The sequence below is a fragment of the Lepeophtheirus salmonis genome, chromosome 13 (genome assembly GCF_016086655.4).
Source record: "Lepeophtheirus salmonis chromosome 13, UVic_Lsal_1.4, whole genome shotgun sequence".
Lineage (NCBI taxonomy): Eukaryota > Metazoa > Arthropoda > Copepoda > Siphonostomatoida > Caligidae > Lepeophtheirus > Lepeophtheirus salmonis.
In genome coordinates this window covers 29,423,338-29,567,516 of record NC_052143.2, presented here as the reverse complement: position 1 = coordinate 29,567,516, position 144,179 = coordinate 29,423,338, and the positions used below count along the sequence as shown (strand labels likewise).

The window sequence follows — 144,179 nt, the reverse complement described above, 5'->3', positions numbered from 1 at the left end:
TTTTATATAGCCATTTTTCAGCCTACTTAATTTAATAGGTTCTGTGGCCTATTAAAATATTTCAAGTGGAATAATGCAACCCATTATATTAAAAGGTTAGACAACCCTTATCAGTTACATTTTTTTTGTTTGAAATTTATATTATATTCAGACAAACAAACAATAATATGATATGAAATTGTCAAAAGAGACTTCATTTTATTTTACAAAATATACCTCGGTATATAGGTTTTGCAGGCGAATCAAAATCTATCGCCACTAATATCCTGATTATGAAGGACCCCTTCGAATATATTATAATACACCCCAGCCCAAGGGTTAAGCAAGTTAACCCCTTGTCCAAAACGGGGATAAAAATCTATTGCTGCCGCTATCCTTAATGTCAATTTCTAAACCTTTCTAATATCATATGATTCACCACGCACCACGGGTTGTGCAAGTTAGCCCCTGGTCCAAAAGGTGTATCATTAACCAGCGCTACCACTTTCTTGAGCATCAAGGACCTCTTTTACTATATTATAATGCAACCCACACACATGTTGTAATACCAGTAATAAATAAGAGTCAGAATCGCAAATTAAGCATAATAAAAACTTTTTTGCTTTAATTTAAAAAAAAAAAGTAGTGAAAGACATTTATTGACATTGTAAAGAGGAATACTAACCGACCAATATTTTTTTCGTGCTTCCAAAAACAAAAAAATCTATGTCCATATTAGAAGCCCATGCATTGTTGTTAAAGATAAATTCTAGAATGGCATACTTCATTATATCCTTTAGATATCTTTATAGAAACTCTCAAGATCAACCGTAGTACTCTTAATTTCGGATCCCGTGGCTTTGTAAAGCTTGTTATACACTCAACCATGGGCAAAAATTACCATTGATATTTCTTCCAGACAAATCCACTCTCCCTACCATAAAATATCTATGTACAAGACATAGCCTGATATTGAATAACCTCTGTTAAAGGGTCAGTGTTAAATTCGTCAGGTATTTTCATTTTCTTCTCTTCTTCGTTCGTCATTATTCATCGTCAGTCATTATTCTTTGTCAGAGTTTCGTCTGTGTCATAATATTGTTTTCGTCAGACATCGTCGTAGTTATCCTTTATTTCGTCTTCGTCAGAGTTTCGTACTTGTCAGTTTCGTGTCTGTCAAAATATCGTTTTTATCAGAGTTTCGTCATCGACATGATTTTTGTCAGGTTTTCGTCTTCGTCATCAAAAAAAGTTTCGTTTACGAAATGATTTCGTCTCGTCAGGCTTGAGGAAATTAACAATAGTGAGGGTCCTCCCAGCTGTTATGACACAACTTCCGGCTGCAGATATTTTCCGCAAATAAAGTATGTCTCAAAAGTAAAAATATAAGAGAAAGTTATATTTGAGCTTAAATTCAGCTTATTTTACCAAAAATATTGTTATTAAACTTGCATTATTTTTTTTAGCTCTAAATGTAACTTACACGAAATGGAAAAATAAAAATGGTATACTTATATAATAATTCTTGATAAATTTGTTTTTAAAATGAAAAAACAACCATTTTAACTTCAATTTTAAATTTATAAAAGAAAATATTTTACACCTTTATCAGTATTATGTTAACTTAAGACTCGCCATTTTCTCGCAATTTAACATTAAATTTTTGGTTTTTTTACTATCAATTTTGGAATTGTCAAGTTGATCCCTGTTTAAATACATTTTAATAACATAAATAATGATTAACATTGGTCACTACAAAAAACAAAAATAAGTATTAATTAATTATAATCATCCAACATTCTTTCAACAAAGACTCTCAAGTACATTTTATGTACCCACATATGTGTCAAGTTTGACTCTTACTTATGTGGACATTAGATAAATACATTTTTATAAAACAAACAGGCGCTTTCGAACATGATTTCCGAAATCCCCCTCCCATTCAAATCCTTCAAGACAGGGTCCGCTTTCCAATAAACGGCGGGCACTAAAAGTACATATAAAAGGGTCACCTTGGAATCCTCAGCCTCATTCTACATTGATCTATCAACTGAGTAAACAATAGGTGATTAGACATGAATTCATTCAACAGAAGTCCTTTCCCCAATCTATCCCATGATGAAATCCAAAATATCTTTCCCATCAATGAAGTGATGGACCGCCATTTTCTACTATTGGATGCTATTGAAAAAAGAATTCCACGATTTGCTCCCCATCTGTGGAAAGGGGAGCCAGAGGGATTAAAACATTTTATAATACTAGAAGAACAGGATCGAGAGAGACGGAGTAAAGCTGTTGATCGTTTGTATGCAGATATGGAGAAATCAGTGCCATCCGAATATACCAGAGCTCCAGAACTCTCATTTGGGAGCACATCTATTGAACCAGATAATTTTTGGAAGGACTCTGATGTAGAATTGCAACTAAATATAGAGGAGGAAGAGAAGACCCTAATGAAGTTGCTTAGCTGCAATGATACTACACCACCTCAAGAAACAGTAATTCCTGACTTGGACGAATACTTTCAAAACTCCTCTCCAATTCCTCATATATTCGACCATGAAGATCCATCCTCAATCGGAGATGAATTATTACAAAGAATCCCTCGGATTCATCCTCAAAGTTCCGTAAAGGAATATTCAAATGAGGTTAGAATGGAAGAAGTAGAAGATGAGAAAAACCTCAGAAGAAGTCAATTAGCAATTATCGTTTGGCTCTTACTACAGGCACTCCAGCTGAAAGGGATATCAAGAGACAAGAAGTCTGCTGTCTCAAGAAAATGACTTGGAAGAAAAAGAAATTGATGAATAAGCTGAACGATGCCTTTATTGTTTATGAAACCCAATCTTGTCGTCATTCTTCAAGTCAAAACAAGAGGAACGTAAACAGTAGTATATGCAACAAACCCAAGGATCAAACACAGGATCTTTTAGACTATCCATTGATTTCTTCTTAAATGTTATTAACATATATATTTTTTAATTAGAAATATCTCCTTTATTATTTAATACGCTATCCTTAGATCATATTTAACGTATGACAATGTAATTACATAAAATGACTTATTTTTCTCAGTAAACTTCGAATCATAATTGAATTTATTCCTTTAACGTGTTTTTTTTCAAATTCTTACCAAATAAAAATACATATTTTTAGAATTAGATTTGAAATAAGCAAAGGTTTTTTTTGCTTTTTTTTTAAACTGGAAGTACTCAAGATCCCATTAAAGTAACAGAAAATGAATTAACAAAAGTCTAAAGCTCAGAGTTGATACCAAATATATATTTATTGAAATTTTAAATAATTTGATAGAACTAAGAAATTCGATTAATACACGATTTGTATACATATATGTCTTTTTTTAAGAATAATTTTTACTTGAATGTGAACTTAATAATGTGCAACAATGTACTTATATTTTAGTAATTTCTAGTAAAATAGTCAAAAATAACATCATTAATATATTGATTACAAAGGGGAACACTCATTTTGTACAAATTAATTCAAGCCAAAAAATGAGTTCATTTCCTGAAGAAAGCAGAAGACATCGAAGACCCGTTTCTTGGCCAGGTGCAGGACTCGGCAGCAAGGGCTTTCTTGCAGAGAAAAGACTGAAGGCATTCTGAGTTACATGCATGATTTGTATCCTCAGGTTGCTGTTGCGGCGCTCACAATACTGGTTGCATTTCCCTCCACATGCCTATGCGAGTTGGCTTTTTCGAGCATGGTTGCGATCAAAATCAAATAACAAAACCACCTGATTATCCTTGAATCTGATTTGCGCTACTCCATTTCAAAAGTGGAACCGAACATTGAGGTACTCCTCAAACCAAAACAAATGCAAAAGTAAAATTAAGCTCTATGCGTATAGTGTTGCATTTTTGTATGTTTTTTAGGAGTAAAATAAATAAAAAAAAAAAAAAGCACACACACACACATAAAATCTTTAGAGATGTATTTTATTTCCATGCAATGACTCTTAGTAAAAAGTATAATATATTCAAACAAAAATTAAGGCCGTAAAATAGAACAAAAAAGCATACCTTATATTTACGTTCGAAACACTAAATGGGTTAAAAATCGAATTAATTTGTCAAAGACCGATACTGTGGTGGGACATTGAGAGTAGGCTAACTAAAAAGTGAGGAATTGGTGAAAAAAGGTTAAGAACTCCTGTTTAGGAATAGATTTATTTCCTAAATATAATTTTTATGTATTTAATAACCTATAATAATTGTTTAAAAGTTGTTTTTTCTAAAAAAATAAAAATAATAATGGAACAAATAAATGCACATGATTTTTGTTAAGAATTTGAAATCATTTATTCCAATAAACTGAGGCTGCAAAAGAGGCAGTATCCTAAGGCTGGTCCTGGATTTTCTTTATATTAATGATAACATAATCGAAAGACTTGAAAGCTTGTAATGTTTTATCAATACCTGTTTTAAAAGATAATTGAAAAGGCATGTTCTAGGCCTCTAGTTTTAAACATTAAAAAAAGAAACCCTACAAAAAAAAATAGTAAAAAAAAATTAAAACTAATTTTTCTTAAAAAAAAGTTCGTCACACTTTTTTAAGATGAAATCTAAAAATTTGTAGATTTTTATGTTGAAGAAGAGGCCTTACGAACCATTTATTAATCTGAATGTGGAGAAGAAGGAAAGTTTTTGGTTTTTGTGGACACTGATGGGAGTTTCATTCATCCTCTTTGTCGGAATTTAATTCCGATTGTTTATTTTGGGAGCTATAAACTGGTTTTTGATTACCATTTTCATCTGGTTTTATCTCTCCTGACTCGCAAGGTGTGTTAACTTCAAGATTTGTTTCTGTATTATTTTCTCCTTGTGCCAATGTCTGGTTTGGTTGACTATCCGATTTTCTAAAAATGTCCCATATGAATTTTACTATTGCGTGTGGTGTATTTGAGGACACCCTTTCGAATATTTCCTTGTTCCAATCTTTGATAATTATGGTGGTTATGCTTCCATTTTCTCTTCAAATCTCTGTCGTGATCTTCTATAAGTAGTAACTTGTACGAAAAGTCAAATTGCATGTTTTCTACGGTAGGATGGGTGAATTCTCTTGACTCGACCAGTCCTAAATTTGTTTCTTCGACTTTATCTGTTAACTCAATTGAACGGGGAAGTTAGAATTTTGGAAGTATTTCACTATGTAATACTATGTGTTACTTCTGACAGAAGTAAATAAAAGTCTATATGGGTATCTAATACATATGAAATCAAGGTCATCTAGGCTAAATCCTAATACTTGGTCCATAGCATTTCCACATATGTGTAGATCATATCCTTGGCTGTTAATCTTTCATTTTAATTTTTTGATAGAATGAGGGGTATCCTGAATTATCCCTTCTCATCATAGATATCGTCGTTTCCCGAAGAAATTTCTATACCTTTTGGAATAAAGGGATTGCTTTCAGAGATACCAGCACTCTGACAATGTGGAATTTGAACATATTTTCCTGCATTAATTTCTATTGGTAGAACTTGACATTTTTACAGATCTTGGCATTGTTTCATTGCATATGAGTTTAATGGGGTATTTTTCACTTTTTCAGCGAAATCCTTAATTGATTTTTTTGAATTTCACGGGTAAAAGCGGTCACTGTTGTTTGACTTGCTTCCAGTGATGAGTTTTCTTCATGATCTACGTCATTTTTTTGTGGGTGTATATCACTAACTTTGGACCTTTTACTTATGTACCATCTAAGAAGTTAAGAAGTATACAGTTATAAATCTATGACACTTATCCAATTCCAAGTTCTTGAAGTGAAAACCATTGGATAATTTGATATAGAATGATCCTAATGGATGAAAAACAATTGTGTGTCTTAATTTTACACTACTTCTTGATGGGGAAAAACTACCGTTCAAGTTAAGCACTGACTTGAAAAGTGTTAATACTTAGGAACAAGTAAAAAAAAAAAAAAAAAAGGTAATCTGAGTGTAAAATTTTTCAGCTCAAAAACAATTTTACAAATAAGATAATGAAAAGCTAAAATAAAGATAAAGATAGTGTAATCGACGTAGCTCATCACAATGCACTTGGGATAAATTATTTTCTTGAGCTCAATGTGTGTAGGTTCGCGTGCCGTTAACTCATAGAAAAATAAATAATCCTATTATATAGATCTCACACAAGACTTCTATATTAGATGGAGTAAATGTAATACTATAATGTTCACTTATACTGAATCAGTGCAACTCCATCTAACCAACCAATTATAGGGACATTAAAAAAATACCGAAGAAAAAGATTTGAGTCCTTCATAGTTCTTTTTGCATAAGTTATTTGCAGAATTTTTTTTATCATTATAGCATTAACGTTGTTTTCTTCCTTCATATATTAATGTCCTAAACATTCCTCTCCATTAGTCGTTGACCCAAAATGATCGAGCAGGTCATGTGAGATCCGTTCATAAGGCTCCCTTAAAAACCAAAGGTTCGAGAAGATATGGTCGGTAGTCTCACTCATTTCATATTTCCATTATCAATGGTATAATAATGGAGCTCATCGTCCCAAGTTGATGTTTCAATGTATCCAATAACCATAAAATTAGTTTATGTTCACTTTATGCCTTTCACCAATAACCGGGAAAATACAAAGAACCACAGATTCGAGTGAGATTTTTAAAGTCAAAAGGTACAAATCTGAATCAAACTTGATATTAAAATAAATCAAAATCTAGGTTGTTCTATTGAATATTTTATTTTCTTAAAATCTATTGAGTCAACCAACAAATTTTAAATTAAATTAACAGTGCTATCAATTTTATATTGACTATTTTGTAGATTCTTTTGTGTTGTGTCATGTATTAGATGAGATGATCAATTTTTGGTTTTTTACTATCAATTTTGGAATAGTCAAGTTGATCCCTGTTTAAATACATTTCAATAACATAAATAATGATTAACATTGGTCACTACAAAAACAAAAATAAGTATTAATTAATTAATATCATCCAACATTCTTTCAACAAAGACTCTCAAGTACATTTTATGTACCCACATATGTGTCAAGTTTGACTCTTACTTATGTGGACATTAGATAAATACATTTTTATAAAACAAACAGGCGCTTTCGAACATGATTTCCGAATTCCCCCTCCCATTCAAATCCCTGAAGACAGGGTCCGCTTTCCAATAAACGGCGGGCACTAAAAGTACATATAAAAGGGTCACCTTGGAATCCTCAGCCTCATTCTACATTGATCTATCAACTGAGTAAACAATAGGTGATTAGACATGAATTCATTCAACAGAAGTCCTTTCCCCAATCTATCCCATGATGAAATCCAAAATATCTTTCCCATCAATGAAGTGATGGACCGCCATTTCTACTATTGGATGCTATTGAAGAAAGAATTCCACGATTTGCTCCCCATCTGTGGAAAGGGGAGCCAGAGGGATTAAAACATTTTATAATACTAGAAGAACAGGATCGAGAGAGACGGAGTAAAGCTGTTGATCGTTTGTATGCAGATATGGAGAAATCAGTGCCATCCGAATATACCAGAGCTCCAGAACTCTCATTTGGGAGCACATCTATTGAACCAGATAATTTTTGGAAGGACCCTGATGTAGAATTGCAACTAAATATAGAGGAGGAAGAGAAGGCCCTAATGAAGTTGCTTAGCTGCAATGATACTACACCACCTCAAGAAACAGTAATTCCTGACTTGGACGAATACTTTCAAAACTCCTCTCCCATTCCTCATATATTCGACCATGAAGATCCATCCTCAATCGGAGATGAATTAATACAAAGAATCCCTCGGATTCATCCTCAAAGTTCCGTAAAGGAATATTCATATGAGGTTAGAATGGAAGAAGTAGAAGAAGAAAAACCTCAGAAGAAGTCAATTAGCAATTATCGTTTGGCTCTTACTACAGGCACTCCAGCTGAAAGGGATATCAAGAGACAAGAAGTCTGCTGTCTAAAGAAAATGACCTGGAAGAAAAAGAAATTGATGAATAAGCTGAACGATGCCTTTATTGTTTATGAAACCCAATCTTGGCATCATTCTTCAAGTCAAAACAAGAGGAACGTAAACAGTAGTATATGCAACAAACCCAAGGATCAAACACAGGATCTTTTAGACTATCCATTGATTTCTTCTTAAATGTTATTAACATATATATTTTTTAATTAGAAATATCTCCTTTATTATTTAATACGCTATCCTTAGATCATATTTAACGTATGACAATGTAATTACATAAAATGACTTATTTTTCTCAATAAACTTCGAATCATAATTGAATTTATTCTTTTAACGTGTTTTTTTTCTTCAAATTCTTACCGAATGAAAATACATATTTTTAGAATTAGATTTAAAATAAGCAAAGGTTTTTTTTGCTTTTTTTTAAAACTGGAAGTACTCAAGATACCATTAAAGTAACAGAAAATGAATTAACAACAGTCTAAGGCTCAGAGTTGATACCAAATATCTGTTCATTGAAATTTTAAATAATTTGATAGAACTAAGAAATTTGATTAATACACGATTTGTATACATATGTCTTTTTTAAAAAATAATTTTTACTTGAATGTGAACTTAATAACAATGTACTTATCTGAATTTTGACATATCTGGAATTATCGTAATTTGTTACTATTATAGCTTAGAGTCTTTTAACATTTAAAACAATCCCCAAATTAAAAGTATAATTTATAAAACTTATGTAAAAGTTTTTTTATGATTATAAAGGGTTTATATTGATTCTGTAACTTGTTCTGAGCTCGATGTATTTCCATTTTTAGGCTGAAAAATAATGTAGAAAGACACTCTTCTTTAGACCAGGTTATAACTTATTCATAATACATAGTGATGAGGAATGTCGTAGCTTATACATATTATAGAAACATATTCAATGTATAATGTAAAAAAAAGATCTTTTCAAAAATGAATCTCTAAGGATTTTTGTTACATTTTGTATTTTTAAAGTGATTTGAAATATCAAAATTCTCTAATCATTGTGAATGGATCACTTTATTGTTTCAATCGTGGTATCTCATTCACAAGGAAGAAGTATACTCTACTCCCTTATGAGGTCAGGTATGTTTCCTCTAATAAATTCTCCTACCGTTGTTCCTCGTGGAGATCGGAATCCAAATTCGAACATCTCTTGAGATGGAGGATCAACTTGGGAGTATCTTCCTTATACAAGGCATTACGTCATGAAATGGGCGTTGAAGTAAGATAAAATTATGACCAAAAAAGGTTGACTATTTGCTAGTACAGTCACATAAAAATGGGAGCACTACAAAATGGAACTAAAATCCTTGCAGATGCATCTTTTTTAAATATGCATTTAAAAAAAAATTCTACATTGAATATTTTTCTATAATATAAGCTATTATATTCGTCCTCAGCCATCACTATGTATTATAAATAAGTTATAAGGGTATAAATAAGATTGTCGTTTTTCATCATTTTTCAGCTTAAAAATGGAAATACATCGAGTTCAGAACAAAATATTTAATAGATCTAAAATTTCAAATATATATCTACCTTGTATCTAGTATTAATTGACTAAGCAATCCCCCATGGAATTATAAAAAAATATGTTACGTGTGTTTTATGGATTTAAAACATCATTTTGTTTGATTAATTAATTTTAAGTCATTAGAATATGCCTACATTATTTTAATTCCAAAATGATAACACAATTAAAAAATTAAAATTATTTAAATTAATGAAAGATGGAAAACACAGGATCTGTTACATCAGTGGTGGAGAATTCCCCACTGACGGAGAGTTGCCAAATGGGGAAATACCAGTCGGATAGAAAGACTAATGCTTCAAACTTTCACTAATTATTTTTCCTAATTTTCAACCAATTTTCAAATCACAACCATTTACAGACTGTTTTAATGACAAAAACAACCAATTTATGAATTATTAAATGTCATGTTTGGGTAAAAGTGACAACAATGTGTGGTTAGAAATGTCAACAACTGCTCCCTACAAATTCACTTCTGTCGAGCCTCTCCTTGGTGTAACCGGTGGGCAACAGAGCTCCCATTATTAAGTAATTACTCATACCTGCATTTATTCTTATGGTTATTTATTTGTATTTGTGTGTCCTGAAGATATTGTATATTAAGGGATAAAAATTTGTGAATGTGCAGAAAAAACCAGGAAAGTTCAAAACTGGCTGCAGCCCAGCAACGGCTTTTTCTATTTTGGAGGGAATCAGCGAGACTGCTGTTGGCGTTAGTGACGTCCTCAAGAACGAAGCCATCATCAACTTCAACAGACTACTGGACGAGTTTGGCACTATTTTCCAGACTTCAAAAGCGAAAACCCAATGATTGTGTTCACGAGGGATACTTTCAGCATTATAGGTCACAACTTCCTGAAGAAAGCAGAAGACATCGAAGACCCGTTTCTTGGCCAGGTGCAGGACTCGGCAGCAAGGGCTTTCTTGCAGAGAAAAGACTGAAGGCATTCTGAGTTACATGCATGATTTGTATCCTCAGGTTGCTGTTGCGGCGCTCACAATACTGGTTGCATTTCCCTCCACATGCCTATGCGAGTTGGCTTTTTCGAGCATGGTTGCGATCAAAATCAAATAACAAAACCACCTGATTATCCTTGAATCTGATTTGCGCTACTCCATTTCAAAAGTGGAACCGAACATTGAGGTACTCCTCAAACCAAAACAAATGCAAAAGTAAAATTAAGCTCTATGCGTATAGTGTTGCATTTTTGTATGTTTTTTAGGAGTAAAATAAAAAAAAAAAAAAAAAAAAGCACACACACACACATAAAATCTTTAGAGATGTATTTTATTTCCATGCAATGACTCTTAGTAAAAAGTATAATATATTCAAACAAAAATTAAGGCCGTAAAATAGAACAAAAAGCATACCTTATATTTACGTTCGAAACACTAAATGGGTTAAAAATCGAATTAATTTGTCAAAGACCGATACTGTGGTGGGACATTGAGAGTAGGCTAACTAAAAAGTGAGGAATTGGTGAAAAAAGGTTAAGAACTCCTGTTTAGGAATAGATTTATTTCCTAAATATAATTTTTATGTATTTAATAACCTATAATAATTGTTTAAAAGTTGTTTTTTCTAAAAAATAAAAATAATAATGGAACAAATAAATGCACATGATTTTTTTAAGAATTTGAAATCATTTATTCCAATAAACTGAGGCTGCAAAAGAGGCAGTATCCTAAGGCTGGTCCTGGATTTTCTTTATATTAATGATAACATAATCGAAAGACTTGAAAGCTTGTAATGTTTTATCAATACCTGTTTTAAAAGATAATTGAAAAGGCATGTTCTAGGCCTCTAGTTTTAAACATTAAAAAAAGAAACCCTACAAAAAAAAATAGTAAAAAAAAATTAAAACTAATTTTTCTTAAAAAAAAGTTCGTCACACTTTTTTAAGATGAAATCTAAAAATTTGTAGATTTTTATGTTGAAGAAGAGGCCTTACGAACCATTTATTAATCTGAATGTGGAGAAAAAGGAAAGTTTTTGGTTTTTGTGGACACTGATGGGAGTTTCATTCATCCTCTTTGTCGGAATTTAATTCCGATTGTTTATTTTGGGAGCTGTAAACTGGTTTTTGATTACCATTTTCATCTGGTTTTATCTCTCCTGACTCGCAAGGTGTGTTAACTTCAAGATTTGTTTCTGTATTATTTTCTCCTTGTGCCAATGTCTGGTTTGGTTGACTATCCGATTTTCTAAAAATGTCCCATATGAATTTTACTATTGCGTGTGGTGTATTTGAGGACACCCTTTTGAATATTTCCTTGTTCCAATCTTTGATAATTATGGTGGTTATGCTTTCATTTTCTCTTCAAATCTCTGTCGTGATCTTCTATAAGTAGTAACTTGTACGAAAAGTCAAATTGCATGTTTTCTACGGTAGGATGGGTGAATTCTCTTGACTCGACCAGTCCTAAATTTGTTTCTTCGACTTTATCTGTTAACTCAATTGAACGGGGAAGTTAGAATTTTGGAAGTATTTCACTATGTAATACTATGTGTTACTTCTGACAGAAGTAAATAAAAGTCTATATGGATATCTAATACATATGAAATCAAGGTCATCTAGGCTAAATCCTAATACTTGGTCCATAGCATTTCCACATATGTGTAGATCATATCCTTGGCTGTTAATCTTTCATTTTAATTTTTTGATAGAATGAGGGGTATCCTGAATTATCCCTTCTCATCATAGATATCGTCGTTTCCCGAAGAAATTTCTATACCTTTTGGAATAAAGGGATTGCTTTCAGAGATACCAGCACTGACAATGTGGAATTTGAACATATTTTCCTGCATTCATTTCTATTGGTAGAACTTGACATTTTTGCAGATCTTGGCATTGTTTCATTGCATATGAGTTTAATGGGGTATTTTTCACTTTTTCAGCGAAATCCTTAATTGATTTTTTTGAATTTTACGTATAAAAACCGTCACTGTTGTTTGACTTGCTTCCAGTGATGAGTTTTCTTCATGATCTACGTCATTTTTTTGTGGGTGTATATCACTAACTTTGGACCTTTTACTTATGTACCATCTAAGAAAAAAGTTAAGAAGTATACAGTTATAAATCTATGACACTTATCCAATTCCAAGTTCTTGAAGTGGAAACCATTGGATAATTTGGTATAGAATGATCCAAATATTTGAATTTAAGGTTTAACAATGAAAATAATGATGTATATTTGAGCTACATTTGTTTTAACCCATAAAAAGCTGCTAAAAATTATTTTTAATTAATGAGGATGGTCATTTTTTAGATTAAATAGAAATATCTATTTAAAGTTGTATTAAAAAAAAAAATATTACTGTAGCCTAGTAAATTTAGTTGCCAATCGGCATTACCATACCAAAATATATATTTGTTTACTTTTCCATATATATCGGATAAAAAGATCTATTATTGTTCGGTACACCGGTAATATAGTTCTTGTAACGCCTTTCCCTCATAAAAATTTACAGAGTAACTTTCAATATTTCTAATCAACCCAAAAAATGAGTATTATTCTGCTAAAAGTGTAATTTCCAAAACAATGGATGAAAAACAATTTTGTCTCTTAATTTTACACTACATCTTGATGGGGGAAAATACCGTTCAAGTTAAGCACTGACTTGAAAAATGTTAATTCTAAGGAACAAGTAAAAAAATTTTATATTGACTATTTTGTTGATTCTTTTGTGTTGTGTCATGTATTAGATGAGATGATCAATTTTTGGTTTTTTACTATCAATTTTATAATAGTCAAGTTGATCCCTGTTTAAATACATTTCAATAACATAAATAATGATTAACATTGGTCACTACAAAAACAAAAATAAGTATTAATTAATTAATATCATCCAACATTCTTTCAACAAAGACTCTCAAGTACATTTTTATGTACCCACATATGTGTCAAGTTTGACTCTTACTTATGTGGACATTAGATAAATATATTTTTATAAAACAAACAGGCGCTTTCGAACATGATTTCCGAATTCCCCCTCCCATTCAAATCCCTGAAGACAGGGTCCGCTTTCCAATAAACGGCGGGCACTAAAAGTACATATAAAAGGGTCACCTTGGAATCCTCAGCCTCATTCTACATTGATCTATCAACTGAGTAAACAATAGGTGATTAGACATGAATTCATTCAACAGAAGTCCTTTCCCCAATCTATCCCATGATGAAATACAAAATATCTTTCCCATCAATGAAGTGATGGACCGCCATTTTCTACTATTGGATGCAATTGAAAAAAGAATTCCACGATTTGCTCCCCATCTGTGGAAAGGGGAGCCAGAGGGATTAAAACATTTTATAATACTAGAAGAACAGGATCGAGAGAGACGGAGTAAAGCTGTTGATCGTTTGTATGCAGATATGGAGAAATCAGTGCCATCTGAATATACCAGAGCTCCAGAACTCTCATTTGGGAGCACATCTATTGAACCAGATAATTTTTGGAAGGACCCTGATGTAGAATTGCAACTAAATATAGAGGAGGAAGAGAAGGCCCTAATGAAGTTGCTTAGCTGCAAGGATACTACACCACCTCAAGAAACAGTAATTCCTGACTTGGACGAATACTTTCAAAACTCCTCTCCCATTCCTCATATATTCGACCATGAAGATCCATCCTCAATCGGAGATGAATTATTACAAAGAATCCCTCGGATTCATCCTCAAAGTTCCGTAAAGGAATATTCAAATGAGGTTAGAATGGAAGAAGTAGAAGCTGAAAAACCTCAGAAGAAGTCAATTAGCAATTATCGTTTGGCTCTTACTACAGGCACTCCAGCTGAAAGGGATATCAAGAGACAAGAAGTCTGCTGTCTGAAGAAAATGACCTGGAAGAAAAAGAAATTGATGAATAAGCTGAACGATGCCTTTATTGTTTATGAAACCCAATCTTGGCATCATTCTTCAAGTCAAAACAAGAGGAACGTAAACAGTAGTATATGCGACAAACCCAAGGATCAAACACAGGATCTTTTCGACTATCCATTAATTTCTTCTTAAATGTCAATTACAAATCTCTCCTTTTTATTTATAGAGCCTATAAACCATATAATTTTTATTTATATTTTAACTTAACCAATTTACTTACTTCAAATGATTGATTTTTCATAATAAATATTGAGTCATAATAAAAATAACTAAATAATTTTTTCTTCAATCTGTGGGTTAAAAACATACTCGTATACAAAACATAATTAATTTTGTTGGATCACATAAGATTCAATTAAGTATAATATAGAATCTCAAAAAAAGAAAAAAATATATAATCTTTTTATATAGTTATCTTTTATATGGGATTCTATTTTAAATATTTATAAACACGGGCCTATATTAACGTCCTTTTAAAACTGGCATTGATAAGATATTGTAAGTTTTTAATTCTTATACGAATGTATATTCTACTCTCTCAAATGTGATATCATAAATATGTAGAAATACTAGTTTTAGGCCACTGCAACCTATGTACCCTAGTAGTAGCTAAGTATAATAAGGCCCCGCATTTTATTGAAATAAAAAATTCCAAACTAAATTCTAATTTTTTAAAAGGAAAGGAAGAAAAAAGTGCCGTCATTTAACTTTACCCAAGGCTCTGTTCAGCCCAAAATCGACATTGAATAAGTTATTATCCTTATTCAGAGTGGGACTTGGCCTTGTCCAATCTGCTTAGAATTGATCGAGCTAAATGTAAAGGCCGCCCCTGAAAAATACACAAATATTTCCAATGTTGATTTTAAAGCAAATGATCCCGTTTGCCAATGTCTAAACGTTTTTGCTGTCGTTTTGACTTTGATATGGAATAAATCATACACTCTTGTCATATTTAAATGAAATGAAATGGTTGCATCATTTCTTTCTGGAGCAATACTCCGTTCAATCTGGATTCAAATTTTATCAAGTAATTAAATATATTTAAGAAAGTCTTTCATTTCTTGGAAGGGTTTGAATTTAGTTCAAGATCAATTTTATGTTACAAACAAAAGTCGAGGTTTAATTAATAATTCATTATTAAAGTTTGAATTATTTTATGTTTTTCAGATAATTCTTACTCCCCCTCCTGAATTTGGAAAAGGGTTTCTTTATTTTTTGGGCATTTATTTGGGCATTCATGTTGTATTTTTTATACAACTATTAATTTATGTTTGTCGATCAGATAAACTGAAATATACAATGATTATCTAATTATTCTAATAATAATATGAGCGTTGTTGCAAATAATATGATCTCCCATTATTTTTAATAAAAAGAAACCGAAAATTAACGTGGTCACCCTGATAATTTGAAGAATATTTAGGAAAAGAACAGCATAGCTTTCATGACATTAAATTAAATTAGCTGCAAGGAGCTATGAGATCAAAGAAATATACATAATAAAGAAATAAATATAAAGTCAATTCCACATCTACAAATGATATAGACTGTATTTCAGAAGGGCTAAGTTTTTGAAAAATAAAATCAAAAATAAAAGTTTCATCGATAAAAATATGAAAAATTAAATTTTTCAGAATTTTTCTTTTAAAAATCCACAGCCATTGCTAAGAAATTATTTTTTTTAAATTAAAATTTTGAAAAATAATTTTGAAGTTAAATATTGAAAAAAAATTAAAAACAAATAGTTATTCTCTAAAAATTAATTTTTTTGAAATAAATTCAATAATAAACAGCTGTTAACAAAAATAAAAATCAAGTATTAAATTATACAAATATTAAATTTTTTGGAAAATTTTTTCAGTAAAACACAGAAATTCATAAAAAATTAATTTTTTTTGAAAAAATATTCAAAAAAACACAGCTGTTCAAAAATAATTAATTTTTTTTTGCAAAGAAATTTCAAAAATCTACAGCAAATTTTCCGTAAAAAAGTTTCGAAAGTTATATTTTAAATATTAGATATATAACATTATTTATAGAAAAATTTCATTGATGTATAGCTATATAAAGAAAATAAAATTGATTGGAAGAATTTGAAAAATTAATATTTTTGAAAAAAAGTTTAAAAAAAAGTTTAAAAAATTTAAATTGAAAATATTACATTTTTTAGTAAAAAGAAAAAAAATCCTTCATTTGGGGGGTCCTGGAAACATTTTTTATACTAACTTTTTGGCCAGACCTTTAGGTCTTTCCACAAATTTTGTTTTATGGATCCAATAGACTCAAAACGGCTTCAACGGCGTGGTAATTTAAGTTTGGTGAACAAAAAAATGTAACATGGAGCTAAATCAGGTGAATATGGTGGTTGATCGATGGTATTTATTGCCCGTTTGGCTTTGAATTTGTGCAGCTACGCGTCTCATGCTCAAATTGTCAGTCAGAATGGTACGAACTGACTTATGAGAGAGACTGTTGAGAAATGATAAGGCAATGTGATAACTCCCTTAAGCTGGTATGACGATTTTTCATTACAATTTCCTTCGCTGCTTCGATTTTTAGTTCGATGGTAGAGGACGCAGGTTGTCCAGAACGTGGCATGTCCTCAATGATCTCACGGTCCTCATTTAACGCTTTGTACCACTCAACTGCACGTCTTTTTTTTGATAAAACGGATTCACCAAAAGTGAAATTTCGTTAGCAATAAAAATCTAAGGCAAACTCTTTGTTCATTTTAAAAATCGCGGGCAATTTAAATTAACAAGTCCCGGTACTTTTTTTTTACAGAATGTTTGAAATGTTCCCTTCATAAAAACTTCATTGAAAAATCGTCAGGCAGCAATAGCTTTATTTATGATTTAGTTCATGGTGTCAATGACCCAAACGTAAGATAATATCATTATCTAACCCCCGCCCCTACTAATAAGGGACCTTAATTATAACATGTACATTTAAATTGTTATTAAATATAATAATTTTGGTTTTAAAAACTACCAATGGAATCATGAAATTTATATCCAAAAAAATGTATCTCAGTTATTTTTAGAAAGAAAGTTATTAGGTATGTTCAAAAAATAAAATACTTTTGAAATATTGAACCCCCCTGCAATTATTTTGAAAATTTATTAACCCAATCCAACAGTGCGTCTTCAAACTCAAACTGGTGTATCGATAATCAAAACGGATAAGTATTTTCTCACGTTTACTTCGTAAATTTTGAGTCATGGGAAAATAAGCTAGACTCATATTTCATTGGCTGGAAATTCCTATCATTCAAAATTCTTCCCAAAGCACTATCACTGGAAAATAACGTTTTTTATACTCTATACGTGGGCTTATGACACTATCGTTTGTTTATCAGGGCTATCAGTGCTTGGGATTTCCTCACAGATATTGGGTGTTAAATTTTCATCATAGGGTCTTTCTTTTTAGTTTATTTTTGAGTTATTTGATTCAAGTGTAATAGTGGATGCCGTCTTGTGGTCTATATTACAAGCATGTTTGAAACCTTCTCAAATATGTATGGTTTATAATAGTGATGGAACGATTCCAAACAAAATTCCCAATGCCGATTATTTAATATCTTATATAATCGTTAAAAAAATACAATATTTTTATCAGGGACGTCCACAAGATTATATTTTGGGGGGTTGGGTTTTTTTTATTTATTAATATTTCAAATATTAAAATTTTTGAAAAAAAAATCAAATATAATATTCTTTGAAAAAAAATTCAAATATTAATTTTTTTTTTAATCAAATTTCAAAAATGCATAATTAGATTACAGAAAATATTAATTATCATCTCTTTTGGTTCCCTTTTATATATTGTATTCTTCGGTTTTGTAATAATAGCGTCAATTTCTCCACAGTTTGCTGTTGATAAAAAATCCTTTTTCGAAAGTTGGTGGCCAAATCCCTCTTCAATGATGATTTGCACGCCACTGTAGATTTCCGTCGTCTGCTGCAATCCCACAGGATGTGGTCGGTCGTTTCTCTGGTTAAACTGCTGACAACACAATCTGCTCCCTGTCTTTGTAGTATTTCCAGACGGTTTCAAGCGTACCCAAAAGTACTCTGTACTTCAACTATTTCTCAGGTGTGGTTAGATACTTATTTTTAATGGCTTTGAATTTTGATGCTTTGCTGTGGAGTTCTTGTGATTTTGTAATGGCTTAAATAAACAATGAAAGGAGTAAGTATAGGTTGTGTTAGACATCTTCTCAAGTTTAAAGTGGAAAGAGTAATGCTCTTGATTTTAAAAGGAAGTATTGGTCGCTCTACATGTAAAAAATGTCCTAAGACAGACCTATAGAAGGAAAAACCCATATTATTTACAAGAGAGGTTGACTCTTTTAAATCTTTGGCTACTTCCATTGCAAAATCTCCAGTAAAATTGTAGCAAAGCCAATTTTTCCTAGGCATTTATCATCCCAAGGAGGCTTCAAGTTTTTTGATTACTTCCCAAGACCCATCACAAAATCCTTTGAGTCTAGCCAAATATCTGTCCAGTTTTTGAAGACTTTGGATAGGACCAAATATGTGCAGTTAGTGTATTTTCATCTTTTTGTAACAAGAAAGTGGTTCTATTGGGCCCTCCAAAAGTGTTGTGTGTATCAGAATTTCCTGATACAATAGGAGTTGAGGCATTTCCAAAAATTAGCTTTAAATAGAAAGCAAAGATTATAGAAAAAATCTTCAATTAGATCAATCTTAGAAGCTTTATTCGGACAAAAAAGAAGATATTAACAAAAAGTGGGTGATTTTGGGCACAATGTACATGTTCCATGCCCATTTCTATCCCAATTACATAAATTTAGGTAAGAGTAGTGGCTTAAATATACTTTTATCCTTGAAAAGTTTTCTTTCTAATTCAGCAACATGTTATCGGGACCAACCCATGATCCTATGAATTCATTTATTTTCCAAAACTAAATTCTGGCAACTCCTTAGATATTAAGGAGCTGTGAGGACATAAAAGTTCGGTTTTCTGTTGATTGACAAAACTTTTAAGCATGCGTATAAATGTTTTCATTGATTTTTGTAGTTTAATAGGACTTCCTGAAAACACCACAGTTATGTCGTCTGCATAGCAAAGTCATTTTGATGTTCTGTCAGGTAATTTAAATCGTTTTACCTTGGCTTCTGAGTGAACATTGCGAATAAGTTTGTCTAAGAATAGGATGAAAATTTTTGCAGACAGAAGATCTCTCTGACGGACGCCCCTTTTATTTCTCAGAATAGCTGCATTGGTTTCCATGCCTTATGGCTGACCATTCAAATGATATAGTCTCCAAAACCCCTTTTCTACTGCGTTTTGATAATATATTCATGTGATAAAGTGTAATAGGTCTAGGCAAATTGGCAAACAGTCATTAACGAGAGCTCTTGTTCACTTTCTATACACGTTTGAAGAGTGAAAGGAATGCAGTCCATTAGCTGATGTTTTAAGAAAACCATTAGTTTAGCCATGTTAGCTAACACATGTACTAACAAAGAGAAAGACTAGAGGCATACTTCAGACAGCTGTTAACTGTAGTCCTCAAATTCAATTCCTTTATTATTTATTTCATTGATTTGTTTGCACCAAAATAATAATGCAAAAATAAAGTAAAAGGAATATATTCAACAACTGACCCGATTATGTCTCCAGTCCTTCTTTCTAGTTTTCCTTGTGGGACACCATGATCAATCAAAAGTAATAATCGACCATGTGACACAAGATGGTTCAAGGACTTTTTAAAACAAAATTATATATTCTTTAAATAGTGTATGTTACTCTTCAAATAATCAAAAACAAAAAGTGAATAACATATACGTTTTCATCTGATAAGCAAAAGTTAATGGAAAAGTAATATTATTTTTCTTGAGTAAATAGTAAATTATAGAATTTACATATAGTAAAAGCCCGGAACTGGAAATTAATTCGTTCTAGAAGGAGTGCCAAGAAGCAGTGTAGCCGAGTTCCAATTCAATTATGCCAAGAGATAGGAAGGTACCGAGTGCTTCATTAAAATCTGAGCACTTTGAATTTTAAGTTTCAACAAGATATAATTTATTAATTAACAATAGAATTGGCTAAGGGCTGTAGGGGGGACAAAAGTGTAAAAAAGAGTTTAAAAGAACTCAAAATACTCATTGAAAAGAGTCTTGCAACGGAGGAGATGGGTTTCTTTCACTGCTGGTGTCAAAAGTGGCCTCTTTACCCTCACAAAGCTCGTTTTGCCACTTATTTGATAGCTCTCCGGACAGTCTGGTGTAAAACCCCGAGATCTCTTACATGGGCCCTCATGGACTTGAGGTAATTCGCCTTGCTATTTTCTTTAACTCCTCCGGGTCTATTTTGGCCTTTTTGACAGAGTCCTTCTTCCTTTCCAACATTTCAGACTTGCTCACGGCATAGACAGTGGTTCTGAAGACGGCCAAATGCTTGAAGTGCGCAAATGGAAATTCGTGAATCACGTTCAATTGTCATTTTCTCGATTTGTACGTATGCTCAGTTTGTTTGGTTTTGTCAGCTTCCTCCTTATAACTTAATGCAAACGACATTCCCAAATGCCATTGAACGGGGATCTTTTGATTGTCTGCAGCTCCCTTTAGTGGATAAAAACATTTTCCACAGTTGAAAATTGAGTCATTGCTCAAATTGCGAAATAAGATAATACCCCTCGATAAGGCTAACCACTCTAATTGTTTTGGTTCCACGAGGTTTTTAAAATAAAACTTCTTTTTACAGTTCTGTCGCGCCCACATCAATGGTGGAGGTGGACTAAAATGAAGTCGTTCCTTTCCAAATAATCCTATTCGCTCGTGCAAAAGATGGAAACAATTCCAGCAAGTACTCATTAATAAAATCTGACCCCACCATAATTCATGTGTACACCGGGTGTGAGGAAATAGTAGCTCACCGCTCAGTCTCTGAATCTCTTGAAAGGTCAATTAGCAGTTTGATAGACTTTGGGTAGTAATCTTGAAAGCAGATATAATAACTGCTCCTCCCACAAAAGATGTAGATTGTTTGATTGATGGTAAATATGAAATAATTGATGAAGCCAGGACTCTTCTTCAATTTTCTGAGTTTTTGTACAATTGCAACCTTTAAAATGATTTTTTACGATACCAGGTTGATACAGTTGTATTTGAGTTTCAAATAGCTTAGGCCATCTCATGGATCTGAAAAAGTGGTTTTAGTCAACACAAGGTGTAAATAAAAGAGGGAAGGGGTGGGGGTAAATTATGGATAAATTATGATCGCTACTTAGCTTGTTGGGGCTCTATAATATGGTAACTATAATATTTCCTAAGACAAGGTTTCCTAAACGTTACTATGTAAAGCCCCCCATACACTAATACATTTTTAGCTGAGACTCCCTTTATACGAAACATGTGTACTATGTATGCATAGACTTAAATAAATCATCAATTCTCCATATTCCTGCGTCCCCTCCTGCCTCCCCTCCCCTCACGGCCCACTTTGTAAATTATTGTCTTAAGTAACTTTAGTTTTTGGGGCCCCCGCTAGAACTTGGGGCACTACGTATAAGGTAGCTGTGGCCCTGTTGGAATACAATATCACTTCCTGAACCATAAATTTTCTAGCGACGACCCTTGTTTTAAGTGCCTGTCATCAAACTGAGCCTGTATAAAAAAGAACAGAGACCGAAAACCGGACACGAGACCGATAAAGCTGAACTGAGACCGAAACCGTTGAAATAAAAGAACCGGGACCGATATAAATGCTGAACCTTAATGTGTACAACCTTGGAGTTGATTGGTCCATTTAATTAAAATATTTATTTAAAAGTTGGCTATATACTTATTATAAATATATATCTTATAATTTTTTCCGACAAAGTGGTCATTCGGCAATAAAGTTACCTGTAATGTGCCCCTGCACGCATGCCGGGAAACTCAGGGAAGGGGCAGGTCTCGACGTACAAAAACAAACAAACAGGGACATTGGCTTGGAGCCAACTTTGGACGATTTGGTACTGTGCAGCGATGCATAATCATTTGGAATGAAATATAGGGGTCCGACTGTGGCCTTGTTCGTCCACGTGACGACATTGTTCTTGAAGATAGAGTTATTTCACTTTGACATATGGCATTGAATCAAAATTATAATCAGATTTTTCAAAAAGGCTTTAAATACCAAATCTATTGCAGTTGAAGGTTTTAATGGTCATTTTCCTCGTTTAGGGATTAAACAACAATAATAAATATGTTTATTTAGCCGACGGGCAAAAATGCTGTTACATAGTGTAATATAACAATTCTTAGTAATTGAACGCGTAATTAAGAACTCCGTATGGGTACTAATATATTCCTATATTTTTCACTAAAAACTTTTCATAAAAACAAAAAAAATATTTAGGGAATGTCGGAACCGATCTTCTTAGGTTCCGTGTGTGTATTATACCCATCTATGTATTTCATAACAAATAACCTATATTTAAAAAATAATCAATTATGCGCTAACATTATAAAATACTTGTACCTAGAGGATCATAATATTTATTTAGTTTACCATATACATAAATAAATGGTATTTAAAAATAATAGGAAGGACTTGCCTATGGATGTTCTGTTCAGGAACATAACATATATATTTAGATTTAAAGTATGAGAATATTTTATTAATATGATTACATTCTGCATTTTGTAGTGTCTTTATTCGATCCTCTTGTCTTGGCACACCTCACTAACACACTAATTTACATTGCATTTTGTTGTCAGCTGTCGATTTGTCTACATATTTCCCCCTTATCAATGCTCTCAACGTTGATTGCTTAAATTGGAATTAATTATTACTTAGCTCTTCACAATTTCTTAGAATTATGGGTTAATGTGTAGTTTTGGGTTCGTCTAAAAAAAAACTAAAAAGACCTACAGTCCTAATACAATTTGTCAGTCTTGAACTGGTCCTTACCTGTCTTTTATGGTAACTGCAACAGCTGAAATAGCTTAGTTTACTACTTTACCTCGATAACATAAAAAATGCCCCCTGTATTTTTTTGCCAGCTGTAGATTTCCTCCTTTCACTTGATACGTCATGGCTATTAACATAATTTATTACTTTTGATAAAAAATAAAGTAATAAGTTATACTTACAGTTGAGTAGGTTGTAATTAAAAAAAAAAAAGCAAAAAGAAGGTGAGAGGGAAACCTGTGGCCTACAGTACACCTGAATTAAGACCTTTGCAAACATCACCTGCTTCTTATATGATTTTTTGGAGGGTGAGAAAATGAATAACTGCTATAGAGAAAATAACCTTCTAAATTTAAAATTGCATTAGTGCAATTAGGAAATATTATAATTTTATTTAGATTCATATATAATTATTCTATTATGCATTTAAAAACAATTTACACCAAAGATAAGCAATAATTCTCCTTTCAGTGAGAGATATTAAAACCACGACGACCTTCTAAATAATAAGCAAAAAAAAGAGCACACACAAAACATTTTTCCTTTTCTTATTTTGGAAGGTAGTTTTTTCATAACAAACTACCCAACTCCAGTTATACTATATTTATTCTCCGTTTCCAAAAGGATAGGATTATAATTTCTTGTTGATCCTTCCTCGTGTATATTATCTATATCCAATAATATCTAAGCAAAAGAGAATAAGAAGCGCTAAAAAACTTTCTACATTCAAAATACTTCATGGGGGTGAAGGAGGAATAAATAAGATGATTTAGCACTTTCTTTGTGAAAACAGTTCTTGTGATAAACTTTACTAATAAAAAAATCAAATTAATTATTTCTAAGAAATTGAAGATGGTTTGGTGGGATCTTTTTTGCGGAACTTCTGGAGATATAGATCAGAGTCTACTCATAGTTCTATTGAAGTCATATTTGTTTATGATATCCATGATGTTCAGGGATCTTATCCTTTTATAAATGGGTCTGGTTCCTAACTCGGTGGATGTCATCTCATTTAATGGAAGTATACAAAAATCAATCCAAAAATGACCTCACAAAGAGAGAAAATAATCAAAGTTGGTGCTCTACTAAGGGATTTTTGAGATCCCAAACTTGACTTAGGTAAGTAAACAGACTATTTACCACGACATAAAGGCCATGAATGACTCTAGTGGTATCAAGACGAGCTTTAACAAGATAATGTGCTTCGCACATAGAGCAAAAGTTACATTGTCATCTTGGGAGACCAAAATTCCTTACATTATCAAGGTTATCAAGGCTACATTAAAGATTTGAAATGGAAACCCATATGCCAACATCGGGACTATAGTTTCCATAGCTTCTGAAATTAAACTTTTTAAAATTCCAAATTAAAAATGCTCAGTTTTTAATCATGCATAATTATTTATATGGATAACTTAATATTACTTTTTTGTAGGTTTGTACAGGAAATTTACTTGAACGTAACAGTTTATGAATAACAATACTTTTAATGACTTATACATTTGAATTGTATCATGGGTCGTTCAAAAATTTCGTAACAGTAGGAGTTGGGTTGATCGGTTTACTCTGAAACAATTAAATACTTTTTCACTAAATATTTCTTTTTTGTATGCTTGTTGAATAATATTGGTTATAGGAGAACCGAAGTCGAGTCCATATTTTCTGAGTCAAGTTCGAGTCATCAGCATCCGTACCGGGTACATTAAAAAGACACGAGTCCAGACTTTAGTACTGCCTTATAAACATTTCTATTCCTAGGGTAAGCATATAAAAGTCAATTAGGAACTGGAGATAGTTCAAGACCAATTGGTTTCATGTGGGCCGAACTAGTAATATAATAGAAAAAGTGTCGCAATTATATTTTCTATCAGTTAGACAGTTGAAATTAGATTAGAGGTCTAGTGGCAAAGAGGCTGACTTTAAATATCCAACAAAGGAGGAGCGTCAAACTCCTTAACATGAGCCAAACAGAAATAAATTGACCCCTGACACACAGAGAGGAATTAACTTTTTTAAATTAAAATTAGAATTTAAAACAACTTATATTGATTGATAATTTTATGTATTTTTTTCCTATCCGTAATTAATAAAAAGTTAAACATTAAAAAGAGTAAATAATTTTGTTATTTGTTTATGGAATTCCTTTATACGAAATAAGGAATCGGAATCATCCATAAAGATGGTATTGGAACTGTAATCGGTAGAAAATTTGGTATCGATTCATCCATACATATTTATCATCCCACATTGTTTGCAGTTACATCATTTACAAATTAGATTGGTAAATTTAGAGACTATTTAAATAATGTATTTATGTTATCAGGTTTCTCTACCCAATCGAGAATCGATATTTGAGCCTTAGCGGTGAAAATTCTTTAGTAGTCAAATATAAGGGATTAGAAGCAGTTTATAGGATTATAATATTTAAAAAAAAATGTCAGGAAGTCCTTGATTTTTATAAATAAATATAAAAATCAGAATCATGAATAATACGCTTTTTGAGTTCATAACATCTAGTGCCAATTGCTTGAATTCGGCATTACCTTTATTTCAACACGCAACCTTTCATAGGGAAATAAACAGAAGAAGAGGTAGTTAGCCAATTCTTTCCAAATATGGACTTTCTATTATTCAGTAATTGTTGAGAAGTGTTCACTGCTTATCAAGAGCTAATTTTTATTTAACCAATCAACGTTTAGAATACTGATTAGTTAAAAAGAAGCAGACACATCGACAGCTGGCTACAAAATAACTTTTACATTTTTGTGTTAGTGAAGTAACGCCGTGTTAAATCATACAAGAGTCAACTAACGAAAAGAATTGAAGGAAAAATCAATGATGTATCACGTCTTTACCATTACTATAACGTTTAAAATTTTCTAATTTTTGAGTGATTAGGCAATTCATAATAACTGAGAATTGTTTAGAGCTTGACAAAAGCTTACAGGCCGAGGACTCAAAATTAGAAGATTTTAAAAGTCGTTTTCACTTCTCCATATTTTTTTGTTTATGACAAATTTTTGAAGCAAAATGGGTGATTCAACAATTTTCTACACTTTTTATTCAATATGCCACCCTCCATTCTGAGTGATGGCTTTTATACCGGGATGCCCAGAAGCACAACTGGCCTTGATGAAGTCCAAGGACAAGTTGTTCCACTCCTCTGTGATCAAGGCCTTTAGGGTATTGCCATTCATGTTAGAAGTCTTTCGTCTTGACCTCCAAGATGCACCAAATAGCGAAGTCCAGAGGATTCACATCAAATTAGAACGAAATACATAAGTTTGCTGGCCAAAAGGCAGGAAATACTGCACCTTCTTGGACATGTGTGCTGGGCGCCGTCTTGAGTAAACTAATAGTTGTCCCCAGGGAACGTGCTCTTTAACCATGGCAAGCCATGGTACTTGAAGACCTTGTAGTAGATGTCCGTGTTCACTTTCTCGTTGGCCTTGAAGAAGTGGGGAAGCTTCTTGCTATCGTCAGACGCCATGGCAGAGAGGACCATGACCTGAACTAGATGTTTGGTCTTAAAGACTCCCTCGACGTGAGCTCTTGCTTCAGCCAAGAGACGACGATTTCTCCTGTTCAGAACAGCGTTCACTGTGAAGATCTTCTTTTCGGAGATCGACATGTACGCGGAGGAGATCGCACATCCTCCTTGTTAGTCGGACATTCAAACTGAAGCTTTTTTGTCACTTCTTTCGAATAGAGACAAGTACAAAACTGTCACTCTTTTAGAACTTAGGCTAGACGGCGTCGAAGAGGATTCTAATTTTTGAGTCCTGACCCTTTAATCGAGATAATTCAACCAATCAACGTTCAGAACACTCATTTGGTAAAATATATATATTTTATTTATTTAATTATAGCTGTGATGACAATAGTGATGTATTAGTTCGGATTAGGACAGAAGACTGCAGTTCCATCCAGTTAAATCCGGTCCAGTTATTTCCTGTACATCAGTTCTAATACTACAAAGTTCGGTCTTTGATGCTGTCACTGATCATTTTTTTTTTTTTTATAATCAGTTCTAGTACTGACAGTCTTAAGGAGAGGTCTCAAGGACTGATTGGACAGGCTCTAAAAACAGGACTGGACTGGATCGAACAAAAAAGGACTTACACTTTTTTTTTTGATAAGTTCAAGTACTGACGTGCATTGATGTACCAGTGCCAAAGACTAATACTAATAGACAACAAAATTGTGTTGAAGGGAAAAAAACAAAAACAGAAAAATCAACAGCTGACAACAAACTTCATTGTATATTTTTTTGTTAGTAAGGTAAGCCATAGGAGAATAGATCGTACACGAGCGATAATCATAACGCGATTTCAAACAACAAAGATTTTGCATAATGCGGTGCTTGGAATTATTCGGACTCCCGGTATATTAATCTCATATGGTGTTTTTTTTATACTATGGTAATAAATTATAAGAAACATATATTGAGGAATCATTAATTTTTGTAGTTGCTGATAAGTTTATTCATACTATTTCATACCTAGACTTAAAACTTTTGGTTACTATTATACAAAAGGTTGTTGAATAAATATTGATTTAGTTCTGTTAATTTAAACTTTATAGAATTAAAATGATTAGAATTAAAAATCAAGTAAATACCCGATTAAGATTAAATTTTACATTTATTTAACAAGTACCTTGTCTGGCATAGCTTATTTTGAATAATTTATGATGAATAAAATGTTTTTATCGTCCTAACCATACCAAAAAACAAAATACAAACAAAAAACATACAAAAACAATGAACGGATTTCATATAACATGGAGTTTTCTTGATTCCCAAGAGCTTCCCTTTTGAGTTGCACAAAAATACCAAAACTGAGGGGGAAAAGTTGGGGCTGTGGGGAGGCCAAGAGTCTTCTTCTTAATCTTGTTGAGTAGAAGTTTGCAGCGAGTTACACGCTTTACTCGATCCAAAGGCTTCAAATCCTGTCGAAGAGTTCTCTTTTTAGGCATTAAGGCTTAAGTCTTGCTTTAACGAGCTGGGCATGGTGGTCTAACTTTTGTCAAATTCACGAGCAAGGGCATTAACGGGTGCCTCTTCTTCGTTTAACTACCTCAACCAATGCTTTTAGCCTTAATTTGGACCTTGTCGAAGCTTTTGGTGTGCCTCTCATGGTCACCTGGCACATATTAAGCGGGCACATCACTTTATAGATCTCTTAAGGTGATTTTCCACGAGCGGGTAGCTCCAGAATTGCAGCTCTGCGTTGCTCAACTTTATTGGTTGTGACGCTCTATTTTCTCGATTGATTTTTTTAATTTTTCGTTTATAGTTTCTTTAGACAACTGTTTAGAATAAGTGATAGGGGGTAAACCTCGAAATATAACAAATAGGACAAAGACGTGGAATTTAAGAAAGTGTTACGTTTTAGATAGAGGGGCCTGTACATATAACGTGGATTTTTCTCATTCCCAAAAATTGCAATAAGTAGATACCCTCTGGTATCTTGATTTATTTTTTTCAAATACAAACTGTGGATAATAGAGATATCAACAGCTGACAAGAAAATACGTAGTCGTTTTTATTTTTGGGATATCATTGTCATATATGTAGGATATCATATAGATAATTCTGAATTAAACGTGGAGCTCATTAATGATTATTATTAACAAAACTACATTGAACTTTTAGAAAAAGTCACAACTCCTTCACCTTAGGAGACGAGAATGTCTCAAATCATCTTGACCTTTACTTTATGTATGCCACAGGAATATGAATAATATATATATGGATACAAAATATATTTTTGTAGAAACATTACACACAAATTTAACAGATTTGATAGGAAAAAAACATATCTATGGTATATTTGTATATAGAGAAAAATACATATGAATTCGCGTACGCTGATGGTTGTAGAGTAGCATGAGAAACGTACCTTACGCATTTACACTTTATGCGTACTTATTTTACCGTGTTTTTTCCCTTCTCAATCCAAGGAATCAAAATGGTACAAAAAAAAAAAAAAAAAAAAAAAAAAAAAAAAAGATGATAATAATAAAATTAAATCTAAGGATTAGTTTAATGATTGACAGCTTCGAAAGATGAGTGCGTACGAATCAACAACTTCACGTAGTAAAAAGTAAGACTCTTTGATTTAAACATTAATTAACATTATTATTTAATAGTATGCGCAAACAGGGGTATAGTCACTCCCTCAAATTAAGGAATCTTTGCTTTTTACTAGAAAATTTAGTATAATTTTTCAAAAAAAAAATTCCCAAAATTTAATTTTCTTGGAATAACTACGGATTTTTGAAAAAAAAAATACCAAAAAAATTATTTTTTTTGAACTGCTGTAGATTTTTGAAATCTTTTTACAAATAATTTAATATTAGCAATTTTTTTTCCAAAAAAAATATTTTTTTTTTGTGAAGAACTGTGGATTTTGAAATTTTTTACCGAAAAATTTAATTTTTGTGAGCAGCTGTGGATTATTAAATTTTTTTTCCAAAAAATTTAATTTCTTAAGTTTGTATCAAAAACTTTTAATTTTTAGATATTTTTCCCCTCAACCAAATAGACTTCTGCGTACGCCCTTGGCAAAACTATCTGTGACCTCTACTCAGAGATGTCATAAACACATTAAATGCCCTAAACATTAAATACCACATACTGTAATCATTCAACCAAGGGGCACATATGTAGTAGGTATTTATAAAAAGCGATTTGAAATCCATAATAAAAAAAGTATATTTAAAAGGTCTCTTATTTGTAATTAACTTATGAACTTTATCTTTTTGCTATACTGGATAAATAGAAACCCTTATTTGAAACAATAATTGGGGAGTTAACATAAAAACAATCTTGAACAAAAGTTATCAATTTTCATAAATAGTTATTGTACTTCATATGATCAAAAAGAAACATTATCTTGAATTCGTTTCTCAAATTCGTTGTTTTATTATGTTGATACACTTTTCCAGAACGTTTGCATTGTTATTAATTTTAAAACCTACAAAAAAAAAAGTAAGACGTCTTTTGGCGTCCCTGTAATTTTCTACTAAAAAATGGAAAGAAAAAGTCAATTCTGAAACTTTCGAAAGATGGTTTATTATTCAAAATTTAGCATTTTGTCAAAAATAACAAAAATTTAAAAGAATAAATAATTTTTCATAATATTTTAAGTATATTCCCCTAGATTAATTTTTGCCACCATTTATTTCATTAGTAGAAAAATTGGAGAACACCCACAAATGTTTACCTTTTAAACAAACAAACTGTCAATGCAAAATGTTTGATATTATCAGCATACGTTGTGATCATGTGTACCAACCTAATACAAAAATACATTCGAGAATCGAATTTAGAATTCGCACATAACAGTTTATTTTTTATTAAACTAGTATACAATTTTGCTATTATGACATTTTCATGGTTTAAGGATAGTAAAATATTTAAGCGATCTCTCTTGAAAAAGACTGAATCTTCGTCCACAAAACATCGAATGAGGTTTTAAGTGATAAAAGGGGAAAAAATCTATAATGTAAAGCACACTTTTCTAATAAGAAAGGCTTCCAAACTTATACGTTGTTTCATTCCAAATTTATTCGGTCTACTCCAGTCAATTTTAGGACCTTAAGACCCTCATTCCTTCAGACTGTCAGTACTAGAACTTATTAAAAAAAAGAGTAAATAAAGTTGAGTTATATCAGCAAGGAAGGAACTCTACAAGTTTTTAGGGCTGCTATGGAGGACTAAACTGGACCGGACTGAGAGTAAACTGGAAATGACTTAAGTCTTTATTCCTAAGAATGGAATGACACAAACATATTGATGAAACATTTTTTACTCTTATTTTAATCAATTATGCCAAGTGATAAAATCAGATTTCCTCAAATTCTCTAAACAGAAAGTTTAATTTTTAAAATTTAAAAAAAAAAAATTTAATATCATAAATTTTGAGAGGATAGCTTTGAATTTTTGACATTTCATTCAAAAAATTTAATGTTAGAAATTTTTTGTGAACAGCTGTGAATTTTTAAAATTGATTTCCACAAAAATTAATTTTTTATAAATAGTTTTGGATTTTTAAATTTTTTCCCTAAAAATTAAATTTTTTAGTGAATAGCTGTGGATTTTAAATTGTTTTTCGCAAAAACTTAATAACTCAAGCCCCCTCAAAATTTAATCCTGCGGGAGCCCCTTTAATATTCTAACCACGTAAAATTCACCCTTTAGCCTGATCAATTGATCTTCATTTGATTTATTAGGCTTAATTTGGCCCCAATATAGTTCTTAAAATACGTTCAGTGAATTTTTAATTCTTTCATTGTGGCATTGATGTTTTCTACTTTAAGGGTAACCTGCGTGGATTATAAAGAATCAATTGAAATAATTTGTTGAAAGAATTTAAGGATAATTCGTTAAATAATATTAATGTTTTTTGGACACAATTTAGATAAAAATCATTTTAGGTTAGTTTTATAAGAAGACTACATATTTATAATTAAAATATATTTATTTGTTAACAGAGTCTGTTATAATCTTATATTTGTATCAATATTTATAACTTTGAATGATACAAATCTTTGGTGAACAATACCTCAGAGTAAGTGTATTTTTATAGTTCTAATCTAAAAAAAAGTGAGTGAGCAAATCCCATTTTAATAAAAAAGTCATAGTTTTACAGCTATACAGCTTTACAGTTTTCTAAGTGATTTCACGTTAAAGATCATCTTCCAACTTATTTACTCATCAGTAGATTTTGTTCAATGAGTTTGTTCCTAATAACTTAGTGTATAACAATTTGTTTTTCCATTAAGAAAACGTTGCAAAGATTGATTCATGGTGATCAAACGTTTATTTTCCTTTTATACATTGTAGGAATAGTATATCCATGTGAGCTTTGACTAGGGAATATTTAATGAGGTAGTCCTGAAGATGATTCTTGACGGCATCCAAAGATTTTGTTATTTTATCTGAAAAAAATTATTCAAATGTTACAATTATGACTTAATTAAATCATGGCCTGGATTTAAAAATTTGGAGATATTCATTTTTAGGCACTTAAAAAGTCGAATGATAAATTAATTTCAAATAACTAATACTATGTAAATTTATAGCAATGTGTCTGTTATTGGGAATGGATTTAGAGGGCTTAGAGATTCCATCGTATACCCAACAAAGGATAGAGTAGAGTTTAAGTATGAAAAATATTAGTTTGTCTCGAAATTTATTTGTGAAAACGACACTTCTATGACGTTCAATGGGGGGGCATTTGTCTGTAAACAAAACGACAAAGAGTGTGGAAAATAATATTACTCCCTGAATGATAATATTATTTAATAAAAAAATAATATGCACGTAAGTTTCTCACATAAAGGGGCCTGTCAAAATTCTTCTGACAATGTGCCATTTTTAAACATCAATCTACATCCTGTCGCACCACCCATTACTCATGCCCAGTTAATGTAATATTTCACACTTAAAGACAAAAAGTAAAGATACATATTATACATTTACGAGTCCGAATCAAGTCTAGTGTCCAACTTGAGTCGTGAGTATTTAACGTTGAGTATGAACCTGCAGTTTAATTATACTTAAGTCTGAGTCGTGAATACAATTCCCCCGCTCTGAAAAGGGATGTGACCAAGTATGAGCTAAGCAAGGTCTGGATATCACGTGCTTCGTTATTTATGATTCACATTGACATAAGTAGATCAACTTCACAGACTAATAAGCATGAATACATGAAGGACCTCACCTATTTCGAAATCCTAGATACTTGTTGGCTCTGATCCGTAGCATATGTATCCTGGAATTCCATATATAACATATTAAAACATGTGTACCTATTTACTGACATACTTTAGGATGCACGATTAAACATGATTTTATTGACGTCAGAGAGAAGCTCTAATCTTACATATAATAAGAATACAAAGTTCTTAAAATTGTAGGGTACTAACTGACTAACATAAAAATGTACTATATATTTCGTTTTCTGTTGTCGATTTTTCTCCTTCTCTTCTTCTAATCAGTGTTCTGAACGTTGATTGTTTGGGATTTTAATTAGTTCTTGTTAAGCTGGGAACAATTCACAAAAGTTATATATATTGATAAAGGAAGGTTTGTCTGTCTGGCTGACGGAATGTATTCTTGTATGTTTGTATACAAAATGTCATGTCATTTTAAAGTTTCGATACTTGACCTAATAAATACACATACAATCGATAAAAAAGGGAGTATAGAGTTGTAAATAATAGTATTTAAAAATGAATGAAAACTAACGTGTGTTTAGTAGTACTTTAGTCTAGAGACTAAAGTATTGGCTCATCACGCCATATTAAAAATAAATTACCATGGTGTTATTATCATTCTTTAATTCTTGAGGAGAGAACCTACCTTCTATGTATATTATTAAAACGAAGTTTGTCCGTTCTTTGACGCCTAATAAAGTGGAACTACCGTTAATTGTATGATAATTTATTAGTTGGGAAGAATTTCCTAACATCTGCCAACTATTGTTGTGCTAGTCCTTATTTATTCGGTCGAGTCCAGTTTTAGGACCAGTGTTATTACTCCTTGGTTACCCTTCCTTCAGATTGTCAGTGTTAGAGTTACTTGACGTCATCAAGGACTTTATAAGTTTTAGGAATGATAAGCAGGATTGAACTGGACGGAGCTGCAGTCTATAGTCCTAAATAAGGACCGACACAATACTACAACCAAATGATTTCGCGCCTTTTTTACCTTAACTTTTGGAGGAAAGGTTGCGTGCTATAATTAAGTTAATGACGTCGTTGTACTTTTTATGTAATTATGCCAGTTCAATTAATGTTCAACTAACGATTTCCTTCCTGAATCTTTTTGAATAAAATCTCGACATTTTACATAATATATATATTATGTCACACCCAGATTAGATCAAAATGTCTTGTCATTAGATTTCTTTGTTTTTTTGTGACATATTTGTAAGAAAATATAGTATAGAGATTTTATTTACAGTATAATGTTTTTCCTTTTTTTTTCACTACAAGGCACTATCGGTTTAATATTTTAAATATGGGGAAATATTATAACTAAGTAAATATATGATTGGTGTATAAATATTGCATGCCATTAATGATAATGATTCAATGGGATTATTATATTTAAATGTTTGGAATTTTTGAGCTGAAAATGACGACAAGTCTTCAAGGAAGTGCAATTAGATTGGAATAATTTACAAAAACATTAAATTATAGCCATAGCAAAATGCTGATATTGAATCTCTAAAGATTGAAGCTTTTCAATAATGTATTTAATTATGCTCAGGGCAATTGTTATATTTTAGATATAAATTTCCTTGTATATCATATAATAATTTATCATACATATGTTGTGATAACATGAGAGCTGTAAACGAATCCAACTTATCCAAACCAAGGCAAGTCCGTGTCCAAAACCAGACTTGAGTACTACAATTATGAGTAGATAAAATATAAATTAAAATTACAGGCTTGCTTAATAACAAACTTTGAGCGCATGCGCAGGAAGGACGTTGTTTGCTTTTTTGGCGGCTAGACATAAATCTTTGACATTAGTTAAAAATGGCATTAATCCATGAAGTATTTATTAGACAATTGTGGAAAGGGATAAGTCTGAAAGAGTCTGGAGGTGATTATGGATCAATATAAAATTGTACTGATCACCTCCAGACTCTTGTAGTTCCTGCGCGGATCACGAACATGATACTTTTCTGTTTCCACGCTTGTGAATTAAATACTTCATTGATCAATGCCATATACTTAACATATTGATCAATATAAAACACGTAGCTACTAGTAATGAGACTCGGTCCAAAACAGGACCCCCCACCCGTTTCGGTCTTGAGGGATTTTCATTAGAGCGATTTGGAAGAAAATTTCGGTCCAGAACTGCAATCAGACCATAAACAGAAATTAAATCGCTAATCAATTTTGACAAAGTCAATATTTAGACCTACTTTTTCCCAGTTTCAATCTATGAAACGATTTTCACCCAATCCCCGATTGATGGTTGTACAAATATAAATTATGGAACACATTTCAATATATATGAAGTAATTGTGCCAATGTTCACCATTTTGAAACACAAATGACGTCATTAACAGTTTATTTATATTATTCTTCTAGACCAAATTTTATATGAGACTGATTTTTTATACGACCAATCCAGAACAAAAAAATTTTGAATAAATTTTTCTTTCAGACCAGACCAAACTGAACTTCTTTAAACGACCAAATTAGTGCCAGGGATTACCTTAAGTTCTTGAGCGCTGACTAACTATGCTTGAGCACCACACGTTCGTTCATAAACCTCATCTAACGTCTCACTCAATTTTTTTTCTTTTTTTCTATTTTTAATGAGGTCCTTCTTAAAAAAAAAGAGTCCTTATCCGACAAACAAATATACAAGCATACAGACAAATTTTGCTTTATAAATATCATATTATATAAAATGAACTTTATAGTTAAAATCAACCAAGTATAAATTCAATTTCTATCTCCTTTACTATTACGACATTCCTGGGCCAAAATAATTAATTACTATATGATCTTTAATTTTCTATATTTGTTGTTGTATTACGGCAGGACAAATTATATTCCATCTAAGAAATACCATCCTCATAGGATTGAAATATATGCAGACATAATAACATGAAGTCGTATATTGAGAAGCCTTGACTTTTGTATCGATTAATTGAATTTTTTTTGAGTATATCGTGATTCATTAAAGGAGGAAATTCTTTTTAAAAACAAATTTTCAAGGATTTTTGATTTTATTGGTCAATTTTGATGATCCAAATATGATATACAGTGAAACATCGGTAAGAATGAATTATTTATCTTATCAGCAAAGTGCTATTTGTATTTAAATTTTTTGTTAAAAATGAGAGTCATCCGAATAGGAAGAATATTTGCCGTTCTCTAATGAAGACATTCGGTTTTACTATATGTAAGTGGGTAGAAGGATAAAAAATTAAAATTTTACTTTGCTAAGATCTGTCAAAGGTTTGAACTTGAGTAAGATGGTCTTAAGAACTCAAGGTCCATTGACTGTTAAAAGTTTAGACTTTAAATCCTATTCAGAGGTCCGGGGAACTTTATTTTATATAAATTCATGAAATGATGATTTTTTTTGGAAGGTTAATTAGATTTTCAGGATTTAAAAAGAGAAACTAGTCCTGCAAAGGAGGACAGCCGATATTCCTAATTTAATGTAGGTACTATATTAATTTTCTGCAATAAAAAATATAGAGCGACATAGCTCACTGACAAAACACTTGTGAGAAAATATTATACTCTTAAAATAATTTTCGAATCACGGAAGCTCCTAAAGAAGGAATATGGACTTGAAAGACAATTTCTATGTCAGATTGAGTAATTTTAATACTATAAAGCTTACATATATGTATTTAATCAGTGCAACTTCATCTGACCAATTAAAGACACATTAAAAAATATATATTAAGTTGGAAAAAAGTACTTTTGTATTTCTTGTTAAGACCCTTTTTTTAAAACTAAATATATATCTTGTTTAAGAAAAGGCAACATCAGATAATACGATATGTTGTTGTAAAGGTGTGAATTGTATACTACAAATGTTTATAGGATAGTTTTACGCATGTCTGGTTCAGTTGTAAATTATATTGCGTCAATTATAGAGGTCTCAAAAGAAGAAGTTCTCCATATTTTACATTTTTAAAATCTAAAAGGGAAAAATTTTTAATTTCTAAAACGGATTGTTAGTGGCGATGAAAAATGGATCACTTACGTCAATATCAAGCGATAGAGATTGTGGTCTAGAGCCAACAAAGTGGCTTAGACCGTGGCCAAGCCAGTATTGACTGCTAGGAAGGTGTTGCTGTGTGTTTTGTGGGATTGACAGGGAATAATGTACTATGAGCTGCTCCTATCCCCAAACGTTGAATTTTGCCCTTTACTGTGGAGTAACTTTACCGTTTGAAGCTGATTATCGAAAAGAAACATCCATTATAGGCGAGTAAAGAGAGGAATCGTGATTCATCAAGATAACACTAGGACACCCACATCTTTGATGAAGCTCCAGAATATCCGGAAGCTCAGGTGGGAAGTTATTGTGCATTTACCCTACAGTCCGGCCCTGACACTAAGTGACAACCACCTGCTCTTATCCAGGGCCAATACACTTGGGTATACAAATTTGGCATCAATAAAGGGCTGTAAAAATTGGTGTCTGAGTTTTTTCCCGATAAAGACAAGGGCTTCTAAGAAAAGGGCACTATAAAGTTGGATTTTCGTTGGCAACACGTTATCAAACAGAATAAGACAAGTTTGGCTTAAATCAGATGATTTTTATACTTCTAATAAAGCATTGAAATAAAGGAAAATATATAATGATTTTTTCCTCAATATATTATATAAAATAAAAGTCAATTCAAAAATAAAGAAAGATTATTTATCAAATTTTAAGATATCAAAGATATAAGAATCAAAATTTAACCTTAAAATATACTTATTTCAAAATATTTCCCCTCTTCTTCTAAAACCTCCTATTTTTTTTAATGTAAGAATTCAAGAAGGCACGAGAATCTAATTAATAGAAGATTTTCTCAATTTCATGTCACATATATTTTGAAATACGAAAACATAAAAACCTGATTAGATAGTTATAAAAAGATAATTATGTTAAAGGATTAATGATTTGAGTGATGTTGATGGATGAGGTGATTATATAATGATAGTACAATAATGTGTCACTTAAATGCACATGAATTTTCTAAAGTAGGAAGGTTCATATTGATTGAAATGCCATAAATTATAATGGTTGATATGTCAGACAAAAGTGAGACATATGTGTGTCAACATTATAAGAATCTTGAAACACAATTAAGAAAATGAAAAAAAAATCAAATGTTTTGTTTTTACTTTATATGTGTATATACACAGCCAATATTACAAAAACGTATTTGAGTTCATTATATGCTTATTATTCAAATTTGTGGGATAAGATAAGATACCCTCGAAATCAAGCTATGGTATGTTACCTTTATTTGATGTAAGAGACATAAATTGGCTCCGATATGGCCTCTTTCAAATAATATACATATATATCAATTCTTCATTCTACAATTTTTTTGAAAATTAACTTTTGACAACTTTTTCAATTAAACCAAAAGGTTAATAATAATTATTTGTTAATAATGCAAATGTAGTCCGCACTCCATTTTGAGAATAATCCTTCTAATTTGCTTTACGAGCCACATATGTTATACCATGGAAATATCAGGGGCATCCACAGGGGGTGGAGGGGCTGTAGCCCGCCCCCAATTTTTTAAAGGATTTTATTGCTTTTGACTTGAATTTTTTTTTGCCAATCGGGCAAATTATGCAACAGAGTCAAAATTTAACAATCAAAATAAAATTTTCTAAAAATTTAATATTTAAGTTTTTATCCAAAAAAATTATTTTTTGGTGGAAAGCTATGAATTTTTTGAAATTTATAGCTCGAAAAGTATAATATTAAAAAAAAATTTACAAAAAAATTAATTTTTGGTGGATAACTATAACCTTTTCAAATTTTTTTTCAAAAAATTTCCCTTTTCAAATTTAAATTATGAATTTTGTTTCGTAAAAATTTAATTTTTGATATATTGCTATGGATTTAAAAAAAAAAATTCTATAAAATTTAATTTTTCAAATTTTTTTCCAGCAAATTTAATTTTTTGTGCGTAGCTATAAATTTTTAAACTTTTTTTCCAAAAAAAATAACTTTTTTATGCGTAGCTATGGATTTTTGAAATTTTTTTCGTAAAAATATTTTTTCAAAAAAAAATCGTTAAATTATATAGAGGGTACATACATATATTTACAAGAGTTAGCAGTGACAAAATCACATATATAATATTGTAATATCCGTACAAGTGACAGTATGTACATTTTATTAACTGTGTTTCTAAATACATTTTTGTCTATGTTTTGCTTTAATTACTAATTATTTATGTAATAGAGAAAACTAACTGTAACCTTTGTATGCAACCATAAATAAATAAAAATTATCATGATGTAATGTCATGGAAAGGTTTCGTGGATGCTAGCCATGTATAAATTAATAAAAATAATAATTATTAAAAGGTCCTACTACCCTTTCAACCAAGCATCTCATCTACCATGAAGTAATTTCATTGCATCAGAAGTATTTAATGCCAATTTTTGAGGAGACTTATAGCATCAGACATACAAGTATATATTTTTGGCAGGGATAAAGAATCGGATGATGTGTGTAAATAATTTATTAGATCTTTGTTTAAGAGAGTCTTTTGATTTAATGGAGTGAATTGGCTCTATCGGTACGATATTTTAATAATATATTATGTAGCATCGGAAAATAATTGGTCTGTATTTACCATTGGATTAGTACTGGCTAGTGATGGATCTCGGGTTTATAATATAACTGAAAACTTGTTTTCAGTTTTATATATAATAGAATAAACATAAAATGACCAAAAAACCCGAGTTTGGTTCTATATGTAATAGAATAACCATGCAAAGACCAAAACCGTGATTTTGATCCGAAATACCCGATATATTTAGATCCAGATAATGGACCCAAAATATGGTACGAACTGGATTAAGAAACAAAACTGTATCAAGATTGATCCGTACTTCATAACTCAAATAGGATTAAATTCAAATAAATTAACCTCTTTCGAGTCAGCCTCATCGATCAAGTAAAGTATTAACCAACCAATTGTAACAAAACAAAACCAATTATTTCCGGGTTACGGGTTCATCTAATCATTTGTAAAATATCGGATCAAAAAATATTTTGATATCGGCCGTGTCTAATCTAGACCCGAAAATGATATTTTAAAAAAACCCTTATCCAGTCTGAGTTATAAAAGATAACTACTTAAGTTTAGTTTTAATCAATTTGTTGATCCTTGACAAGAGTTAATTTGAAAAGGGGCTTTAAGAATAGGACCCATAATAATATTAAAAATATTATTTTTCACGGTTCTAGTATCGAGAGGGGAAAAATTATCTGAACTACCCCAACATTTTTTATTAAAGAACCAAAACTATCCAGATCTAAAAGTAAGATCCAAAACCCATCATTTATACTAGCTATATACAGGGAACAGCCGTTTTTATCAACGAACTTTGAGTGTATACGTAGGAGTAAGACGTTGATTGTTGTTATGAAGCTTAGCCAGAAATGTTTGGCTTTAGTTGAAAAAAATGGTATCGGTTTTCCAAGTATTTGTTCTGCCTTCGTGGACCAGGTTGCGGTCCTTGCTGGACAAGGCATTGTTGAGATTGCACACTTCTTCAACCTGGACCTTCTTAATCTCTTGATTGAGGAAGTCGTAGTTGGGAGGCCATTCTTCTGGCAACAAGACTCTAGTTCACGCTACACTACAAAGAAAAGAAATACCTGGTTGTCATTTTTTTAGACCTGGTGTTTGGCCTCCAAGCTCAATAGACCTCAACCCCATGGACTTCTCTGTCTAGGGTATAGTTAAGCAATACACCAACAGATTCCCATGCAACGGAAAATCCAAGCGAAAATAATTGGATACTGTCATTAAGACTTACTCCCGGTTCCGAGTTTGTGCCGATGCCTTTATTGACGCCAGAGGTGGTTATATTGACTAATAATACTTCTTTTTTGTTTTAGCTTTTATTTCGCATTGGTTTTTATTAAATCGGATGATTAGAATACGTAGAAAATCCATTTCAAAAAATCGTAGGTCGTTAAATTGAGGTCCCACACTGTATGTATGATATGTTGTAGTCTGGGTAAAAACTTCTTTAATAGTTGACACGGGAAATACTTCTAATGTGGGGTACAGCGTCTCAAGATGTAAGAACATTTATATACATTACAGAAATAAAGGGAAAATGTATGTCTGATGTTTATCAGCAACTTATATTAAAGTATGTATGTAAATAGTACTTCAATTGTTCTAAGGAACCTTTGTACTTCTTCCTCTTTATCACCGTATTTTCTTGTTAGCTGTTGATGTCTCTGCTTCTTTCCGTCCAATAATCGTTTGCCGTGATAAGTATAAAACAGTTGCTAGTGCGTAAAAGACGAAGAGTAACACTGAGGATTTGTTCCAGTCCTTCTTGCACCTGGTCTTGCATCAAAATAGTTTCCAATTTTTGATCTAGTTTATCACCTCCAATCATCCTGCCGTCACCTCTGTAAGCAAGACCGTGCCTAAGTTTTTTTTTTTTTTGTGTTATGACATTTTTTTGGGATCTTCTTCTTTTATAAAATAACAAAGTTTTTATTTTTCAAACATTTACTTCAGCTAGTCATCATTTCAAAAGTGGAATATACTTTTTATATGTTAACATTGCTACATTTTGAGAACATCCATTTCCTTTTTTGACAACAACTCTTATCTTTTAAAACATTATTTATTGTCAAGAGGGGTGTACAATGGCTATATTTTTTAGATTACAATTACAACTAGTTCGGAAAAGTTGTCATTTAGTAATAAAATAACATATGTAAAATTTCATAGCACATCTAGTTCAAAGATTGAAAGGAGACAAAAGTTATTCATTTCGTCAGTACAGCATTAATCATTATTTTGCATAAATTAATTATCATAGATATTATTCAAACCTATAAAAAATTTTAGGGAAGTGTTTTTTCTAAAGCTACCTGATGGAGCAAAAAAAAAACAACATTAGAAAATTAGGTTTCCTTCCTTTGTGAAGATGTAAAAAAAGTTGCACACTATACGCGGATCATTCTATTGTCCTTAGTTTTTTCTTGTTCCATAGTACAATTAGTAGACAAAAACATTTAAAACACTTTTTATAGTTTTTTTTTTGTTTTTTCGATTAAAATACTTAATTTATTCATTTTTTGACATTTTTCAGCAAGAGAGCCAAATATGGTATATTTTATATTATTTCTGTAACTTTTTATTTATTTACTTGTCTAAATAATCAATTATAACAATATATATATACTTTTAATAAAACGACATGTTTTTTGTATGAAATTTACGGTAGAACATGACTAATGACTGGTTCGTAATAAAATAACATCCCAATTTCTCTATTTTCCTCTCAATACACTCGGTAATAATAAATGAGAGTTATAAGAACTAGTAGTAAATATAATTAATAAAATCCAGCTCCTTAAACCATTTGAACAAAATAGTTAAAAATATACAACTTAAAATGACCGTAATATTTTAAATTCTCTATTTATAAAATCATCGAGGCCAGACGTTCTGAGGACTTTTCATTTTCGTTATGACAGAGTCTGCTTTTAAGCGAGTCATTGTTGTGGGGGGGAGGGCATAGCCAAAAGCCAATCTTCTTACTTCATTTCTATGCCACACTTTTTCTATAGTTTAAAATAATGTCAATCAAATTATTTTATGAAAAATAACTAAAAATGTATTTTTAGTAACTATAGTTATTAAGTAAAAAAGTTTTTTCCCTTTTTTTTCGTAAACAATTTTGCAAATGTAACTTTGATACAATTTGACAACTTTTCCGCACTATACGCAATCAAAATTTGAAATAAGTTGAAAATCAAAATGCTCCAGTGTACAATCCCCGATTCCGGTAGTCATGTGGTTTATATACATAGTTTGCATTACATCCAACTTCCGACTGATATTCAATTTGTTCTGAGTGACACGAATTCAAAGTTTTGAGGAAAGTTTGACCCTTCTCCCTTCCCTCAGAACTTCTCTGTCTATAAGTATATTTATATAATTAACGTCATTTTTTATAATTTTTATTAAACCAACTATAGATAAGTATTTAAATACCGATATTTTTGATATTGAAACCATTCGTAAAATATGTGTATCGTGACAACTTTTATTCAAACTACATATTAATTTATTATTTGATGAATTTGACTTACAGAAATATCCTATTTAGTCCAAAATTTATCTAGCGTAGTCGTGTTACAGGATGGCCTTTAATTTCAAGGCCATTTAAATAAAATAAACCATTTAAAGAAGAAAAAAAAACTGTTATCACTGCCAGTCTGTTATATCAGCAAAAACCAATTACACACACTATTTGGAAGTTGATTTGGTGAGAACTACTATATCAATGATTTCGAAATATTTCCTAATGTATATGTTTTTCTGTTTCACTGACTTGAATCACACACTTCTTTGTATACAGATTCTTTGGTGTGAATATGAATACTTATTACAATCCATTGTGACTCTATGAGTAAGCTGTTTCTGAAATGATGAAATTATTTTTTCATTATCTCATTAGGGAAAACTCACTTCCGTTAAGGCACATAGCTCGTGGACATAGGTAGTTTCTTTTACTATATTTATGTACAAATGTAATGAGTGGAAAAATAGTCATGGAGTATGAATAAAGTGGATTGCAATCAGTTTTTAATCAAAAAATGACTTGGAGACAGACTCAGCATTAATTACAAACAACAAAATATTGGTTTTTTTATGTTGTAAGTATAGTAAATATTAGTGTTGAGACTCGGGCCAGACCGAATCTTTTTGGGGTTTAGTAATAATGGATTTTTCTACAAAGATTTGGACAAATATTTTGGTCCAGAACGTGATCTTACCCCATAGAAAGATATTTAATCGTTTTTGAATGGTGAATCAGTTTTTTGGATCTTTATATATAAGTTGTAGTTGTTGTGTACAAGTTGCTATTCCTTCGTCTTGAAATATATTATTTGATTAAAAAGTTGATCCTTCTAATTTTGAACTTACGTTGGGGGGGGCCTATACAAATCTGAAAACATCATATTTCGATTATATTAAAGCATAAACAGTTAGTTAAAAAACAAAACAAACATCAATTCTCTAGCATAGTGTAGCTCTCTACACTAGTCAAGAAAATGGTGTTTGAACGTGATCAACGAATTTCCATTCGAACACTCCAAGCAGTTGGTGTCTTCAGGACCACCGTCTACGCTGTCAGCAAGTCCAAAACGGTGGAGAGGAAGAAGGAATCTGTCAAAAATGCCAAACTGGATCTGGATAAGTTAAAGAAAGCAGCACAGGTGAATCCTCTCAAGTTCACGAGGGTCCGCCGAACAGATCACAGGGTTTAACACCAGACTGTCCAGAGAACTATATAAAAAGTGAGTGGAAAGAGCCATGTGAGGGTAAAAAGGCCACTATTAACACCTGTATTGAAAAAACCCATCTCCTACGTTGAAAGACTCTTTGGAATGAGTCTGTTGAGTTATTTAAAACTCTTTTTTTACACTTTTGGCCCTAAAAACCTGATGCCATCCTGTCTAAAACAACTTTTGGGTACATACCGAAGGGAAGGCCTGCAGTTTCCTTCATCCAAACAAAAAGTTCCTCAAAGCCACTGTCAGTCAGAACTGGGACGCCATGACAGAAGTATACATCCGTAACGGGAGCCAGGCCTTCCACCGCCGCCTGGAATCCATCATTGACGCTAAGGACGGTTACATTAATGATTAAAAAAAGTTGAGACATATATCTATTTAAAGTATTAATTTGTTTAAATTCTATTTTTAGTTACTAAATTATATTTTATTTAAGTTTAAAATTCAAAATATTCAGACTTTAATGTACCACCCGGTATACATTGAAGCTATCATTTCATTTTGATCTATTAAAATTACATGGTTATTATGTAACTATAAGTAACTGTAGGGATTTGAACTATAAATTGGACAGATTATACTTACTTTGTAGAAATTAGTATTGAAAAAGTCAAACATTAATACATCGATTATCGATGGAATATTCAATTATTCCATTGTCCTCGACCCAAGCAGTGCAAATCGTTCATTTAAAACTATGCATCTCATTTTCTGGTTGCAGCTTGCTCAGTTTGCATAGAAAAAGTTGTAAGTTATACAAAATTTCAATTTTTACTCAAGATGTATACCAATTTTCGCCTTCATCCGGATTTATCACGTTGTTAGCTTTATTGTTTCAAGCAACTTTAAAAAAAAAAAAAAAAAAAAAAAAAAAAAAAAAAAAATCCGAAAAGTTGTGCTAAAATTGACTTTCCTCATATTTATGAATGAACCCCCCCCCCCCTTAATATAATATCAAAAATGGTAGGAAGTTCTCGATTTTTATAAATTAACATAAAAGTCAAAATCATGTGTAATTATCTTTTAGAGTTCATACTACGTAGTAAGACTTAGTGTAACGCTTTTTTACCTTAATTGTATCAATCCACCTTTCAATGAAAAGAAAGAGAAAAAAGGCCAAAAATCTCTTAAGAGATAGTCAATTCTTCCAAACTATAGAATTACTCTATTTCTACTAGCATTATTAATTTCCCAGACTAATGCATTTTATGTGTTAATAAACGTTCAAAAAATGTTAAATATGCTATCAGTTCCATTATAATATTTCATTTTTGTCTTTCAAAACCTGAAGAGTGTCTGAATGAAGGGCTACTAAGGATTTAGAAATTTAGACAGCTTATCAAGAGCTCATTATAATTCAACAAATCATTGATCAATAAACATATTAGAGGAAAAGAAGCAAAAACATTGACAGTTGACAAGAAAAAACATTGTGTAATAAAAAATATCGTACTATTGACGTAATGTCATGTTACGAGTTTTACAAATATGATTGATGTAACACTTTTAACTTTATAAGACTTTATTCTACAAATGTTCAAAGTTTTGAAGCCTAAATGACGTCCACGAGGATATATAATCAGTATAATTGGTTTGGTTCAAATTTGAAATGAGTCATCCAAATCGATTTTCTTCTTTCGGACCAATCAAGACCAAACTTCTTCAATGCACCGAATTAGTTCCTTCCACTTAAAATCATAGACAGTGATGTACATCATGTTTATTTTTTAGCTTCTCCGTTTTTTTGTGAATTGGTAATCTGAAGAATGAACTTTCTTTTCCTCAGCTGTTGTCATTATTATTTAACTTTTGAGTAGTGAACTTCATCTCCAACTAGATTGAATTATATTCAAAACCTGATTGTAGATTCGTGTGTGCTCATAAAAGACGTAGTTAGCCTTGGGGATTTGTTGCAGATATATAACACAAATCCCTTGTTACACTCCGAGTTGAATTGAGGTTCGACATTGAATTCATTCTTGGCAATGCCATTGTTTATTTCCTTCTCCCCTCTTCGTTCGTCAAAGCTGACTATTGCTGATGTAAAGGAACGTCATGACAACTAAGCTCCTCTCTGCCAAAAATTGTTTATTTATTTTTTTTTTTAAACATGTCGATTATACACATGATTTTTATCAATACACTTAACAGTCACGGATCAGTATAAACACAACACTTGTAAGTATTTTCTTCAGAAGACGAACAAACAAGGTCCACATTGATTCAAATATATATGTGATTGCCTTCTTTTTAGTTGTAGTAAACAGTTATCATTATGAATCAATTAATTATTATTAAGTATATCAAAGGGAATATTAAAGTAAAGACCATATACTTTTTGGGGAATGTATCAAATTCACATAACATACGTTCAAAATATTATATTAACTTGAAATAGGATCTTACATTACTTACACCGCAGATGGATTTTAATTTAAAAAAAATATAAATACAAGAGTGGTCTGAAAAGTTCCCGACCTCAAGGTGAAGATGGCAGCACTCGTAAATGAAATCTAGTCATATCTATCTAACATCTGTTCAGAGTTACTCTCAAAAGTTTCAGCTATTTTGGACGTGCAGTTGTCATGTAACAGTTCTTTAATTTCATTAAATTATAATAATATATATATATTGCATTATGATAAAAATAGGAGTATTTTTGCAAGATATGTGCAATGCTCTTAGTATCTTATTTGGCTCAATAAGCCATCGACATTTTTAGGAAAAAATCCGAGGACCGTAAGTTAAGGACCGGTCCCAAGAACAGACAGTCTTAAGGAACGACACTTTCTAAGGACTGATGGCACCGGTACCAAGACTGGACCGAATAAATAGGGTATGAAACAATGCTAGACTGGATAGTTTTATTTTATATTTGTCAATATTTTTATGTCAGTCCTTATTTATTTAGTCCAGTACAGTCTTAGAATCGGTCCTATCATTCTTTGGGACCTGGCCTTAAGACTGTCAGTACTAGAAACGATTAAAAAAAGAAGAATGTATAGTTGAGTGAAATCATCAAGAACCAAACTTTATAAGTTATAAGAACTGATATGCAGGACTGAGTTGGACCTGACAGAGACTGAATTGAAGGGGACTCCTGTTTTAAGTCCTATATAAGGAGTGACACAACACTAGTTGTCAGTGCTGAAAACATTTTTCATTTTGATTTCATATCATCTCTCCCTGTTCCTGATATTGGATAATTAATATTTGTAATTATGGCCAAAAAATATGAATGAATTTGCCCTGTAACATGAGATAAAGTTGGATATGGATGAAATGTGAAGGATATGTAGTTACGTATAATTATATATATTCATTTATTGCCTGGTCTTGCATGATGGAGTAATAAATGAATAATTAACTAACAATCTAATCTACAAATAAGGTGCTTCTAATGTTGAAAACAGGAATTTTATAGACAATAATTCATTTCATTATTGAAATATTCAAGAAACTTTATATACACAATTTGAAATCCATTCAGGATTTCAAATATTAGGTTTGTAAAGTGGATGTAGTTTTTCTTATACTTTTATGTTACATTATTTTCTTGGGACCTGTCTAAAGGACCGTCAATTCTGGGGATAGGTTAAGAACATTCCACATATCTTGCAAAAAGTACTTTTGTTTTCTTTAAAATGCAATATAATACAAACATATTATAATAGGTTGTAGAAAAATAACTTTGTGTTTTTCGCTTTGGTTAAATACTTTATAAGAAGTGTTACAATAATTTGATTTAAGCTTTTTGTTCTATAATAAGAATCCAATTTCATAATACCCTTATCATAGACGCAGGTATTGGCAAAGAGAAAAAAACCTCTATTAAGGCCAAATATATATCCCCAAGCGCGTCGGCCATGGAGAGAAACATGTGGTAGTTACTTGGTGCTAGGTCTGGGCAGTAGGGTAGATATATAAGAACTGTCCATCCGAGATCTTGGAGTTTATGGCGCGTCATCAAAGATGTGTACGGACTGGTATTGCCTTGTTGTCTCCTATTTGCCAATACTGAGCGCTTCTTTTCGATCGCCAGCTTCAAACGGCAGAGTTGTTCTCAATAGAGAGATATGAGTGAGAAAAAAAATCACTCCAACCACTGCTTTACAACACAAACCAAAAAGAGTATTGGCCCCGTATACATCGCAAATTTTCTTGGTCGCTTTCGTCGCGTTTTAACCTCTCTGGTACTAAAAGTGCAAAATATGACGAATATCTTCCTTGGAGACATCCATACTCGACGTACGATAATTCACGACGGAACTGGCCAAGGACAATACTGTCTCAAAAGCATTTATATTATACAATCATACTTATACAATACTTTATCATATGATCCGATGTGACTAATAATAAGCTAGATATACTTAGTTTTAGAAAAAGGACGGGGAATACGAAAATATTTTGATGTCGTTATATAATTTATTCTGTTATTTAATAAAATTATTAAAGAAAGGAAAAAAAACCCTGAATGACGTGACAAGGAATCAATTTTATCTTCTATTTGCACCAAACTGGACCGCACTGGGACTGAATTGGATGGGACTTCAGTTTTCAGTCTTAAATAAGGACAGAGACACTGTATTAAGAATTATCATAAAAATATTTTTATTCGTGTTATAGTATTTATTCGGAAAAGTGTTATTCGGTAATGTGTTCAAGTTCAAGTACTAGAGTCAACAGCTGACTCAATTATGTCTCTAATCATAATTGAGTCAGCTGTTTACTGTAGTACTTTAACTTTTACTCTATCAGTCCTTGAGTAAAAGGGCTTGCTATGTCTCATGTTAAACATGGAATTTTATTATAATTTTGTATGAACTATGATCGGTCTAACATAGATATTAGTAAATAAAATTGCTTTTAATGACTATTCAATATAATACAAATCTTTCGCAAGAACATAAGGACTTCAAGGCAAAGTACATCGAACAGTATAATCATATTTAGGAATAATGACATAAAAAGAAGGACCCCTCTGATATATATATATTTATATTATATGTTCTTTTATTCGATCCTTCATACCCATCTCTCCTTGAACTTCATAATTGACTACATATTAATATTTTTTTGATAAGACATTACGAGCGTTACTTCATGGGTTCATTCAAGTGTGGTTATGACTCGTCAAAATCGAAAAATATATTATATAATATGACAATAAAGTTCTTGCATTATGGCGTTACCTCAATAACACATAAATATTGTATTGTCAGCTGTCAATGTTTTGTTTCTTTTCCCATAATCAACTAGAAGAATGTTGATTGGTTGAAATAGAATGAAGCTGTAGACACTTTGCAACAAATATTCAATAAAAAATCCATAGATGAGAAGATTTGGCCCCAAAATTGGCTAACCGCCAATTGAATTTCACCCTTCTTTCCGGTTTCTTTTCGTATGAAAGGTTGCATGATACATAATAAAAGTCACCTGTGGTATTGATTGCCCCCTTTGGGGAGGGGGGGGGCATGAGCCCTCCTAAACGTTTCTGAAGCTCCTAACTTTTTTTATCATATAGAAATATATTTAAAACTTGAAAGTATATTCTTGGTGTTATCACATGTGAAATCAACGGTCGAATAGATCAATCAGAAATTCAGTAAGTAGACTTAAAAAATAACCGTATCTCTTTCTATCTCTCTCTGTTTCTTCCCTCTTCTCATCCCCCTCCGTATTTTTCCACATCCCTCTCTCTGTGTCTTTTTTTCTACCTTCATTCTTTGTTTCTATATCCCTCTATTAAGCCCTGCAACGTAAGACATCCTAAGGTAGTATATATTTATATAATAGCCTTATTTATATCAAGGTTAATAAAAATATAGGGATAGACCATCATGTAGTCGGGCTTGCTAGAAATTTTCAATTTGACGTGTCGTACCGACTGCTGGGCAAGACACACATATTTTGACAAACCACGCAACCGATAATAGTATATGACGTTACTATTGCTATAATATTCAATTTTAGGTATCTTACCTACTGCTTTGCAAGAAAGACAGATTCTGACTAAACACGCAACCACTCATACACTATGACGTCAATATTAAAAAGCGTGGTGGAAGTCAAACATCAGTCGTACACGCGTTATGGTATAACCTTGTATTTCTATTAACCTTGATTTATATAAGTAATTATATATCGGTGTTATTAATTTTTGGGGCTAAGCCTGCCCCAAATGATGAAAGCTAGCAACGGCCTTTGTAGGTAACGACGTTAAATTGTTCAGTATTATAGTATGTATAAGTTTTATACATATTCCAAAATGTAATAATTAAAATCTGTTCTTTTATTCATTCGCTGCATACCAAAAATGCAAATGCAGTCGAACATGGTGTAACAGTCATCTTTTTTAAGAGTTTAATCGCACTAAGAGTTCATGTACAGTTTTCAAATTTAGAATTATTACAAAATATGAGTCTGATTTCAGGGATCACCTGCACTAAGCGATCACTTTGTCAATTTCCCTTGCCTTTTCAAAAAAAATAATTTAACTTGTTTAGAAAATAAAATTGGGACACTTTTATTTCAAATAACATTTTTCTACAGAATTATATATCTTTGAGTGGTTTTATATATTTATATTTGTTAAAGATATCGAATAACGATATTGCTGTAATAGTTTTCAAATCTTGGATCCAATTTTTCGGTCATAATATACAGAGTGATTTTGTTTTGTTTCCAATCAATTGACCGATTTTTTCCACTATTCTGGTTCATGAATTATAGAAATATGATTGATGTAACACATTTAACTTCATATAACGTCAAATTTTAAAGACAACTGACTTTATCAAGAATTCACCTATAAATATACCGAATTAGAAATTAGACTGAGCCAGACTCAATTTATCTTTCGAATTGGTGTAGACCAAACTGATTTAAAATACCAAATTAGTTGGTCTACTAAAAATGAGTTATGGGACGATTAATCGAAAACTGGAATTAAAGAATTTGGGATTTTTTCTAGAATCGGCATCGAGAAAATAATATGATTCCGATTCTTAAATAATAATGGTGTTTAACTATTTATTACTTTTCGAATTTATGAATAAAAAAAATAAAAAATAGCCCCCCAAATTAAAGAATTTTATTTTTTACTAAAAATTTAATGTAACTTTTACAAAAAGTTAATATCCCAATTTCTTTTCCAAAAAATTTTAATTTTTGTGTAAATAACTATGTATTTCAGAATTTTTTCTCGAAAAAAAATATTATTGAATTTCTTTTTTAAACTTAATATAATTTTTGAAATCTTTTTCCAAAACATTTAATTTTTGTGAACAGCTATAGATTTTTAAATTTTTTTTTATAAAAATTTTAATTTTGGGATTTTTTTAAAACTCCAATTACCAAGCTCCACCCTCCTAAAAAAAAAATATATATATATATACATATATATTTAATCTGGTGGACGCTCCTGATATCAAAATTGTATTTTTTTAATATAATTTATAATTGAATCGGCATTGGTATTTTTTGCTAAAATTGCTTAGGAATCAGGATTTTGTTTGGATTCGTCCCATCACTAATAAAAATGATAACAGTCTCAGAGCGGTCTAGGATTTTAAGAACTAAAACCCAACACTAGCTCAATCATTATATTTCTTCATTTCTCAAAAAAGGAACACATTTTTTTACCATTTTTAATCCCTCTAGTGTTCAAAATATAAACTTAATATAAATTTGTAGTTTTTGCTTTTCTCAGCTTTATAATTAAAGTTATCAAGTAAGTACAGATGTAATATAGTCGTCAACATAAATGTCATTATGAGGTGAATCAGAAAAACGACGATTCATCGTCATTATTTCTATATTATATTAAAAATCCCACGATTTTTTAACTTAATCAAACGTATATACCTTGAAAAACGCGAGAATTGATGCCAAAAATCCCCTCCATATTTAGTAAAATAAGTTCACACTATTTATTAAAATATTATGAGATATTTATCAAAATAAAAAAAACATTCATTTCCGTGAGGAACTCACAAAATAACTTCATCCTCAAGGTTTGCTCATTCTGAATGGAACATCATTTACCGAATTACATTCATAAATAATAATAATAATAATATGTAATAAGTCTTATCTCTGCTAGTCATTGCGTGTAGGTCTTAAAAAGAATTAGGACACATTAATCCCACATCAACGAGAATGATGTATGTATTGAGAGTTATTACTTTGTTACATTACAAAATGGTTGCATTCACGTTACTTTTAATACTTTAAATATCTCAATTATGCAATTCCATTGGTTTAAACATTTCAGGGCTCTAAATGGGCTACAACTAAATACCTCATTGCATTAATATTTACTATGGTGGATTTGAAAAAAAGATATAGTACCTCGGTTTACCATTCGAATTAGTTTATTAAAATTGAAGGGTCGTTCATTGACAAGAATAGGATGTCATTATTCAAAACTTAGGCCTTAATTAAATATTTACTATTCTTAAAAGCATTAAATTCTTGTCACGACGTTAACTTGATTGAATCATGAAACCTTTCCTTGGAAAAGTAACAAAAAAGACACAAAATCAGTTGGTGGTTAGCCAATTCTTCTCAATTTTACAATTATTATTCAATTATTGTTAGGAATAGTTCCACAGCTGTGCAAGAACTAGTTCGAATTCAATCAATCAGCGTTCCGATCACTGATTAGGAGATACTAGCAGAAACATCAAAAACATTGAAATCTGAAACTTATTATTTCACCAATTATTGAAGCTAATCCCTTCTAGTCTCGGGTGGAGAAGATGGGGTTCTTTCTTTGCTGGTGTGATAAGTGGCCTCTTCACCCTCACAAGGTCCTTTCAACACACTTTTTTGATAGCTCTCTGGACAATCTGGTGTAATATCTAGAAGGGACCCTAATATACTTGAGTGGATTGGCCTGGGCTGTTTTCTTTAACTCCTCCGGGTCCAGTTTGGCTTTGTTGACGGAGCCCTTCTTCCTCTCTAACGTTTCAGACTTGCTGAAGGTGTTGACAGTTGTCCTGGAGACGCCCAACTACTCGTACTGGGTAAACAGATATTCATCGATCATATTCACGAGCCATTTTCTTGACTTGTACGTAAGCTTGAGAGCTCAGGCTTGTTTTTTTTTGTAATTATTTTGTTTAGGCTTTAATATATCAGAATATGAATTAATTTTAAGCGTTCAACCTTAATTAATTATTGATTTAGTTAGTGTTTAGATTTTAATGGAGTATCTCGCATTGCATCAAGTTAGTAGGAATCCAAATGAGAAGCTTTGTTAGCACCTATTTTCAACTTAAATAAAAAATAACTCGAATTCTAAACATAATAAAGATATTTTAAATATAATCTAGGAGTCTTTGAACAAGAGAATTGTCCTTTTCAAACCATTAATTTTGACTCGCTCTCTGTCCTTCGTATCGAAATAGCATTGATGTAGTGCATTTTATATTACAACACAATGTTTATCCGTTTGCTGACGCTCAATCACTCTGCTTGGTACTACTGCTAGTAACTTAATCAGTGAAATATAACCTACTTCCTAGATACATATTTACGTATCCTTTAATATATAAATTCAATCAAAACTATGTTTACATATTAAATATTAATTATATCCTTTAGTCCTTAATGTTATTCACACATATGACAGCTGGGAATCCTATTAAAGTGTTTTCCATTCTATTTATGATTAGTTTATTACTCAAAGACATGAGCCGTGCATATAGATATACAATGTACATGCTATTAAAACACTTCCATGCATTAGATAAGGTTATGATGAGCTTCTTCTAATGTCTATACGTCCCTTTCCATATAAGAATTGTTCTTAGATGGATGTTATAACATACACATTCGTGGTTTTTAAATACCCACATGACGAATGTCATACTAATAAATAAAGAAGGACAATTACGGTTTGCGGTTTATAATATTTAGAAGTCAATGGGGACGAACCAAACCTCTTATTTCGAAAAATAAAAATATAGATATTCATATATGTGGTCTGTCAACATAATAACAATCTAATACAAAAATCAGGAAAAGACCCAATACATTGTTTTACTTCATATAACAACGCATCCCAATATTTCATATACATTTTTGAGTCAATTATAGGCTTTATATTATAATTTGTAGGATTACTTAAATCAAGTGGACTTTTCAGATACATTGAGAACTTATTCTCGGGTAATTAAAATATTCATAGCACGATCGTTTATTTATCAAATCCAAAAAAAGTTTGTAGAGTTATTGCTAGTGATCTTGTATTTGGACTCATTTGATGTAACCTCCTACAGCTTCAATAACCTTTGTGATCCTTGGTCTAAATCGTGCTGCAGCCTTGGTAATGCTAGTTTGTCAGGAGATAACACAGCTGTAGGAACGTTTGTTTACCTGTTTTTGAAGGATGCTCCACAGATAGTAATCGAGAATGTTCAAATATTGATTATTACTAGGCCAGATTTCTACAAGTACCATATTGTGTAGGCTAAACTTCTCCTCCATCCAGGGTAGCAAGACAATCCTTTACGATCTTCAACTATTCATCTGTGTTGATCTTAAGTCTGCCTCGATGAAATGTGATGGGATGATAGAACCATCGCTGCCTACAGCTCCATAAACCATGACTCGGGCTGGATTATTTGAATTAAGAAATGGAATGACTTTAGTTGGATCACAACTCGTGCATTTTTTTAGATTAATTTCTGCCTCCACCACTACTTTTTATCGTCGATGTACAAAATGACTTTTGAAGTAAACTTGTTCTTCAAGTAGTTCAAAATTTTTGGACGGCAATCAACTCTTCTGGCCTTGTCTTTCTCTGTAAACAAAGTTGCATATGAAATAAATTAATCAGATAGTCCCAGCAAAGCAGTTTTTACTATGAAATTCAAAGTGGGAGCAAAGATATAGCAATTTGAAAAATTAGAAATTCATCTGTAAAAAGCTGTATATTGGGCGTTCATAAATCTTTCAAAAAAATATATCCTTTTCTTAACTCTTTAAATGTGATAATGAATTTTGGCAGATATAATTGCAATTTTCGCACACGAAAAGGGTGAATTAGAATACTTTTTTTTCCTTACAATTTGACAACATATCTCAAAGAATAAAATTGTAACCCAGACTCAATTTTGAAGAAAAATGAAAGATCACGAAACCATGTAACTCAAATTTTTGTCTTTCAACCTCTTTGATATGTACGAAATATCCCAATAAATAGTCAATTCCGAAGAAATTTATTGACTAAAAAAATATTATTTTAGTTTGGGGAAAAAGTAATATCGTTTTTCACGCCTCTTTTTTTTTATGAACTAGGTATTTCTTGTTCAGTATTGGTCGCATCAGATCATAGGATAAAGTGTTGTAAAGGTGTGAGTGTATACTTCAAACACTTTTCGAATAGTACTACGCGTGACCGATTAAGTAATGAATTATTGTGTGTCGACTACGGACGGTCTCAAATGGAGAAATGCGCCATGTTTTAGATTTTTACAACCTGAGAAAGAAAAAATGTCGAAAGCGACCAAGAAAATTTGCGATGTATACGATTTCTTTTATTTTGCATAATAGCGGTTCGAGCGATTTCGTTCTGTCATAGTGGAGGTGAATTATACACCATGCACTGCTTGACATATCGTCCACAATGTCAATAAGAACATGGAAAATATCGAAATAAACTGTCATAGTCGGAGCATCGCCCAGGAGCTAAACATCGATTATAAAACCATTTTCGACCATTTTGAAAACACTGGATTAAAAAAAAAATACTAAAACACGAGAGGAATCGTGTTTTATGGAGCTATTGCCGGACGCATATATCTTTGACGATGCGCCAGAACCACGGAAAGCTCGGATGGGAAGTTCTAATGCATCCACTTACTGTCTGGACCTAGTACCAAGTGACTACCACCTGTTTCTGTCTATGACCAACACACATAGGGATACAAATTTGGCCACAATAAAGGCCTGTAAAAATTGGTTTTCCTATTTTGCCAATTGGGACAAGGGCTTCTATGAGAAGGGCGTTATGAATTTTGACTTTTGTTGGCATCGAATTATGAAATAGAGCGGGGCATACTTGGCTTAAATCGGATGATTGTAATACTTCATATAAAGCATTGAAATAATGCAAAAAATACGAAACGACTTTTTCCCCACCCTAATATATGTTATACAATATCTTTTCGACATTTTTGAGTCTATTATAGGGTTTCTTTTCAAATTACTGGGGTGGGTTAAAATAAACAAGAATTGAGTCATATCTTATCACCAAAATTTTATTTTAAGCGATTTATATTCCCCTCCATAATGGCCCCTTTAAAATAAAATCTACCAATTTCATATCATTTAATTGCGACGATCAGTTTTAGTACTTTCAGTGCGATTTAAAGTATTATTTCAAGTGTTAAAAAGAATAATTTTATCATTTAAATGGACAATGATTTGTATAGGAATACTACAGATGTAATCCACACTCAATGTTGAGAAAATCATTTTATCTTGATTTTGTCTTGACCGTTGATAAATTCTACATTTAAGTTTATAAATCTTTTCAACAAAAAGGTCCAATAAAAAAAAAAGATTTTCTTCATTCATAATATTTTATGTATATTAAGAATTCGCTAAAAGAAATCAAAGATGCTGTCATTATTAATGTATGGTAAATGAAAAGGTCAATATTATTCTTGACCACTATGTAGATAGATAAAGCTGACATTGACCTTAATCTTTGTTAGAAATTGTTAAAATAAATAAAACTTAATATCACCTCTCAACTATTTGACATTATCAAAGTTTATCTTAGTTCAAATATGTACATTGTATTTAGAATGCGTAGTTAATATCGAAACAAAGGACAAACCCATTAATTGCTTACTTTAAATTAACGTATAAATCTAGGATTTTTGCAAGGCTATGGACATACATATGTGGTGCGTCAACATAAAAAACAATCATGAATAAAAATCTACCATAACTTTGAAACAAATATACAAATATCCCTCAATTTCCTTTTAAGCGGAGGGTTTGCGCTCTACTGAGTGCAAATTCTAGCTCTATTATACAATAAATAATAATAAAAAAGGAAAAATACCGTCAATGACGTCATCAGCGATCAATTTTACCTAAATAAGGACCGACACAAGGCTAGTATTTAATAATACAAAAAATGCCTACTTTGTTTTAGGACTTGGCTCCGTCCTTCATGATGTAACCAGTGAGGAATTAACATTTGTGGATGGCTGCATGCCTAATAACTTATAATATCATATTTGTAGAAGTTGCCGAATGATAATAAATAATCTTTAAAACACTCCGAGGATTTTCTCACAATTAGTAGGTCGTTGTTCTTTATTTTTTTGAGTTGTTCGTTTAATATTGGATCATAACGAAAATAATTCATCATGAAACGTCTCGGTCCTTTAAGAAGGAAGTTACTTACATAATAAATATGTCACTTTCTGATCGATTCACTGCCTTAATATCATATTTATCTATTAATATTGAATGTTACATGTCAATAGAGTAAAATAATTTGTTTCTATATTATAATTATTAATCATAAAAATATTATTAGATGGTTTTACAAGCATGACAACATGACCATCCTGAGGGTTTGATTCTCCAATTCCATAATAAATCATTCAAATTATATCTACGCATGTATAAAGTGTAACCTATGTTTTCTCAAGGATACAAAAGAAACATAATTCATTCACCTTGGAGTAACTTGCATGATTTTATTAATAACATTACTATCATTAGTGTCGTATCAGTTCGGTCTAGTTCAGTCCTGCCTATCAGTCCTTAAAACTGATAATGTTTGGTCCTTGATGTCGTCACTCAAATTTATTTCTTTTCTTTTTTAAATCATTTCTAGCACTAGCTGACAGTCCAAAGTACCGACAGTCTTAAGGACCGGTCCTAAGGACTCACAGGAGTGCTTCTAAGAATGGACTTGCCCAAATAAATAAGGATAGTCACCACACCAAGTAGTTACCATTGTATTTAAGCCTAATTTAGTTCTCTCTTAGAAGGAAGGGGGTTAAAAAATCTACATCATATCATTTCAAATATACAGGACATGAAATTAAAAGGTTCTAATTATTACCATTAATTATGCATGTAATTGCAGCGTTTCCTAAAGGAAATTAATGTTTTCTTCACACGACCTTCCGTTTGAATCAATTTTTTTTTAAATCATACTCTCGTTCTTCATCTATCAATTTTGTATTTGGATTGATAATTCATGATATTCTTTCTTTTAGGGATAATTCAATTATTAAAATATTTGTACTAAATACACTTACCCTGTTTAAATCAACCTACCTATATATGGCATTGAATAACCAAATAATTTTATGCTCGAATCGTCTCATGTGTAATGTTATTTATTGTTTCAAATAATAATAATTTTGATGAATATTACGGCAATCAAGTCCATGTTGGTCCTTCTAATTAGTACGTTTCTTTTTCAAGGCAATTATTCAAATTATGTATGTATATTGTATAATTTACATAATCAACTATAGAGAATGAAAAACGAATCGGAGTTAAAGGGATTTCCCTTAGCGCTTCTGGATCAAGGGTATACAGGGTCGTTGAGGTAAATCGGACCATCTTGAAACTACATCCTTAACGATAAGGAAAGCTTTTAGCAACCTTATTTCAATTTTTATTAAGAAATTGAGCGTTAGCTTTAAGTCGGTTGCGCAACTTTTAATTCAAAACAAGTATTTACGATGGAGGAGACACATAGAACACCATATTTGAATTGGCTTGCGTAGGACAAACCCAGTGTACATCAAGAAAATGCTCGGGTATACAAAGAACACACTCTACGACGTCTACAACGACTGGAAGAAGGGTGGAACATATAAGAGGAAACCCCACAAATACCGGAGTCATAAAAATGCACTCCCACATTCCTCGTAGGCCTGAAACGTTCCTTGAAGTCAACTCCTGGAACTCAAATTAACATTTTTGCCATCAAACGCCAAGTAAGCCGTAAAGCATTTTTCAGGACCATAAACACTGACCTGAAGATGATGCCATGCCGCCTCTACAAAAGACATATCCTAACATGCAAAATGCAGGCCATCCGCTTGCCTACGGAAGAAAATTGCGAAACAATTTGATTTCCAAAACCGAATCAACTTTTATTTGGATGAGAAACAATGGACTGTCCACAGATCCCACAACATCCAGAACGACAAATGGTTAACCACACAGAGCCCTAATGTCCCCTACGTTTTTAAAGCGAAGTTTTTGACTAGGATTATCACCCTTAGAGTTATTGGGAGCTTCTTCTTTGAGTTAAAATAGAGGCTGGGTACGGACAAGTACTGTGAACTCCTGTCTGACCAAGTGATAAAAGCTGAGGCCAATAGTCTCGAGTTCCTTCTTCACAAGGCCCGCAAGACCCAAAACTTGTTGAAAGAAGAGAATGTGCCATGTATAATTCCCCGATATGATTCCCATGGATTACTTCTTTTATGTAGAGGGAGTTAGAGAGGAAGGTCTTTACTAATTCACATAATAGAATCGACTCCTTGAAGGCCTCCATCATCAAGTACTGGGACAAATTCTCCCTCTGTAGACGTGTTCAAGGCCTGCAAATTCTTTAGGGATCGTATCGAGTGAATGATTGGCGAAAATGGCAAACATATTCAATATTTTGTATTATTATAACTTGTAAATAAAATTTAACTCTACTTGCTTCCCCTATTGATCACGATGCAGTTAAAGGTAGTCCAGATTTACTCGAACGACCTTGTACTTTATGTGAAACCATATATTTTGAGAAAATGCAATTTGAAGGTTAAAGTACCATCGTTTTTTAAGATTTTTTATTGAAAAGGAATGACACTTCGGTTTGTTCAATTGTTTTTACGCCAAAGGAGTTAATTTGAAGCATAAATAATTATGACTTAACGATCAATACAGTAAATATATAATGATCAATTTAATAGATTACTGATTTGTTTCTTAGTTAAGATTGCTTTAAAGCTACAAAAAGTGTTAATATCACCAAAAATTAACCCGAAAATTCTCAAAAATCCAATTTGATACGAAAAAACTAAGTACAGATTCGTAATCAGCGCTTCAAGTACTACTTGAGCTGTATATGAAATTGAATGACTTGTGTCATCTACATACATATATCAAAAGTTTCTGAAGACTTTTGAATGGGTAAAAAAAAGTTCATATCTTGTAAATCTTTACCACCAAGTCTCGAGTCGAATCTGAAGTATTTCCTTACAAATCCAAGACCTACAATATTTTTATCGAGCAAAGTTCGAGACTTCTTTCGAATTAATTTAAAGTTCATAATGATTTATTCGTTTATTTACGAGTATATAAATATTATCTTTAGACTAATATAAAAGAGTTATAATATTCAGAAGTAATGGCTATAACCGAACAAAATCTCAATTGTAAATTATCATAACATTCACTGTTCATACATTGCAAGTTATTTTGACTCAAATTTAGAATTATACATAGTGGGAACCCAAAACTTGGAGTAGCGTGACTAAATTACAAAAAACGTGATTTCTATGGTATCAAGAGAAAACAACTCAAAACAATTTGTGATATGTTTTAATACTAAATTTAGCTTTATTTTTAATATATTCTACTTCATAAGCAATAACATCCTCTATACGCTGGTGAACAGATTGGCAGCCTTTGACGATGAAGGCATGCCACACCATCATGATGGCAGCTTGGAAGGAATCCAAATTGGATAGGAGGTGCCGCATATATTATTATACAAGACACCCAAAATTGAGAAGTCCAGGGGGGCTGAGGTTGGGACTAGAGGAGGGCCACATTGAGTAAGGCCAGAAGACAGCCATATTGTTACCGTAAAAGTTTGGGTTCTTCTTGGCTTTCAATAGTATTCCTATCCTTAATAGATTTCTTGATGTTGTTGGGTGTCCAGATTGAGATTCCAACGGTCTCCGCAGTCTTCTCGGCACTGACACCGCTACAGAGGAGATTGCATACTTGTTGCCTTTTTTGTTGTTATTGCTCTGCCCTTTTTATAGTTCAAGACATGGGATAAAAGCAAAACTTCTTTATTTTTGTTTCAGTTTTCGTTTGTTCCATTATGAAACCTCATAAAAAAAATAACAGGGATGCAATCCTTATTTCATGCTACTGCAAGTTTTAGGTACCCCCTCATTACAAATTTGTTTATTATGACATCTTAGTACATCAGCAACATTTTTGATTTGGGGTATATCCCTCCTCTTTGGTGGAAAGGTTGAGAGATACACTGAATAACACGTCATGAATACTAACAAACATTTTAAGCAATGTATAAGATCGAAATTGGACAATATATTTATGGAAATGAAAGTTACAAGGCACGTACATATATTGATTGATACTTTTGATGTATTGTGGCACGTTCTTATATTTAAGTGATACTGTTATGGATGTGTCCTGAAGGCAAGGGTGGTATAGGTATCAATGAGGAGGCAATCTATTAAAGCTCAATTTCTCTCCACTCCCTAGAACTTGTACATAATTTACTTTAGGTTATCATTTTGTTGGTAGAATATAAGTTTCACTCTTGTTCTGTGATGATTATATTTACGTATCTCAAAAATTATTTGAATTAATATTCCTGGACGTGTCATTTACTTCAAATTTGAGCTCACGGGTTTGAATTCAAGCATGAACCTTTGCTATTGAATCACAGTCACGACATTACAGTTATCACATTATAGTTTCATCACATACCAATCCTCATAGCGTTTTTCAAATTTTTTCTCCCAAACAATTTTCCCCTAAATTGATTTTTTCTTTAGCAGAGATCATGGAACACACCAAAAGATGTTTGACCTATTTATCTGTAAAAAACTAACTATTCCAACATACTAAAAAGTAAATTTAAGAAGCGAATGAGAATCGAATTTGGAATGACAGAATTCAATTTCTTTTTTATCAGACCTCATATATACCGAGTGGTCCGCTAAAATATGAACACTTTGAATTGGAAACTCAACAAGATATAGTTTATTGATTCACAAAAGAATTTCAACAAAATTAATAATATAAAAAGATGTGTATCTGAGTTCTCTTAATCATTAATGTAGCCTCCTTTAGCAGCAAGGATGGCTTTCAGGTGGTGGTGGAAGGCCCAGCACCCGCTGCGGATTTATTCCTCTGTTATGGCGTCTCCGTATTGGCTAAGAGTGGCTGTGAGGGCCTCAGAGGTTGAATGATGGATACTATAGGTCTCTCCCTCGACAGGCACCCAAAAGGTGTAGTTGAGGGGGTTGGCGTCAGGACTGTAGTGGGGCTAAGTGTCTCAGAAAAAAGTTCAGAAGAACTCAAAAGACTCATTCAAAAGATTCTTGCAACTTTCATTGCTGGTGTCAAAAGTGGCTTCTCCACCCTCACAGGCCTCTTTCAACACACTTTTTTGATAGCTCTCTAGACAGTCTTGTGTAAAACCTCAAAATCTCTTTAAGGAACCCTAATGGACTTGAGTGGGTCGGCCGCTTTCTTTAACTCATTGGTACACAGTTTTCACTTTTTGAAAGACCCCTTCTTCCTCTCCGTACGTCGTTTCAGACTTGCTGACGGCGTAGAAGGTGGTCCAGGAGACGCCCAACTGCTTGGAGCGTGCGAATTAACTTAAATCTCCAAATCTTCATTAATAAATGAATTAATAAGTGCTCAGAATTTAATGTACCACCTAGTAAATATCCCATGTCTAAAATTAAATTAAAATATGTTTACAAAATTTATTGGAAATATATTTTTACTTTGGGCAATTATCCTGACAGAAAATAATATACATCCATCTACATTTATCAAAATTAATTCCTAAGCATATATTTATTTGCTGTATGAAATACAATTTATCAAGCTTAAGAAATTACAGTCCTTCTTAATTAAGGCATGTGTCTACTAATGCATTTTAATGCTATAAGAATGAAAGTGTGGAAAATTAATTACATATTTTTAAGTTTGTGTGTTCCCAAAACATAATATTTTCTTTTTTTTACTTTTGCACGCATTATCTAACTCCAGTTTTGATCTATTAATAATATCGGTTGACTTTTTGCTAAAAAAAAACTTGTAAAAAATATACATAATTATGGATATACCATGATGCAGTTAAGAACTCCTTGAACCAGGTTCAATGTCGATGAAAAACCAAATCAATTTGTATTGAATCAAAGTTTATTTTTAGTACTAATTATTACTCCGCATACAACTAAATTTAATAATCTTTATGAGGTCATCTGAAACTTGATCCAGGATAATAGAATGTATCAAAATAACTTTATAGTGTCAGAGACACAAAGGAACTTGGACTCCACTTGTCCTCGATAATTAAGACACACGACGCTACTTTGACTCGAAAGCTATTGTTATCTATTTAATGGCGTTGAGTTTCATTTCAATCAAGATAAATGAAGTAGTACAAATTATTGTTCTATCTCGTTAATCTGAATATTTCATCACTTTTTTTAAAGATAGAGAATGACCAATTTATTCATAAAAAACCTTCTGTTCAAACACCAATAATTATGTACTTTAACGCATCATTAGGATATATTTTCAAGGATGCGATGACAGCATTTGTCTGGAATATCGTTGAGATAATATTATCATCATTACTGTGTTGAATTAAATGTCAGGCGATTCATTGATTTATTAAGATGTGATGTATATTTTTTTATCATTCATGATACGAGAAGAACCAATTCATAACGAATTAAACTTTTTTTGACAATGCAGGCTTTGTCTTACTTACATATGCTATTGTAATATGTAAAATCCCCCGTTCTAAACTGGACAAGTACACTGTGCAGGGTGCACACGCTATCTTGGCTGCAATTTTTTTTTTTTTTCAAACGCAATTTTCTTTACCACCAGTTATCAAATTAAAAAAATATAACCAGATTATGGAAGATTGAGAGATTCTGATTTGTTTTATTCAATAAAATCTCATCCAGCCTCAATTACAGTATCTATACGAGGCCTAAAGCGAGAGCAGCCCTCCGCTACTTGGTCCCTTGGCAAATCCTGCTGCCACATGTAAGGCCTCCTATTTGCAAGCATGTCGATCTAAGACTTTAACTTCGTCACTAGCACGTCCAAGTAGGCATCAGTGTAGATCCTGAGGTCTTTTAAGAGGCAACACATGAGAAGGCAAGGTGCAGCCTTCTGAGCTAACCAACCCAAAAAATATGACAGAGGCTGGGAACTTCGTCTGAATGAGCACAGGTACATCATTGGTGCAGAAATATCTGTTGCTCTGATCGTTGACCTTCTTGTCCTGGCAAAAGTTTTTATCGTCCGCGAAAAACCAGAACAATCTCGATGAAGTGGGTGCTTGAGGCGGCTGAGCAGCTTTTGGGAGTGCTTTAAGCGCTTTTCCTTTCCCTTTTTTTAAATCAAGATTATCCTCCTCTTGTATAAGTAGAAAATAAGGGGTTCGTGAATACAGAGCCAGATCAGCGACTCTTACCGGCCAACATATTGAGAAAATACCCTACTGCCCCTGGGTCTTCACTGAAGATTTGCTGGATTGTGGCCACGAATTCTACCGTCCGAACATAGACACTTCGACCTCATCCTGTATTGTTGTTGGTTCAAAATCTTATTTAAAGTCCTCGAATTCTATCCTACCCTTGCGAACAAACGTGTCACTGAGTCCCAGAGTTCGAGCAATTTTTAGGTTGTCGCTCCTGGGGCGTATTCCAAGGATGACTCCTTGCCTTTTCCAAATATTTGAAACAACAAATTCGTCAATTGATTCCATTTTTTCGCAACCGGAAAAGGTTTGAACAAGCTATCTAACAAAAAAATAATTAGCTAAGTGTCTGCACTTGCCTAAAAGAGCGTACTAAAATGGTGGTATATATAGCTTACGTACCCTGTAAATATACATACTATCAATATTAAAGGAAGGTTGAATTATTATTCCTTAAATTAACACTGATTTGAGACTTGGTCCAAAATCAATTTTTTAATGATACGCATTAACTAACTTTTTCTAAACTGATGTGAACCTATATTACGATTACAATATTATCACCAGCCAGACAATAAACAGGATATATTGTGTGGCTGATGATAAAAGGAGACGAAAACGTTCGTTCATTTAATTTCAGAGTACCAAGCTTGAAGAGTGCCTGCCCATAGGGCTATTATAAATTTTAAAGTTTTGAAAATCCCTGTTAGTTATTTCATTTTTGACTGTATTTTATTAAAAATACCAAATTGATAAAACATATTCTGTGGCACATAATAAAGTTCAAATATTCACATTTATAATACTTGTAAATATGTACTCAATAAGTAATTTTAGTAGGTGAAAATGTGATGGTAACATCAGTGAATAGTTGGATATTAAAAGGACTGATGATATAATTAAAAAAAGTATAATGATACTTCGAAATTTTAACGTGTACAATCCTCTTATGCAAGTTACAAGTTGTACATAACCTAAATATTTTCATTGCATATAAATGGTCCAAAATTGTATGTTAGTTGACCAATTAGTAGTCCTCTAAGATATTCTGTGCGCGCTCCCGCTCAGTTAAAAATTTTGTGAGTGTGCTCCTACTCGTTTTTTTAAAACAACTAGCGAGCTCCCGCTCGATTAAAAATGAGTGATGCTTATTTTATCCCTTGACTAAGTTTATTTGAATTTGACAACTGTTTATGATTCCTATTAAATTAAATATATTGCAAGTTCAAGTGTGCCATTCGATTTGTGACAACCATAATGATTTGCAATAGGTTATAATAATCCAAATGATTGTTTTAAACAAAAAATAGGTGTGTCAATAAGTTTTTATTTGTCTGTTGGTGTGCCTAGTACACAAAAAGTTTGGGAACCACTGTCTTAGGGGGAAATACATTTACGAGGTTTTGTGCAATATCATCCGGTTTAGCCAGATAATTACCTTGAACTTGAACAAAGGATTCTTAAGTTTTTGAACTTATTCTTGATTTATTTTCCAGCAGTATCTCCATTGGAAAGAGCTGTTGGTGTCTCTAAGGGAACCGATATCTGAGTTTCCTTAGAGTGGCCACCTACATGAGAGGAAACTCGTCTACCATAACAACAGAGCGTCACTGATATAGCAAGAAAAAAAAAAGAAAAAAAAAAGATTATAGAATTATCTTGAGACATAACCTGAACCGTCTGTTCTTTCAATTTTTAAAATGATTATTTATTTCTCAAGTTGATTTGATGTCATCTCATCACAAGAGGTAGAAACAGACAAACTTATGTACGTGAGCAAAAATTCGAGCAATTTTATCGCCTTCTAAAAAGATGAGCTCGTTTCCACTCTTGCTACATAATTTTTAACTTTGCTCACTAATGTTTTACTAATTGGCAGTTAAGTTATGTTCCTAAGCTGTTGTACTACTCAATATATTTTGTTTGGAATTCAACAAATCAACATTCAAAAGTACTGAAAAGGTAGTACCATTATACTTTTAAAATGAAAGAAAACCCCCCAAATTGTTAGTCTTATCAATTATTTATTCTAAAGTGGCTGACTTCCAAAATGATGACTATATACAAGTATCTATATTACAAAAATATGTTTTATTACCAGTTTTTTTTTTCTAAACAATTATTGACTTTTATTAATTTCGCACATGTCAATCAGTATATTTTGTGTATGATCTGTTAGTCATAGAAGCGTGTAAACAATCGTTCTGAAATTACTTGGTATAAATTTGAAACTGTATAGAAATCAAAACACTTGTTATCAAATAAATACATTGTAAAATTGACAAGTATAATTTCGACTTTTTTCCAATTTCAATTACAGGTACTGTAGAAATGTTGTCATAGTGTAGGAAAATTATCTATACAAAATTGTATTGTCTCACGAGGTTATCTTTAAGTCGTATATCATTTTTACATTTTCAAAAAGGGAAGATCAAATTTTTTTGAAATTATTTTCTCTTTTTGATCCATGGGGTAGCCTTAGAATTTTTTTTTTAAATCTTTTTAATGTTAGTATAATGTCTGTCATCATTAACTATTGTTAAATAACGATTAATGCATTATTTTAATCTTTATTAACGAAGCCAGCAAAGAACTATGAGATGACCTCGTTGGAAAATAAAATTTGGCATAAGTTATTTCCTCACCAAATCCCAACTATTCTACAGTACCCGTAATCAAAATTTAAAAAAAGTTGAAAATGAAACTTCTCAATTTTACAAAGTATTTACTTGATAACAAGTGTTTAGACCTCACGGACGTCCCTGGCGTCAATCTCATTTTCAAAAGGGGAAAAAAGGCAGAAAGAAGGGATGAAAAAAAAAAAAAAAAAGGAAAAGAAAAAGGAAAAAGCAAAAAAGAGAAACACTTTTGCGAAATCAAATGAATTTTCTTCTTAATAATTCTTGATGTCCGTTGGTAGCATAATTTAGTGTTGCATGAAAAATGTGTAAAAGATAATACCTTTTTCTGTTTTTGATTTTTTCAACAATAAAAGTTATTTACTTGAGATTGTTATTTATTAAATTAGAACACAAACACTGACACAGGGTGTTTCAAAACATTTTTTTTATCACTGGGTATATGAAGAAATTTTTGTTTTGTACCAGAATATAATTTTTCGTTTGGTATTAGAAATGTAATTAGTAAAAATATTTTATAATGGATAAATGAATATATATAATTATTGTGTGATATTTGAATTCATCAATTAGTTATTCCATTCTGTCGTTTTAACTATATTGAGGCCTCATGAGTATATATTGGAATACATTTATTGTATAGATTATCATATTTTGGCCGCAAGGTGGGCCGAAAACCGACACAGAGCAACCCGACTTATCCCAATTCATCTCTAGTCTGAAATATTCCGGGACATTTTTTTAGGGGTGATCATGATCGATTTTATTTGCCAACAAAGTTTTACAACAAGACCGGTCCAGACCAGACAGAAATGGTTTGTTTTTTAAAAGAAAAATAGCTTGATAATAATGTGTTATTGTAATAAAATACTTTAAAACCCGAAAGAGATTATTGGATTAGAGTTTTATTAGGTACCAGCCCAGTATTTGTTCGGATTCTTAAAAGTTTATTTGAAGATAACAAAAAAATAAACTTCCTATTTAAATTGTAATATAAATTATCAATTAATACTGAGTGGCCCATTTAAATCTAAGCACTTTGAATTTTAAACTTCAACAAGATATACTTTAATAATTAACAATAGAATTTCAACAGAATTAATATATCAAATAGATGTCTGTCTGAGCTCTCTTAGTAATTAATGCATAAATAATACTTCGATGCGGCGGGAAAAGGCCTGGCACCCACTACATTGGCCCTCATGGACTTGAGGGGATTGACCTGGGCTGTTTTCTTATACAGGTACAGTTTGGCCTTTTTGACAGAGCCCCTCTTCCTCTCCAACGTTTTGGACTTACTGATGGCATAGAGATTGTTGGTCCTGGAGACACCCGACTCCTTGGAGTGCACAAATGAAAATTCGTCGATCGTGTTGAAGTGTCCTTTTCTCGACTTGTACGTAAGCTAGAGAGCACAGGTTTATTTTCTTTTGTAATTACTTGTGGTTTTTTTTAACATATCAAAATATTAATTAATTTCAATCACTCAACCTTAATTAATTATTGAATAAGTAAGTGTTCAGATTCCAATGGACCATCTGGTAAATTCTGATATAAATTACCAACGAATACGCTACATATTTCTTGGGACAATATAAAAACAATCTTGAACGCAAATCAAGAAAAGGAGAAAACCCCTATTTATGTATTTACTTCATATTTTTATACGTACCAATATTTTATAGATATATTAAGAGTCAATTATAGGCTGATTATTCAAATACCTAAGAGTTTGAGCTAAAGTCTAAAACTTTTATTTGATTTGAGATACTTTTATTGCCCCTGATAAGACCCTGTATATAAAATTGATCCATTTATCATTATTTCATTGTAAGGATCAATTTTGGCTACATTCAGAGCAATTTACAGCACCTTTAAAGGGTTAATGGAATTCTTTTGTCAAAGAATACAAATGTAATCCACATGCAATTTTGAGAAAAATCCTTATGACTTACTTTTTTGTGTACGGGACACATATTTATTTAATGTGCACACTACATGAAGTCATAATTTCTAATAATATATGGTAGAAAATAACTTTTCTAAATAAATGATTATTAGAAATTTCAGTGATTTTTCTAAAAGTAAGTAAATATACTTTCTGTTTGAATGATGAAACAAATTTCATTTAATCCATGATCCTAGTTTACAAGTTCAATAGTATCTATAATATGAGGCTGACATGATCCTAACAAATTATTATTATTATTAATGTCAATTAATATATTTCTCTTTCGATTCTTATTTTTTAAGTTTCCTTGCTTTTTATACGGAAAATAACAATATTAAATGAATCTTCCTAATATGTTATTAAAGCAAATGTGAATAGTTAAATATACTCATTAATTATTATAATTATTTTTAAGATCTTTAGTTTACTATATATTTAAAATAAAAAAATACAGCATAAGAAATTGGTTAATTAAATTTAATAAAAAATATAAAATCAACATTGTGGCTTAAAATTAGTTACCCAAACAAAGTAAACTAAATAAAAATTTTCAAAATAACTCATCAATTAAATATACAACATTCTATAAGTTTATCTGTCTATACTGCCTATTGAGGACCTCGATAATGCGATTTAAAGTTTTAATGTACGTTATAAAGTTCTCCTGAAGTTACCATACAATATCCACCTCTATATGGAACATCGATGTATTGTCCTTAGGGATTTTCTAATCTAAGACAATATATGTATCAACTACTATAACTATGCCTCTTGACTACAGGCTATCCATTTTTTCATTCATAGTCAACTTTTTTTTCACATAAGACTTAGCGTTAAGTATGCCAGACTTGATTGCTTTATGCTTCGTCGAAAAAATTAACTAACTTTTGGGCAAACCAAAAATAATTATAGCCGAGATGTGGTTTAGCAAGGTTTAATCTGAATCAGTAATAAGAATCTAAAAAATATGATAGGAGGCTATTTAACATTTTTTCTTGTTAGGCATGGTTTTGGAAAAAAAAAATACTGCTATAAAGGGGAGAACCTTCTACATTTAAAACAGTATCATTAACTAGAAAATATACTAATTACATTTAAATTCATAAATATTTTTTTATTATTTATTTTTAAATCAATTAACACCGAATCTATGCCATAATTCTTCTTTTAGAGGGAATTGTTCACACACCTACGACTTATTAAGTAATGAACAAAAACAAGAAGGAGAACAAGCATCAACCGTTTTTCCTCTTTTAATCGGTAAAATGAGTTTTTTCTCTTCACAGATTTCTTCTTAAAAGTGATGAGTGATCAGCTTAGGTGCCTGAATAGAAGGGAACAGGCATTGGGCCTAACCATTTTTTAAACACTATAACAATGAAAAATTGCTTGAATATTTTGGCATTAAAATATAACTCCCTTCCCTCTCTATTATTGAATTGGTTCTGTCAACCCTGGTGATGAGTGGGATAAACTAGAATATGATAGTTTAAAAAACAAACAACTAAAAACACTGCAGTTATATTAGATCGGTCCGGATTAAACTTAAAAGTCCTAGGACCGGTCTTTATCAGTCTTGTATGGCAACTACAATAGCTGAAATGACGTAGTTATTAAACGCGTCATTTCAGGGGTTGATGTTTTATGCTAACCTCTTTCAAAGAGACAAGATACCTAAAATTAAAAGTAGGATGTGTGTGGCTAGAACGTATTTTATTACTCAAATATTTTACGATCTAGATATCGTTTATTTTTTTCTTTCTTCGTTTTAAATTTGTTTAATCTTTGCTCAGAGTTAAGAAAATAAATTGATAGCTAGGGTCCATATGAATGATTGAATTTTGAAAAAGATCAGACGATTATAAATAGAACTAAAAGGGGAGATAAACTGATTAGTAATGCAGTCGTAGGACTAATCTAACACTTCGGGAAACATATTTTCTTTATAATAAATGCGAATGTCGCTTTGTTTGAGCGAGTGTGTTTGTCCAGGAATCCTGCCCAAGCCAATTAATGGATTTTGATGAAATTTTTGAAAAGGTTCTTAAGGCTTAAGCGACATTTCTGGTATCATTTCTTTGGTCTTGAAGGAGATGGCGACCTTTGAATAGTATTTTTCTCAAAAGTTATGTTTTGACTAACACACCTTTATTTTATATAAACAAAAAATAAAGACCTTAAAATTTTAAGAATTCTTCTCGATGAATACTATTTTTTAAATAAGATTATAGGCTTAAAGAAAAAAAAAGTAGAATAAGGGAAAATATTTTTGACAATAATATTAAAGTTGAGGAAACGACAGTTCAACTTTAAAATTTTTTCTTCCCTAAACCTTGTAATCTCCTTTTAAAAAAGTGTGCATATATATATATATACAGCAAGAATAATTCAATATTTTTTCTTTTATATAAGCTAGAAGAGTTAAGAATTAAATTTTAAATTCTCAATGTCCGGGCAACGCCGGAAAACCTACACTAGTTATAATTATATGTAACATAATTGTAAGCTTTTCTTACAAATGATGATGTCAACACAAACTATGAATAATATATAATCCCTTTTATATATAAGTACATTTACGAAAGGGCAAAGACCCGAAATTACACATCAATAGTGAGATATGTGCATGACAAATTACCTGTCAATAAATAATGATCCGGGTATATTTTACTTTGATGTTTCAATTCATATCTAGTTCTAATGTATTTATTTATATAATATTCTAATCATTTCAGACACACTCGACCCCTTGTCAAGTCTTATTCTGCAAATCCTTTCCCAGATAAGGCCAACTACCATCGGGATGCCAAATCTAACTCTCACCACCATCACCACTACACAACCCTCTCCTCTCCACACCGAAGAGTCACAGCTAAAAACAAATCCATGATTTGTTCCTGCATTCTACACGAAGAACGGAAGCTTCATCGTTCGGGAAGCTCATCTTGCAAGCATCAAGTACATGATCCCCATCACCTCCAAGAACAAAGAAGAGTTCGTGGTGATCGACTAGATAACATTGCCTCCTACCACCATTTACCCCGTATACGGATTTCAAGAAGTTCTTCTCGAGAGGATGATGAGAGACGTCGACGATATTCACAAATGCATCCAAAGGATGTATATCTCCTTCAACAACAGCATCAGCAATACCATCCTCCCCTTCCTCCGTCTCAGTACCATCATATCCATCCCCAGAATCATCCTTTGATAAACCAAAATAATATTTTACCCCCTGATCAAGATCCCTATTTCAGACGACTCAAGAGATCCTCCTCTGCACACATCGTCAATGGACGACTCTTCAAATATTTCCAAGAGGGAATCCCAGATTTCGAGAATGACGATGGACTAGGAAAAGATAACATTCAACGAAACAATTCCATTTCTTCCTCCTCCTCTATAGTCTCCGTAGAGGACGATCATTCTTCAGAGGAAGAAGGTAATAGCAACAATAAAGTCGAGAGTCCAGATGATGATCCTGGACTTGGAAGCTCTGAAACGGACTCCTTGGAACTGGAGCTTGCTGTCCTCAACTTTGGCGAGGAAGATGAAGATCGAGAAGACGTGAGTTCAGAGGATAATATAAGTCTTATATGCATAGAGGAATCGTATATTAATTACAGCTACTCTGCAGCTCGAGGACAGAGAGAAAAGGAGCTGGAGATTTGTGAAGTTCTTCCCACACAAATATCACTTTGATGTGTTATAGGATTCGAATTAATGCATATTTTTAAGAGATATTAATTGTGTAATATAGAACTATTTGAGAATAATATCGTATTTTGTTAGTTTTTTATATGTAAAACTGCTGTTTGTTAAGTCACTAATTTATGTTGTAAAAATGTTGTACGAATATTATATTTTGTACAATGGACACGTTGTTCATTTCTCGTTTTTACTAACATCTATGATAGAAATCTTTTTGTAGATAAAAACATTTGTATAAATACATTTACAAGTACTAAAAAGAATAAACCCTTATATTTATTGACCAAAATCCTCTAGCCTCTGTTACTTGCCTGGGGGCTCCCTCCCCAGGTACCGAAAAATCTTTGTAATACCTTGTCTATATTATATATTAAATACACAGTTGATTTATTATAGATTTCTTTTTTTGTATTATACCCAACTTTTTTGGGATGGTACTTCATTAGTGTCTGACTTATAACAAATTCTGGAATTAATCATAGAGGTTTCAAAGAGTTTTTGCTTAATGCACTCTTACTATTTATCTACCCAACGATTAATATTAGATAGGGAGACGGAAGGGGCCGAATAGGAGAGCAGTCATATTCTGTATATTCGATATCATTAGTCTTGTATCGATTGAAGACTGCAGTTCCACTCAGCTCAGTCTTGGTCCAGTCCTGTCTAGTTCAGTCCTATGTATCAGTCTAAAGTTAATAAAGTTCGGTCCTTGATCATCTCACACAACATTATTTCTTCATTTTTAATAACTTCTAGTACTGAAAGTACAGACTGTCTTAAGGACCAGTCTGAAGGAGTGTTAATACCAGTCTTAAGACTAGACTGGACCAAATAAATAAGAGCTGACACAACCACATCTATCATTGTTAAAAAAAAAAAAAAAAAAAAAAAAAATCATGTGATAAATTTCCTTTTTTTGACAGTGAAACAATGCACCTAATTTAATGGCTAAGTAATTGTCTGGCAATACAATATATCTAAAAGGAATGTAACACTGACTTTACTTATCAATCCTCTCAATTAGCTGTAATAATAATGACTCAGATAGTATATTCTAGAAACTTTGGGTTACTAATTTTTTTTTTCTTTACTGGTGTCAGAAACAATTAATAGAATCAAAGGGTAGCAATTTGTGCGGCAGGAAGTTAAGTTTTCATAATGGCCTTAAGCTATTCATTCATGTGTGAATTACATGTACACGCTATTTATTTAACTATTCGGTATTCCCTTCTCATCAAAACATTCCATCGTTGACATTGATCTCTTGATCATTTTCTCCATCCTTTGAGGTATTGACTTTTATTGCCGCGTACAGAGTGGTCTTGATAAATTGAGATAATATTTAAAGGCTTATAACGAACAAGCTATATATGTTAGAACCCTAATTTTGCTATTAATTGAAAACTATATTTAATGACCTTCAATTATTAATAATGATATCTGCATTTTTCATAATTTTGACCATACGGCGCCTGAAGATTTGGGAGGCCTGGATGCCTTGTGCAGATCCAGCTTTGCCATTCTACTGGTTCTGGTTTCGCAATTTTAACTTACATTCCCTGGATGAATGGAGTAGCCCTAGGAAAAAATTACACCTTTCAATTGGACCGTTCATCCAAAAAAGTACAGAATGCCTTGGCCAAAAAATTTCCTGACTTTTTCAGTCCGGAAATTTCAAATAATAAAAAGTTTATAGTTCAGTCGTTATAAGCCTTTAAAGATTTTGATAATTTATCTGGATCACTCTGTACATAACTCTCTGTATTTTTGCTAGGAAGGCTTCTATTTTGAACTTTTCTGCATGACTTGACATCTTTGTTTATGTCAAATAGCTAGATGTGAAGGTCAAATATATTTTTGATAATTTAAAATTCAATTTTTTCAAAGATATTTTCTTGCCTTTCTTAGCTACAAAGGAATACAAAGGTACATTGGAGAAGGACCGCTGTGCCACAAACATTTATATTTGTCAGTTTGGAGATGTAATTAATTATGAGGATTAATCAGATATTCAAGTACGAATGAAATCTCAACTGTAAAATATATATATTTTAAATGGTGTGTCTTCCTTAAAAAACTATAATCCTAGGGGCCAAAGTATTCTCATAATCTTCAAAACTTTCCAACAGGACATGAGTGTTGTTTACTTAAACTGCAAAATAATAAAGGGAGATGAAGTACGGTGATTGAAATTACACAAACTAGTTTTTGATGTGGGGAAGCCTTCAATAAATAATCTTTTATATTCGGCATGATCTCGAGACAAGCCTATGAGCAAGGCAAATTAACCTGATTGCATGGATATTATATTCTAAGAACTAGTATAGGACTTCAATAAAACAACATCTATCTTTTGGAAAATAATTTATTAACATTGTATAAGCCAATGAAAACCAATAATAATTAATTCAAGACTCCAGTTTAAAAAATATATATTCATACAGAAAATAATTTATTATAGTAAAAATAATATTTCACCCTGAATACAGAAATGAAATCCATTTCAACTTATTTATTTAGTATTTACCCTGTAATTGTTTTTATTGAGTTAGGATTAGAAATTGAATTATTTATTTTATAATCCATTGGTCGTAGCTAATTTCAAATAAGCCTATTTAAGTTTATTCGATCTCTTGTTTGAATATTATAATATAAGTGAAAATTAGTAAAAAATAGTGATTTCTACACCATACAATTTCATAGTTTTGGAAGATGAAATACATTAGGAAAGTGAGTATTCAAACAGTTCTCTAAATTTTTGATAAAAAATGGATAGGGTCATTTTTTAACCTATTATTGATATTATCATTCATCACATGAAAGGTGCTGTGAAAATTATTCTCAGTAAGTCTCATTTTTTTTTTTAAATAGGTTAAGGACTAGTTAAATCATAAGTATTAATTGCCTTATTAGTTATAAAAGCAAAAAGCCAAAAAAGACATTAATCTTAATTATTCAAGCTGGAGTTTATTGGAACTCAACAAAAGAGGTGCAAGGACAGGCGGAAGGAAGTCTGATCTGATTGAACGACTTTTCTTGTATCGATGAAACGCTGACTTCAGAGGATAAAACACCATTTTCTTGTATAGTTTAAGTGGAAATAGAAAAAATTAATAATAATTTAAGGTTTGCCATTGCAAAATTAGGACAGATAGTTAATACTCATTATGAATGTGAGGCCGGAGTTGGTCCAGGAATCTGCAGGAAAATACCTTTAAACATGTGATTTATACACTTTTGTTACTAAATTTTTTTGTTTACAATGACAATCTTTCTATTTCAAAGTCTTCCACACAATCACTACATATTTTTAAGCGTTATTTGGCAGAGAACCCGTAGTGACTAAAAAGCTGTGCCTTGGTTTGTTCGAAAAAGGCGAGGAAAAATTTGTCATCTCGAGTTAAGAACTCATTTTTATAGTTTAGATGATCAACAGGCGATCAAAGAGAAAAATAAACACATTTGAAGTGACTGTAGTTACTCAATCCGGTGTAATAGGTCATTCCTGAAATAAATTGGATTCTTAAATTGAAGTCAAGCATAAAACTTGAATATTTTAAAAAGGGATAAATGTTTCTCTAAAAAAATATGTTCAAAGTAGTTTATAATTTTTTTTAGATCTTTCATATCTATCTACTATAATATAATATCATAGTTGTATGCATATTTGTTTGTCCGCTAATAAAAATCGCATAATCAGGGTAGTTATTTGAAAGATGGAGACATATACCAGCCTTAAACATAAAATAAAAGTTTCGTCAGAATTCCAAGTTACGTACCTAGAACTATGTTTAATTCTGATCAGACCAGACTCTTGAGCTCTGGAGGGCAAGTTTGCTTTTTCGCTAAGAAGTTGATTTTTTTTCAAAAAACAAGATCTTTTCCCGTGTTTCAAAGTTTTTTAAAGTAAGGGTTGTGGATTTGAAAATGCACTAAAAAAATTAAAATCCAAAAAACGAATTATTCTACTAACGGAAAAAGGGATACCGTATATTGAATACGAATAAAATAGGGAATAAGGAAGCGTATTAGCCAGTTTGTCTTGATATGTATCTTGATTATGGTTGAAGGGGGAACATAATTCCAATGATTATGTTGTCTATGGAAAAGTTTAACCTGTCTAGCAGCTCATCTTTCGTTACTTTGAAAAATTTGTTTTGTCGTAGCCTTGTCAATGGGTCCTAACATTCCAGTTTTATCTTTCTGATTAATGTAGGGTTCCAGCTCATTCAAGGGAATCTCTTTTGGGCAGCGACACTTTTCCTTGTGAATGTTTTTCTCATAGCATTGGCAAGAAGATATATCAAACAGCTTATCACATTCTTCTTGGAAATTTTTGATCTTGGCACCATCCTTTGAGAATCGACTGACAGTAGAATGTAGACATTTTATTTTTCTAGCCACGCTACATTTTTTCATTGTCGGAAGACTAAAGCTTTCCCAAACAGTTCCGCTATTTGACTGTATGGATCAGATCTCATCCATTTTCCTAGACGATTCTCATTTAGGTTGTGCTTCTTTTTTAACAAATACTTAAACACATGTTTGGAGGACGGAAGAATGGCCGGATGCAGATCTGTGGGATGGCAAAATATAAAATGATCTGTTAAATTTCTTGTGAGCATAATTTGAATGAAAAATAACAGAGCACTTAAATCAACACAACGTTCACCAAGAGTATACTTATCCTAAGCGTATAAAAAAATGCATCCTACGTAATAATTACCAGAAGTAGTGAAAAGACAAAGAATAAATCAATATTGTGTACTTCAGACATTTCCAAAAAAATCTCCTTTTTATGCGTAATTTATTTATGACAATGAAGTGAGGGGGGTGTATTACAAAATTACTTCAAAGAAGCCAGAGTAATAAAGTAATAAAAAAAAACTGTTATATTTTTCAATCTATTTTGATATGTGTAATAAGGTTTATTAATCGGAGAACTGAGCCATTAGTAAGTCCCCCTTTTATATCCTTTCAAATTTAGTTAATAAATAAAACAGAAATTTAGAATTAATTTTTGTGTGGTCTGGTACTGATTGATCCACGGACCAGTACCCCTCCACAGCCAAGGGATTGGGGACCATTGAACTAGTCTACTATTTTATATTTTATTTCTTACTTTTCACGCATTATATGATTATATATTCCATAAAAAAATTAAAAGTTAAACTGAGAAAATCAGTTAAAAGTGACCTTTTGAAAAGCGCTTTACGTACAATAAAACCACTTTGTAATGAGATGAATAATGTATTTATCTTTAGATTAATTATTTGTAGATTTGAAAGGTAGTTAATCTCTGAACGTTGGTGGGCATTCATCAAATTCTTCCTCAACGCATTGCCAGAAATGTATTTTTAATAATTAGACATAAGGAGTTTCGAAGAATCTCCTTACAAATCCAGATACATATGTAACAAAATACGAAATTAATTAGACATTTGAATAATGAGACTCATTAAGTAGGTTCTTCAATAATCATAGTAATAATTATATGCATTCATAGGAAGTATAATACTCAAATTAAAACAATCGAGGGTTAAGTTTAACGTATAGAGGGTGTTTTAAAATAAAATAATAAACAAAACAACGTATTTCGTATTTGAAATATAAAAATAAAGGCCTTGGGAAGTCATATTAAAAAAAAAAAAAAAAAATCACCATGACCTCGGAACGCAAGTGGAAAAAAAAAAAAATACTTTAAGCATGTACATATTGTTTAATTCAAGTATATTATTGTAATTAAGGGTATTAACTTTTTGCAACAGTGAAAACTGGAGTGGGTCTACTCTGAAGACAATAATGACTTTAAAAATAGTTTAAATCGAAAAGTTTTATATTATTTAAATTTCAAATTTTATTTACATTTCGAATTGTTTTGTAAGAAAATAATTCTGTACAGTCTTTTTATTTTTTATGTTAAAATGCACGACCATAAATAAAGAAATGCCGAGTGATCCATTAAAATCGGATCACTTTGAATTTTAAACTTAAACAGGATATAATTTATTAATTAACCATCGAATTTCAACAAGGATGGTTAATACTTATATAGATGTGTGTCTCTGAGGTCTCTTAATAATAAATTTAGACGCTCATAGAGGCAATGGTGGCTAGGTGGTGGAAAAAGTCATGGCATCAGAGCTCTAACGTTTCAGATTTAATGGTGGCGTAAACAGTGGTCCTCGAGACGCCCAACTGCTTGGAGTGCACAATTAGAAATTCATCGATCACTTTGAAGTGTCATTTACTCAACTGGAACGTAAGCTAAAGAACTCAGGTTTGTGATGTTTTGTGTCTAATTGCTTATACTTTAATATATCGAAATATGAATTGGTTTCAATCACTCAACCTTCATTAATTATTGACATAGTAAATGTTCAAATTTCAATAGACTTCTCAGTATATCAAGACGACAAAGGGATTTTGATTGGCAAGTTGGCATAGTAAGACAGTAGTTGATTAAAATCTTCAGTTTACTCTAAAAATGAGAAAACGTAAGACACAAAGATCAAGTAATATTTAGAGATACCAGTCCACAATATACGGTTTTTATTAATATACGAGCAGATCGAAATTTCGGGAAGGAACGTGATAGACACTTAATTTTTTTTTCTTTTGACATACCATTTCCACTTCATGAACAAATTAAACTCGTTTGTAAGCGTGTATTTTATATAAAGGTATATTATAATTTTAAAATAACCTAAGCTTAAAAGAACGAAGCTGATTGGTTAGTTTTGTATTATAACATCAGAGTCAGTCAGAGCTGAATATCATTTCTCTTGTTGGAATTACCCATTAATTTTATATAAATTTGTAAGAAAAACAAACAAATATGACGTCATATGATTCCCTTTTTGTCAGATGATACATTTTCTCTCTCATACAAGCATCTTGTCACCTCAATGTATTTATTTTTCTAAGTGGGGGCTAGGGGCGGGGTCGATTTCATGGCGATACAAGAAAAAATGTAGGGTCACATTAACCAGTTAATGTTAATCACCCTTAAGTGTTTGTTTTTCTTCCTTTTAACTAATAATAACTACACTAACTATAATTAATACAATTAATAAGATAATTAAGTAATCTATATTTATAAGTAAAGTTTGTCTGAATGAATGTTTCCTTTAAAGTCCTTTTTGATCCAAGAAATATTAATTTAGGGACACGTATGTAGGTAATGCTTCAGTTTTCAGGAATTAAATACTAATGATAACTGATAGAAAAAAGAATATTCCACAAAGAAGATACAAAGTAACCTTGAAGATTTTTTGCAGAGTATTTATTGGTAGCCCTTGTTTGACTATGTGTAGAATTTTCGTTCGATATTGGAGTCAATTTACTTTTTTATTTCCTTCTTCCCTTCCTACCTCGTCACAGCTGATTGTAGCTGATTTAATGACACGTCTGGACATCTACCGTTCTCTCCTCCAAAACATTTTTCAAATTGTCATGGTTTTCCAAGTTGCTTTTCGTTCTTTGTTTGTTTTTAACATCCCCAATATACACACGATTTCCATCTCTAAAAAATAACTCTGAGCAATGCCGCGTACTCTTTGTTATTGCATAGTTCAATGTGTCCGTATTCTAATACAAACAGGAGTATTTTTTTGCAAGCGTTACGCAATGTCCTTAAAAAATAACATAACAATTCTCTATGTTGTAAAAACTGACAAATAATCAACAGTTGTAAAGAATGGGTTAATTGGTTTTGAGTTCCTTTTTTTCTCTTTTTTAGAGGAAAGATTGTGAGATATTTAATGAATATAACGATGTACCTTTTCAAGTAATTTTAAAAACTCTTTCTGTTTTCATCTTTATATTTATAATACAAAAGCAAACATTATTTTCCTCCCACTGAATTGGAGGTTTTGTGATAAAGAAGGTTACTTGTTTATAAATGGAATTTATTCAAACTTTTCTTAAGAATTTTCATCCTGTCACATAGCTATCTTAATTATATCTAACGTCGTTACTTGTATAGTATAACGCAACGAGAAAAAAGGGCATGGAAGAATGTAGCTTAGAAAATATAAATTATGCATATAGACTTCAAAGAAGATTCCTAGGTCAGATGGACTAGATGTAATATTATAATGCCTACTTATACTTAATCAGTGCAACTCCATCTGACCAATAAAAACATTAAAAAAAAAGAATTCCAGAATCCATTATTAGTTAGCCAGTTCTTCTAATACTAACTATGATGAATATTATTCAATAATTGCAATTGAAAATACTAATTGGATGTATAAAAATAGAGAATATTTTAATAATGTTTTCATGAGAGCCCAAAAAACATTGAAAAAAAAAGGTATCAAATGGCTCCAAGTTAATTTTGAAGACTTAATTGGGCTCTAAACTCACCGGATCTTAATCCAATCGATGGTTTTGTTTGCGTGGTATGATCGAACAACAAACCAACTGAATCCTCTGCAACACCAAAGACGATCCTATTAATTAGATCTAGAAGAAATTCCAGGGATTCCAAGGGAACAAGTGGCGAAGGCCTGCTTGCACTTTAGGACTCGTATAGAGACTGGAGGTGATTTTAATGAATTAAATAAATCAGAATCCATCAAGCTCTCAGAATCTGGTTTTATTTATTGATGACTGGCTGGAGAGAAAATTTGCGTTTGAAAAAAAATCATTTTCTCGATACAGATATTAATATATATAAGATGTAATTTATCTTTAAAAAATATTAAGAAATAATATGACAATGATCTTCTGGGATTACCTAACAGATAATATGAGTTAGTATAATTGACTTATTTGGCTAACTACGAACAAATTTGGAGTCTTTTTTAATTTTTGTTTGGAGGAAAGGTTGCGTCATACATTAATGGTAACGACGTGATATATTATGTCTTCAATATTGATAAAGAGAACCCTCATGATCGTTTATGAATGTATAATGTAAGAATATAAAATACATGCAGGATGCCCTTATCACTCAGTGACAAGTGACAACCCTCTTCCTTCTCCCACATGGTGGATGCTACAGCATTAATAAAGTTACATACATATATGTGGGGACTGTGAGCTTGCATTATATAATGTCATTGTATAATATAAAGATTCATCATATTCATATCACGGTTGTTTGTTGGCGAGGGAGAGCAGCTGTTTTAACAATTTATTACTCTTAATATTGACACAAACGAGTGAGAGTACGTTATAAGAGCTGAAAGAAAGGAAACGTAGAAGAGAGTGTACAAAGCGAGAGAAGGTGGCACCATGAGTTCGATTGAAACGTGGATATTTCTCTGAGGCAGGAAGGGGGCCTTTCTAAATCCCCAACATTCGACTCCTCTTAAGTGATTTTCTTTCTTTCTATCTATCATTCTTCTTTTAATGCATAAGAAAATAAAAAATATCACGAAAAAACAGCTGTGAAGTATTTTTTTACATCTATATAAGTAACAATTATGTGAGTTTTGGATTTCTCTGTCCTCGATTATAATATGTGATTGGTGGTTTTTTACTACTTCGTATTTGTTTACAGTTAACAACTATCCTCACTCAACAATATTAGATAGCCATCCTCTACGAAAGCAAGGATGGGGAACGCGGATACGAAGTTAAACTTTCGTAAGGCTGTGATACAATTGACTACAAAAACTCAAGTCGTGGAGAGCAACGATGACTCCTTTTGGGATCAGTTTTGGAGTGATTCTGTAAATAACATTCAAGATGTTTTTGCTCTTGTTCCAAGTGCAGAGATCCGTGCACTTCGTGAAGAGGCCCCCTCTAATTTAGCAACACTATGTTATAAAGCTGTTGAGAAGTTGGTTCAGGCTGCAGACTCTTCTTGTCGAAGTGCAAAGGAGCAAATTCAGGTTTTGAATAGTGTGAGGCTTCTAACGCGGCTTATTCCTTACATATTTGAGGATCCGGATTGGAGGGGATTCTTTTGGTCAAAGATTCCGGATCCTGAGGGAGAGCAATCTGGTATAATAAAGGCTTACTTTATCCTATAGTTTGCACTAGTCAATGTTATTATTTTCATTTCTTTTTGCACAGATTCGGGAGAAAAATCTATTCCATTGGCACACTCCATGTTAAACGCTCTTTGTGATCTCTTATTTTGTCCAGAATTCACCGTAGCACCAAATAAAAACACTAGCAGGTATATAATTATGAGCTGTATTAAAGATAAATGAAGTGAAATCAAATAAGTGTCAATATCTAAAGTACTTGTGAATACAAAATAGGTACTCTGTTAAAAGTAGGTTATAAAGATAAGTATCAAGGTTGCGAGAAGTTTGTATGAATTGTTCCGCCGATTTATTAATGATTTTGCATAACACTTCTAAATTCTTATGTCTGTATGATAATTTATTATTAATTAGTTCTTAATATATTATATTAACTATATCCTTTATATAATTACAGAGATGAGGTTGATGATTTACAGACTCTCGATTCTTGTGAGTATATATGGGCATCTGGAGTAGGCTCTGCCTATAACCCTCCGATTACGCCCCAATTTTCCCTCCATCGAAAAGAAATCCTTCGTCTCTTAGAAACATGTTTTTCCCAATCCATGTATGTGTCATCTAGTGGTGGAGATCAGTCATCATCCCTCGAAAACAATCGATGGATCACTTATTTTACATCAAGTGATAATCGTCATGCATTACCACTGTTTACATCGCTATTGAATATTGTTTGTGGATACGATCCAGCAGGGATCATACCCTATAATCATCTTTTGTTTAATGATACAAGAGAGGAAACCGTGGAAGCTGCTCTTCAGGTATGGATTCATCTTTTTATTTCATGACTTTTTATAAACTATTGGTATACTGTTTATAAGATGTTAATATTTAATATATTATGATGTGTGGAGGAAGGTCTACTATAAAACACCCAATATGTTATATTTTTCATCCTACTTGAATTAACTTCTTCCTTTAGATGAAAAAATCAAGTATATTTAATTTGATTGATAATAAGTTGATCATATCAACCAACTCCGTTATATTTGTTCATATTGAAAGAAAATTATAATAGGAGTTAATATTACTTCATATTTATAGTATAATTGTAGGATAATCCTATTAAATGGCACATGGTTAAAAAAACAACAAAAAACAACACAATTTTAACCCTAAATCATTGTGTTATAATAAATGAATTATGAAATGCCTTATTTTTTATTATCTGTGAAATTGAAGCCATACTAAAGCCTAATCGATGCATAACGCTTTATTTATATAACCAAAAAGATTTGTTTTTAAAAATACGTTTATGTTTTTTTATACTGTAATATTTTGACATACGAGTTTAATTCGTTCCCGTATCAAGCTCATTAGTAAACATAATCTTAGATCAAATAAATTTATCCAATAAGATATGACTATAAAATTAAAGAAATTTGAATTGGCTCTCGAGTCCTGTGGCCGACTCTCTACCAAATTGTATCTCAATAAAAAAACCTCTTATGACAATGATTTTTATCTCGGATTCCACCTCGTATGCTGGGGGTACTCTTATCTCTTAAGGGATTACTTTTCCATAATATAATTAGAGAAGGGAAAATGTGCAAACAGATCTCAAAACACAAGTCATTTGCTACCCTGCATGATTAATATAAAATATTCCTTAATCAATCTGTTATATTTTTGTTTGTTCTTCCTAGTACCAAGTGTAATAGGCCTTTCAGAATGCTAAAAAAAGTAACCAAAAATCAACATGCTAATTCGGACGATATGAAGAATGTTTTGAAGGAGATCAGTTTAGCTGTCTTGACGTTTTGTTATATTATATAATTAGGAATTAATTACTAACCCACTCTTCAAAGGAAATAGGCAGGAAAAAAAAATTCAATTCTGCTCCACGTTCAATTAGGACATTTACTTATAACTTACTAGCAAAGGGTTACCTGGCGTTTTTCAGGCCAAGGAGGGAGCGGGAAATCACATTGCCAATGGTCAATTATATTTCTTCTTAATGTTTAGATCTGATCGGTGCGGGTGACATTATAATATAGCGCCTATATATTATATAAAGTGAATAATTATTTATAAAAAGAAAATGTTGTTATAAACTTCTAATAACATCCCAACAAATATGCATGAAAAAAATACTAAATGAGAAGTTCATATTATATTTTTATTACAAAATTGGCAAATCGAAATTTGCGAAGAAAATGCAGTAAACTGTTTTCCCCTTATTCTGCAAAAACTAAATAAATAGTGAATTGCATTTTTTACAATCATAAAGAGATCCACAAACCTAACAATATTTTTTCCGTGCTTGCACAAACAAATCAGTAATGGAAAATAATAACCCTCCATAATTTGTTCATTTTTGTAAATATTGCAAAAATTATGTATTAAAATGTTCCAGAAATTAAGTAGACTTTATTGTATTATTTATAGGCTTACAATTGAATGTAGGAAATACATCGTTTAGTTGCATTTCTACTTAAAACTTGAAAATAAATGTTTGTTTAAAAAAAGAGAAATTTTTTGAAAAATATAAATTTTTATATGCCAACAAATTTCCAGACAAATTTTTACAAATTTTATTATATATACGAATCAAGGATTATAGTGAAACTCTTTTTTTTTGCACAAGAAAACAAAAAAAACCCTGCACTTTTCACCGATTTCTTTTTTTTTGCCTATAGCTTTTTTTATTTTGAATATGTTTAGAAAACGTCGTTGTTCGTTTATTTGTTTTTGAAGACGTCTGTCACTTTTTGATTTAATGAAACGTCATAATAGTTTAGCTGCTCTTTTCCTAAACATTCTTTGTAGTTTTGGGGATAACTACCTGAATTTTCTTTTTCTTTTTTAACATACCAATAGATCATTTTATTTTGAACCATGATAATTATGACTGACAACATAATGAAATGTGAAAAATCTAAGCTCAAAGCAAAGTTTATACCACTAGAAAATGATGCCACAAATAAATTTGAATTCTTTGATGGAGATTCCAACTTCCTCTTAGTGTTTATAATTTGAGATCCTGTGAATTTTTGATGGGATAGAGGGCACTAGTGGCCATTAATTTTCTAAACCAATTTTTTGGTGCAACCCGCGGTCTCAGACCGCGGACCGATTGTTTTCGGTCACATTTTTATACCAATTTTTTTTTGATCTCATTTTATGTACTGATTATTTTCGGTCTCATATATATTATGAGAGACAATTTTTTTAGATCAACTGTCATTCATTTTTGTCAAAAAATAAAGAAAGGTACACGATAAGTTCTAGAAAAAATACTGTATACTTATATGAAACGGCAGGATCAAAATTAATGCGGCTTATCTCTGTTTAAACTTCGTATAACGTCATTGTACTTGAAAAAACATATGATGCCGTATTATAAACAATTGATCTGTAAAATCGTGAGTAAACTAGACTGAATTTTTCCTATGGACCGATGAAGACCGAATTTTTATATGATAACGGTCCAGACCGAGCTTTTTTGTAGGACCGAACTAATTACTATATGTAATTCTAACCATCTGTAATGTGTGACTTCAATGCCAACAAAGGGATTTCTTTTATAAAAAATAGGTTATTGATGCAATTCAGGCTCACTTACAAAAACTAAGCCCCCAAAATATAACCCTGCAGAGGTCCCTGATCATTGACGTATACAAAACCGGATTGATCATTTGTGTGTGCCCATAAAAGACGGAAAGTCACCCTGATGATTTGTTGCATTCTTACATTGAAAGTTCTTGTTAAACTCAGAGCAGAATTGAGGATCGAAATCAGAGGAATCCTTGTCAGGACACCTTTCCTCCTCTCCTCCCAAAAATTCTTCAAAATGTCGGATTGACCACGTTCATTTTCTTTTAGTAAAGTGGTTGATCCTAATATTTTCAACTTTAAGGCTTCAACATGATGGGGGATTCATTTATAACTACGTATTGTAGAAACATATATTAGCAGATAAAATACCCTTTCTCTAAAAAAAAATATAATATGTAATTTGAAATATGATTCTACACTACTTGATATTTCTCGCTTGTTGAGATCATTTAAAAAAAAATTTTTTACCTCTATGCATCGAGTATGTATATTTATTTCTTCAAGGAAAAAAGTATATAAATTTCCGTTAAGTTGGGTACTCATAAGTAGGTAATTTTTAAAGACTTGAATTTAAAAAATCTTAATTTGAAAATAATCCCTGTAACATTAACATAATTTATTTATCATTAATGAATGAATAACTCATTTACAAAATTTTGATTTATACCTTAAGAGGTGCAGCATAAAACATGTCCTTTCGATTTGTGGTAACTCTAACAATCAATAATGAAAACACACAATAAATTAATTAAAGTTTGTTAAAACAAATATAAGCCGCACTAGGAATAATCAAATAATCGTCAATACTATTTACATACTTGAGGTTTCGTCAATTTATAATAGTTGTTCCAATGAATAAATTAGTAAAATAATATCACAATAATAGTGAAAATAAACAATAGCAAAATGACAAAAACAAACACCGCATGAATCTCAATATTTTTTCTGGCATAGGACTTCTTTATAATTAAACTGTACAATAAGTGGCCCAGGTCCCTTATTGGGACCTGGGCCACTTTTCTTGAGATATGGCACTCTATGTCCTTGTTTATTTTTTCTCACTACAGAGCATTATCTGATTGTAGCTGATCTAATGAAACATTATTACTGAGTGGTCCATTAAAGTCTGAACACTTTCAATTTTAGATTTCAACAGATATAATTGATTAATAAACAATATAATTTCATCAAAAGTTAATAGAATAAATAGATGTGCGTCTGAGCTCTCTTAATAATTAATGTAGTGTCCCTTAGTAGCAATGATGGCTTCCAGGTGGCGGTGGAAGGGCTGGCACCCACTGATAAGGTAATCCTCTGTCATGGCATCCCAGTACTAACTGACAGCGGCTCTGAAGGGCATCAGTGTTCTGCAGGCATTTCTCTGTGATATACACCCAAAAGTTGTAGTCAAGGGGGTGAGCATCATAGCTGTAGGGGGGCCAAAAGTGTAGAAAAAAGTTCAAAAATACTCATAAAACTATTTCAAAAGAGTCTTGCAATTGAGGAGATGGAATTGTTTCAATGCTGGTGTCAAAACCATCCACTTTTTTGATAGCTCCCTGGACAGTCTGGTGTAAAACGCTATATCCCTTGAATGATCCTCATGGACTTGAGGGGATTGGCCTGGGCTTTTTATTTAACTAATCTGGGTACAGTTGAACCTTTTTGACAGATCCCTTCTTCCTTTTCAACGTTTCACACATGCTGATGGTGTAGACGGGGTCCTGGAGACACCTAACTACTCGTAATGAGGAAATGGAAATTCGTATATTACGTTCAAGTGCCATTTTCCCGACTTGTACGTAAGTCAGGGAGCTCATTTCTTATTTGTTTTGTAAATGCTTATATAGGCTTTAATAGGTCGAAATATGGAGTAATTATGATTTTTCAATCTTCATTAATCATTGCATTAGTCAGTATTCATATTTCAATGGACCACCCCATACAGCTAAGCTGTTTCCTCTAAAAAATTATTCTAATTATCAGAATTACCATCATGTTGATTTTCGTTTTTTTAACATACCTAAAATGCTAACGATTTTCATGATTATACATCGTCCTACTAAAGTATAAGATTTTGTAATTAATGAATCATAAAAAAAAAAATAGTACTAAATCTTAATCATGGGATTACTCACACACATAAATATATAATGAAGCTTATTTATAATTAAATTTTGGGGAATAAATTGTTAATGAGTAACACACATAAATTTTCACTAGATATTGTTGTCAACTGTAAGTTTTTCTGCTTCTTGTAATCTGATCAGTGTTATGAACGTTATTGGGTTAATTAGCTATTCAAACAAAAAAACAACAAAAAATATGCTAAAAGCAAACGTAAAACAGAGTGGGGAGTTAAGAATGAGAGGTGTTTATTATTTTAAATTTGTACAGAAATCTCACTTCTGTTTAAGAAGTTTGTTTTGTAAAAATGGATCTCCATTCAAGGATTTCGTGTATTATTCATCTCTCCACGACAAAAAATGAAGGCGCAACAGGTCTAACGCCAATGTGTACACTATCTCTTTTATGTTCAAGTAATCCAAAAAGACATCGCTAAGATTGTTGCCGTCATTGTCAGCACAGTCCGACATATCCAACACGCTAGAAACGCCGCTTTGGGCACTGAAAGGTCTCCTGGAAGTGGTGGCTATAGCAAGAAGAGAAATAAGGCCTTCATCAACATCCTAAATGCCAATGTAGATGGTAATCCAACAACCAGCATGAGGAGGCTAGCCAAATACAGTAACGTTGTCCCCAAGGACATCAGGGTGGTTATTCATAGAGATTTTGTCCTCAATTCCTATGTCCAAAGACCAAGGCACCTCGACAGCAAAAAGTTAAAGGAGAAGAGACTCGAGAGGTGCAAGAAAATACGCCCAGTTATCTAGACCTCAACCCATCTGGATTATTTCTGTTAATATGCCATCAAGAGGAAGAACAGTACTAACCCTCACCGCAATGTGGACTCCTCAATGCTGCCATCGATAAGGAGTGGACACACTAACTTGAATAGAATATCAAGAAGGAGTGCACCAGTTCTAGGGACATAATTGAGGGCGTCATTTCGACCAGTGGATGTCAAATTGATGATAAAGCTTCCTTACCACAACTCTACGTATCCAAAATAAGTTTACTAAAAAATTATATATAAAAAAAGAAGGAATTACACGAATTTAATTCAACATTTACCTGACCACTAATTTTCGCCTCCACATTCTGTTATCAAATTTGAATTTGTGGGACATGATTGTCCCCTGTTTCTGAATATTTATGTTTTAGATATTTTTTTTCTTAATAAACATTGCATGAAAGCCTGCATATTTCAACCTTTAATTAGAACGGGCACTCCGTAGAGTCCTAACATCCCCATAAAATCTTCCCTTAATATTAACATTCATTTGAGTTATGTATCTCAACCAACCTAGATGAATTTTGGTATGAAACAGGTACATATCGATATTATTTAAATTACCAAATAAATTTGGTGCACTGAAAATCAAAAAGGTCTAATATTGGTCGGGGATTTCCAGAACGAAAAAAATACCAGCAAAACCATATTGGCATTGTGACAACACTTGCACATGGAATTTATTTATTCTTATGTTCTATTAATATCCATTTTTTGTACAAGCTGAGGTTTTGTACAAGTTACAACCAAAAAATGAGATGAATAATTTTAAATGAAGGATTTGAGTTACTTGGTATAATACAATAATTGAATATTACATGGATGCCCCATATTTTAATGGTGTAACTTGGCTATTTCAATATAAATTAATAAAATATAAGTATTATGTGGCACATTATTAAGTTCAAATATCCACTGTTATATAACTCACAAATTAATAACATCTATAATCTAATCATGTTTTGTAGATGAAAATTAAATAATATATCTTAAAATGAAGAAATTGTATTTTGCACAATTTCATACATAACAGAAGAGATGATAAAATTTCAATAATATTATATCAATTTTTGGTGTGTTGAGTGATTACAAAAGTTAAATATTCCGTTAATTTTACAGGTACTAAAAAAGTGATGTTAAAGTATATTTAATTAAAGGTGTCATATTTAAGTATTGAGTTTTGAGGCTTTTACCATTTTGCCTGGTTGATGGAAGGTAATACTTTTTCTTAATTAAATGTAATGATCCCTATGTACGTCTAGACATTTTTTTGCAATTTTAAGATTCTTGTCATCATTGCAAATCCATTAAGGGCTCATATTTTCATTAATTTAATATTTTTCCCCATAAATATTACTTAAGTTTTCTTAATAGATTCATTTTGAGTCCTAAAAATGATAGTTTCAACAAAAAAAATGTTGATAAATGAAGTTTAAGCCTTAAAGGGGTCCATGAATTAAATTAATAATTTGCTAAAATGTTATTTAAAAAAAAAAAAGGAAGTGTACAATCGATTATAATTACTTTATAAGTAAATTTGCTAAATTTTTAGCCTTTGATTTTTAGATCAAGTGTATTCTTTCAAGTATAACTTGAGTTACCAGCAGGACCTGTTTTTGTCTTAGCAGGACTTGGGCAAAGGCAAGGTTAATAGAAATACAAAGTTAGTCCATAATGTAAATGGGCTTGCTAGAATTTTCAATTCTGATGTATTGTACCGACTGCTGGACAAGACAGCCAGATTTTGACAAAAACAAAACCCCTCATAATCTATGACTATGAGCTGTCAGGAAATATTCGTTGTCTATTTAATCCTTTAAGTTGCACAAAATACACAAAAGTGCACAATGTTTTTGTTAATGATTAAAAGAAGACAGGTTTATGTTGTCGTGAGGAAGCATAATGAACAGCTGAAGTGGTAGAGTGACTTTTGTACTTAATTTTCATTAGCTTTTCTTTGTATTAAACCCGGTTTGTAGGGAGAGTGGATGAGCCCATTGAAAATGGTGAACGTTTGATAAAACTTCCCTTTACAAAATAGGGGTCGATATTGACTAACGTAATTAAATAATATTAAAAAAAAAATGCATTGACTGGATAGTCCTTTCTTGAAGGCAAAATATCTTAAAAAAAATGTTCTATTTGGTTTGAATTATGTAATATAGTTTAAATTTTAAGGATGTATATGTATTCTATTTTATTAAACTAAGAAATGATTCACAGGTCTTTCCATTCATTTTCCATCCGGAACAGTTTAAAAAGTTGTGATTTACGAATGTACGATTGTTATAAGGAGGAAATAATAGCTGTACATGCATATTTGTTAAAATAAAGCAAAAACCTAAAAAAAAAGATCTAGTGAAACGAAATATTGTTTAATTGCTTTGAACATGGATTGCACACCATTGTAGCTAATATGTAGTTAATATAAAATAACCATGTATTGCAGATTTACCTCTGCAATACATCACGAGACTAATGATCAGGTTAATAAGTTTTTAAAAACAACAATTTGACAGGAACATAAATAATGATCTTACTTTGCCAATACATTTTTAATACCATTATTGGAAAACTTCTAGTTTAAAAAAAAATACTTTTCATCTCAATTAGGTTCTCATTATCACACTGGATCAAGAGAGTGGAAGCATTGAGGATGAACCCACGAACCTCACAGACAATCTCTTTCTCAACTACCTTAGCCGCATTCATCGAGAGGAGGACTTTAGTTTCATTCTCAAAGGAGTCACGCGTCTCCTCATGAATCCTCTTATACAAACCTATTTACCCAACTCTCAACGTAGAGTCCAGTTTCATCAAGAGCTCCTCATTTTCTTTTGGAAGTTTTGTGAGCACAACAAAAAGTTTTTGTTTTATGTTCTCAAGTCAAGCGATGTTCTGGATATTCTCGTTCCTATTTTACATCATTTGAATGATTCTAGAGCGGATCAGAGCAAAGTGGGTCTTATGCATATTGGTAAGAATTTTTTTGCTTCTATTTTAGTAAATGGATCATATTTTCACATCAAATCCCTCAAAGGGCTTTTCACTTGTGTTGGGGTTCGGTCTGAAAATCCCTGACCGCTCTAAGACCTTTATGTTTTTTAGTGTACCGAACTAATTTGGTCCTGTTAAAAAGTTTAATCATTACCAGTTTTCTAAGAAAAAATCGGTCTCATTTAAAATTCACCCTTGTCCTATTCTGTAGAGGAAGTGTTGATGATGTCATTTATGTAAAGTATTAGTGATCGGCGCTCAAAATTCTGAGCAAGAGCACACTTGTCGTTTTAGAAGAGCAATATCTGAGTCTTCTTAAAGTCGCCAGCTACATGAGAGGCAAATTCGTCAACCGAAAAAAGAGAGAGTTACATAAGTTTGCATTACTTTTTCAGTTTCTTGTGAGATAACATCAAAATTTTTGAAAGATGAAGAATAATTTTTAAAGATTGCAAGAATAGACAGTTGAAGTTAGATCTCAACATAAGCTAGAATATTTATGTATTTCCATGTAGAATATGTAACTCTCTGTTTTTTCGGTTGACGAATTTGCCTCTCATGTAGCTGACCACTTAAGAACACTCAGATATCGTTTCCCCCCTGAGACACTGCCACTTCCTTCCTGTGTGGAGATACTGTTGGAAGATAAATCTTTATTATTTGTATATGAATTTTACCAAATAAAATACTATTTTCTTATATTTTGTGTAGTAAACTCATATTATATATCAAAAGGTTTCTGTTTTCTAACAGAAACATAATTTCAAAAGCCTTAGGAACCTTTACACAAGCTCAAGTTAATTATCAGGCTTAAGTGGATGATTTTGTACAAAACCTCGTACATATCCCCTTTTGTGCCCTAGGCACACCAAATGACGTATAAAAATTTCTGGACAAATTTATTTAAATTAAAATAATCATTAGGATTATTATAGGCTATTGTAAATAATGTATGGTTCCCACAAATCTTACGGCTCACTTGAGCTTAATTGCAATCATAAAGAGTTGTCAAATTCAAATACAACTATACGAGCAAAAATTGAGTGGGAGTGCGAGCGTGCTTATTGTTTTAAAAAAAGAGCGGGAATGCGCTCACAAAATTAGTAATTGAGCGGGAGAGGGATTTTGTTAATCTTTGATGCAAAGTCAAACATTGATTATTCAAATAATGTCAAAACGTTTCAAAAGTTCTTTGAGTACGAGTGCCAAATTTTATCACCCTAAATAATACAAGATACTCATTACTATACACATTTCTGGGGAAAATGTTATAACCAATATTATACAATTGTGATGTAAATACTATGCCTTCAGCTTTTTCTATATTGGAATCTTTCCTTTCAAAAGAAACAGAAAAAAGTTCAAATCAGTCATTAATAGGTATTCAAGTAATTTTCAAATGAAACGCCGTAGCTCAATGAACCACGTGCTCTGTAAAATTTATTCTTTTGAGCTCAATATGTGTAGGTTCACGGCCCAGTCGTTCCTAGAGAAGAATTTGTACATTATGTATTTGGACATAAAAATAATATTTTTATGTCAGATGGAGTAATTGTACTACTGTAATGTTTATTTCCACTTAATCAATGCAACTTCCATCTGATGAATTATAGGATCATTAAAAAAAAGCTCCCTTTATAAAAGCTCGATAATGTAATCACAACGCCTGCAATATTTTATTAATACAAATCTTAGATCACAAAATATGTATATGATATATATCTGAGAGCACTATGTAGAGTTCATCCTGTTTTCACGATCGATAACTTGTCAGACAAGTTTGTCATCAACTCCTGCATGGCCTTTAGGCGACGTGTAAAGGCTGTGACTGATAATGAAGGTGGCCATATTGAGTGAAAAAAGTTTTGTAAAAACTTATCTATATGTTTTGTTAATATTATTTTTTTGCCCATTATTGATGTATTTCTAAAACCATCTCTCGAGTACACGTTCTGCTACCCTACCCTGTACAGTTAACCCTGTACACTTGATCGAAGTTACACGCAAAACGCCTTCGATGAATGCGACCTAGATCAAAAATATGTATATTTCATACCTCAGGGAGCACTTTAAACAGTGCACCCTGTATACACGCTCGATATTATATGTGAAACGACTGCTAGATTTAATCACCTGGACTATTTTGTTATTTCTTATATCAAAAATGCCTCATTTTCATTTAAACATTCATACCCTGAAACTTTGCTTTACTCATATAGATACTTTAGCTAACAAACAAATTCAATTCGACATAGATATAATTTGATGGAGGGCGTCCAATTTAAAGTCAGTGATCATAATATAAGTCCATGGCCTCAAGAAAAGCTAAAAAAAAAAAAGGAGAAGTTTAGATTAAAACTTGATTTTACATATATTTACTCTTCCTTAATACGTACTTTGATTAAATTAAACCACAGGCTAAGAAAATATGATAATTTAGATCTGTGTGTACTCCTGAGTTACTGCTATAATTGTTTGAATAAAGGTAACAATAATTTCATTTCAAAAAATAAACCTTAGTTTGCAGGTAAAATTGTTTGGTTGCAAAATTGCCTTTTTGGGGGGGATTTGATATAGAATGATCCTAATGTATTTTTTTTCAGTTCATTTTCTTTCTATTTAATTAATTTTTTCAAATGCAAAAAGTTATGATTTTTATGACTTTCAAATATCGATATGTAGAGTTGTAAATCGTAAGCATTTTGAGCATGAGAAAAAAAATGAAAATGGTAACCCTATCAATTGTAAGAATTGTAGGGAAGAGAGCAGCTTAGCTGCCATGACCTTTCATTAAATAGGTTACAAGCAGCTGTAAGATGAAGGAAATCAACACATGCCTCACTCCTTATCAGGCAATGACTCTTTTGTGATTTTCTATTCTCCTTCGAGTCCAACAAGGATACACTTTACAAAAAAACTTCAGCTCTAATGATCACATACAGACTCCTATTTTCATTTTATACTTGGTTGCTTTTTCTTCAAGAATGAGAGAGAGAAATGATAACCATAGATGAAAATAATATGATAAGGGAAAAACGGTTCAGGCTTTTAAAGATGCTACCTGAATATATGTTATTTATTTGCCAAAGCTATCGTTTACATTTTTTATCCTTAAAGAGAGAACAATAAGTATAAAATAATGAATAGTGCGTAAAAGATGAAAAGTAATTCTGTGGAATTGTTGTGGAGTTATAAGTTTAAAGCATTGTTGGACTCTGATTAGATTTAAGGATCAACATCGGAGTAATTTCTGCTTATACCATTTCTAGATACAAAGTGCTGTCTGTGTTAATTTAATGAAACGTCATTACAGCTTTCCTCCAAAAAAATTCTTCAAATTATTATGGGCATATAATATTATTTTCATGGTTCTAGAAAAAATGCCCTGAGAAAATTGCCATTGGGAAAATTTCCTGTCATTTTATAACAAAATCAGAATAGGTCACCCCAAAACTGGTTTTGTTAATGGCAGGGGTACCAAGCAGGTTCAAAACCACTGCCATCACTTTACAAATCCTTTAGGGTACCTCAAAATACTTCAAAATGAATCCCAGGCTCATGGGTTGATTAAGGATACGGCAAAGAGGTCAACCAGGTTAAAAACCAGCGCTTCTAATATACAAAGCATAGAATCCCCTTCTATATGCTCCAAAATAGACGCCCGGCTCATTGGTTGATGAAGACCACGACAGGGCCACAAAATAGGTTAAAAACTACTGCCACACTTTGCAAGGTTTGTAGGCCCCATCCGAATACAGCTGAATAAAGTCTGAGTTCCAGGAAATCGTACATATGTTACTTTTTTCCCATTTAAAATGACTGTATTATTGTTTTTCTTTGTTAACTGCGTAGTTAATGTACTTTTGAACCCATGGGTTGATCTTTATTTTGAAGTATTTTGAGGGGGCATAAATGGTTTGTGAAGTGGTGTCAGATATTTTTAATTTGTTTGGTGGCTCTGCCATGGTATAAAACCACTTTTGGGCTAAATTTGTTATTTTGTTAGTAAATGAAGGTAAATTTTTCCAATGACAATTTTCCATTCACGTATTTTCATTTATGATGATAACCACTTAAAAAAAATAAAGAAATGCAAATCAAGTTGCCAACAACGCTAAAAAAATGCTGAGGATTCACAACCCTATATATATATATCCCTAAAAGGATCTTAAAGAAATTGTCATTGCTTTTTTTTCTATCCAATAGAACTAATATGTATGTATGTCCTGCCTAATATCAATATCTGATATATAAGAGATTTATTTTTGAGATTATTTCATTTATTTGAGTACGATATTTCATATTTATATTTATCTCCGATGATGCCTTCTTTTCATTCACACACTCAACCAAGCACTTAAATGAATTGAATTTCTTGCAAAAATACATATCATATCTATTTATTTATCTATACGAGTAGATTATGAGGAACTTTATTTATTCAAAAGCTATTCATTTGATTACGTAGAGTAAATTCTCTCATTTTATCCCCTTCATAAATAGGTGTATTTATTCTTTTACTTCTAAGTGGAGAGCGAAATTTTGGTGTCAGATTGAATAAGCCCTATACAGCCACAATTCCTATGGATATCCCTATTTTTACAGGTAAGTTTTTTAAAATTATATTAGCGTAAAATCGTGTCTTCATAAGTTCAGGGCTTAAGATTAATTTTTTTCCTAACCTGTCCCACAGGTATTGCTTCTATATTTACGCAAAATGCGCAAAATATTTGCTTTTAAAGATATATTTGCGCTTAAAGTTTTGCTCTAGAACTTTTTAGATTCCAAATTGATTTCTTAATTTCTCAAAATCTCATCATCCTAACTAAATACAAGATGGTTGTCAAATTATTATCAAGATAACAAACTATTAAGTTGGGGAAAAAGTAATTTCGTATTTCCCGCCTCTTTTTTTTAACTAAGTCTTGTTCCTTATTGGTCACATTGGATCATACGATGGCGAGTGTAAAGGTGTTTTTGGACAGTATTGTGCTTCGACGGTTCGGTCTTGAATGATCCTGCGTTGAGTATGGAGGTCTCAAAGGAAGAAATTCGCCATATTTTATATTTTTACACCCTGAAAGGGAATAACGCTTTGAAAGCGACCAAGACAATTTGCGATATATACGTGGCCGATTCTTTTTCAGGTTTGTGTTCTACAACAGTGGCTCTAGCGATTTCCCACCCCCTCTCAATTTTACCCCCTACTAAGAACAACTCGACCGTTTGAAGTTGGCGATCGAACAGAAGCCCTTAGTATTGGTGATTAAGAGAAAAGACAACATCAGTTCCCACGTATCTTTAATGACGGTCCAGAAGCTCCAGGACATTGGATGGGAATTTCTTATGCTTCTACCCATAAGAAATTCGGTGTACAAATTTGGCCTCAATAAAGGACTGTGTGAATTGGTTGTCCGATTTCTTTACCAATAGGGTTAAGGCTTCTAGAGAATGGATTATTATGTTGGATCCTCGTTGGAAACAAGTTATCAAACAGAACGAGGCAAACTTGGCTTCATTGAGATAATATAAAACATTTAAATAACGGGAAAAATACGAAATTAGTTTTTCGAAATCTATTATTTTAATCCATATAATGTAAATAACATCATATATCTAAAACAAAATTACGATTTTAGCATAAAGCTACTGGATAAAATAAGATAATTAAAACAGGAAGCACTGGATTGAGTATAGAATATTGGAATATGGATAGAGGTGCACAATTTACCAGATGATTTGGGATATTTTCCCCATAAATGTGTGTCATAAGGTGTATTAAAGATATAATTGTCAACAAAAATTCCAGTTTCTTTTTTTTTTGCCCCGGGATTTAAATTGTGTTTTTCGGATTGCTTTTACACCGAGAAACATAATAATAAACTATGGAACCTAAAATTTTATCTTTTGTTACCTACAGAGTGCTTTTTTGAAAACAAAAAAAAAAATGAAGGAAATTTTTCTCAATCCTCGTCTGTAATAACTCAAAATTTCAAGTACGGAAAATAATTAACAATACTTAATTTCTCCAGAATCTTTATGCCATTTCAATGGTCATACATGTAATGATAATCAAATGGATATGAAACCTTTTTCGATAATCATAGCAAATTACTATGCCGGGTGGAAATTTGACACTTGGACGATAAATGCCATCACAGCAAGAATCAAGGCTTAGGGCATCAACCTTTCTTCGTGCGGATCATACTCCAACGGAGGTGACTAGTCCATAGGGAATGGCTTGTAAGACCATCTTAAACTTTAAGAAGAGACTAGAACACAACTAGACCTTAGAAATGAAGGATGGCTCTGTAAAAAAACCTTTCATTAATGTGGATGTCGTCAATAACACCCCTAATCTGGTTCTCGGAGGGCTCACGGCAGCCATGCACATCGACATTTTCAAGCCAGAGAGAAAAAAAATACTATTTAAGAGGAGTTGAATATTATGTAAAAAAAAGTTGTACTGATATGATAATATTTTTTCTACTCCAAAAAACTTTTTAATTATGTTTTCACATAAATTAATTGTTAACTTGAAAGCCATTGAAGAAAGTTAAAAAAAAAAATATTTTCCCTTAATTTAAAAAATTAGACATATTAAGAAGAACGACCCAACATAATGTGGGAGCATATACATATAGTTATTAAAGATCCATTTGTACTTTAAGAATTAAAGAGTAAAATTAAGCCTACATAAAACTAAAAATAAACAAACATCTTCATAAAGACGAGTACAAGAACGTTATAAAACAACACTATTATTAAAAAGTATCAAAATTTCCTTTGGGGTAAAATCAACTTAAAAATCTAGGTTTTTATTCTTTAATTCATTTTTTGAGGGCATTTTTAAGGAAGGTTTATGCCCATGTTTGAAATTGGAGGAGGACAGTGGAATCCTTTTAGGATTATAAGGTTAAGAGCATCAGAAATCCCCATATTAAATACAATTATTTTGTTAAGTTCAGGGAACAGAGTGACCTGAACCCACCACAGATGTGACCATCCTCAAAATATGGCAATACATACATTTACTAACTGAATACGTAAAATAAAAAAGAAATAATCCACAATCACAGTCAATTTAAAACAATTACATATAACAAAATAACTACTATAATTATTAGATAATTATTGAAATAAGAAATTAATTACATAAAAATAGTATAATAAAATAAAAACTTCAATTTGGTACAGCAATTTGTATAAATAACTTCTGTCTCGTAAGAGGAGATAAATGAAAGGGGATATGACGTGATCCATTTTTTTAATCCGACACTTGGTAAATAAATCCTAGAAACCTAGCCTTCACACCGGTAAAGACAGTTTATTATCTTCTTCTCATTCTATTTTCTTCTCTCCTCTCAGCCAATTTTCTCCAAAAAAACTCGTTTTGTGTAGCCTGAGCGAAACTCCTTGTGGGATAAACATTATGATATTGTTGTCAATCTTTTTTTAGTGAGTTACCACTTTTAAAATATTTATTTAACCCAAGTTCCACCTTACCTGTACAAATTATTTTTGTACAAAGGATTACATTTTGGAGGGGGGGAGGGCTTGTTTTTGGAATTTTTATAAAAATTAATCCAAAAATTATAATTTTTGAAAAAAATTGAAAATTAAAATTTTGGAAAAAAAATTGAAAATTAAATTTTTTGAAACAAATTTCAAAATATTGAATTTTTCGAAAAAAAAATTCAATATCCCAATCTATTCTTAAAAATTTCAAAAATAAAAAAAAAATTCCAAAAAATTTAATTTTTCATTTTTTTTTTCTCCATATTTATGTTTTTTTCATCCTCAGCTATTTCAAAAAATTAAATAAAAAAAAATCAAATTTTTTAGCAATAAATTTAAAAATCCATAGCTTTTCACAGGAAATTAAATTAAATTTTTTGAAAAAAAAAAAAAAATTGAGGTATTGAATTTTCAAGTAAAAAAAAATCCTTGTTTTCGGGGGCTCTTCCAGCCCACCTCCTGGGGATGCGGCTGAGTTATATACCACTTCAAAACCTTAAGTACCCCTGGAGTGCCTCCAAGTATCCCGAGGGGTACGCGTACCCCTATATGAGAACCACTGCTCTAGACAATAAACATTGCAATTTAATAACAACCATCGTTGCAAAAATGTATTCAAGTTGTTCTTTTGTCTTCCCAAGATCCCTTTTTTCAGCTTAAGGTACACACGCGTTACTCATGTAATATCAGCTCTTATTTAAGATATCCCACTAGACCTCATCAAAAGTAATGAGTACATTTTTAGAACTTAAAATTAGTTATAATTAATAAACATTTCATAAAAGTATTTATCGAAAACGAAATGATAATGTTTCCACTATAATAATCACGATTTATATCTTATGGGTGCACAAATCTAATTTTATTAGGATTAATTACCGTAATTTTGAGCCTATGTATGATGGAGATGGAGGGTAACGGTTTTTGATGCCACCAAAAAAAAAAAAAAAAAATAGGCAGTAATTAACAACACTTAAGCACATCTCATGATCCATGATAATTTTAAATTTGGTCAACTTTAAAAAATAGAAAACACTCTAGGGTGTAGCTAAGATTAGAATATGTAGCGCTCTAGAGACTAAAGTACTCCCTAAATCATCAGTCATAACGTTATATGACTGTTTTGTTTTTTCTTACCCTATTAATATTATTCTTTCATTCTTGAAGAGAAAGCTTCTATAATCTATGAATTGAGGTACTATGTGTGAATGTGCTCATGAAAAATGGTGATAAATACTTAAGATTTCTTGGAAAAATATTGCACAAATTTAATATCTAATTTCCTACAACTCTAGTTATTAAATAAAAGTTGAACTATACAAGTATTTTTTCAGTTAACTTTTTTGTCACTATTACTAAAACAATTTAGCTCTTTCAACTTTTTATCTAATATCTATCAATAATTATGATAAATTGAAAAAACATAATTATCATAAGCTGCATAAGATTGATTAATTAGGTATATTTTTAAATCAATTTATGAAATATTAAAATAACTATTGATAAATGTTTGATTCTCTTTTAAAAGATTTATTGGACATAATTTTGTATAAAATTAATGAATAACCTCAATAGAGAAAACAAAAAACAATAATATTTTATTGATTTTACATATATTATATTTTCAACATGTTTTATTGAAGGAAAAATGTTAATTGATTTAATAAAATTTATTTTTTCAAAGTTAAATTGATACTAAACTGATATTAGTATAAATCAAAAACAGTCTAAACATAAAATTATTACACGGTAACTTCTAATGTTTATAAGTTGTAAAATCATTAAAAAAATTTATTTCATCATATAAAATGTAATTTCACATGCTTTGGGAAATGCTGTTTGAAATTCAGAATTCCCAAATTTAGTTATAATTTTTTTTCCCATGCACAAAGACCTTATCTTCTGTGGATAATCCTTTAAATCACTTTATAAAAGTTTGAGGCATATCAGGTCATTTTTTGTCATGGTAGCATTTTAGTTTGGATAAATGGTATTTTTTGGTCAAAATCGGCCATTTTAGGCCTCTTGTACCGTCTCAAATATGATGCAATGTGTAAAGAATTGTTTCTTTTTATATTTTTAATATTTAGTTATCAGTTAAGAATATTCGACACCTTTTTTTTTTCAATCATTTAAGGGCTCGTAAGATGAGATCAATGATTTTTAGTTTCTCTGTTTCATCAAAAACTAGTGGTAGGCCAGATTTATTAGGGGTCGAAGAACAGACTTGTTCTAACAATATTGAAGATAAATGCCCAAGAAATCCATTCTTTGAATCGAGGGATCTGCCGGAAAGATTATAGCGACTGTCTTTTGGATTTGCAAGGAATAATCCTCACCGAACTTCTGGGAAAGTGTAAAACTATTACAGTGCTTATTATTCATCTTTATTGGACCGTTTGAAAACCGAGCTGCAAGAAAAAATACCACGATTGGCCCACAAAAAAAAAAATTCCTTTTCCTTCAACACAATGGAGCAACTCTCACCTCAGCAGTTGTGGCCGCAAAACGAATGGAAATAGGGTTCCAAATCGAGATGTCCACATCACTTAGCAATCTCACCCACCTTCACTCTTCTGTCATCCATCAACATATAATGGGGATTTTATCAATGGTTTCTGGGTTAGTAACCTCAACAGGGCGTTCAGAACGTTCAGCATCACTTGTGCCCAGATAACCACTCCGAAACCACTTATAAACTGTACTATTGGAAGGGGCAGAGTACCCATAATATTTATCAAGCTTCTTTTTAGTCTCTTCAGGCGTTTTCCCCTTCATTAAGTAATGTTTAATCAACACACAAAAAAAAATTTCGTCCATATTTTTTGAAAATCACTCCTCTTCCTCGAGTCAAACGAATGCCAAACAGAAATAAATTGACTCATCTGGCTGAAAGTTGGCGTGTGGCCTTCCAAGAGATGCTACTAACTAAAAACAACCTCGATATTTGTTCTATATATATAGGATTTTGCACGGACTTTTCAAAAGACCCTCGTATGATGTGATGAGTTGTGGAGTACTTTAGTCTCTAGAGATCTCACTGGTGTTGCTTTATCTATACATGTTCCTTACTAAATTTGTCTAAAGTCACATTAATTATTTTTTATTAGACAACGCAAGATAATTTTCCTCCTTTATGCTCAGCAACTATCACAATAACCAATTCATTCTTGAAAACCCAAAGGCACGTGTTACAAATTGGGTAGAAGAACCGAAAAATTACTCTTGTTAGATAAAATAAATTCAGAAGTCCCATTTATTAGGTTCAAATAGTCGAAAATATACCTATACCTAAAAAAGATCCCTATGATAAGCTTGATATTGGAATTAAATAATTTCATAAAAACTGTGATTGATTAATTTCACAGGCCTAATTTGTTAAAGGTTTATATTTAGATATTAATATCTAATTAAATATTTTTCTTTTAAAAATATGAAAGTTGACCTTATGAACTTATGTTATGATATTATAGTAATTTATTAGTTTTTTACCTCATTTGTAGATGGCGCACTTGAGTCTTCTCCTACAGGTTTAAAGTATTATATACTTCAATTAGGGTTGAATTTTACTATGTTATGTTTGATAAAACAGGGAAACTTTAAATACTAAGAAAATATCAAAAGTTATATTTTTTGTTCAAATTTACGAAAAGAAAAAGAAGTTTAATAATCTTTAATTTGTACTACACCAAAAAGTACAAAAGAGGTCTGCATCTATGCACAAAGTTAGTTTTTTTTTTCTTTGCAGAATAGGTCTTGTTTCCCGACGAGAAAAATATTAGCCCAAATTCGGATCAGTCTAATGAATATCGAACAATGTACTCATGTCGTTCGTTTGTAGTGCTTTATCATATAACTTCATCGATCAAAATATTTGTTTGTAGTTTTATAAATATGTATACAGAACATATTTCTCATCATTCTAAATAGATCATTCAAGCTCATACTCATATGTTTGTTTTCTTTTTGACAAAGAAAAGTTGTATCCCAATGAGGCATAAAAAAACTAAAAAAATAAATATGCGACAGTTTATTGTTTGGCCGCACAAGAAAAATAAATTGAGAAGGGTTTTCCTTTTAATTTTATTTTCCTTCTTCCTCAAATACAGTTTTGAACTTAGAGTTACAAATAATAAGAAATATTTGGATCATCCCTTGGAAAATTACACTTCTTTTAATTTTTTTTCTCTTGAATTGTATAAAATTTGGTATGTCAACTACAATTTCATTGGGCATTTAAATAAATAAATTGCAGATCTTTAACTCAATTGACCTCTGATTTCGTAGCTCCTTTTCATGATGAATTTTATCCAAAATCGTTTTGAAGACCTTTGACTTTTGGATTGTATTTTGTCAACTACTCATCTGATGGATGAGTGTAAAACATTATTCGATAGCTTGATATTCAGTTATAAAAAAGTTTATTTTACCTGCCACATATTTTTTGACCTGAAATATCAGAAACATTATTTTTTGATTATTATTTGATGTTGATAAAGCTTTTATTTGAACAAGATACAATTTTATTGCACTTTAAAAAATAAAAGACTAGAGTGGTAAGTCTCTCTTGATATGAGAGATATGATATGTTGAATTAGTTTCTATAAAATTTTTACGTGTAAAAAACTGCTTTGCAAAGTTTTGTACCAGAATGGAACTGGTCATTAATGCAAAATGCAGCTATATTAATCGAAAATGTAAATTAGGCTGTCCCTTGATTGTTTGATGAATTAATTTTTCCAAATTTAATGATATTTTGTGAAATTTAAAACTTTATGTAATGGGTAAGAAGTGTTTCATTTTATGTTAGATGGAGGAGCCTGTATTAAGGGAAAATATCCTTGAAATAAAATGGTTTTATTACAAAATAGTTTAAGGCAAAAGTATCTAACACTTTTTAGAAGTAGTCTTTGGTTATTAAATTTTTGATTGAAATTTAACATGTATCAGCATTTGCTGACTTTTATAATTAAACACAAATTAAACGTAGAATAAATTAAAATGTCAAAACTAACCAGAGTCAAGTATGAATCAAATAAAGGTTTGTATAATTATAAATTAAAATGTATATATATATAACTGTAATTGAAACTTTATGTTATTGGAACAATTGGAAAAATCGTATTTTAATCCGGCTAGTTTTTCAATTTACCGAGTAATCCATTAAAATCTAAACACCTTGAATTTTAAAAATCAACAAGATATAATTTATTAATAAACTATAGAATTTCAACAAAATTAATATAAAAAATAGATGTGTATCTGAGCTCTCTTAATCATTAGTGTAGCCACCCTTAGAGACAATGATAGCTTCCAGCCCGCAGTTGAAGGTGTGGTATTTCTCTATCATGGTGTCCCAGTGCTGACTCACAGTGTCTTTGTGGGCCTCGGTGTTTGGATGAAAGACATTGCAGGCCTTCTCCTCGACTACACTTTTTAGCTGCATATCGAGGGGGTTGTCATCAGGGTTTTAGGGGTACCACAAGTGTAAAAAAAGAATTCAGAAGAACTCAAAAGAGTATTGCAACACAAAAGATGGGTTTCTTTCATGGTGGGTTTCAAAAGTACCCACTCTTCGCTTGTAAAGCTCCACCTACCCAATTTTTTGATAGCTCTCTCGACGGTCTGGTGTGTAACTCCGATGTCCCTTGGATGGGCCCTCATGGACTTGAAGGGACTTGAATGGACCTGGTCTATTATTTCTATTTCTTTTGGGTCCAGTTTGGCCTTTTTAACAAAGTTCTTCTTCCTCTCCAACTTTTTGGACGTAGCGACAGCATAGACGGTAGTCCTGGAAACACCCAACTGCTTAGAGTTTGCGAATGTAAAATCGTCTATCACGTTAAAGTATCATTTTCTCGACTTGTACATAAGCTAGAGAGCTCAGGTTTGTTCTGATTTATAACTGACTGTTTATGCTTTAATATAGATCGAAATGTAAATAAATTTCAATCACTCAACCTTAAGTAGTTATTGAATTATTAATGGATCAAATTTCAATGGACCACCCAGTTTACAAAAAATCGTATTTTAATACGGCCAGTTTTTCAATATAGGTGAAAACATTTATAATCGAAGGTCATCATTCAATATTAAATAATGTCAAAAATATTTTTTACGATAAAGTTTAATGGGAAGACGGAACGAGTAAAAGTAAATAAAATATTTTTTTAGCACTCCCATATGTTCATTTTTCAAGAAAATTTCAATTTTCCCTACTTATTCTCATTTTTTTTTTTACAGGAACTCATGGTGATTTACTCATCATCGTATTCCACAAAATCATCACTACAGGACATCAAAGACTCCAACCCTTATTTGACTGTCTCCTCACCATCCTTTGCAACGTTTCTCCTTATATTAAATCCCTATCCATGGTAGCTGCATGTAAACTGATGCATTTGCTCGAGGCGTTCTCTACACCCTGGTTTTTATTTTCCTCTCCCAACAATCATCACTTGGTGTTCTTTTTACTAGAGATTTTTAATAATATAATTCAGTATCAATTCGATGGGAATTCGAATCTCGTTTATAGGTAAGTTGTCATTTTAATTATGTTGAATTTAAGAAGTCAACAGCATTGAGTTTTTTGCTTTTTTATATATAATTTTTGCCACAGTCTTTTTTTCATATTATCACATATGGAATCCAAAATGGTTCTCCATATCTGTCTGAACTTTAGCAAGTAGACCTATATGATAACTAGGCATGTTCCCATGAAATTTTATTGGGCTCTTGACGTCATTTAGAGGCTGTTTTAAAGAAATTAGAAACTCATTTCCCTTCTCTCTTTCTGTGTATATCTTTCCTTCCCTCTGTCTCTCCTCTCTTCTTTTCTCCCTTTGTCCCTTTCTACATCTTCCTCTTTTCTTATACTCTCATTTTTTTGTTTCTATTCCGTAGCAATCAACCCCTGCAACGTAGGCACCCCCTGCTAGTAAAAAAAATATTATAAATCATGTTTAAAATTAGTCGAGGAGATTGGGAAAATAGCAAGGCATATTTTCTCTTTCTATCTTGAAATTGAAGACGGTTGATGTAGAAAGCTTAAAATCAATGATCGCAATCTCTTAATAATATGATAATAAACTCGTAAAGCGAAGAAACGTGAATAATATATTATAGGAGACTGAACACGTTGTTACATTTATCACACAACATTTTCACCGAAATGAAACATAAAAAAAAGGCCCAAACTCAATTGGTATGCCAATTATTCAATCACGATTGTTCACAGCTTATAAAGAGGTAATTCTAGTTCAGTATTCAGTACATTGATTATGAGAAAAGATGCAGAAATATCCTCAGCGGACAATAAAATATACTGTATATTTTTGTGTAGTAATGACGCCCTTACAAAGTATTCCTGAAATTAAAAAAAATATTGGCATAGTTCATGATGATACAAGAAAGAGCCGGGATGCATTACATAATGAGTACAAGCTATTTAGAAACAACCCATCCCTCAGTTTACGCATCGACTCCAAGTCCCCCCCTCCCTTACACTCCATAGGAAACGAATTCGGAACCTTCTCTACATAAGGATACCTTTAATCTATTTTCAAGATCTTCAAAATTATCCAAATAACTCAAAAGAGTCGAGATCCCTTTCCTCCGCTCCATTTATACATCATTTCCGTCGCTTAGCTAATTATTAAAAGTTTGCAATGATTGAATTTCAATGTTCTGCTCACGTCGGGCCATGTTTCAAATGCAAGTTCCCTTTTGCTCTTAATCAGATGATAAAACAAATATTATCTATAGATTATAGAAGATAGTAATAGAAAAAATATAATATAGTCAACTGTGAATCAGTCTTGAATCACCTTGCATTTCGAAGTTCATTTTAATCTAAACTCATCTGAACTCGGAATTGGTAGATATCAAGAAAATATTTATGCAATACATGTAGAACTTGGCGGAAATGAAAGCCTCTAAGTGGGGCCAGAAGTAGCTGCGGCTCATATTGTTCCAATGCTTATTCACAGGAAAAATGAGGTTGTCAATGTTGCTGGGGCGCACTTGTTAAGGAAGACTACTGAAAATGGTCGTTTTATGGGTCTCCCAGTACAGAAAATGACCCAAAATATACCTATAGTTATGTCGACAAAGGAGTGGCTCAAGAAAAATAACATCGAGTTCATGGAGTGGCTTAGCTAGTCTCCGGACCTCAATCCTATAGAAAATATTCATTAGTAATCAAATTTACAAAATCGGCAGGAGATCTAATACTTATTTTCTCCACCGTATATTCATAATCAACTAGAGGGTAGCACATTATGTCTACCTCAAAGAACCACCATCTGTTTTTTACAGTTCATTTAGTATCCCTTCAATTATCTAAGTTTTGAACATGAATTTTATAAAAGAATAACACGATATGAGATAGTGTTGTATACCATGTGTACCAAAACTGTTTCTTGATCACTGTAAGTGATAATATCTCAAGGTTGATATATTTTTAAACTTTCAATGGAAGATGAAATCTAAGAGTCTATTATGTTGATTTTCACTGTTTTGTTTTGTTATTTCACAACTATGGAGATAGTGAATCGTGTAAAAGTTGCCATCTGACTCCGTATGCCAATTCACAAAAAGAACATTGTCAAGCAAACCGGTATGGACCCAAAGATCGTGTACAATATCAAAAAACGTTTGGAATACGAAAAATCACCGCATGGGAGGTAGTCCCTCTAATAAAAAAGTCATAATCTGTAATCAAAACCCTGGCATGGCTACACCAAGGAAGCCCATGATATCTCATACATATGACCTAAATGTTTCGAAGTACACATTCAGAAGGAATATCACAAGGAGGGTTGGAAGTCTTTGGTGATGAAGAAGACGCTCCTTCACACGGACACCATTAAGCCCAAACACGTTCTTTGTTGTCAAAAATTGTTTAACAATCTGGAGTCAACACTGGACAATCGGGTCATCAGCTTTTAGGATGAGAAAACTTATGACTTATGCTGTGGATCCAGTGTTTAATCGTCGAAATGATCAACTATATATTGAATTTGGGGATGTTCCTGATGGTGCTCAAAAAATCTTCACCACAAACACCCACTGTCAGTCATGAGTCGGGGATTGTTTGCATCAAAGGGCCACAAAATGCCCTTGATCTGGTCCAAGCCGGGTACAGGCTCACGGCGGTCGACAATTTCATCTAGAGGAGGTCCAAATTGATCCCATGGGTCAAGACCAGCTTCACAACAACTATGTAGTTCACCAACAGGATGGATCACTCGAACATACTGCCAAAGTGACCCATTCCTTTCTCCAGAAGAACATGGATTTTTGGAACAAAATAATGTAGCCACTATACTCACCAGATGTGAACCCATTTGACTTTGTCTTGTGGACGTATTTAAACACTTAGTCACTTAGGTCCTGTAAGCCTCTCTCGGTGAGATTTGGAACAATGTAAAAAAGGATTTGGTTAGGAGGTCATGTTCTATCTGCAAGCCCAGATTCGAGGACATCATTCAGGCTAATGGGGATCATACTGAGCTGTAATAAACTCTTTGTAAAAAAATGTAACCACAGAAAAAAGGGTGTAAGAACATTAGACTCATGTAGTAGATATAGCTTTGATTAATCCAGAATATTTATAAACATAACAACCATATTGCGTACGTATATCATAAAACTTTTAAGCCGATGGTTTTTAAAATAAAACAAACTGTAAATCATTTTTTGTTATAATTTACTTTTATATTTTTTTTTAACCATGTTTTAACAATTATGACATCTTTTATTATTTTGTAATTTAATTCCCCTTTATACAACATATTTGGTCACATATATTAGATTGATTTTTTGGGGAACATCAGGGAAAGTATAATTATGCCTCATTGCCTTATGAACTTTACCCAATTGTCTTTGAGTCGTTAGGTCAATTTTTGATGGAGTATTGGCAAAAGAGGCAAAGTAGAACTATGAAATCATAATCGACAAAATCTACAAAAAGATACAGACAATAGGGAAGGTTCCATAGTGCAATAAGTCCATAGTACACCTTTGCCCAATGCTCCACAAAAAAAATCGACCCAAAGCCATATTATGTTCTTATACAAATGTTTGTAGTTGCTCAAAAACGTATTATGTTTCTCTATAATAGGATTTATATTTAATTTTTTCGTTAATTGATTGCATGTAACATTAATTTACAGATATATTGTTCTTTTAACTGCCTGGAGACAGTTATTTTACTAAGATATTATTTAATTTCATGTTATACTCTTGATTGCACTCTAATTTTTCTTATATATTTTTCCAGTATTATTCGAAAAAGACAAGTATTTAACGCCTTGGCAAACCTTCCAACGGACTGTGGAAGCATCAATAAAACTCTCACAAGGCGTACATCCACAGACCCGTCAAAGAAAACCACATTTTCTCCCTCATCTGAGGAAGGAAAGGAACCACTTGCCACAGCTGAGCCAGGGACCCTTAAAGCCTCTCTGATAGAGCTTCCTGCCATAGATAAATTTACGGAAAAGGAGTCAGCTCATCCTAGCCAAAGGCAACTCGACAAATTAACAAAACAAGGAGGAAACCCCGGCGTTCTCTTTGATGGAACATCCTCCTTAAGCGACTCGCAGAAACGTGATCTCTCACGACAGGTCTCAGTGGAATCATCTACCCGAACTGGAGCTTCCAGCATCAATATTGAATCCAACATCCATCCTCCTCTCTCTCCCAAATCTCTTGAGTCCTGGATTCCCACTCAGGATTGGGTCAGTTCCTGGAAATCAAAGTTACCTCTTCAGACAATTATGCGACTCCTTCAAGTCCTTGTTCCTCAAGTCGAAAAGATTTGTATCGATAAGGGGATTACGGATGAGTCAGAGATATTGCGGTTCCTTCAACATGGTACCCTTGTGGGCCTTCTTCCTGTACCACATCCCATTTTGATTCGGAAGTATCAACCTAATCCAGGAACAGCTCTTTGGTTTCGCACTTATATGTGGGGTGTTATTTACTTAAGGAATACGGATCCACCGATTTGGTATGATACAGATATTAAGCTTTTCGAAATCCAGCGAATCTAATTGTTACGTGTGTATTTTATGGAATTTATTCTTTAGCGTATCTGGTGTATTTTTTAATTTTTTTTTGTGTATTTTTTCCTGTTTTTATTCTTGTTAGTTTAATTATCGTATGTATATAGTTGTGCGTTTTAAAAGGATTTCGGCAGACAAATATTTAAAATAAACCATTTATATTTTAGAAATATTATATATTATGTTATTTGTCTAATATAATTCTTGTAATTGTCAGTTAGTTTGTCATTAACTTAATAGGTTTCATACCCTCCCCCCCTCCCCTCCTTCTCCTTCAAATTAAATTATGGATGTAAATTTGAATGTTCCGTTTTCGGCTTAATATTTCCCCCACTTACACAAATACTTTTCTCCTGAGGACAATAAATAAAGTGATTGGCAATGTGTGAGCTCTATTAGTAGAGTTCTATTAATCCTCATTTACTTGGTTCAGTCGAGTCCAGACTTCGGAAAAGTGCTATTAATCTTAAGAGATTTCAGTCCTTGAGATCGGTCCTTAACTGTCGGTCTGCAGACAGATTGTGCAATGCTTCATACATAAATATTCCTTTCTCAAAAATTAGGTAAGGATGATAACATCTTTACAAGAATACAAAATCATGTTCAGTTTCCAACAGCAAAAAGTCGCTACCGCCATTTATAATATGTTTCATACGCTTTTAGTTATATGATATATATGGCGATAACATAAAAGCAAGCTGGGATACTTTTTTTCAATATTGCGACAGTATGATCAACATATCTGTTGATATGCGTACTATAATTTATATTAATTCAAAAAAGTGATAAAGTCCTTAGGATTTGTGTTTTTTAAGGGTAACTGAACCTGATAAAAATCGTTTATTTAGTAACAATCATAATAAAAGATACTGAGACGTTATGATGTGAAAATTATTTTTAAAGAACAGTGTATAAGTCCTCACGTTGTGAGAATATCGAAAAAAAGAAAGGGATTCTCTGGTACTAAAATTGATTATATTAATGGTATCAAGATTCCATTTTCAGTTCAAATGCCACACGATCAAATTGACGGAGCTTGCATATAATATGTTTATATAAAAATTTCAAAAAATATAATTCATATAATAACTTGTTGAACAGGTTTTCAGTGGTTTATTATTGTATTTGACTTTTTAAAAAATCATCTTCGGGTTTTCATTGAAGTAGAAAACTTATATTGCGTTTTTCTCTGTTTCATCTAAAAATTGTAACCTTATTTTTATTTTATCGCCACACATATCATGATTTTTTCTGCATATATCTACTTCATTTAATGGAGAACATCAGTTATCAGGTCATATTTGGCGTAGTACTGTGCATTTTTGTTTAAATAAATTATGTTTTTGTCTCAAAATTGTTCACTTTTAGGCCTCTTGGATCGTCCTAAAAATGTTGCTAGGAATAAAAAAGTTAAGATTTTTAGCATCAGTTAAAAATGTTATGCATATTCAGCGGTGTTTTCAGGATTATATTTTTTTGGGAGGAGGCTTGATTTTTTTTCTTTAATCCGTAGCCATTGACAAAAATTCCAAAATCTACAGCTGTTCACAATAAAATAATCTTTAAAAAAAAAATGTACAGACTAAAAGGAAAAATTCCTTAATTGTACTACTATTGTAATACAATTTGTTCCAAAAAAACTAAAATGACATGTACCACGTCAATTATGGCTTGAAAAACCTCAAGCTTGGCCAAAGAACGTTTTTTGATTGTCTCCAAGAGAATTTTTTTTTGTACATGGAGAGAAAAAGGCTCACCTTAGAACGTGATATTCTAATTTATAATTGTCTCATGAAATTACTTGTCTCTCTCTCTATATATATACAACATTAAATGAAATACATAAATTATTTTAAATATAATGGAGTTATTCTGCTTTTCATTTGTAAGTACATTGACGTTTATTGAATCCATGATGTTTCCTCACGAAATCGGAATGGTGTTTTATTGTTTACCCCATGTTTATCGATGAAATAAACATTACTCAATCATTAATGAAATAAAAACAATAAATTGGAGAGTGCTTTGAATAAAAGTATTTCCTCTTGACACTTTTCCAGCCTGCCCTAAAAAAATACATAGATGCTATTTTGAGGCTGTTCAAAAAAACATTTTTGGATACAATTTCATAACAATTTTAAGCATCATTTTTACATTATATTAAGAACTGTGTCCAGTGAAAATATGAGAGTCTCTGGGATTGTCTGTTTTGATTATTGTAAGCTACGCCCTTGTCACTTATTTCTATGTATTGAGTGACAAAAAGGGCTTTATATATCAATGAATATTTTGTAGGTTCGACTTTTTGAACTACATAAATATTCAATGAATAATTCAAAAATGAACGATTGAACGGAAAAATGAACGAATGAGCGGAATCGAAAATCGAAAACAGGTAAAAGACTGGCGACAACCTAACTTCTATTTTTATAATGTGTGACAATTAGCCTGTAGGAGTAATAGCGGGGTAAGAGTGGTTTCATACTAGAGGTATGATTTTAAAGTTGTCATGAAAATACAGTGAGTTGCTATCATAAATAGTTTGTAGGTTATGTTGCGGCAATTCTTTCCGCCGTCGGTAATTTTGCCCTGAGGAGATTTTGCTGCATGATATATTCGCAGCCTTTTAATTTTTTCTATATTATGGGTTCGAACTTTAATCTCAATAACATTAATTATATAGCTATATAGGAGAAGATAAAAAGAGAGGAAAAATATCAATATGACTGACTTATCAACAATCAATCATTGATGAATATATTTTATAGTCCGCCTTCTTCTTCTTTGATTCTAAATTCTATACATTGAGTCGATCCATCATTTTTTGGGATTTTAAATAGGATACTAAAATGGAAGAGTGGCCTAAAATAACACATGATATTGATATAAAATAACAATTATGACAAATTTAGTAGCTTTAGAATGATACAAAATTAAATTGAGTTGACCAACATGGATTTCTTATCAGAAAGGATCATTTATTTTATCATTATTTCCCTTTTTTCTTCATTTCCTAGCTCTATAATCAATATGATCGAGATACAACAGTAAAGTTTGAACCGATTTTATAACAAAAGGGCGAATATATTATACGGAAAAATCTCCTCGAGGCAAAATTATCGGGGGTTAAAAATATTCAAGGCAAAATTACCGGTGTCGCATAAATAATGCCAAAAAATGGTTTGACATAATCTTGTATGAATAATTAAGTCTGTTTTTTTGGTATTTTCATAGATGGAATCTAAAAACAGTCGAATAGATCAGTCTGTAATTTAGTAAGTAGACGTATAAAATAACAAAGCATGTTAACATTCTATTTTTTGGGCCTTCGAGGTCATTAAGAGGCTGTTTAGACCAAAAAAAGAGCTCCATTACCTTCTTTATTTCCAAATCTCACCCTTTTTGTCTCTCAAACCCCTTTTCTCACTCCGTCTCTTATTTTCTACACTAATTCTTTGTTTGTATTCCCTACAAATCAACCCTGCAACTTGGGAACCCTTTCATTGTATTTTATAATAATAAACTAATTGCAATTTAGCTTCTGAGTTTTAAATGGTGCAATTTATCTGGTATTTGCTTCAATTTCTAAAATACAGAACAGGTTTTTTTAAAATCATTTTCAGAATTTGAAGTTTAAGAGGTCTTGGAACATTAATAATTTAACGGAAAAAAAAACGATATAGAGATTATAGCTATTTAGATGACTATTAGATTGCCTGTCATACAAGAATTTTAAAATAGTGCAGTTTGTTTAGATCGGGTAATTAGAACCGGAATTAGTCCTTAAAAAACAATTTTAAAACCTTTGCAGAATCGCCAATAACTATTTACCTAAACAACCAAAACCTCCTATTGAAAAGTTATATAAGGAAAGGTTAAAAAAATGAAAAAAGTAGTGGCTAATATAATATCAAAGTTCATTTTAATTAGTATATGGTCAAAAAGCGATGTTTCCGATCTAATATGATTTTTGAAAAAATATAAAATGAAACATTAAATGTTTAGTATCATTATAAAGCAATAATGTAAACTTTTTTAAAGTATAAAACTTGTTTTAATTCCTTTTGACAAAAGAAAAATATGTTTTTGTACCCAGTATACTCGTATGATATTTCATTATAGTGATAACGGCAATACATATCTGATACACCAAGTGGTACATTAAAATCTCAAAACTATGAATTTTAAACTTCAACAAGATATAATTTATTAATTAACAATAAAATTTCACCAAAATTATAATTAGAAATAGACGTGTGTCTGAACTCTCTTAATCATTAAGGTAGCCCCCTTAGTGGTAATGATGGCTTCCAGGCGTCAGCAAAAGGCCTAGCAACTGTTGCAGATGCAGTCATCCATCATTGTGCACCAAAAAAGTGTAGTCAAGGAGATTGATATCAGAGCTGTAGGGTGACCATAAGTGTAAAAAAAGAGTTCAAGTGAGCTTAAAAATCTCATTTTAAAGAGTCTAGGAAAAGTGGAGATGGGCTCTTTTATTGTGGGTGTCAAAAGTGTCCTCTCCATCAAGATCTTTCCATCCACTTTTTTGATAGTTCTATGGACAGTCTGATGTAAAATCCTGATATCTCTTACATGGGGCCTCATGGACTTAATGAGATTGACCTGGGCTGTTTTCTATAAACCCTCTGGTTCCAGTTATACCTTTTTAATAGAACCCTTATTCTTCTCCAACTTTTTGTACTTGCTGACAGCGTAAACGATGTTCTTGGATATGCCCAACTGCTTGGAGTGCGCGATGGAAATTCGTCGAATACGTTTATATTTCATTTTCTCGACTTGTACGTAAGCTAGAGAACTCAGATTTATTCTGTTTTGTAACTAATTGTTTTTGATTTGATATGTCAAAATATGCATATTCAATCACTCAACCTTAATTAATTATTGAATTTTTCAGATTTAAATGGAGCACCCCGTATTGGATAATCTGCTATTTCCTATAAAGACATAATGTACAATATGAATATTTATTGTTGCTTATAAAATGTCAGAATAAGAAAAATAATGGATTCCTCTCTCTCTTTACATTCATACTTTTCATTCATATGCTTGTATTCAGCTACTTACATTAAATGGGACATTTAATGATTTATCACCAAAGCAATCCCAAGAATAGGATTTCTACGTAAATAAAAAGGAAAACTGAGAACGGTCGCAACAACGTTTTTTCTCTTATAAAAAAGAATAAAAATGTAATATGTATTTAGTGTAGGCTGTCTACGTTGTATCATTGCTCTTGTTGAGCTCTAAAAAATGTCCAACAGTCATTAAATAATACAAAGTGGGGACCCAAAACTTACAGTAATATTTAACTACGATTTTAACCCTCCTTTTTTTAGTTAATATGTTTCATTATACAACCAAATGACAGCTGAAACAGAAATAAACCAGTTTTGTTTTTATCCCATGTCTCTAAGTATAAAATTTTTAGTGGATCAATAAAAAAGACAAGGCGTGTGCGATCTTCTACTCCACGGTGTCAATACGGAAAAGACTGCAGATACCTTTAGCATCTTCATCCTGACTCACAGAAATGTAGAAACATTTTGAGATTATTAGAATAATTATTGTTTGACTTTACAGCAAAGGTGAACCTTAAGATAAAGAAAATATACGACATGTTTTATATTTTTATGTGAAAAAGGCAAAAATGTGAAAAAGGCAAAAATACAAATCGGACACCTGAAAATGTGAGCATTGTATATTGTATTAATACTATGGAACAAATCCCGCTCAATTTGCAATTGATGCAAAAAAAGAAATAAAATCATAACTTTGCACCAATCGGGCATGAACAATCTTAAATGAATATATTGTCCGCAAGGTCGTGTGACAATACGTAGCTTGAGGACGTAACATACAAATTTAAAAGGTTATTCCTTCCTTATTTTCAATTAAATAACAATATTTAGCGTTCTTTTTTTCAGTAGCATACCTATATTTTATATTGAACAAGCGAAGGTTACCTGGCGTTAGGGTATTATAACAGACATGATACTATTGCACCTTTATACCATGTAAATGTGTTCTATGAATTTTAGAAAAAAAAATTTATAAGCTTCAAATAACATACCAATATATGTGCATGTAAAGAAAGGTCAAGATGATAAATCCACATTTTAATTTTGAAAGAACAATTGAAAGAAAAAAACAATAGTTTTGAAAAAAAAAGTATTATATAGCATATTTTGCCATTGTAAAGAGAAACACAAAACTATTTTTTTTTTGCTATTTGCATAACCAAAAAAGTTATGGAGAATTATGTCGAAAAATATCCTCGATAACTGTTTTATTTTTGCAAATATTGCATAGATTCTATTTAAAAATGCTCTAGGAATAGAAAATTCTATAGTTATTTCAAAAATGTATCGTTTGGTGCCATTTCTTTATTAAAAAGTGGAAATAAACGTTGCATAAAAAAGAGGGGGAAAAATCATTAATACTCTGTAGTAGGTATTATCGTCTTTTTTTTTGGTGTAAATTGTTTTAAAAATGCATAGTATAATAAATTTAGTTATTATATTTTCCCTACACTAAAGGTAAATGTTCTCCTCTGTAAAGCAATAATTCATCTTGTCTCAACCCTTTTATTTTTTTAAGTGTACACTTACTCTTTAAGTATACTTGAAGCCTTTTTAGATGCAATGTGTTAATCCTGAGATAAAGCTCACTGAAGACATTTTGTGAATAACGCTAAGAACCTTTTACTTAACCTAATATTATGAAGAAAATAAAAGTACTTTTTCCAATCTTTCTTTTTAATTAAAATAAAAACTAATGTAATATTTTTGCAAGGATCAATATTTATCTCCTTTATATCTACCTATATATATTATATATCTCCTTTAAACTATTGGTTCTTTTTTTGAATTATCATTGGAGATTGAGGGGATAGGGGGACACTTAGTTAATAAAATTATATATACAAGTTTTGTGTAACTCGTCTCAATTTCAACCGACCACAGAGGTCATATTTGTAGAAAAATGACTCTTACTAAATTAATTCTTTAAAACTTTTTTATTTAATGAGAAAGTCGGATTTATGGGGTAAAATTTAGTAATATAGGTATTTTTCTTCAAATAAAGGCCGGAAAACGGTCACCAAGATCATAATGTTGCCAAATTTGCTCTTTATTGCTTATTTGAGTAAACTTTGTACCTGTTGGTATGTATCTGTTTATTAGTTTGGAGGTCATACGCTAAAGAACACAAAAATAAGCAACAATTTATGTCACTGCACTTTCGTTCTTTTGGAAACGTGGATACAAATGATGATAAAAATGCATAAAATATCCAAAAGAGTCTTGTAACAGAAGAGATGGATTTTTTTTAATCATTGGTGTAAAAAGTCTTCTACACTGGTAATGTTCTTTCCACCTACTTATTTGATAGTTCGCATCTCAGTCTGGTTTAAAACCAGGGTATCTATTTTATAGGCCTTCATGAAATTGAAAGAATTGGCCTAGCCTATTTTCTTTAACTCCTCAAGATCTAGTTTGGCCCTTCATCCTCAACAACATTTTGGACTTTCTGACATCGCAGACAGTGATTCTAGAGACGCGCAACTGCTTGGAGTGCACATTTTGCAATTTGTCATTCACGTTCAAGTTTCATTTTCTCAACTTGTACATAAGCTAGAAAGCTCAAGTTTGTTTTGTTCTGTAAAAAACTGCTTATGCTCTAAATATATTGAAATATGAATTAATATCAATCACTCAACATTGATTAATTAGCAAAATAGTAAGTGTTCAGATTTTTACTGCATCACCCTTTCATATCAATAATTATTTTTCAAAATGTCTTTCTTCCACCTCCACCATGCACTCAAGTCTGGGTTTACACACCTTGATGACGTAGTCATTGGACATATAAACCCACTCCTTCTCAATAGAGGCTTTCAGATTATTAACATTGCGGTGGGGCACTTTGCAAGCCTTGCTCTTCACGAAGATCCATATTCCATTGTCCTTTAATGAGCTGTCCGGAGATGAGGGCCAAAAGTTTAGAGGCTCTAAGTGTCCTTATATTAAGCTCAAGTTTTTATGGCCTTATCGCCAGCTACTAAGTCTTGTTGCCAACAGTACTCCCCTTCAGAGTAGTTGACGTCCAAACAGGGATTTACAACCTCTTTCATCGCATTTTTCACTCGTTGGGTGGTCCTTGCTATTGTTAAAACAAAAATGCACGTGCACTGAATTGAAGTTATATTATAATACCCATATATATTGAATAATTTAAACATAATGTATACAACCTACATATTATTGTATTTTTATTTTGTTCAGAAGTATATGGAATGTAATAATTTAATATTTTAAAAAGTTTCATTATTTATTACTCAAAAAATATGATTTATTTAAAATTGTACCTAATTTCTAACTCAAAACCATTTTTATCACTCTTGTGATTGTCTAAAGCTACAGGGTAGTTACAATATTTGTGAAAAACTATTGATTATTATAATTTTTAGTACAGAATGGGACCCAAAAACTTGTAGTAGCATTAAAACCATGATTTTTATGCAACCAAGAAAAAACACAAAACTAATATGTGATGTGTTCAATTACAATATTTAGATTACTTTCGTATCAAATATGTCCTCCTTCACAAGCAATAACAGCCTTGATACGCCGGCGAACAGATTGGGATCGCTTGAGGATGGAGACACGTCCATTGACTACCACGCTGTCATGATGGCAGCTCGGGGCGAATCCAAATATAGATGAAAGATGCGGCAGACATTCTTCTCAGAAACTTTACCAACTAGAAAGTCCGGGTGGTTGAGGTCAGTCCTGGAGGAAGGCCAGGAGTCAGCCATATTGTTGCTGCAGAAATGTATCATTATTTCTTTTTGTTGTTGTAGGGAGTCCATATGGAGATGCCAACGGTCTCTGCAGCCTTCTCGCTTCTGACATCGGCGCTGGAGAGATTACACACTTTTTGGTTGTTGTTTTGACATTTCTACACATATCATAACAACACAACTTATTTATTTTTGTGTTAGCTGTTGTTTGGTTTGAAATTAAGCCAATTAATTAAAAATAATGGGGATACTATTGTAATTAAATGCTACATCAAGTTTTGCGTTCCCACTCTTCAGATTTAATCAATAAATGAAAAGTGTATAGAAGTGTTGTTCGATGTACCGGTACCTTTTTTTTTTCACCTTTTATAAAAAAGTATCCAAATTTGAAAGCAAAAAGCTCTCCATCCCTCCTATACCCCCAAATAATCTTGGAGACATACTACCTAAACATGTAAGTGCTTTGAATTGGTCTATTGTTCTTCAATATCTACGACATAAATAGTATCGAAAAGTCGGTACGGAAAAAATTGGTATAGTGACAACACTAATGATGATATGGTGCTTTAAATTTTGGCGTCTCTAACTCAAAGGAACTCCCAAATATTAAGCAAATAAAAAATAAAATTGGAACTAAAGTTGTATATAATATAACCTACCTGTATGCTTAAAAAATGGCATGGTAATCCAGACAATTAATTTTTTTTTTTGGAGGAGTACAGCAATACTATCATAATTTTTCATTAGATTAGCTATAAGTTGCTAGGAACATAAGAAAAAATAAATAATAATCCGACTCCGTATCTAGCAAAGACAATGAGTGATAATAACATGAGTGACTCCGTTTTTGATGCTCAACTTGTAGTTAAAAAGTGTATTTACACTTGTAACTAGGGTTGTAAATTCTATAGCATTTATTAGCCTACAAGTTTGTTGTTGATGGCAACCTAAATAATGTTTTACTTTATTTTCAAAGGCAGTTATAATAATTATTTTATTCTTGAGGACTTATAGCTCCCAAACAAATCATTACTGTTACTCTACAGTGTGTGTAAGCAAATTGAACTGTTTTCAACTTCATCCAGAACAACATGTACATATTATCAGGAGTATTATTTTAATTATAACTTTGAATATCAATAATTATTTCTCAAAACGCCCTTCTTCTGCGGCCACATTACTCTCCAGTCTAGGCCTGAAGGCCTTGCACTCCTTGATGAGATAGTCATTGGAGATATCATCCCAGTTCTTCTTAACAAATACATTCAAAGAATCAAAATTGTGGTAGAGGACTTAGCTGGCCTTGCTCTTCACAAAGCCTTACATCTTCAGACATAAGAATATGCATCTTGACTGTATTAATGATAGTCCTCCAAGTGATGTTGAGGTCGTTGGCCAACTCCTTCTTGCAGGTGGAGCTTTAATTTCAAAGACCACATCCATCAAAAAGTTTTTAGTGACAATCCTGTTGTGTCGTCCACTTTCTAGAGATGCTTTCCCTGCTGTTAATGAACCTTCTGATCTTACAAACAAGCTGAAAAGAGCATTTACTATGTCCAAAATCTCGATAAAATCTGCTATCCATTATCTTTTTGCTTTCATTGCCGTTGTTTGTTGACGTATCGCAACTAATATTAAAGCGTACGAAAGGTGATCAATATAAGAATGATTTCTTTTCTATAACCCAACATCGATTGCAAGTGATGATGGCTCTATGGAGCTCCAATTGGCAGAATACGATTTACTTATGCATACTATACACCTTCCATGATGACACGTACTAGCGATTAATCTATATTTACATGTTATCTCTTCAATAATTAAAGAATAATTATAACACCTTTGGAAAATAATTACAGACTTCTCAGTTTTTCAACTAGAAAAAATGTCGCACGCTTCATTTGACATATTATATACAACTCTATTTGCAACTGCCTGCAGTCTAGCCAAGAAATAACTTTTTTCTTCAATAGCCTTATTCCTATACCATACATTGTATTCACTTGTATTATAATTGTTTTATTATATCTCTGATGTACTATGTATGTAATGGAAATTTCCATTTACTGTCTTTGATATGTGAGCTTCCCTTCTATCAACGAATATGATGGATATATTTACATGCACGTATTATATAGGTCAAGTCATGTGAATAACATTACTCGTGTATTATGTCCTAAAGTGATGATGATTCATTCATCATTGGTTGTGTGTATATTTCAAGCGCCCTTCTGCTTTGACCTAATAATCCCTTCAAATGAACAGGGACTTACTTATAATAGACATGTATAAAAAACTGTAAGACTTAGAATATTTATACATATTTTATTTTTCTACATAATTTAGCCTTGGAAATGTTTTCCGGGCGATTTGTCGACAAGTATTATATAATATTAGGTGTAGTCAAATGATTTATTTTTTCCATTAATTTTTATATCCTTTGCAATCAAAATAGTGCTAACATGACGATCAGACTCGATGGCTTCCATTATTTTATCCACATTTGCGACCATTGGCCTTCCAGAGTGTGGTACAGCATTGACATCAAAATTACCACAATGGAATCCACGAAACCAAAATTATACCTGATTGGTTAAGATATAGAGTAGTGCAGTTACGTCTAACTGCTATTTAACAATCACGGGCAAGCAAGGAACTTTTGTAATAACAAAATATATTTAAATAAAATTTTGTAAATTACTAATAACATATTTTCTATAGCTTGTAGATCATAGATTTTTGGAGGGAGATGGGTTCATTGTTCAACATTTGGTATCCTTGATTTTAAAGACGAAGTCAATGTGTACATTACACCCAGTATCTATCAGAATCAATTTCAATCAATAATAAAAACATTCATTCAGTTTAATTAGTATACCATTCAACAATAAATTTTAACTATCCGTAACTTATATTGACGACTTCATTGAAATAAAATTAATTTTTGATATTTGTATGTATTTTTAATTTATGTTACGTACATAGTTTTGATCTATGGGATATTTATCTGAATCTTCACAAAATGAGAATACAGGGTGGTGCAGATAAATTGGGAAAATCTTTTATAGCTTATAAAGAACTAACTAGATGAAGTAGAATCATTTTTTTAAAATTATTTGAAAGCTACATTTAATGACATTCAATTATATATAGTGAGAGTCGTCTTTCTTGATAATCTCGGCCACACGGCACTGGAAGCTTTTGCAGGCCTGGGGACCTCTTGCAGATACAGCTTTGCTAACGTACGAGTAATGGATTTCAACAGGAGCTCTTCATACGAATGATGATTGGGTTAAGTTCCGATACGTTTGTGGGCCAAAAATCCAGGCCCCAAAACAAAGGACATTTTGTGGGTAAGATATTCTGCACTTTTTTGGCCTTGTGGTCCAGTGCACTGTCTTGTTGGAATGTGCGATTCATTTCCTTGGGCTACTTCATCCCTCCAGGGATGTGAATCAAAAGTGTAAAATGAGAACCACTACAATGACACGAAGTCGCTCTGGCCTGCCAAAGCTTCTGACATAATGTGGCCGAGATTATCAAAAAACGTAAATCTCATTATAAATAATTGAATACCATTAAATGAAGCTTTCAAATAAATAAGTAAATACGGTTCTAACCCATCTAGTTTGTTCGTTATAAGCCTTTAAAGATTTTTCAAATGTATTTGGACCACACTGTAGTTTTAGGTTACCATAGATTATGTAACGTTTTAATTACATCTTCGAAGGAGACTTGACGGGGATCATTTGAAGACAATAGGTCTCTAGAAAGAGAATATAAGTAACCTCCATCCAAATAAATGAAAGAAAGTACATATAATTCTAATTTAATATTATTGGCCATAAAAAAGAAAGGGACTTTAGCTACATGAATACTTTCTCCTTCCTACGAATATTTAAGCCGACCAAATATATCGATATCTTAGACAATTTCTAAGTCAGATTGAGTAATTGTTATATTATACTGTTAAGTTATAATTAATCAGTGAAAATTCATATGCATTGAAATGAGCATCAAAAAATAAATATACATTTTAATATTTACATTGAGCAACCAAAGCTTACGAAATTTTGGAAAAAGTCACAAAAAAACCATAAAAATGAAACTTTTGATTTTTAAAACTATTATTTAAATGATCCTTTATATCTCATTATAAAATTTGGTTGTTCCAAAATGATTGAGACTGCCCCCGTAAGACATGAAATTACATTCAAAACCTTAAAAAAATTAGTAGATTATGTCATATAGTTTCTTCCGGCTCGGGTAACGTCGTGGCAATGGTTCCCAACAACTATAACCGCATGGGGAGCTCATATTCGTACATTAACTTCATCACCCGCTGAACGCTGCATGTCAGGTCTTCATGGCTATTGAAATGGTAATCTCGGAGCAGGTGCTTCAGCTTACAGAAGAGAAATCAGTCACAGAGATTGTGATCCGGGCTGTAGGGACTCTGCTTGATCGTTTCCATCTTTCTCCACGTCAAAAACTACCTAAAGTCGTTGGCTATTTGGAGACTTACGTTGTTCCACATGAGTAGAAGTTCCTTCAAGTGATTTTTTTTCTTCTTTAGCCTGAAAAACTGCTTTTTTTCGTCCGCAGGTACTCTATCATCGTCTCTCGGATGGCCGTGGTCCCGGCAGGAAGTTCTCGACCTGTTTTTGACGATTAGTTTAGGGTCGTTTATTGCTTGCACAACTAGGGCAGGCATCAGGGTAAACGATAGTGAGGTTGGTGTGGATCTTAGACACAGTGTGTTGCCTAGTTTGTAGCGTATCAAAAAGTATAAGCGAAAATTATGAGTTTCTATTTTCAGCGAAGAGAGGAGAAACATGTGCAAATGTAGTATGTAGGCATTAGCTATTTATTTTCTGATGATCTCAATGTTTTTCCACAATCAAATTCATGAGAAAATAGATCGTTACGCAATTTTCTAGCTAATTCTTCTTCTTTCCCTTCAAACGAACCTATATCAATCATTTTGGAAAAAGCCCATATTTTGTCTTAAAATATCTTTTTTTTAAATTGAAAAATATTTATTTTAGAAGGAAGGAACTTATCTCAATGCATATTTAATTAAACCAAATACAATTATTTAAACAGCAAGAGGTTTCTAGAATGTCTTACTATTTCTTTTTTTTAAATGAAAATTATAATTCTACTGACACTAATCTGGAAGATACTATTTTATGTATCTGTTTGGATTTACAATATTGGATTAAAGGAAAATTTCCATCAAGTAATTATTTCATATCTGTATTTTTATTTTCTAAATTAGTTAATTTTTTATTTTATTTTTAAAATCTTTAATTTAATCATTAATAGAAACAAATTGATTGACATTTAAACATTTTATCGATTATCCGATCATAATATCAAACAGCTAGCAAATGATATAATCACTTTTATAAAAGTCAAACATATTATGCTACCTAATTTTAAGCAGGAATCCATAAACAATTTTCACAAACTCGATCGATTCTTCACTTAGGTTCACATTTCATTTTTAAATTCCACGGAAGTTCTAGTCAGTTACTCTTCGGACTTAGAAAATTTTATGAACTAATTAAAATTAAAAACATATCTAAGCAGGTGTAGGATTCGACTCTAATGGCTCTTCCTTGAAAAGGACATTAAGTCTAGTTTCAGATAATTTTCATCAATCAAGGAAGAGTCAATTTATAAAGAGTGGAATCCAGAAAACTTTGAAAGTCTATATTTTTGACGATCAAATTTGAGAAAACTATCCAAATAAAAAATAAAAAAAGAACCTGTTGGAGTTAAATATCTTAAAAGATAATTGTCCTTCTAAAATACATTCTTTAATGGGTGTTGCCGACAATGTTTGGCTTAGTATATCCAAAGACAACATTTGGCCCAAATTTCAAGATTCTTTAAGGTTAAAAAGTATTGTTGGGACAAAGGGAAGAGGATATAGGCCTGATTGAATCAAAGCAAGATACTTATAACAAAATTGGATCAATTTGAGCTGCAGGTGACAGATAATAATTTAAATTAATGCTATGCCTTTAATTACTATTTTAAATAGTTTTAACTTATAAGAACATAAACATTTTAAAAAAATGGATTAAAAAAACACATTAAAAAGATTAAAAAATAATATTAAGGTGGAGGAATTCACATAACTCGAAAGAATCACATCATAATGTGTCATTTAACTAATTTTTGTTAAGAGTATCGACCATTGGGATAGTATTCAATGCAAGCATCTGTGTCACTTCATAAAAACTGCGATAACTTTCTTCCTTCTAGAATAAGTAATTTGAAATTAAGAAAAAAAAGATGTTTAGGTATAAAATATAATTTAAAAAACAGTGTTGAACGGAGTTGCGAAAAAAAAAATGTAATCAATTTTGTCCATTCTCAAAAATGGGGAGGAAAAGTTTTGAAAATTATTTAAATGAAATTAAATACAATAATATTTTTACTCAAACTTCATGATAGAACAATAAGTTATAGATATATAAAAGATTATGCTGTCTATAAAGGGAGGCTTCAGAAAGGTGCGCTTTATACGTAGTACACGTATAGCATCTACATAATTATTATCCTTTTTTGAATAGAAAATAGAAACTTTTGAGGGATAACATAAAAATATTAATGTCATATCATGTTTAGTACTATGAAACTGATTTTTTTTTTCAAAAAGTTTATTCGACTTCCTTGAATTTATATAAAAAAAAATTACTTTTCTACAAAAATAACTAATTTCACCATATAAAATATTAATAAAACTTTAATTAATTTTACATGTATAAATGTTTTTTATAAAAAAATTTACAATCTGTTAGTAATAATGCTGTATTACACTTTTAATAAAAAAAAATTATCTAACTTTAAATTGTCGAGGATTTATTGGAGTTCAAAATTTTTTTTTTTTTTTGAGCGAATACAAAAACAAAAAATATCAATTTTCTCAAAAACGCCCTTGTAATTATTTTGAACTCTTGAAAGCGATAAAGAAAGACATCAATGAATACTAAATAGTATATACATGGACCCAATGAAGAAAAATCAGTGTAGAATGGGAATGTAAAAAAAAAGAAACCGAATGTTTAGGAGGGGAGAAAGAATGATGCTCTTGACGTTTTTATTAGATCAGCTACAATGAATTGTTACTAGTGGATATACGAATGATGAAAATCCGGTATACAAATTTCCTTTTTTTCTTAGCAGTTGCCATTATTATTTAATTCCTGAGTAGTGGACGTCCTTTTCTAAATATATTCAAACCTTGATTGAACATTCGTGTCTGCAAATAAAAGATGGAGCGTAATCCTCAGGATTTTGTTGCAGAGTAATAATTTTAAGTCCTTTTTGCAGTCAGAGTAGAATTGGGGATCGACATCGGGGTAATCCTGGCAAATGTCCTTGTTTATAACTTTTCCCCCAGCTGATGTTAGCCTATCATCATGAGCTTTATTCTTTATCTCCTGCAAAACATTTTTCAAATTGTCAGGTTTGATTTGTTGATTTTCGTTTTTTTAACATGCCCATTCAACAATAAATTTTCATCATTTCATATACCAATATAAATGATTGACGGAAGTTTTTTGTAAGATCAACTCTTCCCCCGATATCATTTATACATATAAATGATATCGGGGAAGAGTTGCTCTAACAAAAATATCATACATACCTATATATACACTTAGACGTATACACGTACGATAGATGTGGTAACCCGCCTTAACTATCTAGATTTTTACAAGATCTTCATTATATTTACATTGATGGAGTTTATATTATAGATCCTACGTTAGGACTTGCTCTCATTCATCATTTATACATTTATATCATTACGTTCATACAATATGTATACATATAATTTACATGTATAGTGTCTGTTTTTGATTATTTATCACTTTCGCAACAATATGATGATTTTATTCATTACAGATAGTAGTTATTTATAAGTTTAATAATAATATATTCTATGATTGTACATAGGCGTGGCCCATCAAAAGAAAAGCAAGCAAGAGAATGATTTTACTCAAATGGGAGAGTGGTTTGGATTTGTTTTCATTTACAAAGTATCGTCAATTTGTATCAACCAATTAGTCTAATCAATCATTTGGGTGTGACGTAAATTGCACTTAAAGTACTCATAATGAGCCGTCACAAAAATAAAAATAATAAGAAAGAAAGGGTCCATATTGGGCAAATATGAGTCCAATAAAAAATATATTGAAACTATTGCTAAAATTCTTGGGTTTCTTAACTAATCTACAAATTTGAATAAAAAACTGTTAATGGACTCAAATATACCAATGAAGTATTGGATTATTTGTGTATATATGAAGTAATAAAAAATAATTGGGAGTTCCTCATTTGATGGATTTTTATTCAATATTATTTTCGAGAAAAAAAAATTTGTTGAGGCACCAAATCCACCGAGTGGCTCATTAAAATCTGACCACCTTGAATTTTAAAATTCTACAAGATATAATTAAAAAGATTGATGAACACAAATAATTTCATCAAAATTAATACTATAAATAAATGCGTACCTGAGCTCTCTTAATCGTTTATAGCTACCCTTAGCGGAAATAATGACTTGCAGGCGGCAACAGAAGGCCGTAGATGTAGTAATCTGTCATGGTGTGCTAGTGGTGGTTGGCAGTAGCTTTGAGCGCCTTGGTGTTTGGATGACGGACACAGAAGGCCTTCTTATTGACATGCACCCTAAAGGTGTAGTCGAGGAGGGTTGGTATTAGGGGTCCATAAGTGTCATCAAAGAGTTCGAAAGAAATAAAAAAGAATAATTCTAAAGAGTCTTGCGACGGTAGGGATGGTTTTTTTAATCGTTGGTGTCAAAAGTGCCCTCTCCAACTTCACAAGGCTCTTTCCACCCACTTTTTGGATAGCTCTGTGAACATTCTGATGGGAAACCCCGAGATCTATTTCATGGACCCTCATTGACTTGAGGTTATTAGCATTGATTTTTTTCTTGACTTGTACGTAAGCTAGAGAACTCAGGTTTGTTTTGTAACTAATTGTTTATGCTTGAATATATCAAAATATAAATGGATTCAATAACTCAAACTTAATGGATTATGGAATTAGTAAGCGTTCAGATTTCAATGGACCACCCGGTCGATATAAAAGCGTTTTGCAATTTTTGATGGTGGACAAAAAATATATTTTATCTATGTGGAACCACTTATAAAGAAATTCAATATATATATTTAACATTAATAAGTATAAAATATCCTAAATGTAGAAGTCTTAAAATGAATTTATAAAAAATAGCAATATATAAATGTAAAAAAAAGGAGGTTGACAGTTTACTGCAATAATATATATGTCCATTTTTATTTGGTATTGTTTGACATAAATTCTCTTTAGATATGTACTTTTCTATATTGTAAGTCTAAATATCCCTTTAAAACTCAAGAAGTCAAATATATGACGCCTTTTGCATTTATGACGTACACAAAACTATAATAAAATCAAAATATGAATTGATTTAAGTACTCATACTTAACTAATCATAGAATTAGTAAGTGTTCAGATTTCAAAAATCCTAAGTGTAACAGGGAAAGTAAGCAGAATTCTCAAATGTTTGTATTGTTAGTTAGAAAAGATAGAAACGAACTGAAAAAACGCGCATGTTAGATATAATTGATTTCCCCCGTCAAAATTACACTCTCTATAATACCATAAATGGCGCTGCTTTATCTTTTCCTTCATGACGTATCCCATTTTTATCAGTTTTCCAGACTTTCAATTGGTTATTTGCCCATTCTTTTCAACCATGCAAACATTGTATTTTTATTTTTTAAACCTAAACTTATTTACATCAAATAGACATACTTTAATCATTTATCAATAATGTCAAAGATAATGAAACAATATTTAACACTTAAACTTATAAAAATGCTAATAAACCCACTATGTAAAAATTTATAATGCAAAAAACTTTAGTAACAAACTACAAATCTCTTTTGTTATTTTTTTTTTCTGTTGCTCCTTCCTTTCACTCAGCAGACATGCTACTTATATATGGTATAAATCCAGCATTTATCTTATCTAGTGGAACACTCATTGTATTTTTTATCGCTTTCAATCCAAATTTACTTGTTATCAAGGACTACTAGCGAGAAGGACTTGAGATATTTCTTATTTCTTCAAGAGTAGATTCTTAAAATTAACTTCTTGGGTTGTCTAACTCATCTTTGGAAGAACAATATTTTTATTTAATTATCACTTAATAATATCCCTTTCAAATAATAATGATTAATGGAATTGAAGGAGTTTTGTCAACATGTGACTCAATTGCGTGTTAAGTACTTCTCTAGCTAGTAGCGAGTAGCTGAATAATGATAGTTATTGTTTTACTATTTTTACACAATACAGCACAATCCACTGTCTCTTTCTTATAACTTAATATAAGTAAATATCGTTCATGCTCTATTGGTGACTCTTGTCCAAAGCACCCTTAATCACAATCATCAGCTGGAAATGTTATAATCGTGTTATTTTGGGATACACATGGCATACCATTCATAGAATACCTTGATTAAGAAGATAACATCAACACCTTTCTCCCTTGATTTGGCTCCCAATAAAGTGTATTTTATAAAAGTGGCATCAAAATGTTAATGCGGCAATGACATTATTGTGCTGATCTTAGTCGAGATTATATTGATGAATAAGACAATTTCGAACATAAAGAAAGTATTTCATTAAATAAGCCCCAAGTTTTTAAGCCTGTGTGCAATTAGCTAGATTATATTCATGGTCTATGTGAAGTATTTTTTCTCAGGCTCGATTTCACTCTTTATTACACTGCAAATGACGTCACTTTATCATTTTCTCTAAATACATATATAATTTCTTCAAATTAAATAAATGAAAAGGGTGAATTCAATAAAGATACATGGTTCGTTAAAGAGTTATATTCAAATGTACACCCCGTAGTAGACAAAAAAGGTGTCGTCTAGCATATTTATAGATATTTTGATCATTTCGACATTTGGTGTATAGATTAAAATGTAAAAAGAACGTAATCCATATTTTTTTCTTTAAAAAAAACCCTACTGTGAAGAATGTATGTTTTTATTTAGCACTTTTTAATGCGATTTACGATGATATATGAATTAATTTTATAAATGCATTTTCGATCATAAGAGGGCGTAAATTCTAAAAATGGCTGGGATCTTTCCCCTCTTTAGGAATTAAAACAATTTTGCTTTCTGAAGCGAAGTTGAGAAAAATCTTTGAGCCATTACCTTTTCATAAAACAGTAGTAAGATTTGAGCCAAATAAAATGTAAACTTTTTTATAAAATTCAAAAGTAAGCCCAGATTGATCAGGTACTTTGTTCATTTTAGCATCCTTGATAGCTGACTTGATTTCATCAATGGATATATGAGTTTTGTGGCGGCTTTTGACCTCATAACCGATCAAACACTCATTGAATGATTGGCATCCCAATTTCTCGTAAAAACCACTTCGGATATTATACAGTCAATACATCTGAAGAGTTTCAAATAATGGGATACAATTTCATTATATAAAAATACAGGATCATTGGATGTTTCACCAGTTTCCCTCTTTAAGGATAAATCATTGTTTGAGTTTCTTTTAATCTCTTATTTTAAACAATGGAACCTGGAGTTGGATAGATCATCTATATGCTCTATTTTGAGCTCGACACTATGAAAAAGATGAGATTTGCCATACATTTGATCTATTTTATAATATTTGTGTTAAGGAGATATTACATCCTCATTGCTATTTTCAATTTAACTAAGACGTTTTCGTTTAATTTTTGCTTTTTTTTGCTCCAGCTCTACGAAAAACATTTTGATTAACTGAATCATCTTCTTAACGCAAGCAAAAATGAAATCACCATTTGTTACTTCAGATCTGGCTGTTTCAATTGTTGAAATGATCCCATAATTAACCTCAGGATCGTCAATTAAGATAGGGTTGAGTTTCCAAGATGATTTATATGTTGGTATTTTTGAATTGGATTTCAAATATACAATCAGGCCTCGGTGGTCAGATATCCTAGTGCATCTCTACCAAATCCCTTGAAAAGAATCGATCCTTGAAGATTTGTTTGTCAACAGCAAATGATGAATGAGAAAAATAATAGACAAGAGAGATTTTGTATGTAGCTCGAGGCTTGGAATTAGCTGAGTTATTTTTTGAATCACGGCTTTATTTTAACTTGATGTTAAAATCTTTTCCCAGAACAACCGCTCTGTGAGATAATATTGACACAAGTTTGGCAATGAAAAACTTTGGATCATCAATATTAGGCCCACACAACCAAATTACATCAAATCCTACTTTACTTTGATATCTGCAAAAAAGTGCCATACTGAGGGCGTTTTAAAATTTAGGTCTTTTCAAGGACCCATAATAGGGAATATGATTTTTTCCCGAGGAATTCTTTTCTAACATAGAAAAAGTCAATCGATCAAATTATGTAGCAGTACCACAGCCATAAATTTTACCTGTCTGATAATTTGTTACCAATTAGAATCCAACTTCATGTACCCCTTCTCTTAAAAGCCCTTGTCCCTATTGGCAAATACGCAAATAGCCAATTTTCAAGGCCCTTTATTGAAGTCAAATTTGAACCCCAAATGGCGACCAGAGATTGATTTTCTGTTTGTATCCAGCCTTCTGTAAATGTTTCAAAACGGTTTATGATCAATGTTCAGCTCCTCAGCAATGCTACGACTCCTAACATGACGGTATATTTTCCATGATTATATCAACATTTTGGACAAGAGGCATGCCACTGTGTGGCTTATCATTCACCTCCATTACACCAGAACGAAATCGCTCGAACCATTGTTGTGTAACACGAATCGAAAGAGTATGGGCCTGTATACATCGCAAATTTTCTTTGTCGCTTTCGACCCGTTTTTCTCTTTCAGGTAGTAAAAAGGTAAAATATGGCGAATTTCTTCCTTTGATACCTCCATACTCGCGCACGATGGAATCCGTCAAGTGCAATACTGTCCCCAATTCGTTAGTATTAAACATTCACAACTTAACAACACCTTATCGTATGATCCGATGTGACCAATAATGAACAACCTATATTTATTTAAAAAAAGTGCGGGAAATACGAAATTACTGTTTCCCAACCCTAATATATCAAGATAATTTTGATAGAATTTAAAAAAAAGTATTATCTCTTCAGGATCGTTCTTGTAAGTATTGATGTATATATGATAAGCCAAAGTTGTGAAAACAAAATGAATTACTCTTAAGAGAATAAAATCTAGTATCCAACTTTTTTCAGAGGAGGAGGGGGGAGAAAGTATGAATAGCTATTTAAAGCTATAGGATGTTCATAATAAATATCTACTAAACTATGCTTTCTTGCTTATTTATCGGTAGAATATAATACATATAAACAGAAATCCTTCATCAATCAAAATATGTTTGATTGATATTTTTTTATTATACTGTACTCTTTGAGAAAATATGATGAATTTAAAACTAATTGGATCTTGGCTATAATAATTTTGATTATTTAAAATATTTGAGTAGCATGTTTGAGTCAGGAGCATAAATATCAAGGTCTGGAGTTAAGGATCCTGTACAATCTCAAATCCCTGAATCATTTTTAATGTGCTATCAATAGAGTTTAAAAACAGTTTGGCATTTTGATTGATTTAAGTAAAATAAAACAATCCTCATAAAATGATTTTAAATCTATGTTACTACCTTATATCTATAATTGATATAATAATTATTTTACAAATTTAATAATGGCAGAAATACAAAATGAAATCCAAATTCTTATATCCTTCAAGAATCCAAAAAAGTTGTAATTCAGTAATCGGATAGAATGAATCTTAGAGATACGCTATTTTTTTACAATAATATATGGATAGGTTTCTATCGACGAGGAGTAGGCTGCCATTGCCCCAAACTTCATTCACAATACTAACAGCTCTTTCTGCAAGAGGCTTGTCGACATCTGTGTGGCCAATGGTGGCTGAATAGAATGAATCAAGATTTGAAAGTGTGTACGTATGAGAAAAGATTGCTAAGGATTTGCCTCATCAACCTAGTATATGTCTCCAAAATATATTTATAATGACGTCGATGGTGATACCTATGATGATTTTGGATGGCATTATCATCGTAGTATGTTCGATGACAACTTTTACGACCGATTCATAGAATACAGATTATCATTATATCGACTTTTTACATCAAAGCTATAAGCCTAGTAACGAAATGGGACTGTTAGTTCAATGCAATTTCTCTGGCTTCATAAAAATCTTCTTCCGCCGCCAGATGTCGCGTTTGAGATATGGCAATTTATGGAATTTTATTAATATTTCACATGACAATTGTAACTTTTTCTTCTTACAAGGGTGCTAATACCGTAGGCTGCTATAGTAAACACTTTTTTTTTAGGAAAATCAATTTATTTATTCAAAATAGCTACTTTAGAGAACAATACAACGTTATAGCGGTAATACAATTTTCCATTAACATTTTTATAGTTCAATTTATCTTTTGTCTCAAAATAGGCCTAAGTTTCGGTGATTACCTAATAATTATCTCAGATTTTTTTACAATGAGCATTCTTTTGACGTTTGCAAACAGTAAACAGTCACGGGGGGCACATCTGGAGAATGCAGTGGATGGGGAAGCTATTTGGAGCCCTATCAATGCATTTTTGGCATCGTTATCTGGGATTTATCACACATTGCATTGTTTTGATGAAGCACCATTATTATTTTTCTTTAAGAGATGACTTTTTCCACTCTTCGAACGCTCCAACAATGTAATCTAATAATCGTTTTTGATAGCCTGACCTTTTTTCAAGGAAAACAATTAATATTATACAATACGTAACTCAGAATACTCAGAGCAAAACCTTGCTATCCAACAGTTGCATCTTTTCATTCTTTGAATTTGATTCATTGCCTACACTTCACTCGGGTGACTGCCAATTGGAGTGTAGTAATTGAGCCACGTTTAATTTAAAGTCACAAATTTGTACAAGTATCATTTGAAGGTTGATACTAGGGCTTCGTAGTCGGAGTTAGTAACTTTTTTGGTAGAGTCACAGTAAGGATTCGGAAAATCTGTACCAAATCCGACTTCAAAAACTATCATAATTTATATTTTTTTATAATCGAAGGCTTACATTTAGTATAAGTAAAGAAATTACAATTCCTGAACATATCTGAAGTTAAATTATTATGTTGGTTAAAGCATAGTCACTAGCCATCCTAATCTATTACATAGATTTGTGAATAGTCAACGTCATCAGAGTAATTAATAACGTTGTAGTGAGAGGTTTTTTGTATTTTTGTTCCTTGGTTACAAGGACATAAATTACATTCAGAAACTTATGAATGTTTATAGCAATAGATGGATTTTCAGCTTTTTAATCGAACTTTATGAGGAATAATGCAAGGTGTTTCGTATAAATAAATCTGTTAGAGTACTGTTACACGGGAGTAGGATAGATTTAATTTAATCAGGAATCCTTTTGAAAAGCAAAAATATGTTTTTCAACAGGTTCACATGTTAATAAAAGAGAAAGTTTATAATTAATTAATTGGTTTTAATTAAATAAACATATACTTCCACAAGCACAATACAAGGAGTCTAAATAAAAAACAAAATATAACTCTCATTTTCTTCATCAAACAACTGGAAGGGCGTCAAATCTACAATAGCTAAAATAAGAACATTTTGAAAATGTTGAAAAGTAATTTATGAGAGAAACAATATTTTTTTTTTTAAATGAAGTCAGTTTTTTTTATCATTACATAATGTAACAACATTTTTGCCCGAATCGCTCGGACCACTGCTGTGCAACACGATCCGAACGAGTATCGATCAGTATACATCACAAATTTTCTTGGTAGCTTTCGATACGTTCTTTCCTTTTAAGGTTGTTAAAATGTAAAATATGGTAAATTTATTCATTTGAGACTTCTTACTTGACGCACGATAATGCACGATTGATCCAGCTAAGCACAATACTCTCAGAAAAGTGTTTATAGTATACACGCACACCTTTACAATGCTTTATGCTATGATCCAAAAGGGTCATGAAATACAAAAATTCAGTGAAATTAATAACCACATACAGAAGCTTTTAACTTATTGACACATTTATTAATTGTATTATATTATAGAAAAAACTAAAGAATAATCCTTATATTAAAACTTGAAATGATTTGCTGTCAAAAAATTAGTTCGATTTTGAGTAATCTTTTTGGTTTAACTTTCAATATTTTTATAAAATATTTAATAAAGAAGCAATGTAAGGTTACGTTGAAATGTTTCCAGTTTATTTTTGACTAGTTGTAATAAGTAAATAATATTTTAGAGGTAGGAAAATAAATCTCAATTTCAATATATCTCCTATGCAATGTATTTAATGAGTAAACATTAATTATATGTAAGTTATACTTATACTTTTGATAAACTTTTCCTGCCTCTGAAACATTAAAAATATCTTACTGTTAGTCAAATTATGGACCTACATAAATTTAATTTATAAACATTTTCATGCAACGTCAAATTTCATATTTATTAAATATTCCATAAACAAACTGTGAGTTAAACTGAGATAATTGATCCAAATTGAACTATCTTCTAAATAACTTAACAACTAATTTATTTGAATGCTGTAATATTTTTTATCATTAAATATTACTACATCTTTAATTTTCATTTAACTTGTTATTTTATTTTGAAATATGGCTTCGAATCAAAATTATACTCGAAAATTTGATCTTTAAAATAGTATTTTAAGGCCAAACCTACTGCAATTTAAAATTTTCGTGCTCTTTGTCTAAAAATGAAAACAATAAATGTGGATTTTAACCGGCAGGTGATCCAAGACCTAAACTTTGTCTAAATAGTTTTATTGATTGGCGATTGCATAGTTTATTGATAAGAAATCAAAAAATTGCCCATTGTTTGATTCACGGTCATTCCTGGAGCAGGGAATATGCATTATTAAGGCATATTCCCTAAACATAATATACAGAGTGAGGACTCAAAAATTAGAATCCTGTTCAAGGTCGTCTAGCATTATTTCTAAAAGTCTGACAATTTGATGTTTTTGTGCGATCATGAATGTCCAAGCAACAAGTAAACCGGCAGAGGGCGTGCAATTCTCTCTGTACAAAAGTCGATCTGTGATAGGAAGATCTTCACAGTGGACACTGTTCTGAACAAGATAAATGATCGCTTCTTGGCTGAACCAAGAGCTCCGGTTGATTGATCCTTCAGGATAAAACATCCATCTCAGGTTATTGTTTTGGTTAGTAGTGTTGGACGGCAGCACGATGTATTTTACTTCTTCATGGCCAACGAGAAAGTCAACACAGACGTCTACTACAAGGCCCATGTCTTGCCATGGTTGAAGAGCACGTTCCCCAGGGACAACTATGTGTTTACGAAATACTGCGTCCTTGCACACACGTCCAAGAAGGTGTAGAATTTCTGCAGGGGAACGTGGCTGCCTTCTATCCCGCAGAGTTCAGTTGTTCCTCCTCACCTGACATGGATCTCCATTACTTCGCTGTTTGGTGCGTCTTGGAGGGCAAGACGAACAAGACTTCACAGCCGAATGTTGTTGCCTAAAGACCGTGATGACGTAGGAGTGGACAACGTGTCTTTGGACATCATCAAGGCCAACTGTGCTTCTGTTGTCTCCGTATTGAATACATAAATCAGAATAGAGGTTCTACATATAGAATAAAAAGTGTAGAAAATTGTTGAGTTATCAACTTTTGGTTTAAAAGTTTTGAGTAAAAATTGCACAAAATAAAAATATGTAGGAGTGAAAACGGCTTTTAATTTTTTTGAGTCCTCACCCTGTATATATATATAACAAAGCATAATGTATTCGTATTGGTTACCATTCCTATGTCAGTTGTAGTAGTTTTAACACTATTATGTTTAGTTACGATTTATTAGTGCAACTCCATCTGACAAATTAATACTTTAAATTAAATGCTGTAAACTTTTGATCAAAATGGATTAAAAAAGTCATAAAAAGACCCATGAAACTTCTCTAAGGAACAAAAATAATAAGACAAGTCAACTTAATTACATCTTTTTTGCCCTTTATTTGTGATGTTATGCTTTTGATTTGTTTTTACACGGCAAAGGATGAAAATTACCTTCACAACCCGAAACTTCGGTTTTGTAGCATATTGAGTGCTCATTTGGGATTTTTTTTTACTAACACTACATGATTTAGAGTTATTTTTTGCCTATAGACTACTAAAAAAGGGGAAAAAGTATAAATTATAGTTTGTTGGTACATTTTTCCCGATTAAAAATAATATAAAAATTATTTATCTATTTTTTTCTGAATCAGGAAAAATGTGTTGTTGTAAGTACAAAAAATCACAAAAATGGACATTTTTTTGGAAGTATAATAAATTCCTTATTTTTGATCACAATGGTAAATAACTAATAAAAAAGTCAATTTATAAAAAACATGTAAGATTTGTTGCTGGAAAAATATTTTTGTATATTTACGAGGGTGGTCTGAAATTTTTTCGTTCTAACAATGATACAAGACATTATTTCTTATTTTCATATTTATTTTTAAGCATAGTCTCCTTGTAACTCTGTACACTTCACCTAGTGCTCCCATCTCTATAACCCGTCCTCAGCGTTTATCTCTGGAAAGTAATTGTTCACGACGGGGATTGTCACTTTATTTGAGGAAAATCTTTGTAGTCCACTATTTGGACTGTATTTTTTATTTTCCAAATTGACTCTCCTTATAGTTCACTTATTGAAGAGAGAGGATCTAAGTATATAGTAACCATATATGAATGTGCTCATGAAAGGTGGAAAGTAACACTGATGATTTGTCGGGGAGTTTTAAGTGAAAGTTCTAGTTGGACTCAGAGTAAAATCAATCATGGAAGTAATACTTGCATATATTCTCGCAAGATATAAGGTGGGATTTATATTTATTTTCGTAATCTTATAACCTATCACAGTTAATCCAATGAGACGTCACTAAGCTGTTCTCTTGAAAACATTCTTCTAATCGTTAATATTACCATTTTTTTATTTTTTTTGCATACAGGTTGATTATATTTTCTACAACTCTATTAATAAGTATTATTATTGACGATACGAGTGAGTGAGGGAGTATGTCTGCATAATTCAAGAGCCTATATTTTACAAGTTTACTAATACCGTACCAGGGTAATTTAAGGAAAAGTATGAATACATCAAGTCCCTACCGAGTCTCATGCTTTTGCTCATAATATGCATGACTATTGAATTAAATTTTAGGACTGCAGTCAACAGTCGTATCAATACAATTTCCAGTTCTTCTCTTTAGTACCCTATGTTAAGCTATTCAAATAACTTGCAAGTCCATGTTGGATTGAAGGCCTTAGCTATCGAGTTGAAGTCACATCATGAGTTTTTGATTATGAGACCAAGTTGAGTTGCATTCCCTAAAAATATTGAATCGATTCTAATCTTTCGAGCCCAAGTCCTTCCCCTCTAAGCTGACACTTATTTAATAATTTTTTTTTTTACATAAACAACTATTGTACTATTACCCATTCAATAGTAGAACTATTTAAAAATTGACAATTAATTATGTATAGCCTTGGATAGTAAAACGTGGACTCTCGAGCCTCTTACACAAAAGTCATAGGGGAGATAATTCATTGATGTGCTAAAGTCTTCTCCAAGGTGGATCAGAACTCCGAATCTCTGCATAAATTGTGCCATCCACTTATTGCTTTTCTAGAGAGGTCTTATTTATCATTTTTCATCTTCACCATCTTGAAAACCAGTCTCCAGGAGAAATTCACTATGTCTATATTTGTCGCCAATTCAACTTCAGTGTCGAGGAGATCTGAGATTTGCTGTCTTTTGCCTTCTTGCTCATTCAAAATGATGAGATGACGGAATTTTTATTTCAGTTTGTATATGCACAATGGAAGGATGAACCACTATGTCAAAAAAAAAAACGAAAAAACAATAACAAAATTACTAAACCTTCCTATATTAATAAGAAAATTAACTTTAATTAACAGTCCACACATTACTGCCTAACCTGTAGAGTTAATCAAACTTAAAATGGTCCACATTGAAACAGTCCATTAATTTTTGTTGTTTGGATAATATTGTGTTAAAAATACAAAAAAACTTGGTACATTATGTACATAAAGTTAATTATACACACCCTATTTATAATTATTGTTAGTAAGGCTAGGGGAATGTTTATTATACAAGCTCATGCGTGAAAGTAATCCTATAATAAGATCCTCTTTTGATCAAAATAAGATCATTTTGTAATTTGAATATGACCTCTACAGACAAACTTTACCATCACAAAAAATGGTTTATGTCTTCTGTTCACTCTTTTTTTTCTAATAAATGTAGGATCACAAAAAAACAAAAAAAAAACATTGTTAACGTTTGATAAATTATTTGCTACAATCTAAAAAAAATGATAGCCCTACAACTTTATGAACTAAATAAGTTTTCTTTTAATATTTACAGTATTTAGGGTACCGTGTAAAGTTATACATTTTTCATAGTCGGTAAGGATCAAGTGCTTAAGAATCTGGCAACGGGACTCTGTCCCCATAACCACCTTCAAAATGAATCGAGATAGTCACTAGGAGCAATGTTATGACTGGATGTCCCAGGATATCTGGTTTCCTAGATCCCACGACCTGAATACGATGGACTGTTTTGTCTGAAGCTACGTAGAGTAAAAGGTAGTCATAGGTCTCACACCACTAAGAAGTCCCTAATTTACTCAATTGTCCTGGAATGCAAGAATTTAGATCGGGCTCCAGTTTTCAGGTCCTGAAGACGGTGCAGGACCCCAATGGAAGTCGTTATTGAGGTCAATAGAGACTAAACTGACTGATTTATATTTTCACTAATTGTATCTGCTGCTCAGTTTTTGTTTATGAATAAATCTATAAAAATAACCATACTATGTTAATTTAAAGTAGATAGGTCAGAAGCCCATGATTTCGTTGTTATACCCTGTATGCAGCCCCCTCCGTCTAATATACAACACATCTCAGGAATTTGACAGCAGCCAGACTACCATGCGCCGCTTGGCGGTGCAAGAATTAATACTTAATGCCTACAAGAGAATTCTTTGTCAGGGTTTAAAGGCTTTTGATCCTGTATAATGTGTGACCCAGTGCTACATCTTCCCATACAACCTAAAGAAGAAGACACTTGGTCTCCCAACAGCCCTGTCTGCCACATACTTTTGTATTTTTGGGGTCACTCAAGGGGAAGTTATTGGGATTTTGATACACAACAAAGAAACAACTGATATCCACCATCATCAGGGCTTCCGCCAACCTAGAGCCGAGCTTTGTAAATAACTGATGTGCAAAGTTCTTCGCCGTTATGTCAAATGACGGCTATATTGATTAAGATTGTAAGTTAGGTGTTCTTTCATATTATTTATGAATAAAATGTTCCAAAATTGATTATTTTTTTTAAATATAACAATTCCGTTTCGGAATAATTCTCTCTGTTTCACTTCTTGTGTGGAGGTAAATATATTTGGTCACATTAAGAAAGTCCTCAATGGATCATATACTCTAAGAGGAATATACATAACTTATTCATTATTGTGTTTATATTTTCGTGCACACATAACATTATGTATATTTGTCTGTCCCTCCCTCTTCATCCATTAATCTGAATCTTTAAATACGAATAGTAATAACGTTCCGTGATTACTGGGAATTGTTTAATGATGGTTGCACGATAGTAAATATATATATATATTTACGAGTACGTATACATATATGTCATTATTGAAACAATGTAACAATTCTTAATGTTGTACATATTCATTCGATCATCATAACTACAAAATATAATAAATATTATGTGCTTTCTACATCTCCCAAAGCAGTTAAACAGGGGTTATTTTTTGTCCACAAATTTGTTTGTTGATTTATCAATTTGTTTGTAAGCAGGATTAAGAAAGAGTGTCGTATACTCAATTCAATAATCATTTTGTGCAGATGAATCCAACTCATCTTTGATTTGTGTAGGCCTATTGCCTTAATCTTTATTATTATTTTGTGCTCATTGATTCAAATTTTGTCGTCTTGATTGCTTTTACCTTAAGAAACTGGAAAATGAACTATGTAGCATAAAATTTCTTGTTTTATGGACTACACTTTGGATTTTTCCTCAACTTTCACATGGTTTTTGCCCTTGAAAAATCTTAATTAAAAAAATATATATATATAATTTGTTGAGTACTTGTTTCCAGATTCAAAAAATAGTTTAGTTATTTCTGTATCTTTTTCTGGATTGGAAAATATGCATTGTATGTAAATAGCAGATTTTTGTTTGAAAGTATATTTAATTTAATATTTCTGATCACAATGGTAAAAAACATAGTAAAGTAACGAAATAGTACTTAGTAATGTGTGAAAAAACAGATTTAAAAGCTATTTAAGATCTGTTGCTTGAAAAATCTATATTTTATACTATATTTGTAGTTCTATTTAATTTACATTTTAATTGCTTTTACAAATTTTCTTTATATATGTTTTGGTTAACTTTATTGTATATCTCAGCCTCTCATATACAAAAAACGGAAATAAAGTTCAAAAATCAGTTGGTAGTAATATGCCAATTCTTCCAATGACGTAGCTTAATGAACAATGCGCTCGTGACAAATTATTCTCATGAACTCAATATGCATAGGTTCTCACCCCGGTCGTTCCTGGTTTAGATGGAGTAATTGTTATAAAATAATGTTTACTCAATATTAATCAGTGCTACTCCATCTGAACAATTATAGAAACATAAAATTTTCTTCCAAATTATGGAACTAACAATTATTCAATGATAGTTGGGAATTATCAAAAGTTTAAAATGAGGTTAATTCGAATTCAACATATCAATGTTGAGAACATATATTATGAGAAAATAAGCAAAACATTGACAACTGTAACCCAAATACCGAGTAAACTTAGGAGTCAGTGGCGTAAGACCGTAATAGATAATTTTTTCAGTGAATTTTCCCTATTAATTTTACGTCTAGGAAAGTGAAAATTTTGGCTCCTTATTTGGGATAACAACGGAGATATATTTTTTATAGTTTTTTATAAATTTAACGTTTAATTATTTTTGTATCGTTCTCCAAATCGAAGAAAATTCTTTATGGACCAAGAAAATTGCAAAAAGTGGACATTTACTTTGAAAAACTAATAAGTTTCTCATTTTTGATGACAATTGTTAGAAAAACATAGCTTGCCGCATAGCCAAGACATATAACATAAACTAATTCTCGAAACAGATTTATATTTTAAAGTAATTTCAGTTTTTTGTTTCAAAAAATATATACATTCAGCTATGAAAGATATTCATTGTAAGTAAATGTTGCTTCCTGTTGATTACAAAAACATAAATAAGTTTTTTGAAGTAAAAACAATCAGGAAGACACTTTCTAAATACAAAGTCAAACATTTGTTACCTAGTGTTATATATTTCCGATTGTAATCATTGAGTTTTTGACCCAAATAGTTGTCAAAAAGTTAAAATGAATCACTCGAAAATTGATATATCAAATATTACTAATATGGTGTTAGAAGGTTAAATATTGTATTTTTATATAAGTAAAAAGCTAATACAATTCAAATTCAAGTCATGTTTCTTTAACCTTTGGTCATGTTTGTTTGCTTCGTTCTTGAACTATTTCTTGTAGTTCTATGAATATTTGATTTTACACTTCCTAGATATTAATTTAATAATCAAATATTTTTAAAGATATAGCCACATTCTTTTTTTTTCATATATATTCCTACGAGTATATATGAAAAAATAAATAAATAACAAAAGGAACAGATGTTTCAATCTGTACACTCTTACTTTTTTATGTGTACATCAAATAAATATGTTGAAACTCAAGGTAGATAGAATATCTGAATGCTTAGTCATAACTCAGAGATATATAGTGATACACAAAATAACTATTAGTAACGGTAAAATATCAAAATGTTTTTGTAATTTGTAGAAAAAGGGACAAAAACTAGCAGAATCTTATCACTTTTTCAACATATTTCATACAAATATAGAG

The 144,179-nt window shown here is 31.7% G+C and overlaps 2 protein-coding genes and 1 long non-coding RNA gene across 3 annotated transcripts; all 3 read left to right on the top strand.

Annotated features, from left to right (window-relative positions):
- Positions 1–29,353: 29,353 nt before the first annotated feature.
- On the top strand, positions 29,354–73,440 carry LOC121128585 (uncharacterized). Its single transcript, XM_040724174.2, has 2 exons — positions 29,354–29,416; positions 72,217–73,440. Exons 1-2 carry the CDS (start codon positions 29,379–29,381, stop codon positions 73,181–73,183), a joined length of 1,005 nt encoding a protein of 334 aa, XP_040580108.1. The 5' UTR covers positions 29,354–29,378; the 3' UTR covers positions 73,184–73,440.
- Positions 73,441–82,117: 8,677 nt separating this feature from the next.
- LOC121127528 (protein HID1) lies at positions 82,118–111,422 on the top strand. The gene is made up of 8 exons (XM_040722927.2): positions 82,118–82,628; positions 82,704–83,149; positions 83,222–83,327; positions 83,594–83,957; positions 92,282–92,645; positions 97,169–97,270; positions 106,427–106,718; positions 110,466–111,422. The coding sequence occupies exons 2-8, from the start codon at positions 82,759–82,761 to the stop codon at positions 111,238–111,240; spliced, it is 2,394 nt and encodes a 797-aa protein (XP_040578861.1). The 5' UTR covers positions 82,118–82,628; positions 82,704–82,758; the 3' UTR covers positions 111,241–111,422.
- Positions 111,423–120,212: 8,790 nt separating this feature from the next.
- Positions 120,213–123,023, top strand: LOC121127362 (uncharacterized). Its single transcript, XR_005867813.2, has 2 exons — positions 120,213–122,734; positions 122,795–123,023. It is a non-coding gene; the product is annotated as an uncharacterized lncRNA (long non-coding RNA).
- Positions 123,024–144,179: the final 21,156 nt, after the last annotated feature.

Coding starts and splice junctions, on each gene's coding strand:
- LOC121128585 (XM_040724174.2), top strand. CDS start 29,379: ATGAGTGCGTACGAATCAACAACTTCACGTAGTAAAAA. Junction 29,417..72,216: donor ACAACTTCACGTAGTAAAAA/GTAAGACTCTTT, acceptor TAATCATTTCAG/ACACACTCGACCCCTTGTCA.
- LOC121127528 (XM_040722927.2), top strand. CDS start 82,759: ATGGGGAACGCGGATACGAAGTTAAACTTTCGTAAGGCTGTGATACAA. Junction 97,271..106,426: donor GGATATCCCTATTTTTACAG/GTAAGTTTTTTA, acceptor TTTTTTTTACAG/GAACTCATGGTGATTTACTC. Junction 106,719..110,465: donor AATTCGAATCTCGTTTATAG/GTAAGTTGTCAT, acceptor ATATTTTTCCAG/TATTATTCGAAAAAGACAAG.